The sequence below is a fragment of the Phoenix dactylifera genome, chromosome 16 (assembly GCF_009389715.1).
Source record: "Phoenix dactylifera cultivar Barhee BC4 chromosome 16, palm_55x_up_171113_PBpolish2nd_filt_p, whole genome shotgun sequence".
Lineage (NCBI taxonomy): Eukaryota > Viridiplantae > Streptophyta > Magnoliopsida > Arecales > Arecaceae > Phoenix > Phoenix dactylifera.
In genome coordinates this window covers 5,893,374-6,036,203 of record NC_052407.1, presented here as the reverse complement: position 1 = coordinate 6,036,203, position 142,830 = coordinate 5,893,374, and the positions used below count along the sequence as shown (strand labels likewise).

The 142,830-nt window shown below is 41.4% G+C and overlaps 9 protein-coding genes and 7 non-coding genes across 19 annotated transcripts; 6 read left to right on the top strand and 10 right to left on the bottom strand.

Moving 5' to 3' along the window:
• Positions 1-32,694: 32,694 nt before the first annotated feature.
• Positions 32,695-39,419, top strand: LOC103721175 (cold-regulated 413 plasma membrane protein 2-like). The gene is made up of 5 exons (XM_008811254.4): positions 32,695-32,793; positions 32,870-33,052; positions 36,587-36,694; positions 37,446-37,516; positions 38,938-39,419. Exons 2-5 carry the CDS (start codon positions 32,874-32,876, stop codon positions 39,189-39,191), a joined length of 612 nt encoding a protein of 203 aa, XP_008809476.2. The 5' UTR covers positions 32,695-32,793; positions 32,870-32,873; the 3' UTR covers positions 39,192-39,419.
• Positions 39,420-43,837: 4,418 nt separating this feature from the next.
• LOC113463653 lies at positions 43,838-43,929 on the top strand. Its single transcript, XR_003388320.2, has one exon. It is a non-coding gene; the product is annotated as a small nucleolar RNA SNOR75 (small nucleolar RNA).
• A 128-nt stretch (positions 43,930-44,057) lies between these two features.
• Positions 44,058-44,132, top strand: LOC113463652. Its single transcript, XR_003388319.1, has one exon. It is a non-coding gene; the product is annotated as a small nucleolar RNA Z105 (small nucleolar RNA).
• Positions 44,133-49,093: 4,961 nt separating this feature from the next.
• Positions 49,094-76,317, bottom strand: LOC103721174 (exocyst complex component SEC3A-like). Of its 3 annotated transcripts, none has more exons than XM_039114338.1 (25): positions 75,908-76,317; positions 73,735-73,814; positions 73,134-73,214; positions 72,889-72,956; positions 72,604-72,706; positions 69,895-70,040; positions 67,032-67,149; positions 66,689-66,793; positions 63,621-63,722; positions 63,352-63,489; positions 62,796-62,924; positions 62,509-62,589; positions 62,338-62,412; positions 61,734-61,907; positions 61,497-61,650; positions 61,323-61,387; positions 57,667-57,837; positions 57,467-57,546; positions 55,365-55,446; positions 54,956-55,053; positions 54,694-54,802; positions 54,451-54,519; positions 52,003-52,068; positions 51,508-51,597; positions 49,094-49,416 (listed from the first exon to the last, which is right to left on the bottom strand). In XM_039114338.1, exons 1-25 carry the CDS (start codon positions 76,077-76,079, stop codon positions 49,306-49,308), a joined length of 2,667 nt encoding a protein of 888 aa, XP_038970266.1. In that variant the 5' UTR covers positions 76,080-76,317; the 3' UTR covers positions 49,094-49,305. The 3 variants fall into 3 exon arrangements, with proteins under 3 accessions (XP_038970266.1, XP_017701685.2, XP_038970267.1); XM_017846196.3 differs by having other exon boundaries at positions 73,735-73,811; XM_039114339.1 differs by lacking the exon at positions 66,689-66,793.
• An 8,259-nt stretch (positions 76,318-84,576) lies between these two features.
• LOC103721172 (RING-H2 finger protein ATL65-like) lies at positions 84,577-86,823 on the bottom strand. The gene has a single exon (XM_008811252.3). It carries the CDS (start codon positions 86,527-86,529, stop codon positions 85,699-85,701), a length of 831 nt encoding a protein of 276 aa, XP_008809474.3. The 5' UTR covers positions 86,530-86,823; the 3' UTR covers positions 84,577-85,698.
• Positions 86,824-94,942: 8,119 nt separating this feature from the next.
• On the top strand, positions 94,943-99,964 carry LOC103721171 (mitochondrial import receptor subunit TOM6 homolog). Its single transcript, XM_008811251.4, has 2 exons — positions 94,943-95,190; positions 99,720-99,964. Exon 1 carries the CDS (start codon positions 95,026-95,028, stop codon positions 95,188-95,190), a length of 165 nt encoding a protein of 54 aa, XP_008809473.1. The 5' UTR covers positions 94,943-95,025; the 3' UTR covers positions 99,720-99,964.
• Positions 99,965-102,720: 2,756 nt separating this feature from the next.
• Positions 102,721-105,408, bottom strand: LOC103721170 (pentatricopeptide repeat-containing protein At4g14050, mitochondrial-like). Its single transcript, XM_008811250.4, has one exon. It carries the CDS (start codon positions 105,167-105,169, stop codon positions 103,094-103,096), a length of 2,076 nt encoding a protein of 691 aa, XP_008809472.2. The 5' UTR covers positions 105,170-105,408; the 3' UTR covers positions 102,721-103,093.
• Positions 105,409-111,672: 6,264 nt separating this feature from the next.
• Positions 111,673-114,620, top strand: LOC103721169 (CASP-like protein 5C1). Of its 2 annotated transcripts, XM_008811249.3 has the most exons (4): positions 111,673-112,067; positions 113,633-113,765; positions 113,844-113,983; positions 114,077-114,620. In XM_008811249.3, coding segments are annotated over exons 1-4 (405 nt in total). In that variant the 5' UTR covers positions 111,673-111,936; the 3' UTR covers positions 114,078-114,620. The 2 variants fall into 2 exon arrangements, with proteins under 2 accessions (XP_008809471.2, XP_008809470.2); XM_008811248.3 differs by having other exon boundaries at positions 113,844-114,620.
• Positions 114,621-116,942: 2,322 nt separating this feature from the next.
• Positions 116,943-119,516, bottom strand: LOC103721184 (pentatricopeptide repeat-containing protein At2g15980-like). Its single transcript, XM_039114667.1, has 2 exons — positions 119,479-119,516; positions 116,943-118,236 (listed from the first exon to the last, which is right to left on the bottom strand). Exons 1-2 carry the CDS (start codon positions 119,514-119,516, stop codon positions 116,943-116,945), a joined length of 1,332 nt encoding a protein of 443 aa, XP_038970595.1.
• LOC120104151 lies at positions 118,549-118,651 on the bottom strand. The gene has a single exon (XR_005506603.1). It is a non-coding gene; the product is annotated as a U6 spliceosomal RNA (small nuclear RNA).
• Positions 119,517-119,619: 103 nt separating the features above from the next.
• LOC113462316 lies at positions 119,620-119,722 on the bottom strand. Its single transcript, XR_003384472.2, has one exon. It is a non-coding gene; the product is annotated as a U6 spliceosomal RNA (small nuclear RNA).
• A 3,802-nt stretch (positions 119,723-123,524) lies between these two features.
• Positions 123,525-125,282, bottom strand: LOC108510979 (pentatricopeptide repeat-containing protein At2g15980-like). Its single transcript, XM_039114337.1, has one exon. The coding sequence runs from the start codon at positions 125,093-125,095 to the stop codon at positions 123,575-123,577; it is 1,521 nt and encodes a 506-aa protein (XP_038970265.1). The 5' UTR covers positions 125,096-125,282; the 3' UTR covers positions 123,525-123,574.
• Positions 125,180-125,282, bottom strand: LOC113462036. The gene has a single exon (XR_003384273.2). It is a non-coding gene; the product is annotated as a U6 spliceosomal RNA (small nuclear RNA).
• A 1,068-nt stretch (positions 125,283-126,350) lies between these two features.
• Positions 126,351-126,453, bottom strand: LOC113462201. Its single transcript, XR_003384393.2, has one exon. It is a non-coding gene; the product is annotated as a U6 spliceosomal RNA (small nuclear RNA).
• Positions 126,454-127,465: 1,012 nt separating this feature from the next.
• Positions 127,466-127,568, bottom strand: LOC120104152. The gene has a single exon (XR_005506604.1). It is a non-coding gene; the product is annotated as a U6 spliceosomal RNA (small nuclear RNA).
• A 4,439-nt stretch (positions 127,569-132,007) lies between these two features.
• On the top strand, positions 132,008-133,495 carry LOC103724371. Its single transcript, XM_008815603.4, has one exon. It carries the CDS (start codon positions 132,231-132,233, stop codon positions 132,993-132,995), a length of 765 nt encoding a protein of 254 aa, XP_008813825.1. The 5' UTR covers positions 132,008-132,230; the 3' UTR covers positions 132,996-133,495.
• Positions 133,496-142,830: the final 9,335 nt, after the last annotated feature.

Below are 142,830 nucleotides of genomic sequence, written 5' to 3'. Positions count from 1 at the left end.
AAGAGCCTTGGCGTTCGCTTTCGAGCATTTTGTCGAACAGTTGGCGAGCTTCTTCAGCGCTGCCCGGCTTACAGTACACAGAGACCAAATTGCGAAGGATTAGTGCTCTGGTTATATATATAAGCTGGCGAGCTCTTCTTACCAAAGCCAACGACCGGGACTCGGTACAAGGTTGGAGTAAAAGAACGAGGAGAGCAGGTTGTTCGTACGTTACCAAAATAGCCTTATCCTCTTGAGGACGAGCAGCGCAGCTCACGAGACAGAAAGCAGTCAAAATGAACGCTAGATTTTAGAAAATCTTCACCTACGAAAAAATGATTCATAATCTTCAAGGAACTATAATTTACAATCTTTTTTTTTTCCAAAGCAAAAAAGAAAACGATTTTAGAGAAACAAGTTTCCCATGTTTGAAATACCGGCTTTGATGATTATAATGTTCAGTCTCATCACACACACACACACCACACACACACACAGAGAGAGAGAGAGAGAGAGAGAGAGAGAGAAATGTGGGACTTCTGTGATATTTCAATGTCCCTGTGCTGCCCATCCATTTTTAGCTCCTTTATTATAATTGTGATTTAAATGTTTAGTCTTGTAAACACAGCCTATTCATTACATAAAATACTTGAGGAGTATTTATGTCATTTAATCAAGAAGGTGGGAGCAATGTAGTTTGTTCTCAAATTGAGTGCTCCTTCAGAAGCAATGACTTCCCTGTAAACAAACTTTCCTCGGGGAGGTCCAATTCAGAGATTACTCTGAATCAAGAGAGAGATGGAAGACTTCAGAGAACTCTTTAATGAAGGATTCACGAGTGACATCCGTTATTTAAGTTGTATCTTCCGTTGTCCCTAACAGCTTCTCACACTCTCAAAGTTGGCTACGTGACACAGGTGCATGGCTCTTAAAGAGCTTACGAGTCCTACAGAACGAACAATATTTCAATTACACCCAAAATTTAAACCAAACATATAATAGCAATAAGAATCCAGTTAAATATTTTCATCATTAATAAATAGTAAAATTTGTTCAGCTACATAATTTAAATGTTCATCATGCCGTTTCTTTTTTCCCAGAGGAACAGCCTATATGTCACAGGGACAATGTGTTGAAAAAGAGTTAAAATCTGTTGCAACATTCACTACTAACCCATGATAAGTCGTCCACCTAGAAACCAGAATACCAATCACGCCAACCTTGCGACTTCCTAAAAAAATCCTGAGCAGAAGAAATGAGATAAATCAAGGATGGCAAATATTATGGTGATTCATGTTTTTGTGCTGATGCTGCGTACTATAAAAGTATATAGCTCTCATAAATTCCCCTTTTTTGACCTTTTTCTCTTATCAGTTTACATATGACTGTACCATATATCTGAACAGCTCTACATATCCTAGTGATGGCATGCATGCAAAGATGGGTGAATTAAAGGACAGGTTTATGTCATAAGGAATAAAATAATCAGTGGAGGAAGCAAGGACATACCAACCCAAACTCCAGTAATACCCTCGAGCCTTGGATCCCTTGATAGAGAAAGGTGATAGTCTATCAAGTTGAAAGAAGGGTCTCTTTTAGGGGCGTGAGCACGGACCATCCTTTGCTTCGAAACATTAGGATGATGATGAGAAATAGGGTGGCTTTTCAAGCCAAGTATGTTTTTAGAGAGGCCAACGGAGTGGCCGATTGGGTGGCTGCCTATGCGACTCACAACTCAGAGTATACCTTATGATCAAGAGAGGGGGAGCTGCCTCGAGCACTCTATGAGCTTATATATTTTGATTTTATTGGGTGCATTCGCATACGATTTGTATGATGAACCCGCCAAAGCAGGAAAAAAAAAGAAAGGAGGGCCTCTATTATCACTTCTTCAAGGGACGAAGGTACCAATGTAGATCCAAAATTGAGCCCAAATTTGATCAGCTGACATGTGGTACTGAGGAAAAAAGAAGAACTCGTCTTAGTTGGACAAGTCTACTTGGTTGAACTGGATGGGATAACCAAGAGATTGTCTTCCACCCGACTTAGGGCTCAGAAGCCTAATACCGGTTGAACAAGAAGCCTAATCCATTATTGAGGTCTTATTCTCCTCTGTCCTCCAAAATTTTTTGTGCTTACTTAAACATCGGAGGGTCCTCACGTTGGACACAACTTCTATGACCTCTATTCTGTTCTTTCTTGGGCGTACAGATTGGTATTCTTCAAACCTTCAGCTCAGGTTTTGGCAGCAATAGGGTACATGACAAGCTAAAAGAAAGACAACGGAGAAACCATTTACAGGAAACTCTATACAATAATGAAAATAATATCTAGTAGACAGTCAAGAGAAGAGTATAAAAAAAAGAAGAAGATAATTTTCAACTATTTCTCTTGCAACGCAAATAATGTAAAACCCAAATAGATAGGAACACTAAAGGAATTTAAAGAAGGACCAATTAGATTAGTAGCTTTTCAAACATTAACTTATTTTTTTCTTTTTTGGTAAGGTACACAAACTACTGTTTTACCACAGCGACAGACCAAAAAAAAAAGAAAATCTCTTGTAATGGCATAAAATAAGTGATCCAGAGGCCTTTTATTTTTCACTCACTGAGTGTAGCTAATTATATAACTTAATCGATGCAATTCAAGCATTCTGTGAGTGTAGCTCAAGTGTCATCTTTTTCCAGCCTTGGATTCATCTAAAGACACAACTGTTTCCTTCTTTTATTATCTACTTTTGTTTCCATCAATCTAATCCGTCCAAGATATTGCAGCTATGTCTAAGTTTTAAAAATGTGAGGTTTGCTTATCTGATGACTTACGAAGCTGTTGATTGGTTTACTCCTAGAGAACATTTTGCTTCGTCTAAGGTCATAACATTATGCGTTAAACTGCTTAAAATTGGGACATGATGCTGAAGTGCCTTCCAGGTTTATGGATTTAGGTCCAGAAAAGCCTTAAAAATATGGGATGTTGGAAGCTAAATCTGATATGAAATTTGTGTGAAAATGAGCTGGGAAGTCAGATTTTGTTGGTAATTGTATTGATTGACTAAAATCTGGGGCAGGGATGAGAAGCCGTGGAGGGGTATTTATGAGGGGGCTAAGCAGTCCTCACTCCTCAGTAGTTAAAGCTGAAGAGGAAAAGCTAGTGAGGAATTAATTCAGCCCACGGCTTTCCTTGAACATGGAGAGGAGACGACAAATTAGAGTATGGTTTGGAAAAGTTAGAACCCAATTCTATCTACATATGTAGCGATGCAAATGGGCTGGCACAAGGGCCAATCAAGTGGATTTCTTTTTTATTTTAATTCACAAAAGCAATCAGATAGACCAGTTACCTATCTTTTTTCAAAAAATGATTATTGTTGGATTTTTTTTTTTCAAAATGATTGTGCAACCAAATTAATATATGGTACCTTCAAGTTTATGCTGTATGTAGCAAAGTGATCGAGAGTTTGTATCTAAAAGTCGATCATAGATTATCTTAAATATGCTTGGAAATATGGATTTTGAGATAACTACATTTAGAAGTTCCTCAACATTTAAAAACTTATAGTTTTATTAAAAAAAATTAATAGGAACCATGGACAGATACTTAAAATTAAGTAGTTCGATGCATAAGTTTCCACTTTCTATATAACATGTTACCGCATGTAGAAGCATGTACAACTAGTCTCCATCCAATTTGCACTAAAATAAAATAATAAAATAGAAAGAAAGGATGCTTATGCATTCAACAACTTATGGAAGCACTAATTATGCTAAGATTGGAGTAGCAATAATTTTATAGATAGAAGAAAATCTTTGTTTCTCATTAGCAGAAAGAAAAGAGGGAAGAGATATCCATTTGTAAAGCATAATATAAAAAATTTTCTTCCTTCAAGAAAATTCTGAAATTCCAAACCAGTGAAGCCATTTTAAGTATTTCAGAGGGTGTTGTTTTCAAAATATAAAGAACAAGGTCATTGATCATACATGTATCACCTCTACTATATGCAATAGCAACCCAAAAGAAAATGGATGCATTTTCGCATTGACTAGAATGCTTTATATGAGCTATCTCATGACAACATATATGCTTCAGGAGTGAATCACTTGCATCACCATCATGACATCTAGATCCAAATAGTTAGGCTTCTTTTGAGGTACATGTTCTTGATTCCTCTCATTACTTGGATCAGAAAATGCCAAAAAAACACCACTGGTCCCAATAATACATTCAAAATTACTCAGTACATCAAAGTTGCATTACAGATGCACTCGGAGAAAACATGATAAATAAAAGCTTAAAGAAAAAAAAAGCACAAACAAATCATAAATGTTGCTTATATCACACACAAATCATGCAAATGGATTCAAATAAAAAGCAGTGTTGAATACCTTCCAAAAGACCTGTTGACGTTTGTTTTTTTGGTATGGAATTTGGAACGACTTACTCTGAAGTTATTTCTGAATATTTATAAATATAGATCTAGCTCAGCCTGTAATTGTATAATTTTACTATTTATACTGGCCCAATTCACGACTCCAATAGGATTTTCAACCAAATCATCTAAACAAGTCGCTACAATCTCTTTTGTACATATACCTGTTGCTGGAAATTGGACCCGGGGGCCGCCGTGAAGCCGGGGAAGGAGGAGCTCCGCTGCTGCAGGAGACGGACGGCGGTGCGCCGGCTGGCTGCGTCCTCCGCCGCGGGGGGTGTGCAAGTCCTGCAAGGAAAACCGGTGGCCGGGCTCCCCGGCGCCGGCCCTCCGATGCCTAAGTCAGAGGGGGCAAGTATGTGGAGAGAGCGGGGAAGAGGAAGTGTATGGAGAAGACAGTATTTTATCAGATCAAGAAGACGAAGGGAATGATGTCATCAATTGTGTCTGTGCTTCCCGGAGGGTTCAGTCCCGGGGGTCTGTTTCCGTTTTTGTTTGTCCTCCCCCCTTGGTTCTCCCCAGGTTCCCTTTATAGGAGGGGATTACGTTACCTGGGAGGTGACCGGGGGATTTGTCCCTGTCCGTAATAATTGGGCACGATTTGGCCCATTTATGGCGTAGTGGAGAACGGAGCCGAATCAAACCGGAACCAGGGAGTTGTCACGGTCGATCGGTCCTGTTGGAGTGGTTGAACCGCCGGCCGTGGCGGGCCTGGGGTCTGTGGATGGTAAGTGCATTTATTACCGAATGAACCGGCGGTCAGGTAGAGCCATGCGCTCTGATGGTTCAGTGATCCGGAGATCGTCTTGGGCCGTGTTCATTAAATGCCTGAGTGCATCGGAGACTTGAGGGAGTCTCGTGCATTAATGGCAGGTCGTGCCGAATGCCTGCAGAGATCTTATGCCTTGATGGCTTGGAGATAGTGGCAGGTCGCAAGCCGTAGGAGTTGTCAAGTCCCTTGGACTTTAGGCGGAGGTGGAACATTTGGTTAAGGCATCGGCTCGGCAAGGGTGCCGAGCCGAGCTGGTCGCCCAATGGGGCGCCCTGTGGCGGGGCTGCTTCGAGTACTCCTGGTCGGCGCCCTTTAGGCGAGCACCTTCTAGCAGAGCGCCTCGGCGCTGTCTTTGGTCGGCACTTTCTAACCGAGCAGCTTATTTTGGTTGGGCACCTCTTGGCGCGCACTCTGGTCGGCGCCCTCTAGTCGAGCGCCTTCCTGGTCGGTATCCTTTGGCCGAGCAGCTTATTTTGGTTGGGCACCTCTTGGCGCGCACTCTGGTCGGCGCCCTCTAGTCGAGCGCCTTCCTGGTCGTCATCCTTTGGCCGAGCAGCTCTCTGGTCGGCGCTCTTTGGCCAGGCGCCTTTCCGGTCGGCACTCTTTGGCCGAGCGCCTCCGTTATGGCATGACTTGGGGTTTTTTCCCCAACACTACCCCCCGACTTCCGAGTTCCAGTTGGCTTCCAGCTGGAGCGCGGAAAGTAGTTTTAGTTGGGGTATTACGAGTTCCGAAAATTTTAATTCGTTGCGCGTTTTGAGTTATCGAACGCTTCGAGGTGCCTTTAATAGGCGGCGTCTCTTCTTTTCCGAAAAGCCTCATTATTGGGACACCTTTTGCGAAGCGTCCTCGTGTCGTGGGCTCATGATGGGGCCGCACGATCTTCGATTGCGGACGCCTTTCCGCACGATCCGATGGGGCGCTTCGACGTTCGAAGCGCTAGCCCTAATTAAATGCGTCGTTCTGTCTTTTAGACCGACACGTGTTATCATCTAACCAGGACGCAGCGCTTTCTTCGCTGATCCGGGCCGTTGGGGAGGTCTATATAAACTCTCCCCCGGCCCCCTGTTCTCTCTCTATTGCTTTCTGCTTCCAGCTTCCTATTCTCCCAGTCTTCCTCAGACCGAAGTCCCTTCTCTCCGGCATCTTTCCCAGGTCCCCCTTCTTTTTGATTTCCCTCTCTTGCAATGGGTTCTCTGCCCAGTGAAGTAGTGTCCACCATGAGTGTCCTGGAGGTCGAGATGGCCGAAGAGTGGTTTTTCCCTCTTCACGGGTTCCGTTTGGAACCCGCCAGGCGAAGGGATCGGGTAACCGATCCTCCGGTAGGCCGGATCGGAGTGCACTCGGAGTCACTCTGGGCCGGCCTCCGATTTCCTCTCCACAGCTTTGTGAATGAGTTGCTGGCGGTATGCCAGTTGGTTCCGGCGCAACTCACTCCAAACGCTTGGAGGACAGTGATGGGTTTCCTGTCACTGTGTTTACTGCAGGAGATTCCTACCTCTGTCAACGTCTTCCGGCGACTTTTTATTTTTAAGTCGAACCCGGGAGACGGGGAGTGGCTCTACATCGCCCTCCGGGCGGGTCGGCCACTTTTTCATGGTGCCCCCTCATCCATTCATGGTTGGAAGGAGAAATTCTTCTTTCTGGGCTCTGAACGGTTCTGGGGGTTTGACCCCAGGTGGAGGCCGGCCCAGCTTAAATCCATCAACAGGCTCCCCCAGCTTTCTCCGCGTGAGCAGGAGATCTTCGACACCATCCACAGCCTTGGGGACGGGATTTTGCTGAACGGCCTCATTAGCGAGGACGCCCTGGTGAACGTGGGCCTGAGCTCGGCACGTCCTCAGGGTAAGGATAGTTGCAGCAACTTTTTATTTCCTTATTGTTCTAATGTTCTAATTTTGTTTATCTTTACAGACATCGCAAAAATGGTGACCAAGAGCGAAGTCCTTTACGCCCGCTTCCAGAAGAGGGCAGCCGAGCTCTCGGGGGAGCCTGCGGAGCCGAGAAAGAAGCAGAAGGTCTCGGCAACCTCGACTCCCTCGGCGGCAGTGGTGGCCGAGGCGGGTCCTTCCCGCCCTGCGCATTCCGAGGCGGGGCCTTCTCGCCCCGCTGACTCCGAGGCGGGGCCTTCTCGCCCCGCTGACTCCGAGGCGGGGCCTTCTCAGCCCGCGTGCCCTGAGGCTGATCGGAGAGAGGGCGCGGGCTCCGGGGGCTCGGGCTCCAGAGCCCCGATGGCGCCCCCATGCCCGGCGCCCTTGACGCAGGTCCCTGGTCGGCAGGACGCTCCAGTTGCCGACCAGGGGAGGAGTTCAGCGGGTCCCGTGCTTGCACGCCCCGCTATAGTTGTGCAGCGGTTAGATCGGCCGCTCGCCCGACCCCAGCCCCTTAGCTCCCAGCCGGGGAGCAGTCAAGGAGCCTCGGGGTCGGCTCCACCTAGGCCAGATGACGCTGGCCTCCCGGGCCCTTTGAGCTCGGAAGAACGGGTGCCCTTCGCACCCACCTGGTCGGTGTTCGAGGGCGATTCGGCCCTCGAAAACCCGCAAGTGGCGCGCGAAGTTTTTCGGCTCGCGCTGCTCCCGGCCGACCGGGCCATGATGCAGTCCATGAGCTACAACGCTTTCATGGACGCTACGCGCTGCAACTCCGTCCGGGTAAGTAAAATTTTTCGCCTATGTAATCTGTATAGTTTTTCTACTAACGGCGCCTTATGTTTTTCTTTTCGTCTCTTTTACAGTATTTGCATGAGACGGAGATGCTGATGCACCTAGTCCACGAATACCGGGGGAAGGCCCGGAGGTGCGAGCGCAGTTACGAGGAGGCCCAGAAGAGGTACATGGCCGCCGAGGCGAAGTACCAAGCCTCCGAGGAGAAGTACCAGGCCTCTGAGGCCGAAAAACGGGTGCTCCAAGAGAAGGTCGGAGCATCCGATGAAAGGATTCGAGCTTTGACCGCCGAGCTCGATGAAGAGAAGGGCGCGCACGCATTGGTAAGGTCCGAGCTGCGCGCCGCGGAGGCTCGATTGGCCAAGGCCGAGCAGGCGTTGGCCTCTCGCGAGCAGGAGGTGGGGAATGCCCGCCTCCGACATTCGGAGCTCGAGCAGGAGCTGAGGGGCCTCGAGCGGAGAGCCGCTTACCACGAGGCCCGGGGGATAGAGGCCCGGGAGAACGCCCAAAACGCAGTGAAGCTCTTCCGCGAGTCGGAGGAGTTTCGCGAACTCATGGCTGAGGAGGGCGTGAACGGGCTAATCCAAGGCTTCCGGGATTTCCGCAACCAGTTGCGGCGGCTTCTCCCGGATTTTGATGTTAACCTGCTCCAGCCGGGAGCAGGGAGGGCGGAGGCAGAGGCAGAAACTCCGGAGGCGGAGGCGGCCGTAGCTATCCCCGAAGTGACCGAGGTCGCTCCCGAGGCTACTCCTATTGCTGCCGAGGCCATCGAAGAGGTCCCGGCAGCCGAGCCAACCACTCCTGGTACTGCCGAGGCCGAGGTGGTCGAGCTCGAGCCTTTAATGTAATTTTTGTTATTTCTTGTAAAGTCGGGATGGCCTCCCATACTTGTAAGGGCCAAACCCGGATTTTGTACTTAGCCTACGGGCCTTTTTGAAATGAATATACATTTCTTTTTTGGAAACTCGTCTGTCGTAGCCTAAGTTTTTCTGCTCGAATCCGTTTTAGGTTCCGAGGATATGGGCTCTAGGGCCTCAGCTTTTTCCGCTACAGGGTTTGAGTTTAAGTTTGGCTTGCCGAGCTCCATTGCTCGGTTCTTCGACTAGTGGTATAGCAACGCTTGTGCTTATACCAAGGATTTGGGCTCGGAGAGTTTTTCCGAGCCTAGTCCAGAATTCGACCAAGCCCTAGGGCGGTCGTTAGGACTTAGACTTCTTAATGCGGCGAACTTCGAATCCGAGCCTCGGGTTGCCGGGGCGAACCGGATTCTTCTCTTACAAATGGATTGAATACTCGTCAGCTCGTGACGGGGATTCACCGGACTTAGTACAATAATGTGTCGGTGTCATGAGCACTCCTTCGCCGAGGCGATCGAAGACGCTCCTCTGCTCGGTGTCCGTTCTTTGAGGACATCGGCAGAGAAATAGATAAAATGATGTAGAAACATTAAATACATGGGTACCTTGTACCGTGTGCGTCCTGGCGCCGAGGCGACTGAAGACGCTTCTCTGCTCGGACTCCGTTCTTGGAGGGCGTCGACAGAGAAATCCAATAATAGGTAATGTAAAGACATTAAATAAATAGGTACCTTGTACCGTGTGCGTCCTGGCGCCGAGGCGACTGAAGACGCTTCTCTGCTCGGACTCCGTTCTTGGAGGGCGTCGACAGAGAAATCCAAGAATAGGTAATGTAATGTAGACATTAAATAAATAGGTACCTTGTACCGTGTGCGTCCTGGCGCCGAGGCGACTGAAGACGCTTCTCTGCTCGGACTCCGTTCTTGGAGGGCGTCGACAGAGAAATCCAAGAATAGGTAATGTAAAGACATTAAATAAATAGGTACCTTGTACCGTGTGCGTCCTGGCGCCGAGGCAACTGAAGACGCTTCTCTGCTCGGACTCCGTTCTTGGAGGGCGTCGACAGAGAAATCCAAGAATAGGTAATGTAAAGACATTAAATAAATAGGTACCTTGTACCGTGTGCGTCCTGGCGCCGAGGCGACTGAAGACGCTTCTCTGCTCGGACTCCGTTCTTGGAGGGCGTCGACAGAGAAATCCAATGACGAAGAGCGGGCCGAACTCGTTGGCTGAAGCCGATGGAGCACGAGCCGAGCTCGTCCGGTCATAGAGGACCGCTAACTCATCTCGATGTCTCGAGCATCCCTATAGTTGGGGCATCCCGACGTCTCGGGGCATCCTGACCGTGGTCAGGGTAGGAGCACGAGCCGAGCTCGTCCGGTCAGAGAGGACCGCTAACTCATAGCCGATGGAGCACGAGCCGAGCTCGTCCGGTCAGAGAGGACCGCTAACTCATCTCGATGTCTCGAGCATCCCTATAGTCAGGGCATCCCGACGTCTCGGGGCATCCCGACGTCTCGAGGCATCCCGACGTCTCGGGGCATCCTGACCGTGGTCAGGGTAGGAGCACGAGCCGAGCTCGTCCGGTCAGAGAGGACCGCTAACTCATAGCCGGTGGAGTACGAGCCGAGCTCGTCCGGTCAGAGGACCGCTAACTCATAGCCGATGGAGCACGAGCCGAGCTCGTCCGGTCAGAGAGGACCGCTAACTCATATCCCGACGTCTCGGGCATCCCGACGTCTCGGGGCATCCCGACGGATCGAGGCATCCCGACGTCTCGGGGCATCCTGACCGTGGTCAGGGTAGGAGCACGAGCCGAGCTCGTCCGGTCAGAGAGGACCGCTAACTCATAGCCGATAGAGCACGAGCCGAGCTCGTCCGGTCAGAGAGGACCGCTAACTCATTGCCCGACGTCTCGGGCCATCCCGACAAATCGGGGCATCCCGTTGCGGCAGGGCATCCCAATATATTGGGGCATCCTGACGTCTCAGGGTAGGAGCACGAGCCGAGCTCGTCCGGTCAGAGAGGACCGCTAACTCATAGCCGATGGAGCACGAGCCGAGCTCGTCCGGTCAGAGAGGACCGCTAACTCATATCCCGACGTCTCGGGCATCCCTATAGCCGGGGCATCCCGACGTCTCGGGGCATCCCGACGGATCGAGGCATCCCGACGTCTCGGGGCATCCTGACCGTGGTCAGGGTAGGAGCACGAGCCGAGCTCGTCCGGTCAGAGAGGACCGCTAACTCATAGCCGATGGAGCACGAGCCGAGCTCGTCCGGTCAGAGAGGACCGCTAACTCATTGCCCGACGTCTCGGGCCATCCCGACAAATCGGGGCATCCCGTTGCGGCAGGGCATCCCAATATATTGGGGCATCCTGACGTCTCAGGGTAGGAGCACGAGCCGAGCTCGTCCGGTCAGAGAGGACCGCTAACTCATAGCCGATGGAGCACGAGCCGAGCTCGTCCGGTCAGAGAGGACCGCTAACTCATAGCCGATGGAGCACGAGCCGAGCTCGTCCGGTCAGAGAGGACCGCTAACTCATTGCTGATGTCTCGGGCCATCCCGACGAATCGGGGCATCCCGTTGTGGCAGGGCATCCTGACCGTGGTCAGGGTAGGAGAGATAAACCTGACATCATGAGATAATCAGAAAAAATCGGTGAGCTCAAAATGAGTATACGGACCGTAAGTTTATTATAAAATGGAATTCATAAAACGAGGTTCAATAATTGAATAATGGGGAACCCCTTAGGGTTCTACTGATGGTACACGCGGAGGTTTTCAGAGCTCCAGCTCCGCGGAATGGGCGTCCCGTCTGGAGACTCCAACTGGTAAGTTCCGGGCCGGCGAACGCGCGTGACTCGGTACGGTCCTTCCCAATTGGGGGTCAGCTTTCCTTGCTCAGCAGGTCGGGAGGCTTCAGCTCTTCTGAGGACAAGGTCCCCTGGTCTGAAAGATTTGATTTTGACCCTGGCGTTGTAGTATTGAGCTGTCTTTTGCTGGTACCTCGCCATACGAACTCGGGCGGCCTCCCTTGTTTCCTCGATCAAGTCAAGGTTACTTCTGAGCTGCGAAGAGTTGGAACTGGCATCATGACGCTCGACTCTTGGAGAGGGAAGCCCAATCTCCAGTGGGATGACGGCCTCCATTCCATATGTTAGGTTGAAGGGAGTCTCGCCGGTGGGGACACGGAACGTGGTCCGGTAAGCCCACAGGACATTATATAGGTCTTCGACCCATTGTCCTTTGGATTTGTCGAGCCTGGCTTTAAGACCCTGCAAAATAGTACGATTTGTTACCTCGGTTTCTCCGTTCGTCTGAGGGTGCGCGACCGAGGTGAAGCGGTGGTCAATGCCAAGCTCGGAGCAGAACTCTCTGAAGTGGATGTTGTCGAACTGGCGACCGTTGTCAGAAATAAGGATGCGGGAAAGTCCGAATCTGCATATAATGGACTTCCAGACAAAATCCCGCATCTTCTGCTCGGTGATCCGGGCAAGGGGCTCGGCTTCTACCCACTTGGTGAAGTAGTCGATGGAGACGACCAGAAATTTTCTTTGCCCGGTGGCCAGTGGGAATGGCCCTAGGATATCAATTCTCCACTGGGCAAAAGGCCAAGGGGAACTGATAGAAGTCAAAGGAGCCGAGGGCCGGCGCTGAACATTGGCATTCCTTTGGCACCGGTCACACCTTTGGACAAAGTCCATGGCATTCTTCTGGAGTGTCGGCCAATAATATCCTTGGCGCAAAATTTTGCGGGCCAGCGCTCGTCCTCCTAGATGGTTTCCACAGATCCCTTCGTGGACTTCACGCAGGGCATAATCTGCCTCTGTTGGGCGGAGGCATCTGAGGAGTGGAGAGGTGAAGGATCTTCGATAGAGCTTTCCCTCGTATAGTATGTACCGGGTGGCGAGGCGCTTGATTCGGCGAGCCTCTCGTTCATCAGTGGGGAGGACTTCGTTTTGTAAATAGCTGATGAGTTCGTCCATCCAGCTTGGCTCGAACTCAGTGCAGAAGGTCTGCTCGGGCTCGTCTGTACTGGGCTTTTGAAGATACTCCAGTACTGCCCCCTTGGGAAGCTCGCTCATACGAGAGGACGCCAGCTTTGACAGCTGGTCGGCCCTGAGATTCTCCGACCTGGCAACATGTTGGATGTGAAAAGAGTCCAAGGTCGAGGCGAGATCCCGTACCTTCTGAAGATACTTCTGCATGGTCGGGTCTCTGGCTTCGAAGTCGCCCATAATTTGGTTGACGACGAGCTGAGAATCACTGAAGGCCCTCAAGTCCTTCACTCCTAGCTCCTTGGCTAGCTTGAGCCCGGCGACGAGCGCTTCGTACTCCGCCATATTATTAGAGGCAGGAAATTCCAGGCGCAAGGCTTGCTCGGCGACCACCCCTTCTGGGCTGGTGAGAATGAGCCCTACTCCGCTACCCCCCGAGTTTGAAGAGCCATCGACATGCAGAGTCCATGTCAAACTCGGGGTCTGCTCCGTGGGTGGCTCTGGCTCGGGTTCGACCTCGTCCGGTATGGTGCACTCGGCTATAAAGTCTGCGAGTGCTTGTGCTTTGATTGCCGGTCTGGGTCGGTACTCGATGTCAAATTCCCCGAGCTCAATGGCCCATTTTGTGATCCGGCCCGCACGGTCTGATCTCTGCAGGATCTGCTTGACCGGCTGGTCGGTCAACACAGCCACTGTATGGGCTTGGAAGTAGGGTCGGAGCCTCCGAGCCGAAATGACCAGAGCATAGGCGGTCTTCTCGAGCTTGGCGTATCGGGTCTCGGCGTCCCTCAAGACCCGGCTGGTGTAATACACTGGTTTTTGAAGTTTGCCCTCCTCTCGGACCAAGACCGAGCTTACCGCAACAGGGGAGACAGCTAGATATAAGTAGAGGATCTCACCCTGTTGCGGCTTTGTGAGCAGGGGAGGGGAAGCCAGAAAATGTTTGAGCTCTTCAAAAGATTGCTGGCACTCGTCCGACCACAAAAAGTTCTTCGGCTTCTTGAGGGCCGCGAAAAATGGAAGGCAGCGCTCAGCCGAGCGGGAGATGAACCTCCCGAGAGCTGCAACTCGGCCTGTGAGCCGTTGTACCTCCTTGACCGTCCTAGGAGGCGTCATCTTTTGAAGGGCTCGGATCTTCTCTGGATTGGCCTCGATTCCTCGCTGTGTAATGATGAAGCCGAGGAATTTGCCGGAGGTGACTCCGAATGCACATTTAGCTGGATTGAGCTTCATCTGGTACTTTCGGAGCGTGGAGAATGCTTCATTGAGATCGGCTATATGGTTTTGTGCCACCTTGCTTTTCACTAGCATGTCATCCACGTAGACCTCCATGTTCCGGCCTATTTGATCTTTGAAGATCCGGCTGACCAGCCTCTGATAAGTTGCCCCGGCATTTTTTAAGCCGAATGGCATCACCTTGTAGCAGTAGGTTCCCCCATCGGTGATGAAGGCTGTCTTCTCCTCATCTTCTGGCGCCATGCGGATCTGGTTGTATCCGGAGAAGGCATCCATGAATGCCAGTAGCTCGTGACCCGAAGTGGAGTCCACGAGCTGGTCGATGCTGGGAAGTGAAAAACTGTCCTTCGGACAGGCTTTATTCAGATCGGTGTAGTCCACGCACATACGCCACTTCCCGTTGGCCTTCTTGACGAGGACCACATTGGCGAGCCACTCCGGGTAAGCTATCTCCCGGATGAATCCAGCTTCAAGGAGTTTGCTGACCTCCTCGGCTGCTGCTTGCTGTCGTTCAGGGGTGGCGCCTCGCTTCTTCTGCCGCACGGGCTTGCTGGTTGGCTTTACTTGGAGCCGGTGGACCATGATCTCTGGATCTATCCCCGGCATGTCTGCAGGCGACCATGCGAAAACATCCATGTTGTCTCGCAGGAAGTTGACGAGGCGACCCCTCTCGTGCTCGTCAAGGCCGGAGCCGACCTGCACGGTTAGCTCGGGAGAGTTCTCACGTAGAGGAACCTGAATTAATAACTCACCGGGCTCTACCCGCTCTTTCTGAGGGTCGACCCGTGCCTCCATAACCTCGGTTGAGGGCTGGTCAGTCGCTGGGGCAGTGATAGTCAACTTTAAAGACCACGCAATAGCACGTATCTGGTAGGATAGTGATTACGGGTATCGATCCACAGGGATTGGGGTATAGTTATTTTTCTTAAAAATAAAAATATTTAAAATGATGAATTTGTGAAGACTATTAAACTAAACAATTCAATAAAAGAAAATGCAATTAAAGGGATATCAGTTTAGGAGAACCTAGGGCACAGAATTCACCACTAACATCGGAACAAGGGTTATTTATATTTTAATTTATTCTTGGATAAACATGCAAATTGGCTACAAGCCTAATAAGCATTTAAATAAAAATTCACAAAAGTAATTTGGGCATAATCCATCTTCGGTTGGCATGAAATGTCTACCCTAATCTAAGGTGGTAGGACATCGCATCTTCCCTAAGCATGGACTATCTTATATTTACCTAGTGATCATGAAGAACAGTTGTACGAACATCATACTTAAAATCACAGAAATTAAATATGATTCAAAAGAAGATTCCCATTAAAAACAATAGGTTCATACAACTCCAAGAACATAAAATAAAATATAAAACCCGTATTCCTTTGTTAGGGCTGCATCCAGCCCTAGAGAAGATCAGCCCAGCATGGAGTTGGAGACGGCAGCAGCAGCACAGCAGCAGGCTTCCATCTCTTCCTTTCGCCGGCTTCCTCTCCCTCTTGAACTTCTATTCATTCCTGAAATACCCAAAAGTTCTCTCTCTCCCCTTTTCTGTTTTCGTGGGACTCCGCCTGTGATGAGATGATAGGGAAAACCCCCCACCCCGGTGGGGGGGTTTGGCCTCTGAGGAGATTCGATGGGGCCGAAGGAAGATAGCTCCCTCCTTTTATAGCTTCACCAGCACCTCTTCCGAATGGGAAGATAAGATTAAGGAACGGCTTCCTGTTCCGTGGATGCAGGGGAAACGAGTGATCCAAACGCGTGGCATGCTGGCTTTGATCCGAAGAGCTGGATGACGCGGAAGAAGGTGATGATGTTGAGCATATCCCGGGATGAAACTGAACTTCGGTTGAGCAGCTGAGAACGGAAGAACGGCTGGGACGTTGGGAGGATTTCCTGCGAATGGGCGAACGTGGGAGGATTTCAAAAGGTTGAGAGGATCGGATCTCGGCTGGGAGTGGTTCCGAAACAGGGGATTCCGTGGAGGGGATCTCGGACGCGTTGGAGGTGCTGAGAACGGACGCCGTGAAGCTCGGATGGATGAAGCCGAGGAAGCTGATCCAAAAGATGAAGTCCTGCTGGATTTGGTGCTTATCCCATGGGAGAAAGAAGGATCTCGGTTGGTTTGGATGCTGGGATGATTCGGTTGATGGTTATGTGAGAAGATCTCGGAACAGGGGAATGGTTGGAGCTCACGGATCACGGGGAAGATGGGATTGAGCTGGGGGATGAGCTTGGATTTGGTTGATTGTTAGCTTTGTTTCAGAACAGGGGAAGAGGATGCATCGTGATGGCTGGTTCTCATTCGGGAGTTGGGAAAGATGCGAACGAGATACAGAGGATTATGTTCACGGTTAAGAGGAGATGCTGGAAGAGTTTGGAAGTGCTGCCGTTAGCTGGAAATCCGGGAGATGGGCATGAGATGAGGATGAAGTCGGAACAGATTGAACGTGAAACTGAGGATGCGTTGAACGCCATCGCGAACGGAATGATCCGTGGATGATATGGCAGCTGGGATCAAACGTGAGATGGTGTTCTCGGTTGGGAAACAGGGGATGGTGTTCACGGTTGGGATAAAGATCGGATCCGCGGAGATGAAGGCTGGCTTGATCTGCAAACGGGAGGGAGAAACAGATTCATGAGCTGTGAGGATTGTTGTTTCCGTGAAGTCTGGGAGGTTGACGATGCTTCGGATGGGATCAAGATAAGATCATATATCAACGTGGATGAGAAGTTGGACGCGGCTGAATGGAGTTGATCCGGGAGTTGAGAGGAAGGATTGGGATTTATTTGGGAGAAAAGATGACGGTCGGCTGGGAGGAATTCGTGGATGAGAACTGAAGTTGGTTGGGAGATGGGATAAAGATGAACTCGATGTGGATGAAGGGGAGGAAGGCATGCATGAGATGAGCGGAAGCCTGGCTTTATCCATGGGCGATGAAGGCTAGATTCATGGGCATTCGGTTGGTTACGTGGAAGAGGATGGAGCACTGGCTTTGTTTGAAGCTGGGAAGCTTGCGGACATGGGATGGATTTCGTGGTAAAAGCTCATGGCTAACCGTGGGATGCTGGGACGCGTTCACGGATTGGGAATGAACTGGTTGTAGCTTGAAGCCTTGAACGCGGCGGATAGGCTGGGATTTCTTTGTTTGTTCGTGGGATATGCGTGGGATTTGTTGAACGGTAATGAAGGGGATATAAGCTGGGAAGAGGAAGATGATTCGGCAGGATATGGCTCATGAACGGGATGCACCGAGATTCGTGAAAGGAATTTGTTCGGGATGAGCTCAATGTTGGAAAAGAAAATTGGGCTCGACTCTAATTGGTTGGAAAGATCCAATTCATGGGGTGCATGCGATTTGGGTTCAGGGGTCATCCCAGATGAATTTGATTCGACCTGCATCCATTAGACTCAACCAATAATAAAAGAATCTAACTTGAATAATTTATTTAAAATGAAAGGATGAAGGAAAATATATTTTTTTTAGTTAAATTTATAAAATATGTGAATTAACATAATGATAAGTGCTATGAATAAGATATTAATTTATGCATTATTTAGCACTTATCACACCCCCCAACCTACATTTTGCTAGTCCTCGAGCAAAATAAAAAAAATTAACTCACTTTCGCAGGAATCGCGATTGCATTTACCGTATGCAATAAGGCTTTAAACCCCTAGGTGGCCCTAGTGGACGAGTTTTGTCTCGTGAGGGTTTCCGGCTCAGATACCCACAAACTGTGTCGAAAAAAATTTATTTTATTATTTTATAAAATCTAATTTCAAATGCATTAATGCCAAGAATTTCAAAAGTACGCAAAGTTTTAATTACTAAGTCAGCCCAAATCCTAGGTCAAGATGCAACTTAAGTTGAAGTCATTAAGTTTCCGTTAGAGAGTTGTAAGGCTAATTTATACTTGGGTGCTCGGTGATGTCTGGACCATACACAGGCTAAGGCTTTAGATTCTCCAAAATACTGCTAAAACTAGTAGTTTCCAAGAATTGGTCAGATAAGACCTAATCACTGATTCAAAATCATCCTACCTTGCAGGATTTCGAGAGTTGTGGATGTTTACTTTAATACCTCATCGGCTTTATCTGTAATATTCCAGTTTACTCGAATTTTTACAACGATGGCTTTCACACTATCGTCTTTTTCAAGGTCAATATTATATTTATTTTTTTCTTTTTCTTTTTCTCTTTTTTTTTTTTTGAGATTTATAAATTACGCACTTTTACTCTTGTAATGATTTCTCCATGTAATGAGCATTCAGTCAACACTCCCACACCAGATGGCATAAGGTGTTAGGCATCAAGACTCCCCTACGGACCTATGCTCGGGTTCCTCATTACAAGCCCGCTGACCTTTGACGATAGGTAGCCCTTTTCGATGTACCTGACTAAATTCACTCTTTTTTTTTTTAACAATAAATATGGGATAATAGTGAATTAGATAGGAATGATTCATCAGGACTCAAGGTTGCTCTAGACTCAGCAACATAATGTTGAACCTAATTCTTAGAAGTGCAGGCCATGTGTGTTGTGAAATTCCAAAGTAAAAATTATCTTACAACTCGCTAAAAGAATAAATAAAAAGAACTCAAATTGACTTACTCCTGACTAGTTATTGGGCTTTTTAGATTTATATACTTTGTGTGATTATCATTTCAGCACTAAGGCATAGAAATTAGGTTTTTTTTTTTTTTTTTTTTTTTTTTGCCAATTCACTTAAAAATGTGAAAATGCGAAAAATTTCTTCAAAAATTCGAATCCTATACCCCCCAACCTAGATCAGACATTGTCCTCAATGTTTTTTTTTTTTTTTGATGAAATTTTTTTTGAATATTATATTATTATTTTTATTGTTTTATATATTTTTTTATTTTGGACGAAAATATGATGCATATGGAGGATAAAAGCATTTTACCGTAGTTGCATCAGTAATATGAGGGATCCTGTTAAGAAAATAAAAAAAATGCGACAAGAAAATATGCAAAAATAACCAACGAGAATTGGGTTGCCTCCCAACAAGCGCTAAGTTTAACGTCTTCAGCCAGACGCATCAGGTGCAGTTAAGCATGCATTAAAAGAAAAACACATCAATTCCTCATGTTTGCCCTAAAATCACTAGACAGCTCCTAACTGGTTTGAAGAGGGCACCTAAGCCTCCAATCCGGTCTAATGAACTGAGTTGACCAGGTAAGCTCCCAGGTAAGTGGAGGGGTCACGATGCGTTTGCAAAGGTCCCACTTAAAACCCACTTGCCTCGAACAGATGAACTGTCTCCCTTGGGACAAAGCTTGCCTAGACATCAACTGAGCCACAGAGCGAAATTGGTGCAGCTTTCGGTGATCTTCGTCCTATTGAGCTCGAATGTCCCTAGGGGCCAACGTCTAATTGATTTTAATTAGAGTGATAGCTATGTGAGAATTGATTCACCTAATTTGGGCAAGAATCTGGTGATGAAATTCAGTTCTTATCTTGTTGGGGTGATTGCCCTTACTATGTGCGGATTAATTGTGTATGTGTATCAGGCATGCATTCACACTTTTGCTGAATTTAAAATCAAACAATCACCATTTTTTTTTTTTTTTTTTTTGCCAATTGGGAATCAAACTAAATAAGAAAGGTTTAGAGGTTACCAAAGAGACTTTTTCCAGCAATTTTTTAAAAGCAAACCTCTACAGCATTCCTTTTCCAGCAATTCCCTGTTTGATCGTTCCAGACTTTTTTCTTTGATTCCTGATCAAATAATATCAAAAGAAAAATCAAAAATGAGAGGTAAAAGAGATAAGGAAAGTAAAAATAGAAACTATATTTTTTTTATTTCTTTTTTATTTTTCAAATTTTTTTTTTTTTGAAATTTTTTTTTTAATAAAAAGAAAAACAACTATGCTACCAGTCCCCGGCAACGGCGCCAAAAATTGATAGTCAACTTTAAAGACCACGCAATAGCACGTATCTGGTAGGATAGTGATTACGGGTATCGATCCACAGGGATTGGGGTATAGTTATTTTTCTTAAAAATAAAAATATTTAAAATGATGAATTAGTGAAGACTATTAAACTAAACAATTCAATAAAAGAAAATGCAATTAAAGGGATATCAGTTTAGGAGAACCTAGGGCACAGAATTCACCACTAACATCGGAACAAGGGTTATTTATATTTTAATTTATTCTTGGATAAACATGCAAATTGGCTACAAGCCTAATAAGCATTTAAATAAAAATTCACAAAAGTAATTTGGGCATAATCCATCTTCGGTTGGCATGAAATGTCTACCCTAATCTAAGGTGGTAGCACATCGCATCTTCCCTAAGCATGGACTATCTTATATTTACCTAGTGATCATGAAGAACAGTTGTACGAACATCATACTTAAAATCACAGAAATTAAATATGATTCAAAAGAAGATTCCCATTAAAAACAATAGGTTCATACAACTCCAAGAACATAAAATAAAATATAAAACCCGTATTCCTTTGTTAGGGCTGCATCCAGCCCTAGAGAAGATCAGCCCAGCATGGAGTTGGAGACGGCAGCAGCAGCACAGCAGCAGGCTTCCATCTCTTCCTTTCGCCGGCTTCCTCTCCCTCTTGAACTTCTATTCATTCCTGAAATACCCAAAAGTTCTCTCTCTCCCCTTTTCTGTTTTCGTGGGACTCCGCCTGTGATGAGATGATAGGGAAAACCCCCCACCCCGGTGGGGGGGTTTGGCCTCTGAGGAGATTCGATGGGGCCGAAGGAAGATAGCTCCCTCCTTTTATAGCTTCACCAGCACCTCTTCCGAATGGGAAGATAAGATTAAGGAACGGCTTCCTGTTCCGTGGATGCAGGGGAAACGAGTGATCCAAACGCGTGGCATGCTGGCTTTGATCCGAAGAGCTGGATGACGCGGAAGAAGGTGATGATGTTGAGCATATCCCGGGATGAAACTGAACTTCGGTTGAGCAGCTGAGAACGGAAGAACGGCTGGGACGTTGGGAGGATTTCCTGCGAATGGGCGAACGTGGGAGGATTTCAAAAGGTTGAGAGGATCGGATCTCGGCTGGGAGTGGTTCCGAAACAGGGGATTCCGTGGAGGGGATCTCGGACGCGTTGGAGGTGCTGAGAACGGACGCCGTGAAGCTCGGATGGATGAAGCCGAGGAAGCTGATCCAAAAGATGAAGTCCTGCTGGATTTGGTGCTTATCCCATGGGAGAAAGAAGGATCTCGGTTGGTTTGGATGCTGGGATGATTCGGTTGATGGTTATGTGAGAAGATCTCGGAACAGGGGAATGGTTGGAGCTCACGGATCACGGGGAAGATGGGATTGAGCTGGGGGATGAGCTTGGATTTGGTTGATTGTTAGCTTTGTTTCAGAACAGGGGAAGAGGATGCATCGTGATGGCTGGTTCTCATTCGGGAGTTGGGAAAGATGCGAACGAGATACAGAGGATTATGTTCACGGTTAAGAGGAGATGCTGGAAGAGTTTGGAAGTGCTGCCGTTAGCTGGAAATCCGGGAGATGGGCATGAGATGAGGATGAAGTCGGAACAGATTGAACGTGAAACTGAGGATGCGTTGAACGCCATCGCGAACGGAATGATCCGTGGATGATATGGCAGCTGGGATCAAACGTGAGATGGTGTTCTCGGTTGGGAAACAGGGGATGGTGTTCACGGTTGGGATAAAGATCGGATCCGCGGAGATGAAGGCTGGCTTGATCTGCAAACGGGAGGGAGAAACAGATTCATGAGCTGTGAGGATTGTTGTTTCCGTGAAGTCTGGGAGGTTGACGATGCTTCGGATGGGATCAAGATAAGATCATATATCAACGTGGATGAGAAGTTGGACGCGGCTGAATGGAGTTGATCCGGGAGTTGAGAGGAAGGATTGGGATTTATTTGGGAGAAAAGATGACGGTCGGCTGGGAGGAATTCGTGGATGAGAACTGAAGTTGGTTGGGAGATGGGATAAAGATGAACTCGATGTGGATGAAGGGGAGGAAGGCATGCATGAGATGAGCGGAAGCCTGGCTTTATCCATGGGCGATGAAGGCTAGATTCATGGGCATTCGGTTGGTTACGTGGAAGAGGATGGAGCACTGGCTTTGTTTGAAGCTGGGAAGCTTGCGGACATGGGATGGATTTCGTGGTAAAAGCTCATGGCTAACCGTGGGATGCTGGGACGCGTTCACGGATTGGGAATGAACTGGTTGTAGCTTGAAGCCTTGAACGCGGCGGATAGGCTGGGATTTCTTTGTTTGTTCGTGGGATATGCGTGGGATTTGTTGAACGGTAATGAAGGGGATATAAGCTGGGAAGAGGAAGATGATTCGGCAGGATATGGCTCATGAACGGGATGCACCGAGATTCGTGAAAGGAATTTGTTCGGGATGAGCTCAATGTTGGAAAAGAAAATTGGGCTCGACTCTAATTGGTTGGAAAGATCCAATTCATGGGGTGCATGCGATTTGGGTTCAGGGGTCATCCCAGATGAATTTGATTCGACCTGCATCCATTAGACTCAACCAATAATAAAAGAATCTAACTTGAATAATTTATTTAAAATGAAAGGATGAAGGAAAATATATTTTTTTAGTTAAATTTATAAAATATGTGAATTAACATAATGATAAGTGCTATGAATAAGATATTAATTTATGCATTATTTAGCACTTATCAGGCAGGCACCTCGGCGGGTCGCTTTGCCTCGTGGGTCGCCAGGTAGCATCGCCTTGCCACCATTTGGTCTCCTCGGACTTCGCCGACCCCCCGGCTGGTGGGGAATCGCATGAGCAGATGGTGAGTGGAGACTACCGCTCGGAGGGCGTTGAGGCCTGGCCTCCCGAGGATGGCATTGTAGACCGAGGGAAGGCATATCACGAGGAAGCTCATCCCCACGGTACTTTCACGAGGGGCGAGCCCGGCCGTGACCAGAAGGTCGATCTCGCCCTCTACCGGGACTGAATCCCCAGTAAATCCAACCAACGGAGCATTCATCCTCCGTAGCTGTTCTTTGGTCATCCCCATTTTACAATATGCACCAAAGTACAAAACATTCGCCGAGCTTCCATTATCAACTAAGATGCGTTTTACATCAAATCTATTTATGATCATGGAGATGACCACGGCATCATCATGGGGAGTTTCAACTCCCTCTAAATCATCGTCTGAAAAGGAGATGACTTCAGAAGCGCGCGGGCGCTTCGATGAGGTTTCTCCCTCCGAAGCTTCTCCAGCCGAGGCCCCTCCTCGGATAGTGTTGATGACGCCGGCAATGGGCCTGTTGGCATTCGAACCTTCAGGCTGTGCTGCTCCTTCGGCGGGCTGCTTTTCTTCACGCCGGCCTTGCACAAACCGATCGAGCACCCCTCGGCGGATGAGTGCTTCGATCTCATTTCGGAGCTGGTAACACTCCTCGGTATCGTGACCTTTGTCCCGGTGGAAACGGCAATACTTCCGGTTATCGCGCCGGGTTCGGGTATCAGGCTTCGGAGGTGGGAGCCGGATGCGATCTCGATTCTCGATCTCCATGAGGATTTCGGCCCGAGGGGTGTTGAGGGGGGTGTATTTTTCATACCTCCCTTCGGGTGCACGGGCCTGCAGTGGGAACCTCGGGCGGAGTGGTGACCTCTGCTGTGGCGGTCCCCTCAGTCGGGGTGGACTCCTCGGGCGGGGCGGATTCTTGGCTCGTCGCGGAGATGGGCTTCTGGGCTGGCCGCGCTCCTCGCGGCGCCTCTTCTTGGGGTTCTGCTCGGTCCCGCCCCGCCTGACGGCCACGGCTTCCTCAGCCTTGGCATATTTCCGGGCCCGAGCGAACATTTCGGTAAGGTCTGCTGGGAAATTCTTCTCAATCGAGAAGAGGAATCTGTAGGACCGGGATCCAGTCTTCAGCGCCGACATGGCGATTGACTGGTCAAGCTCCCGGACTTCCCATGTTGCGGCGGTGAACCGGTCCATATACTCCTTGAAGGACTCTCCCTCCTTTTGTTTGATGTCGAGGAGGGAGTCGGATGTCCGCCGCTGGGGCTGGCTAGCGGCGAAATTGCCAGCAAACTGTCTGCCGAGCTGCTCAAAGGAGGAGACAGTACTCGGCTTCAGCCCGGCGAACCAAAGCCGGGCTGGTCCTCGGAGTGTCGCCGGGAAAGCCTTGCACATCATGGCTTCCGAGGCTCCTTGTAGGGCCATTAAGACCCGGTAACTCTCCAGGTGGTCAAGGGGATCAGCCTTGCCGTTGTAAGGCTCCACCTGGGGTATCTTGAACCGGAGGGGAACCGGTTCATCTTCAATCTCCTGGGAGAAGGGCGACTTCGTATTGAACTCGAAGTCGCCGTCACGTCCCGATTTTCTCCCGTGGAGTGCCTGGATTTGGCGCTCCAGCTTCTCGACCTTCTTGTCGAGTTCATCATTCTGGAGGATCGCTACAGCGGTTCCTCCGGGTGCAGGTTGCCCTGGAACCGACTCAGCTTCTGAAGGTTGTGGCCAGCCTCCGTGGCCTCTGACTGGGTGCTCTCTCCAGAGGGAGGCCTGGACTTGAGAGTCCTAACCTCGAAGAGGAAGCCCGCTTGTAGGGGGCTCCGGTTGAACTGGAGCCGGGGGAGGCGGTGCCGTTGGGATGCCTCTAGGTTGCAGGCTTTGGACAGCGGTGGCCAAGGCCTGCACCTGTTGCACCAGGGCATCAAACTGCTCCGGCCGAACTTGATGAACTGACTCAGCCGGAGGTGGTGAGTTTCGGACGGAGTGCTCAGGACTGGGTGGAGGACGTCGAGAGGCGTTGGAGACCCCTTTGCTTCTTAGCTTCATGGCAGCGAACTCGGGCCCTTCCTCTAGCGCCAACTGTTGCTGGAAATTGGACCCGGGGGCCGCCGTGAAGCCGGGAAAGGAGGAGCTCCGCTGCTGCAGGAGGCGGACGGCGGTGCGCCGGCTGGCTGCGTCCTCCGCCGCGGGGGGTGTGCAAGTCCTGCAAGGAAAACCGGTGGCCGGGCTCCCCGGCGCCGGCCCTCCGATGCCTAAGTCAGAGGGGGCAAGTATGTGGAGAGAGCGGGGAAGAGGAAGTGTATGGAGAAGACAGTATTTTATCAGATCAAGAAGACGAAGGGAATGATGTCATCAATTGTGTCTGTGCTTCCCGGAGGGTTCAGTCCCGGGGGTCTGTTTCCGTTTTTGTTTGTCCTCCCCCCTTGGTTCTCCCCAGGTTCCCTTTTATAGGAGGGGATTACGTTACCTGGGAGGTGACCGGAGGATTTGTCCCTGTCCGTAATAATTGGGCACGATTTGGCCCATTTATGGCGTAGTGGAGAACGGGGCCGAATCAGACCGAAACCAGGGAGTTGTCACGGTCGATCGGACCTGTTGGAGTGGTTGAACCGCCGGCCGTGGCGGGCCTGGGGTCTGTGGATGGTAAGTGCATTTATTACCGAATGAACCGGCGGTCAGGTAGAGCCATGCGCTCTGATGGTTCAGTGATCCGGAGATCGTCTTAGGCCGTGTTCATTAAATGCCTGAGTGCATCGGAGACTTGAGGGAGTCTCGTGCATTAATGGCAGGTCGTGCCGAATGCCTGCAGAGATCTTATGCCTTGATGGCTTGGAGATAGTGGCAGGTCGCAAGCCGTAGGAGTTGTCAAGTCCCTTGGACTTTAGGCGGAGGTGGAACATTTGGTTAAGGCATCGGCTCGGCAAGGGTGCCGAGCCGAGCTGGTCGCCCAATGGGGCGCCCTGTGGCGGGGCTGCTTCGAGTACTCCTGGTCGGCGCCCTTTAGGCGAGCACCTTCTAGCAGAGCGCCTCGGCGCTGTCTTTGGTCGGCACTTTCTAACCGAGCAGCTTATTTTGGTTGGGCACCTCTTGGCGCGCACTCTGGTCGGCGCCCTCTAGTCGAGCGCCTTCCTGGTCGGTATCCTTTGGCCGAGCAGCTTATTTTGGTTGGGCACCTCTTGGCGCGCACTCTGGTCGGCGCCCTCTAGTCGAGCGCCTTCCTGGTCGTCATCCTTTGGCCGAGCAGCTCTCTGGTCGGCGCTCTTTGGCCAGGCGCCTTTCCGGTCGGCACTCTTTGGCCGAGCGCCTCCGTTATGGCATGACTTGGGGTTTTTCCCCCAACAATACCCAAGAGAGAAAATGTGTGTTCACACTTCTCTCTTATTTCCATACAATTAGCAGGATAAGATACCAAAAGCAAATAAATAATCAGTTTAATTGGTTGTACTGGTTATCTAGATGTAATATTAAAAAACCTATTGTGGAGTTTGGTTGGTAAATTAGAACACCTAGGTATCTCCTTTAGCAAGCAAGGCATTTAATGTGACAATCGTTAATTATATGTTTTATGATCTGATGAATCAAATTTTCAGACTTCACCCATTCTTCTTTTTAATTATTATTTTACTATTGTCGAGGCCAATTTTCTTTAACCATCTCCCAATCTAATATACGGGGTATAAGTCTTAGGTCCATTTTTGGGTCCAATTAGTATTTTCTATGCCTAAATTTTCTTTTAATCATATGAATATGATGTGGCGGGCCACGAGGCACGTTGGCAGCAAAGCCACCGTGCTTGATTCTTTCAGCAATTGGGCCTGAAATAACTAACTTAATATTATAACGGGTTTGTATCAACAGCACTGTCAAAATACTGTTACTATAACCATTAGATCGCTACCATTTCTTTTTATAATTCAAAAGAAAGGAAAAGACGTTAGAATACGAAATCGCCAGTCCAAAATAGTTACAGGGAAAACAAATCAAAGGGGAGGTAGGCGGTTTAAAACGAGTTGCTTGAAAAGAGCAAGGAGCGGACTCCAAGTCGCTAAGCTTTAATATTTATGTGGTGTCTGTGCAATTCTGTCGAACTGGTGATGGGCAAGGAGAATGAGTGATCGTAAGGCGAAGCCAACAAAGGAGTTCTCTAGTGGCGAGGATAGGATGAACGTGAGACAGGAAGAGAGAAATCGGACGTGATCTAGCGTGGTTCAAGGGCCCCTCCGACAACCAAGTTGGACGAGCTATCGAATCACAGTAGAGGAGTTGGAGAACCTCCAGCAGCACTTAACGGAGGTTTTTGAGCTGACAAAGGAATATGCCTAGGAGACGATGGTGCTCATAGCTTCGAGTTTGGGGCGGAGGGTTCCTGCCGAGTGGGTCGCTCGGGATCTTAAGATACAAGGAAAGTTGGACTACGACATGGAGGCATTTCTGTTGGCAGAGGAGCACTGCGTCTTCCATTATACGAGTGAGGATGATCGGAATGCGACTCTTGTCGGCGGTCCAGGGCTGATGGCTGGGTAGTTGCTGGCTAAGGAGGTAGAGGACATCACCAAGAGATTGGAAGGGATTGAAGGCTCTATCACCTTCAGCTGAGCTAAGGAGGAGATGTATGGAGGCCTTTCCCCCAGGGACCTGATTGAGCTGCGAGCATAACTGGCTTTGCATCACTCGCTTCTGCGCTAGCAGCAGACCCTCTGGCTGCAGGAGTCCTTGGTGCAGTGATTTTGGAGGGTGATCGGAATACCAGATGTTTTTATCAATAGGCAATTATTAGGAGATAGAGGAATAGGATCTGAAGCATTAGGGACAACGGTAGCTAGATGATGGAGGATGTGGGGAGTATCTGCCGAGTGCTTCTGTAGTTTTTCAGCTCAAGGTGGTCAGCCCAGCTGGAGAGTGGTAGCCCTACTTTTGGACCAATGCCCAAGGTGAGAGTCTCGGAGTCTGAGAACAGTGATCTCATTAGGCTGTTCATGGCTAGGGACGTTCAAGAGGATGTCTGGTCATTAGCGAAGGACAAGGCTCTTGGGCTGAATAGTTTTTCGCCCTTCTTCTTCAAAAGGTACTGGCCCATCGTCTAGTGTGAGGTGGTGGCCTCTATCCAAAAGTTCTTTCATACGTCCTCGATGCCTAGAAAATGGAAGAGAACATTTGTCACTCTAATTTCCAAAAAGGATGCTATTGAGCCGAACCATTACATGCCCATTAGCCTTTGCTCAACTCTCTACAAAGTCATTACGAGGGTTACGGTTGCCAGACTCAAGGAGATTCTTTTCGGACTCATCAGGATGGAGCATAGGGCCTTTGTGGGAGGCCGGAGCATTTCTGACAACATCCTAATTGCTCAGGAGTTCATGCATGATCTTTAGAGAGCTCCAAGTCGATGAAGTCTTATAACGGTTAAGCTGGATATGGAGCGAGCCTATGACTGGATGAGCTGGAGCTTCCTCTCTTCCTCCCTAGCGAGCTTTGGGATCCATGAGGTGTGGATACGGTGGATCATGGGTGAATTTAGGATCCGTCCTTCACCATTCTAGTGAACGGCATGCCTACGACCTTTTTTCACTCCACTGTCGATCTTCGGCAAGGTTGCCCTCTTTCTCCTTACCTATTCATTATTTGTGGTGATGTTTTGTCCAGATCTCTCCGTGTAGCCACCTTGATGCAGACCTTTGAAGCCTATAGGCCTACCTCACATGCTGAGCTAATCTCTCACCTCCTCTTTGCGGATGATTGCATGCTCCTTGCCCGAGCTATGAGACAGAGCTCTTGGACGAACGAGGGAATCCTGGAGGACCACTATATTGCTTCAGGTTAGCAACTCAACCTAGCCAAATCAGCAGTCTACTTTAGCCCAAAGATTAAGGCCCTGTTTGGGGGAGCTTTTGGAGGGCCAGAAAGCACTTTCTGGCCCTCCAAAAGTACTTTTAGATGAAAAACTGTGTTTGGTAAATTTTTCAAAAAGTTGTTTCAGCTTTTGTAGAAAGTTGAAAACAGCTTTTGGGAGGAAGCTCCAATTTGGAGCTTTTGGGAGAAAGTTGTTTCAGCTTTTTCGGAAAGCTGTATTTTTGACAAAAATGCCCATATTAAAATAACATAATTACATAGTTTGTCCTTTTATAAACCTAAAAATCTGTTGGAGCCAAGAACCCTAGCTGTCAGACTCCCTTCCATAAGAAAAGGTATTTTTCTTTTCAATTTTTGTATGCATCTCTTGAACCACATTTTAGAAGAAAAAAATTTTAATCCTTTTCCATACCTTCCAAAATCAATCTATTGTTTTTTTTTATCATCAACCTCGCGGCCCATGCTGAGGTCCTCCTCGAGCGTGGACCACGAAGAAGAGCCCCTGGACCGCGGAAAATTATTTTATGAAAAATTATGGGAAATTATTATGAGAAATTATTTTATACTAATAATTATAATATTTTATACCTTTATTTTTGTGTTATACTATAAATATAATATCATATTATATTATATCATAATACATTAATATGTTATGTTAAATAATTTAATATTATGTTATATTATGGAAAATTAATTTATACTAATAATTATAATATTTTATACCTTTATTTTTGTATTATGCTATAAATATAATATCATATTATATTATATCATAATACATTAATATGTTATGTTAAATAATTTAATATTATGTTATATTATGGAAAATTAATTTATACTAATAATTATAATATTTTATAACTTTATTATTGTATTATACTATAAATATTATATTATATTACATTACATTATAATACATTAATATGTTATTTTAAATAATTTAATATTATGTTATATTATGGAAAATTAATTTATAATAATAATTATAATATTTTATACCTTTATTATTGTATTATACTATAAATAGTGTATTATATTACATTATATTATAATACATTAATATGTTATTTTAAATAATTTAATATTATGTTATATTATGAGAAATTAATTTATACTAATAATTATAATATTTTATACTTTTATTATTGTATTATACTATAAATATAATATATATTACATTATATCATAATACATTAATATGTTATGTTAAATAATTTAATATTATGTTATATTACCAAATATTAATTTACTCTAATAATTATATTACTATTATCCTATATCAACATAATATTATTTTATATTACAATAATATTATACTATTTCGTATATTTATGTATTAATTTATATTATGTTTTATTATGTTCTGTTGTATAATACTATGCAATGTCCTTTATGGTAATTTTGTCATACAAAAGTACTTTCTCAGTTTGTTTACCAAACACAAAACAAAGTACCACAGCACTTTACGAATGTAGTTACCAAACAGCAAACAACTTTTTATAACAGCTCTACTTCAGACAGCTCTACTTCTAACAGCTCTACTGCCAACAGCTCCCCCAAACAGGGCCTAAGTCGCATCTCAGGATTGACATCAAGGAGATCCTAGGTGTATGAGAGGAGGTTGGCAACTAGAGATACTTAGGTGTACCCATTATAAGGAGGCGACAGTGGACGATAGAGTGCAGCAAGTCAAGCAGGGCATCAAACAAAGGCTGGAGGGGTGGCGGGCGAGAACACTCTCTATGATGGGTAGGGTGACACTGGTGAGATCAGTCCTTAGCTCGCTTCGGTCTACTTGCTGACTCACACAGATATGCCCAAGGCTCCTCTAGTGAAGGTGGAATAGCTATTCAAGAACTTCATATAGGAAGTATAGGATGGCAGGAGAGGACTCCATCTTTTTGCTTGGGAGGTGGTATGTCAGCCCTGAGGCTATAGTGGTCTAGGCATCTATTCTCTGCTGATGAGGAGGGAGGCTATGGCGGCCAGACATGTCACTCGGTTCTTGCTTGAGCCAGATGGCCTATGGAGCTCCTTAATGGAGGCTAAGTGCGGTGACCAGGCCATGGCGCCAGACTTCCAGGCTAACCGGTGTAGCTCTTTTATTTGACAGGAGATGTGCTCTTATGCTCTAGAGGTGACGACTCAAATTCGATGGGTAGTCGGTGATGGCCAGTCGATAGATGTGCTGAATGATACGTGGGTGTCTGATCTTCCTATTCAACTATGGCCCACATTGGTTGATGTGGAGAGCTCGGGCCTTAAGATGTGCGATCTCTTCAGTCCATGGGAGAGGAGATGGGATAAAGTGAAAGTCCAACACTTCTTTGGGGATCAGTTGGCAGAGAGGATCCTAATCGTACCAGTTTCTAGGGAGGAGGACCTGATAGAAGGACCTAAAGTCCGACTAGCAAATCAAGGTGAGAGCTAGTGACCTTGGGGAGTTGTACGGAGTTGAGACATCTCGGTCCATAGATAGCGGCTGGCTTTGGAGGCTCCATGTTCACCCTCAGGTTGCTTTGTTTCTCTAAAAGGTGGTGTGGGGCTGCCTCCCGGCCAGAGAATTTTAAGCAGACGGGGTGTGAGGCTCCACCCTACTTATGACGGGTGCCGAGATGTAGAGGAGTCCATTAAGCATGTGTTGTTTTATTGCCCGAGGGTAGTCCAGGTTTGGTAGTTGGCCAGAGGCAACTAAGGTTTCCTGTAGTCTCCGACCCTGACTGCAACTTTCTTTGCTCACCTGAAGGGGTCCATCAGCAAACCTGTCACTAGTGCTAGGTGAGTCAGCACTGTCTATGTTGCTTATCACATTTGGCTGGATAGAAATGCCGGACATTTGAGGGACAGAGGTAGAATCTGAGGACTGTGGCTGATAGGAAGCTTCTTTATGCAGATGAGTTCGCTCAGGCTCAAACAATCAAAGGATCCAGGATTGCTAGGGACACTAGGGGCCCCCACTCAACTCTTAGAGTGACTTGGATGATTTTTGTCTCTTGAAAACTCCATCTTCGAGCTTTCTCAAGGTAATCTTCGATGGTAGTGTATTCGAGGATGGAGGATGAGGTGGAGCTGGATTTGTGATTAGAGGCACTGATTTGAGATTGATTGCAGCGGGGCAGTCGGCTCTATGACACTTCTGTTCCTAGAGCCGAGCTAAAAGCTGTTTGGAAAGGGATCACCTATGCATGGGTCAATTTGGGGGCAGATCATATCCACCTGGAAGGAGATTCGGCGATTGTGATTGGGTAGATCTAGGGTCATGCCAGGGTAGGCGATGAGCACTCATTGTTGCAGGACATTTGCAACTTATTAAGGGACTGTGTGGCCTCCTAGGCCATCCATACTTATCGAGAGGAGATCAAGGCGGTTGATTGGATCGCCTCATATATTGCGCAGCACTCTGGTGGCTGGATTTGTGATAGTATTAGCCTGCTCCACCCCTCCCCGTCACCTCTTTTTTTTTATTTCATTGGATGTGGTCATGCTAAAATGGTATGATGTATCCAGCTTACCAAAAAAGGCCTGTTCAAAATCCAAGGGTAATCTATTTTGACATTTCCCTCGGTTTGAAAATTTCGAGCTGGATACCGCTGCTCGGATAGTAAGGCATGTGCCAGTAAAGACAAAGTTTAATGGATACAACCAAGCAACAGGAACAAACCAATAAGGATAGTAATTAAGTCGGATTGGATCAGGTAAATCTGTTTCTGATCTATTTTATCCAGCTTGCTTAATATATTTAGCCTATTTAAATATATTTAATCTAATAAAAATTTATTTAACTTATTTATTCTTGCTTGATTTATTTAATAAATGGATTATATGCAACATATTGGATTATCTATTTAATAAAAAGATCGAATTCAAATCTAAAATTTATTCTATTTAATAAATAGATCGAATTCAGATTAATAAATTTTTGATAAATAAAGATAGGTCATTGTCATCTCCATCAAAAAAAAAAAAAAAAAGCAGCAGCATAAGCAGCTGAGTCTAAATTGGATAATGATCTGCTTTAATTATTAAATAAATTAAAATAGATTAAACGGGTTAAAAGATCCTGTGGGCCATTCACTACTCGCGCCTGGGTGCCGCCCGCGGTAAGTGACACGTCTTCGTGATTCGCCTACGGCAATAAGCTAGGCGTGGGACACGTTTGCGACGTTGATCCAGAGAACGTGGGCCGGCCAGCCAGCCGTTTGCCTCCCTCCTGCCTATTTGTGTTGCTCCTCCTCTCGAGAACTTTCTAGCGTGAGCTCTGAAATTTCGAAGAAAAAAAAATTTCTTCTTCTTCTAGTTCTGCTTCTAATTGAGAAAAAATTCTTAGGGGGATGGGGAAGATAGGGTACCTGGAGATGAAGACGGATAGGTTGGCGGACGATTTGATCGAGTCGGATCTCAAGGAGCTCGGGATCGCGGCCAAGAAGCTCGCCAGCCATGCCTTCAAGCTTGGCAGTGGACTTGGGTTCGGCACCACCTTCTTCCAATTCCTCGCTTCCTTTTCAGCAATGTGAGCTCGCCTTGTTTGATCCTTTATTCCCCTGTGACCGCTTTATTCTGATTTCTTTTTTCGATTTCTCTATACGTATGCTTTTAATGACAACTAAGTTCATTTCGGGTACCAGTTACTCTCTGTTCATCATCGATCCATTCCTCTCTTGTTTAGTATTAACTTAAATTGCAAGAGAAACTCTGTTGATTGTGGCAGTTGATTATTTCTACCATAATCTTTGAGGTGTTAGATTTAAATCTATTCTGCAAAGTCCTAAGTTTCTTGTTTCAGAATCATATAATATTCTCATCAGTCTAAAAAAATAAGGATATTGATTCTGAAGGGTTTTTCTGTTCTTTTGAGGAAAAAAACGTTGGATACGGCCTTTATTTTGATAATGGTCTCCTTTTCTCTGTAACAATTCATTTTTTTCTCGATGCGAGCGGCGCAGATCATGACCATATGACTGCTTAGCGATTGAAGGTAGTGTCTTTATGGACAGATGTCGTTGCATCTTTTAAAACAAATTTTTTGATAACGGCGAGGTACTTCCCTGCGCCTCGTGTAAAAAGAGGTATATTGGATGGTCCATGGAGTAGAAGACTCCAACAAAGAACTAATAGTAACCTTTCTGGAGTGGGCCGAGTGGCTAAAGTTCTTAAGGTTTGTTGCCTACTAGCACGATTGATGAACCGGTTTTCCTGAAAATATTAGCTGGTTTCATGATATCGATGAAGTTTGTGTTCCTTTGTTCAAATATCGTCATTTGTTGCGTTCAAGGATGCAAACATGGATAGTGCTTCTTCTTTATGTCTTCATCTATAAATTAATGTTTGGTGCTGGCATAAGTCGTTCTAATTCACTCATTATGCTATACCTGAATTAGTCTAAATTGGATAGCAAGAAGGCCTATACCTTATATCATCGTGGGGAATATAAAACCATTACATGCTTGATTCCACAATGGACCTGATGTACTATTAGGATTGACAACCCGCCCTCCTTCTGCACCCAAAAAAAAAAAAAAAACTCTTTTTTCTTAAAATCCAGATTTGGTTCTAGAACATGGGATTGGACTATATTGTAGGTGTAATCTAGTTAAATAAAGGATTCAAAATATTACCTTGAATCAATGAGAAGTGCATGAGGGTTGTTCAAGAACTCACTCAAATGAAATGCAAACAAAACCGAAAGTCTTAAAAAAAGTCTGTGCTTGGAGAAGTTATGCAGCAGCAGGCCTCAACAGAACTATTAATATAAGGTTATGAATGACCAGAACTGTTGCAATTATGGTGTTCAGGATGAAAACCGAGCAGGCGAGACTAAGACAAGTGAGTGGCTTTCACCAACCTACAGAAGAATCTAGGAGACGGAGATAGTTGCTCCTTATGCGAAGAATGAAATAAACAGCTAGGTATGGGTTAATCTGGGGCTGGAGATAATTCAAGACAAATTAGTGGGAGAAAGGTTCATATCATGCACAATCATAGTTGGGCTACTTTATTTTTCTTTTTCTTATATTCATACTCAATGGCTGCCAGGACACTCAGAGATGAATCACGAGGAAAAATAAGAGCTTAAAAGTGTATAGCTAGTTTTGCTTATGGATTTAGTGGTGCAAGCCTTTGGTAAGAGCTTTGTGGTGAGAAAACCATATATTTGTAACTGTTCAGTGGATAGAGAATGGGAAAGAACTATAATAAGGATGCTTCAGTTGGGATGTGTTAGACTAAAGACTCAATTCACCTTAATGTGATCTTTGATTGTTTAAACATTTTGTCCTAGTGGTTCATGTTGCCAGTGGTGCAAGTCCCTAGCAAGAGCATGTGGTCGGAAAAGTTTCTTTTCTATCATCATTAATTGAAAATGGAATGGAAAATTGGATAGAGGGAAAGCTTTCACATGGACATCTGACCAGAGCTCTGGTTCACGTTTTGATGAAAGCTTTGAAGATCTAAACTTCCAATAGTGATTTGGTAGGATAGATTGATGATCTACAAACATGCAGAGGGTAATTTTGATTTCTAATTCAAAAGGTGGATATGAGCTATGGATGCTTTGACTTTTAGCAATTGTTCTTTGATGATTTCATGAAAGCTCCTGATCGGGATTTTAGAACATGTTATTTAGATTATAAAAGCTTAAAAGAAATGTGAAATACATCAGCACAACTGAAGGCAATAAATTATTATACATACATGATGCCATATAGCAGGACACTCAAAGCAAGAAAAAATAAAAGGAAAGGAAACACAATATGTGTAGGCAATATACATAATGAACTTTGACATACTTGCCACATACAAATGCATTTTTAAGCCTTTCAACCTTTGGATGCTATAAAGTACTCTTCAGATCCCATTATTTGCTGAAGATTTTGATGTCCTGAATTCATGTTGCTTCAATACTTAGATTTGCATAATGAGAAGAAAAAGAAGAGACAATTAGGAAAGAAAGGGGCATGTGGAGTATTCCTCCTTAAGATGGAGGCATGACATGTAGTCCATCGCAAAGAAAATCCAAATTTGTGAGAACATATTTTCTTCCTCTCTTGTAGACTTTCCTCTAAAGATCGCACATAACTCCATTGCCTACTTAGGAACATCTGGGATTTTTAATTCTCTTCCATCAGCAATCTTTACTACTTATCTATGTAAACTCTAGCTGTTTATACTTTTACATTTCAATTTTTCAGCTTAATGTTACGGATTGCAACTTTCTACTTATGTGTTGAGAGTATTTACATATTATAATTAAATAAGACGGCTAAGGCATTATTGCTTGTACTTTCAAAGGGGAACTAGGTTTACTTTAATCTGTTATGACTTCATTGTTGGTTGTTCTGTATCTGCTGGATCTAAATGTTCTGACATCTGATGAGTATACACAGTTATGCTTTGATTAAACAAAGGTGCCTGTGCCAGGAGATGCTTTATATTTAAATAAAACAGCTAAAACATTGTTATTTGTACTTTCACATGGGAACTGGGGTTTGGTCAATCAGTTATGACTTCTCTGTTGGTTGTTCTGTATCTGCTGGATCCAAATGTTCTGACATCAGATGATGATACTCAGTTATACTGAGATTAAAACAACAGTATATGTACCAGGAAATGCTTGATTTTTGTGACTTGAACAAAACAAGCTGCAGTTTTGTTAATTTTTCTTGATGCTTGGTTGTTTTCCTTGGATGCCATAATGTAACTTCATTGAAGGGAGAGATAGTGAATTGTTATAGCTGTTGCCACAGACTTTGTATTGATGCTTATGTGATGTCGCATGCATCTTTAGTTAGAATTTGCCTCACTTTTATGCAACTTTTCTGTTCCATTTTATAACTGTGTAGATCAGTAATGTACCCCAGAGTTTTTGGGATGTCTGGAATCTTCTGTATCATAATCAGACAGACATACATGTTCAGCCTTTTTTTTAAAACAATAAACTTGTTAGAAGTGCCTATATGTGCTGACACAATACTGTTCTATTGATTTGATTGTTTTACCTTACTTCTGAAGTTAATAATTTATTTTTTTGTGTGTCTTCTTACTGCAGATATCTGTTGGTATTGGACCGGACAAACTGGAGGACAAACATGTTGACTGCACTTTTAGTTCCTTACATTTTCTTGAGCTTGCCATATGTGCTGTTTTCTTTACTGAGGTGACTATCCTTTTCTTTCTTTTATATTGGCTTTTTCTGTGGATGACCTGCAGAATGAAGGTTCAAAAATTAGGTGAACCAGAACAATTAACTTAAGGTACCAGTGTAGTGGGAATATGAGAGGATTTAAGGATGTAATTAGTGTTGGTAAAATATGGAGTGGGAATATTTTTCACCTTGAATCAACTTTACTGAATGATGGACAGATAAATGAGTACATCCCTGATAGGATTAAATTGAGGTAAATGAAGTGTAGATATGCCTTCAGGGTAGTATTTAATCAAACTCCATTGGGATTCAAAAAATAATTTCAAAAAACAATAGTCAGGTCACCTTAAACATCAGGATGTTAGGCAGTGGAGAAGGCTCGCAAGTATGATACTAGGATGAACAATGGCTATATTAGATATGGTTTGTTATTGGATATATAAAGTAATGATAGACAGCTATTATGTATTGGATGACAATTTAGGCCAGAACTGGTCTTCCTTGGAGGAAGTTGAATGGTTGAAAAACTGCCTGGGTATGGGGGTACTGAATGGGCTACAGATTTTTTTGTAAAGGTTTGATAGGAGACTCTGAGAAATGGTTTAATTTTTTATGTAATAATCTCACAGGATTTAGCCTTGGTTATGTATTAACTAATTGAGAAGGAAACTTGTAAGTGGCACTGAACAGATCAGACAAGTCTTGTTGTTTATGATATATTTTCCCATGGTTTGGTCTTCAATTTTATTGAGATATTTTGCAGGGGGGAGGTTGGTAAATGGATTGCGTTTATTGCTGTTGTGCTGCGACTCTTCTTTCCTCGGCATTTTCCAGGTATATGTTTTAATGTTAATCTAGCTTGATCTATCATGTTCCTGTTTCTAGTATCCCCTTAGCGGCACAAATACTCTGAAGGTCTTAATTATCAGCAGTTGTATAGTCATAATGTGTCTATTTGTTCATGCACTTATAATTGGTTCTATTTTTTTCTTTTTCCTTTTTCTTTGTACAAATGTTCTATTTGTTTAATCTTTGTCAATTCCCAATCAGTAATAGAGAATTGCAGTGTTGAGATTTATATTTGCTGACTTTTCATAAGTTATTTTTTCCTCCTTGCTATTTATGAAATGCAGCATCTTGGAATTTAAGAAGTGTTGGTCATGTATGGAATTGGAATATTAGATATTTATGTAATCCACTCTCCAATAGGAAGCACAAGATGTTACCAACTACCCTTTCAACCTGGAAATATGGCAGTCTCCTTTCTGTACAACCAAAGAGAGATTTATTTAATTATTTATTTGTTTATTTACCCCAGATGTTATTTTAGCTCAAATTATGTATGCTTCTTTTTCTGTTTCTTTTTTCCCTGGGTTGGAAGAAAATGCTTTATGATCAGAGGCATTAATTCGTTCTTGGTGTTGATGGACTCGCGCATAATTGCAACCATATTACATGAGTGTCTCCCCATCTATATGAGTTTGGTTTGTAAGGCATGTTTTCTGCTCTTACCAGAAGCACTAATGCATAATCAATTGAACACTTCAAAGTCTTTTGCTAAATTAACAATATTTCCACCTTTCAACTCTGAATTGAGTCTTGTGTATAAACTGTGTCCACAAGTACCTGCTTGCCTATCATATATTGTACAAGCTGATTAACCATTTTCAGGGTCATTACACATACACACACTCAAAAGAAGGATAAAAAAAAAAGGAGATTAACCATTCAAGGATGAGGATTTATCCAAGCTACCTTGTACCATTGTGCTTTGGTGCCTCTAAACATTAAAGCATCATCCTATGGGTCTTGCTTCCTGTGGAAACTCCTGAATCATCATACTATTTATTTAGTGATAAATTTCTGCTGAATGTCTATATACGGTCATGCTCAAAACTTTTGAACCACAAATATCTTGGATCGTGGAGAAGTTATGTCAGCATTCTCCTATCCTTTGTGTAGATTATATTTGGCACTATATCCTTTGAAATCTTGCTAAATGATCCACCTTATAGTTGTATACATTGCTTCTTTCAAATATGTTGATCTTCCTTCCTCCTTTATTTGCATGAGTAAACGTAGTATAGGCGCATGATTCCACATCCTCCCATGCTGAAGTGCCCTGGCATGGTGCACTTAACAGAAGGATACCTATACATGATGTATTATAACATGTTAAGACATCATAATACTGTAGGTAACTGATCAAAAAAATTGGATCCTTTCTTATGTGAACATTGTTCCTGTTGATCCAGACTGGTTGGAGATGCCCGCATCGTTGATCCTTCTTCTCGTGGTTTCCCCTAGCTTCTTTGCCCACACAATCAGGGACGGCCTAGTTGGCGTCGTCATATGTTTGGTCATTGGCTGCTACCTGCTTCAAGAGCACATCCGAGCATCAGGGGGCTTCAGAAACTCATTCACGAGGAGTCATGGCATATCAAATACCGTAGGTATCATTCTCTTGTTCGTCTATCCTGTCTGGTGCTTGGTGCTGCGTTTCATGTAGCCTCCTCGTTCCAGCTCTGGAAATGTTTTGTTTGCCGTTGTTGGGACGGTCGGATTTGGTTATTTTGAGATTGTGGATTTCCTATGGTTGGCTTTCTAATGAACCACCAAAATATTGAGATAGGCTTCTCTTTGAAATAATGGTTTTGTGCTTAAATAGGGATATTTTTCTTGTTCTGGGGATGAAGTCTGGCAGATTCGGTATGCATTGCATTTGGATTTTGGTGTACCCACGCATGCTTTTCTGTGGTTAATTTATATGACCGAATTAGGGAGCTCTTTTCTGATTTTATGAGCTGCTGCACTCACACTCTTGTCTATTTCATGGAGGAATCAGGATAATTGAAGAATGAGTCAAGATAATAAACATAATGACTTAATTGGGTCGAGATGATAATTAGGTTAACCAAAAAAATGATGCATGTGGAGAAGATTTGCATTCACAATTCTGTAGCAAATCAATGTCTTGATATCATGTTGAATAATCAATTGATTCCAAATGCTTGAGTTGATAAAGAAACGGTCGTCATTGTATATCAGGTTTAACATCATCCTTCATGTGCAACCTTGATTACGTACGTGGAGGAACCACGATGAGTGAAATGTGTCAAAGAAGAGAGGTGGTTAATCTCGCAATCTTAAAATTTTAGATGTGATGATTGCTGCGCCAATATGGATGGTGCACCACACTTATAGATTTATTTAAGGATTCCAGAGCCAACTAACTCAAGTAAATCCCTTTGAATTGGTATCATCAAAAGTGCCATTTAATGAAACAAGGTGCCATTTAAAGTGAAATTGATGTAAAGCAACTGGGTCTCTCCCTAGCACCTTGCTGTTTATTCCTTTAGATATCTTCTTCTTTCTATCTATTTTATTGGAATTCAGTAACTGGGTCTCTCCCTAGCACCTTGCACCCTTTGCCTAGCAACCAAAAAAAAAAAAAAAAAAAAATCTAGATTCAAATCTCAAATGATGCATCTCCAAGCATTTTAGCCTACATAATTATAATATGGATGGACCTCCCTTATTTTCTTTCTCTAAAAGAATTCTAAAAAAATATATTCTGAAAAATTATAGATACACCCCCATAAGTTTGGGGTACACTTAGATCCCAAAAATTTGAAAAGTATCAATTAGCCATCAAGACTTTTAATCCGTTGCAATGTGGCCCGACTGTTTATTTCTCTTATCACGTGAGGTCACCTGATAACCAAACTTTTATAAAATTCTAGAACTGCCTTCCTAAATATATATTGATGATGAAACTTGTAAGAAAAAGTAATATTAGAAATTTCTAATTTTTTAATTAAATATATATATTCTCCTATCTTAAATGTTCCAATAAAATCCTTATGAACTTGTTCCAAAGCATAGCTTAAAATGATGTGCTATAATTTTCCCCAAATTGGAACTATTATTGACCATTATAATAATTGACAACCATTATTTTCGTTGTAAAGAAACTCTTGGGGTTAGTGAACCTTCAGAAATCGACCATTTGCTTCAGCCCGAGGATGGAGGTGCAGGTGAGGCGAGAGATCAGGAGGATTCTCGAGATGCGGGAGCAGGAGGGGCCGTAGAGCTACCTTAGGGTACCTATCATGGGGAGGAGGTTGCAGGTGGTGGAGTGTTCTGAGCTAATGCAATGGGTCCCGGACAGGCTGGAGGGCTAGAGAACATCATCTCTATCTATAATAAGCAGGCTGACACTAGTCAGGTCGGTTTTGTATCCCATGCTGTCTACCTCATGTCTAATACTGTTGTTCCTAAGGCAATGCTGATGAAGATTGATCAGTTTCTTCGGAACTTCTTATGGGGTTTGTATGGAAGTGGCCATGGAGTGCACTTGTTGGCCTAGGAGAGAGTCTGCGCACCAGTCCGCGAGAAAGGGCTGGGGGTGCAATCCCTCCTAGAGAGATGAGAGGCGCTTATTGCTCGTCATGCGGTAAGGTTTATCCTTGAGCCGCAGGACCTCTGGAGTCAGGGCATGGCGGCTAGGTACGGCCGGGTGCATACTAATGGGGCGACCCCGAGTAGACGAAGATGCTCCTACTTGGGGCAGGAGATTCGCTGGTATATACCCACCGCCTTGGCGAACACCAAATGGCTAATCGGCGTGGGCAGAATGTGGATGTGATGGAGGACTCGTGGGTGGACTCTCTTCCTTTGAGACTCTGGCCGACCATGCTCAACATCGAGGCTGTTAACGAACTTCAAGTCTGCGATCTCCTTAGCCCAGAGGGGGTGGAGTGGGATGTCGGCATGATTGGTCGGGTATTTGGAGAGCACCTTGCAAAGCATGTTCGATCGCTCTCGAATCCGGGGTGTGTTGGCCCAGATGTGAGAGTTTGGAGTATGTCTAGTAGAGCTAGTGTCAGGGTGGAAGATGTCTTCCACACCCTCCAGCGGGAGCACATGCTCGGGATGGATTGTGCTTGGACATGGAGTTTTGGACTCTACCTGCGGGTAGTTCTATTTCTATGGAAGGTGGCCTGGGAGCGCCTGCCGACGAAATTATTACTGAGCAGAAGAGGACTTGGCGTTCAACCCTAGTGTTCGGATTCCCAAGTGGACAAGATGGTGGATCATGCCCTATTCCAGTGCATGTGGTCTAGGGGAGTCTGAAGACTTGTCAAGATCCCACAAGATGCTTGCAGCCAGATAGGATCTTTCCTACAGGCAATTCGTCAGTGGTCCAGTGCCCCCCAGATGCGCTAGGTGGCCATTGGGGCGACCTGCACGACCTACTAGATCTTGTTGGCTAGGAACGCTCAGACATTTAGCGAGAGTAGTCCGTCCTCGAGATTCGTCATGGAGCACGCCCGGGTAGAAGAAGCGGAGATCATTCATGCAGGCTTGGCATATGGATCCTTGATAGCTCGGGACATATGGAGCTCCCCTTCTGCTCAGGTAGCGCCTTGTATGATGTTTTTCACCTGGGAGCCCCCACCCCCCGAGTTTTCTCATGGTCAATTTCGATGGATGTGTGCTGAACGGCGACAAGAGAGGAGGTTCTGGTTTCGTCATTAGATACCCGAACTATAGGATAGTGGCTGGTGGTGGATGCTAGATCTTCGATTCTTCAATTTCGGGAGCAAAGCTGCGGGCGGCTTGAACTGGCCTGAGCCATGCTCGGTGCACGCTACAGGCCAGCTTGGTCATATTGGAGGACGACTCGACCACTGTGATTAGTTGGATCCAGGATGGCCCTGGTGGCGGAGGGGGACACCCCCTACTTCAAAATATTCGGGCTATGGTGAGTGATGATATGGCCTTTCAGGCTAAGCATGTATTCAGAGAGGCTAACGGAGCTGCAGACTTAGTGGCCTCTTATGTGGCCAGTCACTTCGGAGGTACCCTGTGGACTGAAGAGGAGGAGCTGCCTAAAGCACTTCGAAACTTGTTTTCTAATTTTATTGGGTGTATCCGTATTCGAATTATATGAATCACCCGTTTCAGCAAAAAAAAAAAACTCTTGGAGTTTTTAATATTACAGTAACTATAGAAATAAAAAACTATTTAGATCATCACAATAAAAAATAATAGATGATATCAAAAAAATTAATGGCACTATTTTTTTATTTTTTATTAGATAAAATAATATATATTTCAACCATGTGATCACTCTTGGAGAGAATTTTCATGAAAAAATTAAAATTTGAAATAAATATTATTTTATATGAAGAAAAATAACGACCACTACGTACTATGATACTCATTTACATCAGAAGTTAATGAAAAGTAAAGATCATTATATATTTCTACATCTTTACATGGATAACAGTCATTAAGCCACTATTTAAAATTGTCCCGTAGTTTTCAATTTGGATTGGGTTTAGGTATTTTTTTTTTTTAATCAAACATTATATGGTAGGCATGAGTTCAAGCTTCGACTTAACTCAAGCTCGAAAATTATCTTTTATCTACAATTGGCCGGGTTGGATCATCAATCTAAAATAAAAAGTTTCCAAAAATTTGTTTTATTTTTATTTTTCTTAAGAAAATGATTGGTTTCTTTTAGTCATTTTAAATTTAAATTTTTTCCCTCCTTCAATCAATGTAGTGATTGATCTATGTGTTTTTTGTTCTTTTTTAAGATTATGAGAGGCTAAATGTCACTTTCTACCTTCTCCCGCTTCTCTAGAAGGTTATGGGCTTGACCATTGAAAGCTTATCTGGATCGGGTTTTGGGTTTGGCCTGCTTGGGTCGGTTCACGGGAATCGAGAGCCGGTATTTCTTTGCTGGACCGGTCGCCGCTCTTTGAGGCGCAGTTGTGGACCGGGTTCGATGCCGAATCCAACTGTTAGGGGCATTTACGTAAATCTACAAGCATGGAGCAAAACCGAGACCTAACCCTAGAATTAGAGCGCTCGGCCTATAAATTTCCGCCCCCCTCGCTCACCCCTCTCTCCGTCGCACTCTCGTCCGTCCCCTACCAAACCCCGCCGGGTCTCCTTCTCTTCCCACCTCCGCCCCCCCTTCTTTTATTTCGAATTCGGAGGCCTGATCGATGGATTTCTTCAATTCCTTGGTGATTGTTCCGCATCTTTTGATTTCTCCCTTTCTTTTCTTGTATTTGTTCAGCTGTTTGCAAGGTTTTAAAGTGGGCAGTCTGATGGTCTAAATCTTGGGGCCAAGGGGTTTCTCGGTGATGAGCAAAGAAAATATAGATGACGAGTCCGATCTTTCCATTCAAAACATTATGAGGACGAATCGAGGCATTTGTCTGAGAGATAACCCCCCCTCTCCTCTCCTTCCGCTTTCTTTTAATCGTTTTTCTCTAAGAGTTTTTTTTAATAAAGAAATTTTGTTTTCAGGCTTTTGATTGCAATAAAAATCGTAGTTTCTTTGCTGCTTAAGAATATGGCATAATGATGAAACTATTTTTTCCCGAGATCTTTTCACTGATGAGTGAAATAATCCTCCTACTCATTCTGAATGCCAGTTAGATATTAATCCCATAGATCGGAAAAAAGTCTTTTTATAATTTTCTTTATCTGATTTTGTTATTACGTTTTATTTTTTTGACCCCCCCTCATTAGGGATCGGGCGTCAGTTGAATTGGTAGTCTCTGGCCCGTTGCTCCATATTAGTCGTCAGAATTTTTCATGTTATTATTTTCTCTTTGTTATATATATTTTGTGATTTGGCCTTGGAGGTCATTCTCAACTTGCCCGTGACCAGGCTCTGTAGGCATCGATCAGTACGGGCCGTAAGAGTCTGAGAAATAATTGGGAGTAGAAATAGAGGTTGGCTTTTTAGGTTGTTATGTTAACATTGGATCCTCGTCATTTTAAGTTGAGAATTATTGGGCAAATTGATTTCTCGCCCCTTCTTTGCGATGGTACTTTGGATCCTCGTCATTTTAAATTTCTCATTATGCTATGGTTTCGATTTTGATATCCCGAGCTTCTGTCAGGCTCTATTCAATTCTTGGCCGATTGTTTTCGGTATATTTTATCATATTTTACTAGACATTAAGCAAAGGGAAGGAGGGATTATTTTTTTTTTTGAGATTTTGGCAACCGCTTGCGGCAGTTTGATTGCAATTTTGCGTTTACTCCGCAGCCAATTTTCTTTTCTTTTAATATGAAGCTAATCATGCAAAGCTAGTGAGCTGTTCTTTGATTTTACGCAAACTGGGTACATTTTGTGCATTGTTATCTCTCTTATTCATTTGATTATTTTTATCTTCTTAAAAAATTCGAATTTGTTTTGAGTGGTTTTCGGGCTTTCTTTTTGGTTGGAATTTAAGTTGGGGAGAGATTTTGATGCAGCGATGAGTCTTCAAGCACTTTTGATATGATCCAAAATCTTCCTGCAAAATCTTCAAGCACTCTAATATGATCAAGAGCCTAGTTGGATATTCCTGCAAAAATGGATCCAAAATCTTGCATTAATTGGACGTAATCCATCTAGAATATATTGCATAGATTATGTTGGGTCGGGTCCATATCAAATGGATCTCTTCCTCTATATTAGTGAGGTTATTTTTTTTTCTCAATGTAGGATTTGTTCCAGCACACTTGAAAAAATTATTTTGAATACGGTGAATATAGATCTAACCTGCTTGTATACTTGTGAATCTTGTTAAGATTATCCAAACAGCCTCTTAGTGGATCCTCATGAATATTTTTTGTCAAATTGGAGTTCAAACTTTGCTTAAACAAATATCATTTACCTATTGTCCTCTCAATTATCGAACTATCAAACAATCGTATCAAAAAATAAAAGCATCAAACCATATTCCAACATAGCTGTATAATGTCTATTTGAGAATATATCTGTATATGTACATATTTATAATTAGAGAAGAAAGAAGGAAATCTCTTGTTTTTTATTTTCACATGTTTTCATGGCATTTTGAGGCATTTTTAAAAGAATCGTGTCCTGGATGAGCATGTGTTACACGAGGCAGGTGCTTTAGACGAGTTCTGTCCTACTGGAGGGTGATTCGGCCATGGTGATCAGCTGAATCTGTAGAGGCCTGAATGGTTATGGAGGAGCTCATTCCTAGCTCTACGATATTTGGTTGATGGTGAGGGAGGGGGTTACATTGCAGGCTATACATGTATGTCGTGAAGCTAATGAAATGGTCGACTGGGTGATGGCATATGTAGCGAGCCACTTAAGAGGCACTCTATGGGTTGGAGAGAGAGATGCTCGAAGCACTTTGAAACATTTTGTATTTCGATTTTATTGGGTGTATTCATACTCGTGATGTATGAAATGCTCCTTTTACCCAAAAAAAAAAAAAAAAAAGTCCAAGAATGCGCCCCATAGGGATGCTTGTTCCTTCTCTCACAGCTCCTCTTAGTAGAACTCTGGAAAAAGCAAGGGAAAAATAGTTCTTATTATTTGTAGGGAGAAAAGATCCAAACCACATCTAATCATAAAGGCTGGCAAACATAAATAGTTTTAGGCCTCCGTCTCATTCAACAGTGAACAATCAACAATATTATATGTAATTGACGTACTGAAGATCAAAATTACCATTATGATTAGCCATTATGACGTAGTTGGAGGTGTTTTTTCTTGGTAGGTATAATATCAGTTGAGCCAGACGAAGCCTGGTCAAGGACTTCGAGGAGAAAAGAGGACGGTTGTTCCAGTCCTAGCTTAATTACATTGCGGATGCAACGAAACGAAAGCAAACATTTCGACACTTCTCGGTGCGTGGGTTATCTTCATTGATTTGTGGCCTGAGTTTTCCTTTAGATTCTATATGTATTGATATTTCACCTGGGACAATGCGTATGAGGTGTTATTAGAAGGGGGTTGTGATTATCCAATGATCAAATAGTTTTTCGTTGATATGATAAATACACTGGAAATTTAGGAATAAGCATTTCTGTTGTATCTGAGAATGAACCTCAAAGCCAAAAACAAGGAATACAATTAGTTAAGATGTGAGTAGTTAAAGTAATAGGAGGTTAGGAATTGCAGATTTGTTGCCGCTAGAAATTGAATCCTGTCGGGTGAAAAATTCTTTGATGTAGATAGAAATTGAAGCATCTCCAATGAAGAATTCTCTGATGCCTAAATCAAACAACTCTGGAAGAAAGTTTGAGAGGAGCAGAGAAGCAATATAAAAAAGTCAAAAGAGAATTTACTTAAAAAATTCTTAAAAATGTAATATATAGGCAAGAGCTGGAATTTGTAATCAAGTGGTGGGGCTATATGCTGATTAATAAGAAACAATAGCGTATCTTGCTCATTAATCTCTTCTACATTTCTAAATAGCATAATTTGCTCAAGTTTGTTTGCTAGAAATAATGATACGGCCGAGTTATTGCCTTTGTTGCCCTAATGGTGCATTTATTAGAAATAGTGATACGAATGAGTTGTTTTCAGAGAGATGCAGGGAATTCTCCGCATTGTTCGGTAGGCTAAATGACAAGTTTTGAATAGTAAGCTAGGTAGCCAGCTTTTATTTGCAGGTTTATCTCGGTTCCAAAGCGTGTCAAGGTAGATGAAGTAAAACTCAAATTTTGGTTTAATTCTAACGGTAATATAAAAGTAGAAATATTTATTAATTTTTCAATTCTTAAATAGCATGACCCAAAAAATCTTATAATAGCCCTAAATTTCTCCACCCGAAGGTGCCTCCCCTCCTCCCCCGCCGCCGCCACGACTAACAATACCTTACTGGTTCCACAATTGTCTTCTAGACATAATAGCCAATTTTTAAAATAATAGCATATAATTATTTTCAAACCTTTTTAAAATTTAGTATTTAATTGAGCTGTGTTATATCAAAAATCTTTAGCAGCCACATATATTTGAATTTGTATTATAACTAGCAAAGGAAAGGTTTACGTGCAGAGACATATATGAGGAAAAATATAATAAAAAAACATAATTGATTATAATTCAGCTATTAAATTCATCAAAATTGTACTAAATTATTTCTTGACATGTTCGTACAAGAGTTATAATGAAAAAAGAATGTATTTATAATTATTACTGTGGCATAAGGCCACTAAACACTTGCTTGGTTGATATTAACTCTTTCCACTAGAGAATAGAGCAGGGGTTCCATTTTAGTTGAAGTCAATCACCAAGAGATGGATGGATATAGGGTCGAAGATGAGGATTAGCCCTTTCTGAGATCAAAAAAATAAATAAATAAAATAAAATACAGAAGTTCAACCATTCAATTAAATTATCATACAATCATTGTATCATTATTATAATATGATAGAATTATATAAGTATATTGCAATTCAGATTAGAATTATAGTTTAGAGATCTGTTAAATCAATTAGTAGAGGTCTATCAGATCTAAGTAGAGCCAACAATTTTTAAAAAAGAAAAAAATAGATAGGACTTACTCGAAAAATCTTTTCAAGATTTATTATATGGATACTTTGTGACTCACAATGAAATTCAAATAATTTATTTATCAAAAAGATCAAAAATTATAAAGATTATGCTATGATTTTTTTTTATCAATCAAAAGAACTTTCAAAGTCCATGATTCAAAGGCATTTTAAGATTCAAAAAAGTAGCCCGAACTATTGCACGCACGCATGCGGTAAAAAAAACCCTTTTTTCTGTGAGTTATCCGTGCATCCACATCCCCTCGAAAGCTCGTCTGACCTATTAAACCACACCATCAACACTGTTTTAAGCGTTTATACACCGGACGGTTACTTGCAAAACAGTGCAGCATTCCTCTATAAATATCCCCCTCATCTCCAACGAGAACACTCGTGATTCAACTAACAGTAAAACAGGAGGCAAAAACCAAAAAAGGGGATTCTGAAGGTCTCATGGTAAAATTATGTTGGTGGAATCATAAAATTCTTCCCCAAAAATGGTTGCAAACTTCGAGTATGCCAATTTAAAGACAAGCTAATATATCAGCCAGGATGGAACACCTGCTAATGCTCTATGCAAAAAAATAAAAATTCATGCACGTAATTCACATGGATCAACAAAGAGAACAAGTTTCTAAGATGGAATGATAAACAGCAGCGGGTAACGCTGTATGAGTAGCATTTGCAACTGTAATTTATACAGAAATAGAGCATATCGAAATCTTGATTTCCGCTTCATCTTTGGGGCATTAGATATTTCACTTTACTCCAAGCCAAAGACACGGATTCAGGAACAATGAAAACAGATCCAGGTATACAAGAATCAAAAGCGTGGAACAAGTGGTAGAACCCTATGTTGCCTTCCCATAATAACAGGGCTACTTAAAAGAGGAATTTTTCCATGTAATGAATAATTTTCAACCATTAAACTTGGTCAGAGTGGAGAACAACCATCTATGTGATGCTAGTTTGGGGTGGAGCAACAACCTTCTAGGTAATTCTTTCAGATCAAGGACTGTGGTAGACCATACATTTCAAAGAAAGGAAATTGTCATAAGCATACCACTCATTGAGATATGCCTCTTGGAAAAAAGTAGATTGGCCTCTAAATGTAAAACACAATCATACAGGTGTTCCATAGATCGGTATATTATGATTATCCATCGGAAACTAGCAAAAAAAATCTTACAAATGGAATGAAATGAATAGCACAAGAAAAGAACAAAATGGGAAAAATTACATTATCTCAACAACAGGAAATATTACAACATTGATATGTACATGTATACCTACAGTGAAGCAAGAATCTGTCTCATTTCTGTGACTGATGGGATGCTCTCATTTGGGTAAACTTTGGCAACCAGTTGAACGAAGCTTTCATACTTTTCCAAGAACTCTTTCTGCAATATTAAATGGCCAATGTCAGATGATTACCACTATTTTCTCGAGCATCTTTCCTTGGAAACATTTGAAGCAATATAGATCCTTTATATTTGCCTTGGATGTGACTAGGGAACAAGTAATGAAGTAAATACAGTTTCAATCCTACCACAGTTAAGTTCATTGCAAGATCATTTAAAGCAGAAAATACCATAATTTGTAGCATTTAGAATATGATAACAAGAAAAATATTCATAAAGAAATAACCAATTGGTGTCGCAATATGGCACACTGTCAATCTCACAGCTATGCCGGCATTCTAAAGGGTCCAATGATAAATGTGATGTGTACCAAGAGCCAACATTAGAGGGCCTTGTTTGGAGACCAGATCATGTTATCCAGAAATACATCCCCAACTCCGAGTTCTGGACAGAAGTGGTCCAACCACAGAACGACCAACGGGACTGTGGCTTGCTGAAGATTCTTCTGGTCCAGATAAATCTCAAAAAATACATTCGGTTAAAATTGTGAGATCTCTATCCTAAAATATTAGAGGATGCTGGAACCCATGGCCCCTTCCATCCCTTAAACATCTCTATTTACCAGCTTCCTTTCTCGGATTTCTCTCATTGCAGCATATATTATCAACAAATATTATGATCTAACATCCAAAACAGGACCTAGAATCTTACTAGTGATCCCATGACAATTACAACCTAAGCCAATCTAGAGATGTTGAATAAACCATAACCACAACCATGCAGCATGTTCACAACTTTGGGATCTAGAGATGCTGAATGGTGATCACAATTTTCTCAATATGCTCATTCACCAATAAGTCAAGTTGCCTGTGAAAGAAATTTAGATTACTATTTTTTTACCTTCCCCCCTAAAAATTGTGCCATCAATTTAGAACTATGCAAAAGGTTTAGTATACAAGAGACAACATATATGTATGGACTAACAGTCTGCTTCAAGTTGTGCTAACATAGAATCAGGAGCCCTATTTGGTCAAACAGTTGCACTGCCAATTCCACAATCCAAAGTTCATACTTGTTAAATATACAAACATCATGCATTTCCATGTTAATCACTGAAAGATTAACCAACAATACTGTCAGCAGTGAATTGGCAAATGTTAGTGCAGCTTTATTGACCTTTATTTAACTCCATCTCACCCCATCAAGGGCAAAGCTTCCCGACACCTGACCAACTTTTCGGTTTCTAATGGGATATTACCAGTCATCCTTCCATGCCACACACTAGCGATTGGACAAGGCAACATCAGAAAATATCCACTTATCGCCCAGTTTACAAAACAATGTATCCCATTTCTTTCCATGGTCATGGCGCATAAAGCTTACTATAGTGTAAATCTGTTGTATAAAATAGAGTACTCAAACTTTATCAGCAGTATACAAGCTCCAGCATTGTGATTGTCCATTTTAATTCAAATATACAACCATAGACTTCAAATCATGTCTCAACAATGTGGATTTGATTTTACATTATGTTGGACTCATTCTAAAAAGGATCAAAATGCCAAAAAGGCATTTAAGTCACATCAACAATGCAAATAACAAGTTTCTCATAACACTGAATGAATATATCAGTCACCATAAACAAGTACAACTGGAAAGAGGGGAAAGAAATAACAAAAAGAGAACCGGCACCGGTCACTGCCTAGTTCACCCAGGATGTGGCAGTTAGACTGGGGTCAAATATGATGGGGTCAGTGGTGTTAGTCAGGCCACATCGAGAATCAGCCAATCACCAACCCCACATCCCCCAGCGAACTGAGCGGTGATCAGAAGTGGGTAATCTGTATATTTTTCCCGAGAAAAAAGATGGTCACCATCTTAAATAACATGGTATCTCTTGTCTTCAATAAGAGGCTTTATTTTTCAAGCATAGGGTCTTCTGCACATTTTTAAAAGGACACAGAATGACTGCAGCCTTAAATTGCTTTTGTAGCAAAATGACCAAAAACTAAAGGATTTCTGGAGACTTCTAGGTAAGCAAGTTACTAATTCATTTACGTTAGGATTTTTTTTTTATAGCATCTCAGAGTTACAGATAGTCAACAAATAAGAGAAGGTGATAAAGCATACCTTGCATTTATCCCACAGAGAAGGCAACAACTCATCAGAGGTCAAATTCTTCTGTAGCTTCCTATACATTGCATTGATTGATTTGTCAATCTGCAATCAGAGAAATTGACTTCAGACTGGTTTCTGGAATTACAGTTGCCAAAACAGGATTTGTATTGTGGAATACATCAACCAGAAAGTGTGAAATGGCGGTTTGAAATTTTTTTTGTTAGAAGGAAACAGGAAACTATCCATCAAACAAGCAGGAAACACATCAAACACCACAGAAAACAAGAGAATAAATTATTTTCCCCTAGTTTCTCTTTCACTTCAATTATAAGCTAAGAACTATGAAGGATCCATGCACTTTTAGCCACCTTTATTCTTTTTGTGGAAATGAAATCAAATTCATTTTTTGAAACATTTTCTCTCATGAAACTCTTAACATGAGAGGGAGAGATGGTCCCTAGAAAATATACAGAGATTAAGGAGTATGAATAATGTGCTCAGACGTACTCCAGATAAGCTGGATTTCAACACCTTCCTCAGATCCATTTTTGAAAGTCCAAGCTGGAAAGGGATCTGTGAATTTAAAAGCAACTGTCAGTCACAAAAATCAGAAGTGTTAATTACATGGCTTGTAAAAGCTATTTTTATTATCATGAAGGTGCCAGCACAAAAAATGGTACAATGAGAACTACAACAGCATGGGCCTGTGAAAATGGAGGTCCTCAATGTTCATCATCACAAGCACACTAGTAAAAGAATCGTTTCAACCTGGACTTAAAAAATTGGATTCAACATGAAGAATGCCATAAGAAGATACCATCTGAATAGAAATTTTCAAGCTAAAGTAAAAGTTGATTATGTCATACTGAATCATTTGAAATGGACAGCACAAGGTTTACAACTAAATGAGTGTAACAATTAAGATTAGTTCTAGATCTACAATAGTACTGAACAAAATTGTATATCAAGAGATGGAAAAGTATGAAAGAGAACATAAAAGAGACTTAGAAGGCAGGTAGCGTTTTAAAGACATTGGTACTATTTTAAAGAGATCATAAAAGAGGCTTGGAATGTCAAACATACAGTCCAGCATCCAACATAGCAGATTTTTATATCGTAAAAGTATTACTAAGAAACTAACTTGCTTCATCGAAAAGAAAGCTCTATCCATCAAATTATTAAAAATTCATCGTCTCAGGTCCTACTAATTTACTCCTCAAGATGAACAAGATTAGGAAGCTAAAGGTTTAGGAACCATAGCATCCTTATCTTTCTTATCATTCTATGCATCATCTTCTTGCCATGGAGAGGATTGAAAGCCTACTAGATGTGGGTAGTTATGGTTGCAAATAATAGTATCTTTGATTCCAGAACTTCTTCAAACCCTCCTCAGATGCCCAACTTTAATCCTTTCTTTGATGATGTGAGTAATGGATTCCGCATGAGATAGGGTGTGGAAAGAAATAGATACATGCACCAGCTGTTGCACATCTTTTGTTGCCATAACGATGACCTCTGTCTACAGAAACCCTAAATACCCTATTGACATATGCTCCTTGACATCAAACAGTAACATTTTAAATCTAAAAATGAAATTCCCTGCCATTGAGCTGGTTAATGAGTCCAGAAATCTTATTCCATTTTAGAAGCTTAGTAAACAACAAGGCCTTCACCTCAACCTTTGGCATATTACGAAGTTTATGTACTTAGCTTTAGTCTTGTAATCCAGTCTAATTATCCATAAAAAGGTCATACACAGAGCTGCATGTTCAAGAGACTCTCCTTTGTTTATTTTGATATAGCTTTTGCTATTTTCGACCAAATTTAAGGACAAAGAAGTCTTCCAACAATGGAAACCTAAACAATTGAATTTGTTCCTGCAACTCTGAAACCAAAATGTTAAATTTCAATCAGACACCAGTATCAATTTCATTTTCAGCCTCTATATTATAGAAGATCCATGTGAACTTAGAGGAAGTGCTCATAAACAAAAGAACTTTAAAACTGATTAACATGCAAAGTAGAGAAGAAAAGCCCCAGTGGTAAATTCAATGCCAAAATACAAAGAATGCAAATTAATCAGACATTCAGAGATCTCAGCCTCTACATTACTGAACGTCCTTGTGAAGGTAGATGAAACTTTTATGAACAAAAGACCTTAGCAATGATTTAACATACAAACTAGAGAGTTAAGACATAGTGATACATTCAATGGTGAAATTTAAGGAAGCAAAATAAATTAGAGATAAGTCAATTGCAGTAGTTGTTAAAGTCACCTAATGATTGAATAAGTTTTGGCTTCTCCTATAAATGGCCTTTTACTGACTTGCTACTCTATCATAACCAAGGTATACCATCTTAATACCGGGCCAGTACCGGAGCCATCCTGTTATTATGACAATACACACGATATAAGAGCTGCTTTCAGTATATCGAGTGTCGGTACACTCTCCGTGCCTTGTACCAATACTAAAATGGTACGGTATGGTACACCCTGAATTGCTTGGTTCAGTACGGTATGATGTGCTTTGACCATAACCATAACAATAGTGATCCGGCTTTATCCCAATTATTTGGGAACGATTTTACAAATCCACAATCACTGAAAGTTTATAGTGATAGCTCTCTCTCTCTCTCTCTCTCTCTCTCTCTCTCTCTCTCTCTCTCTCTCTCTCTCTCACCACTACAAGCTTTTCAAAATCTCACAACTTCCATCCACGCTACCTTAGGTCTTCCTCTCCTATTTGCTAAATCCATTCACAGAAAGTTTGGCAACTCTACTGTGTTTGCATCATGATTTTGGATGTTAAGAAAGAAATATAATCTTTTCAACCAAAAGTTCTATCCACCAGGAACTGTTTGAAGTTTGTGCAATTATAGACTAAAATTGCCTTTTGATAGAAACTCAGAAGCATACCAACATAAGGATAATGCAGGATTTCATAATTTCCTCACCTCTTCAGGAGTAATTGTGTACATCAAATCCTCAATTTTTCGGGCAAACTGAAATAATCTTTCAAATTGCTGCAAAACAAAACAAATTTTTATACATTTTTTTAGATTAATATCTATTAACTATATATTCCCATCTGGACTTTCATGGAAGAAGTTCATTGCTGTAAAAACCAAAAAAAAATCTACAGAATTTGCTATTGCAAAAAAGCAATTGAATTACCAAATCAGAAATAAGGCACTTACCATGTAAATGATTATATTTATATGGCGTGTGCAAGCCTGTTCATAAGCTTCACTAGCTTGATGATAGAACTTCGCAAGCATGGGCACAACATTTGCTAAATCATAAAGACTGCATCCAAATATATGCTATTACAAGCTCATACCATATCTGATCTAAATGTTTGGCAGATTACATCAATTGAAATTAAGAAGACAAACCATTAAGTGGCATACCATTGATTTGGAGGACAAGAAAGGACATGACAGACTGTTTTGCAATTACCTGTTCTGGAATGCAGCATAGTTCTCCAGCAGTACAATATCAGCATACTTTGGATCACTTTGTGCAATTTTCTCCAAAGTCGCAAACATTGTGCTAACCTGTTCCAAACTTTCAAATTATTTTTCCTCAAGGTACAAACATTTTAGACATTTTTTTTGTGAGAGAGGGAGAGACAGAAAAATTTAGCCACTGCATGTTATCAAACACCTTCCGATAATACATAGGCTGATCATTCAGGACCACGTTAATCAATTCCAACAGACTGGCTAACTCAGCCAACTATTGCAATTCCTAAGATTAATGCAGCTGCTGCATAGCATCAAGTGACTGCTATACTTTCTTTTAATTTAAGAAAACGAAAAAGAACAGATACAAAGCATACAACCTGAAAAGGAGTTTATGTACTCACTAGTTTTGTGTATGCCTGGTCAATCAACTCCCTAGATTGCCCCTGGATGTATTGCTCCATTCGTGTTGCAAGAGTAGCAAATCTATGTGACAGGGAAAATCCAAACTTGTAAAAGATAACTATAGAATATAGAAGTTAAACATTTATATATTCAGTTATCCAAATAAAATAGATAAACGAACATATTACAAAAATTCATTTAGTCTAGACTTCTTTTGTTATTTACTATCCTACTGGATTAGGAAAACCTGCTGGCTAAACCAAAGAAAAAGAACTTGTGGCCAGCTGTTCTAGGGATGGAACTTTCTACTTGAATTATCAATGAGAAAGAGGGAAAAAAAGGTCCCAAGCCTCTTTCCCCTTCTTATTCTACTTCTTCTAACCCCTCTTTATTCCTTTTTTTGCTCTAAGAGCTTTCTGTTTACACAGCAGAATTATGCTGATTAGTGGATCAGAAATTAGATCCAGCCAGACGTGAGCTGCATGTTACATATGAACTCTGCATTCAGAATATAAACTGTTTTAATAATTGCTGAGAAAAAGACTGAAAATTAAAAGATAATTCAGACCTAAATTAAAACTGCTGCTGCTTCCCTTTAAGTAAACTCTAATTCCCAACCAGGGCTATATCAGAATCTATATATGCACACGCTTATACAAAGCAATGTATTACAATATAATTGCTTATCCAAGATCTCTGACTTAACTAGAAATGGCTGACCTAACCTAACTACAGCACCCTACATGAGCATCAACAAAAGAAAAGGAAAAAAGCTAGAGGAGACCACCAACTCAAGCTTTTCACATTTATTCAAAGTCCTAACCATTCTTAACAAAAAGACAATGGAATTGTCATGATTTATATATTAATGGAACAAACGTAAATTAGTATTATCATAATAAAATACATCGAAGGCTTCCCAGAATTATCAAAATAAACATATAGAAGCCTTGGTGAAGAGGTTAGGTAAGAGAAGAGTTGCATCAAGTTCAAGATAAAGCTGACACTAAAAGAAACATAATTCGGATGCACAGCAGAGTGAGGTACAATGTCATAATAATGACATTATTAACATGCATACGCAGGTGCACTATTATCCATAGTTCAGTAGTCTTGACTTAGAACTTTAGGTGATAAGGTCCAGCTAAGGTACACAACTCGTGTTGGGTCATCTTATCAGGTCAGAAAGGACTGAAATAAATTCATTATAATGCACACACACAAATAATGTATAATGGCTTGTATGTGTGCATATATAGTGGTAACTATGAAATTACAACTTTGCCATACCATTGTAGAAGATTTTTCCATAAAGCTAGCCCTGATATCCAGATGGAAGCCCCACTATTAATATGATTTGACCTGGTCAGGCATGATATGAAAGAAGAAGAAACAAAACTATAATACCATATACCTTCTTTAATACAATCTCCTTAAGACCTCCATTTTTACGTTCTAACAGCACCCAATCCCCCCAATCTGGCGACTCTCTTGGCAGCTTCTACCAGAAGCAACATAGCTATTTTGGGAGAAGAATCCATCCAAACTCAAATGAACATTCTTGAAAAATCATAACCTAACACCAGTCTAACCTCTTCTGCTCTCTCCTTCCCTTAATTAGCCCGTCCACACTTTGGCTAGGGGTTCCAAACTCCAATGAACCAAGAAAGCTTTTGTACAAAAGGTTGGAATGTCCCTTCCCCACTCTCAACTCTATAACGGTGGAGTTTAAGTTTTTTTATATATATTTGAATTTTGTTTTGGAGTTGGAAGTCTGCAAGCTGAGATCATGTTTAGAATTTTGGACCTAGTAGATATAGGGTCGCATGGAGTTCAATCAGGTCAAAGATTAGCCCTTTGCAGCTCTAGGTAAGACAAGCAGGTTGGATCAGGTATTGACTTCAGATCAACCATATAGTCATTTTAATAATTGGGAGGACAGGGCTGCTTTGAATCTAAACCTGACCAAATTATGTCATTCCCACCTCTAACCATAAGATTCATACATAAAATTATGAACCAGGGAACCTAACAAGGGCAAATCACATATGCAACCAAAACATGAAACAAGTTCAAAAGTTCAATTGCAGACAGTTTATACCTTGGGATATAAGATAGAACTCCCATTTGCCGTATATTACGTTCATTCTTCTCAATCTGATGGCAAGCTTCATCAACAAACTGCAAATGCAGACAAGCAGTTACATGAGAGAGAGAGAGAGAGAGAGAGAGAGAGAGAGCTTGTCCTTCTAGAGAAAAGACTATTGCATAATCATTTGAAGAATTGTGGACAACACTAACCTTGCCAAACTGCATTGATATTTTTGACTCTAAGTCATCAAGCAATTTACGCACAAATCCTGCTGCATCAGCTTTCTGACCGGAAAGGTAGCGCTCTGTAATACCATGCATTGATATGCAGCGCAGAGGATCAATTTTGTATGCCCAATCTACCACTGCATAGAAGTCTTCCTAAAAAAATACAGAGTGTGTATTATAGTATGCAAGTCAAAGATTGTGTGCTTATATTTTCCAGAAAATATATTGCCTAAGGATCAGTTAAATCACAGTTAACATATATTAAGTATAGATAATTTTAAACTGGAACCACAAAATAGCATTAAAGAAAGAGAAATACAGTGTGGATTATTAGTAAAAAATAAACCATAAGAACATAGTCAACTTTGAGTAAGCAAAATGGAGTTAGCACACTAATTTGGCTGAACAAATAAGCATTCACAAAACATAAATAAAACAGAATGTAGAACTATTAAATCAGACCAAGGAGAGTTACATATGATGATGATAGAAAATATGCTACTATTTCAGAATGGGCAACTACTTGAATAGTATATGGTGAAGAATATGTCAAACAAGTAAATTCTAGTACAGATATGTCAAACAAACCGATTCCAGTACAGTTACACATCTGAATTGCTTGGGTTAATTGTATCCACAACCTGGTTCGCTCTTTAGGTATAAAACTAAACAATCAAGCAAATGCATCACATACAAGATTTAGTCATCATTTTCGATATGCGCTAACAGAATCTCTAAACAGAAAATAATAGCTTCAGAGAAAGAAAATGAGGAAAATGATGCTCAATTTTATACATCCAAACAATATAAAAATATTTTTTTATTAAAATTATTGATACAATAAAAATTACATTATAAGAGGTGTTGGACTTCTTGATTTTTTTTTTAAAAAAGAAAATTCTTCCAAAATTGAAACATTAAGCCAGTGATGATTGTGTTTTCATCATCTGGATGAACATGCAGTTGACAAAGTTACTAACTCCTCTTTTTTTCTTCTCTTTCCTTTTTTGTGAGAACAAAGTTATTATTCTTTTGAATTTTGATTATTTTAGCTTTTTGGTATGTACAAGTAATGTTTAGTCTCGAACTACTTCTGTTCAATTACAGAATGTTAAGCATCAAAAATTTCAAAAAAAATGGTCATCATTATACATATCACATATGAAAGTTATTGTTCTTATTTCTGCAGAGGCAGGAAATTTTATTTTGCACCAACTTGTTATCATCCGTCTAGAAACAATAAATAGTTTTGGTGAGTGTGCGACTGACATTATAAAATATTTGAAGGTAAAAGATTTAGCTTCTGACAGGGCAGATAACTGTTGCAAATATGCAAAATAACAGAGTTGACTGTTACCTGTTAGAATCCTGCATAAGAACAAACCATTCAAATGGTGCACTAAATGGCTTTTAATTGCATAGAGCTACAGTCAACTCCATTAAGTCCTCCGAGCAAGTTCAATCTCAAGCATGACTTGCCAGAATAAAGTCATGTTGTTTTTTTCCTAACGCAATAGAAATCTAGTGTTTGCGGAGCATGAGAATTCTTGAATATGAAGTTTGGCCTTAACTACAATGCTTTTCCAGAAGGATATACCTGACTTCTATGAGGTATTAGTGGAAAGAGGCATTAACCAGAAATTATTATTTGTAAAGGAAATGAAACATAGCATCTAAACTTTATTGGTTCTAAAGGGTCTACAGCCAGGAGTATCAACTGGCGGGACCAGGCATATCAAAGTCCAGCCTGCCACCGAGACAACCAGGCCAAGGCCAGAGATAGACCTGTAACTGACCTAAATAATCCATGCCCAAACACTGGCAAAAAAGATAGGCTCTTTTGGGCTGGGCAGGATCCACAATCGGGCTTAACTGTAATCATTTATAATTGTCAGACTAGAGCCAGTCCAAACTTATTGAGGCTTAAAAATTATAAATATTATCTAGTGCATGTCCAGACCAGAGGCTTGCTAAGCCTAAAGCCTATTCATATGCAGCACAGGTCACTGACGCAAATCCTGCAGCCCTAGAGTATTGACACCCTCGATCATAAGATGTTGCAATGATATTACGACCATGTTCCATCCAAAGAACATTGGCTTTAGGCAACCCATGCATTTTAATCTAAAGACATTCTAGCTTTGAAACCATTTCAAAAAGATGGGTTTACTTGCATCTGCTTTGCTTACACATAGTTGTCTCACAACAAAAAGGCAAGTCTCTACATTATTTATGGACAAAACCATCAACTTGAAGTAGTTCAAAGCACAAGACTATTGAATGAATCATACAACCTACACAAACCTAGTGCGAGTTTTTGCTTAGTTCCACCATAAATCTCTTTTGGACCTGGAAAACTAAACTTACAAGAGTCTTCTCTCTCTCTCTCTCTCTCTCTCTCTCTCTCTCTCTCTCTCCATCTCCCTTCCCCTCCCTCCTTCCCTATCTCTGTGTGTGTTAAAAAAAAGCTGCAGCAGCATTTTAACTTTACTAAGCACTAGCACTGATCTTTGTGTTTCTTTTAATGCAACTGTGGGCTCACTTGACCTGAAATAACGGGATTTTTCAACTAGTCCTGTACTGAATTTGAACAAGCATACATACATGAATGCATGCAAGCAAGCATACATACATAAATATGTATATTGATGCATGCACATGTGCAGACACATCCAGATGTTGAAACAATGTAAGAGAGCTGCAATTTTTCAGGTTTTTTTAAAAATATATATATATAGTGAAAACACAAAGTTATGGTGTTACATGCCTTAGGAAAAATTATTGCAGTTAAGTGCAAGGTAATGGATACACTAAAGTAATTCCAGAATCAAATTACAGATCTGAGCCATGCTATTGAAGGAATAGAAACAAGAAATATAATGAAAGAAGAAAACGTGTATTGCACAAGAAATGTTATTGTTACATGATGAAGATGATTACGCTAATGAAGGTTACAGGAGGAGGTTACAGTGATGAGTAAGAAAACCATGATTAATGTGGAAAATCAACCAATGTTCTTCATCCATAGTCTCATCCCAGCAAATGCAACTATCTCAACCTTGTACTTACCACTTGCCCTTAAGAAAAAAGGTAGGGTCAGGTATTGGGCCCCATATGAGAGTGGTAGTATATTTGAAGCCTATCATGTTAAGAAAAGAAGTAAAGGATGATGAAATAAAATCAACAGCAAATCTATAAGATCAGACAAGGGCAAGCTCCATGCACATGTATCCACTATCCTCTCAGCAACAAAGTATATAAGTTGAAGACAAGCTTCACACCAAGCAATATTTGTAATCTCTCAAACAATGCCTACAAGCTTTCAAAGACATCCAACATTAGACCAAAACATGCATGCATCTATATATGTATTTGCATCATGCTTGATTATTAGATTCTTGTCAAGTGACCTGAGCATAAAATTGACCAAAGTTTTAAACCAAGTCTTGTATTTTATCTAAAGCTAGGCAACATATAGTATATATAATGTGCAGAAAACATATCCAGATTCAGTGTAATATGTGCTAATTCCAAAATGTATTTATGTACACATGCATGCATGCATTCTGCATGCAAATATATACCCACATTTAATACATTACTGTTCAGTTAATAAAGAAAAAGAAAAGAAAATGTACCTGGATTCCATCGAGCAAATCTTGAAGAGCTTCATTCAATGTTCCCAACTCACCAGAATTATTACCTGAAGAAAGAATTGAAAGAAATTTTACACCTGGAAAATTGTCCGCTAGCAGAAATTCAAAATGCTGGCCATGATTATATCTGTTAATGGACAAAAGAAATGTAATTACTAGATTTAACATTGTTTCCATCAAAATCCATAAGGCTCAGATCGTCGTCGTTTGCATCATTGCCATCAGATTCACTTTTAGTACCATTAGTAGGAGCACCAGGTGGAACAAAAGCAGGAACTTCAAAGCACATGAAATGTGCAAAAAAAGAACTCTGCAACATAGTGACAAACACAATATTTTATATGACAATAAGCCTGACAACAACTCAGTGCATGCTTAGGCAAAACAATTTACCTCATCTACAAGAAGCGGAATAAAGATGGTAAGCATCTTTGAGTATGCTTCAGAAACTGTAGAAGTATCTGTACTATTTGCTGTTTGACTGGAACCTGTAGAAGCTTCAAGCCAAAAGGTCGGATTTCTTGATGCTTTAGTACTTGCACGAAGTTCATTTGCAAATTCACGAGCCTGAATAGCATGAATCAGAAAGAAGATTAGACACCTTTATAAATATGTTCAAGATTCATCTTTACATCTTCATGTGTTTAAATGAAAGTAAAGTCCAAATTCTGCATACTGATTTCTGTCATATGATTGTAATTTTACAGCATAAAGAATATGTCACTAGAAGAACTGGACATAGAAATTCATCCATAAAATAGCTTTAACATATCATGGCACAAGGAATTTTAACTCCACTTTTTCATATGCAAAAGCATTGGGATAATTTTGATGCAATAAGTGTCTATGTCATGTCTATGTCATGTTGTTCCTTGGATTTTTATAACTTTCATTGCTTCAATTAAGAGCCAACAGAACCACTCAAAGACTGTATATAGAATAAAAGAAGAAAATAACCTATCAAAATAATCATATAATAAAGGTTTTTCCTCCAGACCTCTCGACGAAGTAGCAAGTTGAGGGAATGACAATATGCCTTCCTCAAAGGACCTAAGCAATTCTTGTCAAGACTCTGAATATGGCAATACAAGGTAAACAGAGAATTAGATAAGATGCAACAGAAGTAACAGCTTCTATTCAAAATCATAGAGCCCAGAAGAATAACAACCTTTAGGTGCTGCAGAAGTCGTGCATAAGTCCTGCACTTATACCTCAGATCTGCATGATCAGGCCTCTTTAGTTGTCCTCGCTGTATACCATTCAAGAGAACCTCAAGGTGAAGTCCAATTGACCAAACTGGCATCCCCCCAACAAAAAGCATATGCATATACATAATTACATATACATATATTTACATATTATGTTTATAATATATTATATATATAATGTATTGTACATATTATATTACATACACAATGTTATATTATATTATATGAAGAGAAGGCAAGAATATACCTGTGAAAAATAGCTTTTGTCACTTATCATAAAGTCTACCAAACTAGAAAAGTAGTTTCTCAAGAACTCCGATGCTCGCCGAACAAATGTTTTTTTTAATTTCTCCAACTCTGCTCGCTTTTCCTTAACCTGGACAAAATTTAAAAATTATAGCCATGCATTAGATCAAATGGACTGTAATTTTCAGATAAAATAACCTTAAGACAGGAGAACTAGAGATCCAAATATTAGATTGTATGTGTTCTACATGAAAATGATGAATAATTTATTCAATATCAGTTCCATTAGAGACATAAACATGGGAAGTGAAGGCAAATGAGAAAACTCCTACATATAAAAATTACACCTTTTTTCTTACATCAAACTTCCAATAAAGAAAGTTTCCTAACTGCATCCTTAGCCACTCTATTTGCAACTTGGTTATCTATAGTTTCAAAGCAGAAGGCATATTGTCTTTTAAGTACATTGAATTCCTCAAGTGTTTGTAAATTCACATATCTACATATGAAGTAAATGGAATTCTTCAGTAATCAAATAGTATATAACAGAGACTTACAGCTCGCATGTGTGCATAGCATGGATCCAGATTAGGCACTTCAAGACTGCAAATGGCCCCTGCCAACCATTCGCATGCTTCAACATTTTTAAGCATGCGTGCCTCGTCAAAAGAACCTCCAGTTAATGATGCTGCAAACTGCAACATTGAAGAAGAGAAAAATAACTGAAAAAATAGAAATTCAAGTTTCACTAATCTAAGCTCACATATCAAGGTGCTTAGCGTGATTAAGAATAAGTAAATCAAGTATCAAGTAGTATGAGACACACCTCTGAAGGAATACGTAAGCGTTCAAGTAACTTATCCAGCTCATCAATAAGTGCTTTGTTATTTACAGACTGCATCTCCAATTGGTTGTTACGGGATTCAATCTGCAAATTATGACTAACTAATTTATGAAAGTCATAATGCCAATAAAAAGAAGTAAAATAAATAAACAAATACAAAAACACAAAATCCTTGTGAATCGTGATCATAAACATGGGCAATATTAATACTCACTGGCTGCAAAATTATAATGAAAAAAACAATGATTTAAAATAAGCCTTGTTCTCTAAATTGTGCTCAGAGATAGATGCACTTACAAATCTTGATTTACAAAATTAAAAAATTCAACAAAAAAAAAAATCTTCATCCACATTTGATTGCGTGTAGGGGAATCCACAACTGCTGGCTCCTGACTGCATTATCTCAAACTACAAAACTGACAGGTGACAAGGTACATTTCCTTTTCATCCAACTGTTTTCCAGGTTCTGGCAGGCACCTCTTGCGCAGCATGGTCTTGGCTAGAACTTCAGTACCAAACACACAGTGCAGATACAATGTTCCCGCAGACGTAAACCTAGGTGACCCACTTCAACATTTTGTGTCATGTTTTGACTAATGAGAATGAGATTGAGTTCTAATATAGCATCCAATATTGCCAAATTTATGCTTCCCATTGACTTACCACATCTTATGTATCATGTTATTTTGTATTTGTTAGATTATAATTGCTTCTTTTGGCCTTTACTTACACTCATTTCTTTAATTAAATTTACAATCTTTGGGCCGCCTTGACCTCTAGGTGCATGCGTAGAGCCTAGGCACTAGCCAGCCGTTTGTCTGCATGTCTGTCACCTGCATTGTTTTAATACACTGAGCAGATGACATCTTACAAACAAATTTCAAAGAAGTCTCAAACTCTGACAGATAATTCTTGATCCACGAATCTAATCTTATTTAAGTAAGGCAAGGTTTACCAATTAAAATCAAAATAAGCTAAGATCTCATCATGAAGGCAAAGAAGTAGCTATAGCAAAGCAGCCACTACAAATTGGATAAAATACATTTTCCTTTAAACAAAAGATTAAAGAAAATGTAATTCAAAGTTTTCCTCTTTTAGGATACATGGAGGAAACCCTCAATGTTTGACTACCTGGACCAACTATAAAATCCATGGACCAGTGCCAAACATGGAGACCGTAGTTTTCCATAAAAAACAAAATGTCAATTACTTTTTGGCATGCAAATGATAAAATGGTAGAATATAGCATCATGCTTGTTTGGATGCATGAAAAACAAGATTTTCTTAGAAAGATAATGATATTCCTTTAATATCGTATTCCTCTTTAGTTTTTCAATTTCTCAGGTGATTTCTGGCCAAATGTAGCAACAGGATGACGCCCGATATAACCGCGCATTTAGCTTAAACCAGGTCACCATTTAAGTCGGGTTACATACACACAAAATAAATATAATCAAAAAAATGAGAGAATAGCTACTGTTTCAGGGATGTTTGGTGCCTAAAACTAAATCTGCTACAAGTCAGTTTGCTGCGGCTGAGTTGCAGGTAGGCACTTGCAAGTATTTGGTTGCCAGCAAGCCACTTTCAGCTGCAGGAAACTGGCTTACAACCTTTGGCCCATTTTTCATGGTTGTGATCACCAGTTGTAACTTGTCTTCTGACTGGCTTGCACCTACTAGTTAATCTGAACCCTGCACTTCACACCCTTTTCAAGAGGCCATCAATGTTAATACACATAAATGCATTACTATATCATACCATAATATATGTTGCAACTGTAATGCTAATATACAATTTATGATATAGTATATTAACAAGATATAAAAACTAATACATTAGCAACATATAATATATATTTATTACATTGTCATATTTATTAAAATATGATTAAATTGTATAGATAAAAAAATTTATTTTGGATAATATGATCATATAATCAACAACAGTATGATATCACTAGAACGATATTATTATAGGGGTATCATAATAATATTATGACCTCTATAATATAAGCATTAACAACACATAATATTTATAATATACATGGTACCTTGAACGATTTTACTATGTTATCATATATTCACAAATCACAATATTATATAATACAACAATCATATTGTTTTAATATTCTATTGTATCAATATATACAACACATAATAGTATAACATAGTTCATCAAAAGTAAATTAACATAATATAATAATAAGTATATTACTAGTATGATTATATATCTTGATAACATAGGAATATAATATAATGATAATTTTATACTGCAGCATCTAAAATAAAAAATGTAATATATAATGGACACTAATAATAATATAATCAAACACAATATTATTACAGCATAAAATTATATAAATATATTGTACATTATAATATAATGCTTATATTATAGTTATATAGTAACAATATACTAAGTAAACCATTGGTCAGCTGTATGAAATAGTTTACTGTGTTTAAAGGTGGTAACCGTGGTTATTTACAGGGTTATGACCCCTCTTTCGGCATTAGAAAACCAAGCACAATAATTGCACTTTGCACTTGCAGTTATCAGTCACAGACATTGAAACAGAAAACAATAATTCCTGCAACAGAAATTGTAAGCAAATCAAATAGAAAATTGAATTACAACATTTCTAACCGCAATTGAAAGATCTATATGCACGCAAGTGGAATAAAGACAACCAGACATCCCCCTCAAGAGAGTATGTCTTGATAATCTGAGTTAGTCTTGATAATCTTTAGTAACATAACTAAAAAAGCCTATTGATTGGAATGACCAAATCCTTAGCCAAAAATTTTAAAATGTTTGGACCCAAATCTATCTACTGGATTAGCACTTCATCCAACGCATGACTAGAATACAGAAACTGTGGATTTTCGAGGCTTCACCTAGCATGTGTAAAACTACCTGTTTACTACAAACATGATTATATGAGCCAAACTTGCTACTTGCTGAGACTACAAAACATCGCATAATTCTCATAATAATTTATCCATGGAAGTTAAATCTTATGTTCTAAATTAAAAATATTAACAAGACCATACCGATTCAATATCTTCTCTCATATGTCTGAGTTTCACATTAAAAATACGTAACCACTCATCCATATCATCCACACATACAGAAGCTGCTTCTAGTCCCCGTAATACCTGCATAATACATATGATGAAGTAGTTCCGTTTTAGAAGATTTCCCAGCATCTTGTGATACTAATTGATTTCAGCAACCTCAACAGCCAAACTCAAAATCACCAAAACTACCTCAAAAAAGTTCTGCATCTCTTGTGAAACGAAAAGCTTACCAACAACAAATAGCGGAATGAAAACCTTTACATGCTCATAATGATGGATACAGATTAACATATGCAGCAAATAAAAAAAGTATTACCTCCTTTATCACAGGTTCACTTTCCAATAATGCATGGACATTTGCTGCTTCCAGAGCAAGAAGTTCCCGCTTCAACCTTTCTGAAAATGCCTCTGCTTCCCCAACGCCCATAACATACCTGTACCAGTACAACATGTTTGCAATTATCTGAAATACTAAAGAATAAAAATAGTAAAAGCCAAGGATGTAACAAGAGAATAGGAGTGTAAAACAGCACAGACATATTAAGATTGCTCACATTTTGCTGAAAACAGAAAAAAAATGTGTTTTCATAGATTGCTTTTAGTTACATATGTTTGAAAGTACCAAAGAGTATGTTTGAAAGTACCAAAGAGGAACATCAGAATATAATATACTTCCTACATACAAAACTACCATGTATTCCTTTTTGCTAGCTTTTTTTTTTGGACAACTGGCTGTCAGCCACATCAACGTCTCACTTTTTCATCCAAGCTTGGGTGGTGTTCAAAAATGAAAGATTTTGGAGTAAATGAAATTTACAGAACCGCACTGGGAAGAGAAAATATTAGATGCAGGGTATGCTGTACCGGCCCGTACCGATCGGAACGGGCCGGTACGAACCGGTCCAGGCAGGGACCGGTACCGGATCAGTATGAAATCCGGTACCGAGAGCTTTTCATTGAAAAACCGGCCGGTACGACTGTCGTACCGTTACGGGACACGTACCGGTCCAGGCCACCACCGATATGCTAACCGGTACCGGTACGGCGGACCTTGATTAGATATATTAAGATTAAGGGTGACAGTCTTTTCTTAAAGATGAGAAGATTAAAGAAAGCAAAATTATTTACAAAATTTGTTGAATGAACATTAGTAGAAATATTTGTATAAAAGGTCCATAATCAAGAAGCAGTTGGATCTTAGTTGTCAAAATCAGGAGCAGGTGAATGGAAGCGGAAACTTTAAAATGACTTGAAGTAAAGAAGCATTTAGGAAGCAGGTGATAGTTCAAGTTTCTGAGGAGCTTCTGTAGCAGGTGTGCTACCCTATGTAGAAACTTCCTGCTACTAAGGCTTGGATCATAGGGACCGAATCACCAATTAAGCAATCCAACCATTCAGTCAATCCAAATTACTTATAGATATGTTCAGAATAAGTATATTTTATTATGACAATGACATAAATTAGTAACATGTCTTAGTGGCTAAGAAAACTAAGCTTCTTACAACAGTTACATTGTTCAATTCACTTGTCATACTAGCTTTACAGAGGAGTTTCTTTTCAAGAAAATGACTGATCCATGTCACTGGAACCCCTCTAGTCGACTGAATCATGCAAAACCTGACTGCGTCTGGCAGGTTTCACCAGGTCAAATGCAAACATAGTCTTCTTTGAGACTAAACTAGACTTGTACCCATTTCACCAGGTTTCAGTCCAACTGGCAGTCCGGTTCGGATCTACTATAGGTTGGATATTTCTTCTTTTTATATAAAAAGTTTGAACTAGAAATAGCTTTGAAATGGCCAAGGAAGAGAAGCCCAAGCTAGAAAAAAAAGGCCATTACCCAATTATAGTCCCAGCAATCGGCTCCTAAGCAGGGAAAACTAAGGACATACCTGACCTTTGGCTTTTTTTTTTGCACAGTGGCTGCTCCAGGACTCAAACTTATGCCATTACGCTTGTCAGCCCAAGCCTTTTACCATTGCACCAAGCAATGGACCCTTATGAGAAGAAGAAACTAACAAGAAAAAAATAAACAATTCTCAAGTGGTAAAATTGTAACGCCAAAACATTGATCACGACCTCACATTTTCTCCAGTGGCCAGGATTTCTGCATTTAAGAACATGATATAACCGATTGTAACCTAAAAAGAATGAGATGCGGAGCCCCTGGATTAACTTCTCTCCACTACTCAACCACACAAAACTCCCTCTCTTCTCCACATGCCATGTTACCATGATCACACTACTATTGCCCCATTTCCCCTGCACAAGGCTGCAGAAAACCTAAGATGAGCTGAAAATTAAGCCAATAAGGCTTAAGTCAACATATGAAAGAGATCTTCAAGCTCAAACTAAGCTTGATAACAAATTTTCAAGCTTCTTGCTCATGTTAATTGGACAAGTCTATCATCAAACTAAGCCCAAGCTTCTTTTTTTTGCAAGCCCAAAGTGTTCAATCTCGGCTTGTTTATGGTAAAAATAAGAATGATGACATGAATGCGGTATCATTAGAGTAAGGAACAAATATATAGCTATAGATATAGGAATTGAATAGATTGAGGACAAAGTGATAGAAAACTGAATTACATGATATGGTCATATGCAACTAGTATTCAACAAGGCTTCATTATCAAGAGGTGTTTGAATATGTATTTGGAAGATCTAGAATGCGATGGAAGAACCTAAGTTAACATTGTTGGTTTTCTGAGAAAGGATTTAAGAAGCTTACACTAACATGGGTAAATGCTACTCATGGAAAAATAACTTACCCATCTAGAGAAGCATGCGAACATGGGTAAGTTGGTCGGAAAAGTTGACCAACTTTTCCATGACATTTACCCACCAAAGAATGGACCCTAAGAAATAATTTTTGTAGTTTAGCAACAAATTGCTTAGGCTAAGTGGGACATGGAGTTCGTAACTGAATTGAAGAAAACGAGGATCCAACTTATAATTCTAACAGTTGTATTTCATAAACTGTGTCAAAACAAACTGAAAGCATAAGGGGAAGAATTAAAAAAATTCAAGTTTAATATTCAATCAGAAAATACCCTCCTTCAACACAACTATTAACTCTGCAAGAAGAATTAGAGCCAGCATAATAGACTAACAAAATTGCAAACAAGAAGATCATGAAGCCATTAACATTTCTAGCAAGAATCATACAGTCAATACATACGTTCCAAGAAGAGCCTCCATGTCTTCTTCTTCTGCTTGTGAAACAAGGTCTTTTTCAACAGTAACTTTCAAGTCCCTTTGTGTCATGACAGATGCAGCCGGTCCATCTTGGGTGTTTACTTGATTAATCACTGCAGGCGTGTTTTCCTGAACGAGATCCATCAAGATGTTATCTAATTAACAGTATGAACTGCCAGAGTATTGTACATATTAAGGTTTGTCCAATAACAAAAATTTTGATATACTGTAAGGGATGAAAGCTTCAAAAAGAGGTCTGGGGAAAATGCCAGTTTATTTTCAAAAACAAAGCTAGCAGAAGAAAACTCTTGCTTTATGATGCTCATAGAACGAATTTTCATGCATCATACTATATCATATAACAGATATTTTCAGATAAGAGGTATTTTTGGCTTCACAAAAACGATGATTTTCATGTTTTTAGTGATCAAATGTTCAAATTTAATTGGGAGAAAAAACATGAAACTATTTGTTACATCTTTGGAAGTATTCCATTTTGATCTGCATTATAATCCATCCACTGATTGTTAGCATCCTTGATCATTTAAACAAATTTCACATAATTTGGTATTCTGTAAGTCAATCATTAGCGAGCATGATTCATTAACACATTCATACCCTATCACAACCCATGCAAGAAAGGGTTAAAGACATGTCTAAATCAGAGAATGAAAAGGACACCATATCACTAGGTCATTACGATAAGATGGTTAGCCACAGCACATTGCATTATTTTATCTTGGAAATTAAAAGTGAGGGAATTCTATAATAGACACAAAATACTACTATTTTAAGTGTAATGAGGAGTCACTGGTTTTTATTATATCTCAAAGGCATCTACTAGGATGAGAAATAGGTTTGATCTTAAAAGTCTTCCACTGTATTAATCAACAGCAAATACTTCGAGACTGCCCGAATATCCAATTTGCATTACGATTCGTTTTTATTGGGGTTGATAAAAAGACATCTTTTATTAATGTTGGATAAACCGAGGGAGTAGGTTTTAGCATATATTATACAGACTAACATGGGATAAAGACATAGTAGGCATTTTTTTATTATTTAGCTTGTCGCACTCTTAGAATTTGAGCTGATTTCTGGATTAGTTTAATTTTGTAACATTGAAGTATTCACGCAACGTTGAATGAAAGCTTCTTCCCTGATTCCTTGTTGAGAAGACTATCACTATGACTCAAATATCTTATTTATAATGCAACCCCATGTGGGCCTTGTTCAAAAACTTGGCCCCACACTTAGATTTTGTAAAAGAAAAGGAATAAGACACCACAGGTTAATCTCTTAGTCATCTTTTCTGAGAGAGAGAGAGAGTATACACATGTTCACTATTTTCTTCCAGATCAACAACTTGAAAACGAGACTGCCCTAACCTAATTTTCCTGAATTACATTTGGCTATTGGTGCACTTTGAAAAATTGACTTTGGAAAGCTCATCCTTATTCCGCAATTTTCAGGCATCAACTCTGTATATTTCTAACTGTCCATTAAGTACTTGTTAATAAGCTAACCAAATAATTGATTTATTGAGCATCATTGTTTTCGCTTCATTGTTTCTTGAAAGACATAGTGGCAAAGAAGATGAATGATGAAAATCGTGAGGTTTAAGGATTGGACTACTTGTAGGATATGCTATGTACAACCACTAATCTCCTGTCCCAAGTAACTGGCAACTTCAATCTCTCTTCATCCAGGAGGCATGACCAACTCTTTCTAATGGCAAAAGAATATGAATGGTTACTTTTAGTAGCCTGTCCAATGACATTGTGAGCTTGGTCATCCTCTCCATCCAGTCTATATGATCAACTCTTTCTCTGACTTGTCTCTTGTAAACTACAACACGAAGTGACTGTGATAGGAAAAACTTCATTTTGTGTCCTTCTCCCCACCCTAGGATCATTAAAGACCTTGGCATTCATTTTGCTTTAATACTGAAGCAATCAACCAAAAAAAAAAAAAAATCTTTCTGCTTTACATTACCAGATGTCTGAGAGTATAAAGTACCCATTATTTGTTTGCTGACAAACTAGCACAACAATCTAAATATCTACACGATTAAAGCTCTAAGACAGCCAAGTATGTCAACAAGATAATTGCTTTAAACTTTAAAAAACATGAAAAACTTCTTTTCTTCTCAAAAGTTGCAAAAATTCAAATTTGATTTCAAGAAAGTGCTCCTAGAAATTAAAATATATGAGAATAATAAAAGAGCAGTAACAACTGACCATATAACATATACATACATGCATACATACATATATTGGCCCTACAAGTTAGTTTAGTTGGAACTCCAAAAACAATTGCATTTCTGATTGATAACAGCAGAAACTGATACATCTCGGTTTTGAAGTTTCAGTCAAAACTTACAACCATGTTCGTGGCAATCAAGATTTCATTTATCTCTTTCACTCATACAATAGATGTTGAATGAAATATGCCACTAACCTTTACATCTAGCTGCAAGTAAATATCTATTGTTTAATGCTACTTTCAGCACAACTAACTTGATATTTTAGTAGTTGACAACAATTATGCTAAAATAGTAGCATTAAACACATGTTTGTTATAATAGTCCAAAAGGGAGTTGAGGATGCTAGGCAGATCATACTTAGTCAGTTAACAAAGACTGCACAGAATAGAGTTTTTCAGTGATTGAGATGAATATATTAAACCACACCTTTGCCCAAAGAGCCATCTCAACAATATCTATTCCAACAAATTTAGGAAGGCGACCCAACATCTCCCTGCACATGTTTAAAATACAGAGAAGAAGCCGATTCCTACAAGAAAAATAGCCAGTGAAACTATAGAATAAATCACTAATCAATTGTCTCACTTAAATTTCCTTATATTCCTCTTTTACATGCAAAAATAGAAGAATAATGTAAAACATTAAACAGAGCACCAGAAGAAGACTTCTTAAAAGTACAAACAACTACTTGCAATGTTTCCAAATGATTACCTATCATCTATGTTACGCATTGTCCATTGTGGAGGGGCAACACTCTGGCTTCTGAGATTGTCAAATCCCTGCACAACATACAATTAAAACAAATGGACTACCGAGCAATATTACCAATATTTTGGATAGGACAATTCAACCGACGAATAAGGCCTTATTTTAGCTTATTAATTAATTTATGAACCAGCACAGGAACCTTTTACAGCTAAAAATGCAAGAAAGCAGGAAGTGCAGAAGAATAATACCAGAATAAAAGTACAGCCAGTAGGGTCGTTTGAAATAACCTCCACCTTTGCAAGATGCTTTAGCTTGTAGAGTTTTGCAGGCTGCACATGCGGTGAAAGTAATGCAAAGCAAAGTCAGGATTTACCAAGTTTATATACAATCCTCCTACCACAAGGGAAAAAGTGGAGATTTGATATTCACAGTTTTGACCTCCAGAAAATTGAAACTTCTGGCTGTCTAGGATGTTGGAGGCTTTTTTCATTAAGTGGGTTACCAGAATCCCAATTTATTCAACATCTACTTGTGATTTTTTTTCACCTAAGACTGATTTTAGATTTCTCATAACCTTGATAAGCTTTCCAATGCATAAAATGTTGAAGTTATCTAACATTGTTACTTCAACCTATAGTAAGTAACATCCAATATTTATGCGAGGAATGGTAATGACTAGCTATTAAAAAAGAGGAGAAAAAAATAGTTTTAGTGCAACCATGTGATACATTTGTAAAACTTCAGAGGAAAAGTCGTCATTAAACAATTCTCATACAATAAATTTCAATAGAGGTAGAAAATGATATCATAATTTACCCTCCTGCAACTCTTAGTTAAACAGAAAATCACCTCAACAACTCCCCCAGAGGAATATTTCAACACATGGAGAAAAGCTTTAGGCCTCTGACCTTTGGATGAATTTTGAGCTGCTGCATGAACAAGCTAGTAGTTAATGCATAAAACATAAAGAACATTCAGATAAAAAATTATCTTCCAAGGTGAGTGATCAACTCATCAAAAAGTTATTCCATCTTCCTAAAATGAATTACTTTGTTGACCCGTTACTTGGCCAGATCTCAATCACCTGGAACACTAAGGAATATTGATGAGCAAGAATTAGTCGCTATGTTACTTTAAAAAAAAAATGGTTACTATGTCTTCCATTATGAAGATATAAAGCATTCAATCTCATCATAATCCTCAATATGATAGGCCTCATGTTTGTAGTGATGTTATGATCTTAAACCACTTCTTTTAGATAGGTGACGTAGATTTGATAGGTAGCTTTTTCTCAAAGAATTTTTAGTAACCTAATATGCTTCCATGTTTTTTTTTCTTTTTTCAATCTAGTATCAATTGTAACTCTTTTGATTGGTTATAGCTCATATTTTACCCTTCATGTGCATAACATATATAACATGACTAATTGCATGTTGCCATATCAATAAAAAGTTTTGACATGTTTAACTTCATAGAAAGAAATAGAATTACCAAAAAAGTAACTGAATTTTTTTAAGTCATCCTTCTAAAGTTTTTTTCTTTTTAAGATTTCTCCTTATTCCTGGTTTCAGATTATAACTGGATCATCGTAAGGCTACAAGTTAAAACAGATTATAGAAAAGGAGACTTCATTGCAAACACTTGAGTTTAAAAAGTACATTCCCTTCCAAAACATCAAAAGATAAAGAAAATTGTGCAATGCTCTATAAAACATAAATCCCCTAGCCAACAACCATTGCTCATCCTTTCTGCCACAATCAAGGATTGCCGAACCGGTACCGAGTGCCGTACCGATCAACGACCGGTCCAGATCGGTATCGTTTCGGTACCGGGCCCATACCGAGAGAAACCAACTGGAGCCGGAGAAGGAGAGCAGAAAGAGAGAGTGAGCGAGGGAGGGAGAGAGAAGGAGAGGCCGCAGACTACTGTGGAGGGCCGCAGGGACGCGGCGGAGGCCGCTGGGGCACTTTCAAAATAAGGGATGCGGCCGCGGCCGCGGCCTCCGCTGCACCCCCGCGGCCCTCCGCAAGCGTCTGCAGCTACATATTCTCCCTCCCTCCCCTGCTCGCTCTCTCTTTCTCTTCATCTTCTCCGGCTCTGGTAGCGAACCAGTTTCAAAGCCGAAACCTTACCGGTAGGCTACCGATACGGTTCGAAACGGTTCCGCATTCTTTGGCCGTGATATATTCATTTATGCATGATTTCCCATTTTTTACTTTTCTCGGTTCAGCGATACACCTAGGACAACAGACTTTTGTATGCCAACAATATCTTCCAACAATCTTCACAATTATTCGTTCGCTGATTTTAGTGAAGTATGACATGTTAAAGCCTTAAGAGAAACCTTCAACCCGACACAATACATCCCTGAAGGCATCATAGCTAGCTGGCCTATAATTCTGATTTTTCAGTAACTCTCTTTCAATTTACATCGATCATCAGAAACAAAATAAACCAACTATGAGTCCCTGAACTTCATATGCTATCATCTAGCATCTAATCAATCAGGACTCTTCTATTTTGTCAGATAACCCTTGCCTTGAGTAGCTTAGCTCCTTATTATTAATATGACAACTGATTCCAAGCTCTGGTACATATAACTAACTTCAATGTCTTAGCCAAAGGAAGCAACGTATTGACACCGTCTTCTCAGACCACGGTATCAATCTTTTAGTACTACACTAAACTTAGATGCTACCACATAGTGAGCAATCGCTCTATTGTACTTTATCTCCACTATTATACTCAATAATGGACTCCCAACTTCGTCCTAATACTTCAGATATAGCTATAAAGTAAACGGTCAAGATAAAAAAAAAGATCCAGAATTGCAAACCTAGCTACATACTTCGACCAATTCAACAAAAGAAAATCTCCACTGAACAATTGCAGACCCCAGGGAGGAAAAAACAAGAAAGCAAAGGAAGCTATCATCCAATAGTTCCAGCTACAAAGAACTAAAAAAGACGGCACCAAAAGACAAAGAAGCTATGAAACTCGGGAGAAAAGAGAGATCGCGTACCGGTGAGCGCAAGAACCCTAGGTTTGGCCACGCGGCCGCCAAGCTTCTCCAAGATCCCGCGGCCCTTGGCAACTCGGATCGCCAGCACGATATCCTGCCTACTCCCTGCGCCGCCGATGGCGGCGGCGCAGGCCCGCCGGAGCTCCGCGTCGTCCGCACTCGAAGCCGCCATTGACCCCCACCTCGCTCCTCGCCGGCCGGAGAGCTCCACCGAAGATCTCTAACTTCCTTTCTCTCGGGGATCGAAAAGGGGAGCAAGAGAGCAACAGATCAAGAAAAATAGACGGGAAGAGGCAATTTATAGGAGGAGGGAGGAGGAGGTTCCCGTGGGCTCTCTCTGCCTCGCACTTACACTCATTTCCTTCGACGGAGCGGCAAAGAAAAGAGAGAGGAGTCCAAGCCCGCTGCGGTTAGGCAAGGGGTCCCGTTTAAGACTTGCGCGTTAAGATACCCGAAGCCGGATGCACCGGGTCTGAGGACAGGCTGTCCTGCTGTCGTTGCACGCGCGACACACGTGTGGTCGCCTTTTGGCCTGATAGCCGTGATACGCGTTGGGTTGGGTTCATGATGGAATCGTGGCGGGTGGCGTGCGGCGTTCTGGATCATCATTTCGTCCCGAGAATTGGCCTAGGGGTGGAATTGACTCCCTGGCACGATCGACTTTGTTCTGATCGATTCTAAAATGGTTATTATCAAATAAAAGTTAACATTATCACCAGAAGGTTTTTTGTAAAAAAAAAGTCGTAGGTCTGATGTATATCTGGTGTCTTAATCTAGCAATCGTCATCATGTTATAGTATGAAAGGGATCATATACATAAAAGATAAGATGTTTACCCTTAGCATATAAAGCCCTTGATTGATCATTAAGATATAAAATAATCTGGTTTTACGCCCCTTTTGGATATCATGAGGGATACATGAAGCAATGGACATGCAATATTTTTATTTGAAAATCTCGATACTACTATGAGTGCTTTTCGGCGGACCATTATATAACCATGCTATCAGGCAAGCTTTTCATGATGGCTATAATTAACGAGCTCCTTATTTTTTTCTAAATTTGAATGGAAAGTCAGCAACATGAGAGAAAAAATACTAAACTAGGCTAACACGTGTTGGATCCTATTTAATTAAACCCTGATCCCGTTTAATTAGAACCCACATCTTGACAAGTGTCCCTTAAATTTCGTAAATCTTGATAATCACAAGGGCATTAAGGTATTTTCACAGCAGTGAAGGGTTACCTTGATGGGGGGTGACTCTTCACGGGTGTAACCACCTGCAGCGTTTGGTCCCTGGAGAAGGCTATAAATAGCCTGTTAGACCCCTTCTCTAAAACATGCATTAAGAGCTCTCTCTCCATAAGATCACTCGCTAATCTCTCTTAGATCAGAGAGAATCTAGGTTGACCGCGGCTACGCACGCATATCAAAGCCCAATTAAAGATGGATTTAGCGAATCAAGGTATCAGAGCAGGTGAATAGGATTACAAAATAAATCATACCAATTTGATTTAATTGTTCAACCTGCTTGAGACCCCGATGTTATTTAAACAAATGAAAGATTTTTCTCTGGCCGATGTGGGACTAAACTCTAATCTCGGAACCAGAAGTTTTTCCCATATTCCTCAAAGCAATGAATTGTCTTCATTTGGGCGATGTGGGACTAAACGCTTCCCATCTTTCCCCTTCTTCCATCTTTACTCAAGAAAATAAGGAAGGGAGAGCCGCTGCCATGACCGCCGCTGCGGCGGGTCTCGGTCGCGGCCCTCCCCGTCCAACTGCTGGCTTCCGGCGGGTTCCGTCCAACGGCCTACGACTCTCCGGCAGCCACTGCGGCCCGCCGTCTCGGCGAGCCCGCAGCGGCTGCGGCTCCCCGTGGCCGCCATGGCCACCGCGGGCGAAGGAAAGAGAGGATTCGGCCCCGCCATGGCCTGCGGCCCGCCGCTAAGCGGCCCCGGCCGCTGCCAGCGGCGCCCGGCCGACGCCCCTGCGGCCCGTGACCGCGGGCTGCGGCCGCACCCTGCGGACGAACCCCGCGGCCTCCGCGGCCGACCCCGGCCTCCGGCCCCGCCTTGTGGCCGCCCCGCGGCCTGCCGCCGCGCCTACGGCCGGCGGCGGCGGTTGCGCCGCCGTCGTTTAGGAGCGAAGGGGCCACTGGTTTTGGCCCCCTTCTCTTTTCGTTTGGGGTAGAAGAAGATGAATTAGAATTGGGTTTCGGGTTTCGGGTTTCGGGTTTTTATACCCGCAACCCGAATCCATTTAAATAATAATAAAAAAAAGGGAGGGTGAAGGGATTAACAGGTTTCGGGTTATTGGGTATCGGCTAGCAACCCGAAACCCGAATCCTTTTGACTAAACTGTGCATTTTGCAGTTAAACCCCTGACAATAAGTTATTCTGAAAAAGGGGCTTTTGAAATTCATATATGGTCCCCAGCCGAAAGTTGAATTATCAAAAGGGTCCTAAAATATTTTTATGTGGTCCCTTTGCTAAAGTTTCATTACAGAACAGTACTTTGACAATTATGTATTACTCCTGTAATAAATTTATTGCATAAATCAACAATTTATATGCTTTCTTATGATGATACATGATTGTTTAAATTATTCATATTTTTCATGATAAAAGGATGATATATGCATGAGACGAGCCAAAGCATCTTATGTAGGAAAAGACATATAAATGATTAAATTTTTGCATATTTGTGGTGACAAGCCAAAGCATCCCATAAATTTTAGAATGCTTTAGTTTAATTTAATCAATAAAGAGTCTTTTTATCGTCATCTCATGAAATTGAATAGTTGCATCATATATAATGAACCGGCCCCAAAGGGAAGTCATTATACAAAGTTAATGATGGGATGAAATAATGCTATTAGTATGATATTTATGATGAAATCTTGTTGCCCAAAGGCCTTGAATTCTTCATTTTTATTGAATAATATCTAGTAAAATTTTATCCATTGAATAACGGTGTCTAAGAAAAGCTTGTCAAAAAGGCATACGTGCCTAAGAAAGGCTGGTACTTAAGTGAGCCTAGTGCTCCACCACCGATCTGGAGCTGATCTGGCTGTTATTCTTTGGATTTTTTCAACTAGATATATAAAGTTCATTAAATATCATACTTAATACATTAGTTTTATCGTAAAGGGGTAAATCATGTAAAGTTAATTTTAATTTACTCACTAAATTGCTAATATGGGTTAGTGATTTAGATAAGGTTTTAGCGTAATTATAGCATGCATATTGATAGTAAGCATATGTTTTGCAGCTTTGTTTCCGACAGTTTTTTCACAATCTACATTATGCATCCCAATACTTAATGGTTCAAATTTCTCGGAATGGAAAGAAAGGCTGACATTTACTTTAGGGTGCATGGATATTGATCTGGCACTTCGTGAGGACATGCCACCTGTCCCCACGGAGGAAACTACGCCAGAGGAGAAAAAGTTGTATGAGAGGTGGGAGCGGTCAAACCGCTTAAGTCTTTTACTCATACAAAATCATATCTCCAGAAAGATAAGGGGCTCAATTCCAGATTGCAAAACTGCAAAAGAATTCTTAACAGCAGTAGAAGAGCAATTTGTGAGTTCAAAGAAAGCCCTAGCCAGCACCTTAATATCAAGGTTTGCTTCCTTAAAGTATAATGATAATGGTGGCATACGCGAGCACATTATGGAATTACGTGACATCGCTGCCCAATTAAAATCATTGGAAGTAGACATGTCAGAAACTTTTCTTGTACACTTTGTTCTTAATTCTCTGCCTATGGAGTATGCACCATTTAAGATCTCATACAACACACATACAGAAAAATGGACTATGAATCAACTTCTAGCCATGTGTGTTGATGAGGAGCAGAGAATAAAACAAGAGAGGCAAGAGAGTGTTTATCTCACCTCTCATAAGGGAAAAGGACATAAAGAGGTCGGCGGTACCAGTCATCATATTCCTGTTAAGAAGAAGAAAATGAAAGTGTCAGCCAAAGTGACTGACAAAAGGCAAATAAAGTGCTTCTTCTGTAAGAAACAGGGACATTTGAAAAAGGACTGCATCAAGTACAAGAAATGGCTCGAAAAGAAAGGTACTTTTCTTTCCTTAGTGTGTTATGAATCAAATTTTATTGATGTACCTTATAACACATGGTGGATTGACTCTGGTGCTACTATCCATATATGTAAAACTTTGCAGGGATTGTTGAATAAAAGAATTCCAACGGAAAGTGAGCGAAGCATCATAATGGGAAATAAGATGCGTTCACATGTGGAAGCTGTTGGAACGTTCAAATTAACCTTAAAGACTGGCCATATTTTGTACCTAGAAAATACCTTTTATGTACCTGGATTTTCTAGAAACCTAATATCTATTTCAAAACTTGTTTCTTTTGGATATACCGTTTCATTTGGACGGTCATTTGTAAACCTTTCCTTGAATAATATTATTGTTGGTAATTGCTTGTTAGAGGATGGTTTATTTAAATTAGACCTTGATACATCCTTTGAACTATCCCTTTTATCCCTGCAAAATAAAGGACATTATGGATTAAAACGTAGCATGATAAATGAAAATACCTTAATGCCCTTGTGATTATCAAGATTTACGAAATTCAAGGGACACTTGTCAAGATGTGGGTTCTAATTAAACGGGATCAGGGTTTAATTAAATAGGATCCAACATTCTCCCACTTGGACCATATTGACGCCATTTGTCAATGTGGGCCACAACTTGACGGGATCCCAACAACACAGAGCACGTTGAGAAAATCAATAGCATGAGCCAATCATTATTTAGTCCCACAAGATAAAATTTGAATTCATAACCAAGATTTGTATTTGATATTATAAGGTAAGTTGGTTTTAAATTGGTTAGCCTAGAACATGCCTTGAGTTGAAAATTTTAATATCGGTGGCAATTATTAAATAGCCTGCCCCTTCTCAAGAAATATGGTTTCAGCTCAAGATTATCTAAAAGATCTCTACAATATAGATTCGCTCGTAGATATATCTAATTATATTGAACCCATATATAATTTTTGTTTTTATCAATCTCTCTTAACATCCATTACCCTCTCATGCATCCAATATTTGTGATAGAAAATCTAGATTCAATGCCAACTTTTGCCTACTTCATGAAATTTTATTACATTCCAATTAAGTATGAATCAAACTCTAGCCAAGATTACGCTTAACAAATTGATTATTTCTATATTTTTGCATTCTAATAAAAAAGTTGTTCCATCCATATCATTGTACAAAAAAATAAAGGTAACACTCCACTATATTTATCCAACCATCCACTGTTCCACAGTTGCAACATCTTCCATATTATTATTATATTCTCAATTTACCGGAAGAAAGGCCTTGTATGTTTCTATTGCATGGATGTTTGTGCAATTCTAATTTCTAACCCCATCTTTTTTCCATTGGTGATGGACTCGATGCTAATAAAAAGTTAAGAAGGGTTGGAATGGTATACTGTACCGGTCGGTATCAGACGTACCGTACTCGTATCGATGAGTATCGGTTTCGGTACACCAATGTCGGTATGCCTAGCGTACCACATACCGTACCGTACCGACACTCGGTACGCCTATACTAATGCGGCACCGATATAGGGTTCGGTACCAGTACGGCGAACTTTGGTTAGAACATTTCTCCATGCATGGCCCAAATGTTAATGTCATTAAAAAATAATGCAAGTTTCATTGAGATAGGGATCTAATAAATAAGCACTAATACCTTCCAACTGGACTTGCCATGCAGATAATAAACTAAACATATACTTAGTTGAAGTGCTGCTCCTCAAGAAAAGATTTTGATAGAGAAAAACCTTCTCTAGAGAAGCATGGGGGCCCTCCTCATCTAAGACAAAAGGAAAAAAAAAAGGTCAAGAAAAATTTTGCCTCTATAACAACAAATAAAATTAAGGGGTAATTAATGGCCGATCCAGTGTTGGACCAGACTATAAGTTTTAGACCATGTTGACTCTTTTTGTAATAGCCGGTCCATTCCATTTCTGGCTTTCCATTTGAGACGAAAATAGCCTTGAAGTTCTAACCGATTCGGCTTCATCTCTTCCCATTTTTTACTCTTCTCTTCACACGGAAATAGCTCTCATCGTTAAGGTTTCATATTTTTCCCTTTTTGTAATCCTATGTCCCCACAAAATTTTTCATCTTCCTCACCAATTCCAGTTAATTTTTAGTCCCCTGTTTCAAACCCTAAGACCGTAAACAAGTTCCCACGGGCAAATCGGTCCTGCTCCCTTGTCCTATTAATCCATTCCTCTCTCGACTTTATTTTCCGGCAAGTCTCCGACTGAGAGTTCTGATTCGACAGCATTTTGTCGGTCCCACTCCAGAAGCTTTCCTTGACGCTCGCGACTTCGCCCGGATAGTTGGTCGACGGCGCTTCGTTCCACATTGCTTCCCAAACCCTCTCCGAGGTGTATTGCCAGTCCTTCGACGGTTTGTAAACCCTGCATCATTCTTTATCGAATTGTTTTTCCTAACAAGAAACTGTTATATAGTATTGTAGGGCATTTATTTTAAAAATGTGCGAATGCTTAGGATTTGATAAATTATCAGACAGAGATGCTGTGATATCAAAATGGAGATTTTTGTCTGCAAAAAGCCTGATTATTTGGTTTTATTTCTGTTCGTTGTTATAGTTTTTTAAAATCATTCATTATCCCGTCTATGTTTTACTCAATTATATGTTTCTATATTTAAGTTGATTTTATTCACAATTAGTGTTTGAATATATTTGTGTTGCAGACATTTTTGATGGCTCCAATTCAAACTAAATGCAAAGCACCTGCTGTTGGCCCAAAAAATATGGTCAACGGTAGGTGTTACTTCAGCCATTTTGTCAATTTTATCGTCACCCTAGTCCCGTTAATGTCTCATGAGCAGAAGGTTAGGATCACCGGCACACCTTTTGGGCATTTGCTAGGTCTTCCATATATTAAACAGAGTAGGCCTGTCTTGGACACTTTACTCTCCTTCTGGGATGACGAGGAGGAGGGTTTTTGGTTTGGTAAGGTTTTAGTTCCTTTTGTAGGGAGCGATTTTGCACTAATTCTTGGTTTAAGTGCGACGGACGATGAGGTAGAACTGCATAGGAAGGGGAGAATTACGTCTGACCTCATCATCCGTTTTTTTGAGGGGGACCATAAAAAAGCCAATAGAAATACAGTTAAAAATAGATTACAATTTCTTGTTGGAAAGAGCGGACAACAAGATGTAGAGGATTTCACAAAGTTATGGGTTCTATATCTCTTTGTGACTATCCTCTTTCCAACTATACACTATTATGTTCCTAAGGCATTATGTGCATTTCTTGATGATTTAGACCGCTTAGGTTCATATAGTTGGGGTCTTGCTGTTTTTGCTTTTCTTCGCCAACAAATACCTAGTCTAACCGATAGTGTGAGGTCAAGGAATATCACTGGCAAGGGATCGGCTAAATATATGGATGGCTGCACGGTCGCTTTGGTGGTAAGCATCTTAATGTTTGTTTTAAATTTCATTGTTAAGATTTGTATTTCTTTGTAAATTTGATCGAGATTTGTGTCCTCGGAGATGGAAATAATAAGAGCTTCGGCACCATAAAAACAAATAGCCATGAAAACAGGGCTACTAGTTTTTTTTGAAGCCATGACAATAGAAAAAAGAAAAAAGATGAACTGATGGAAGTTCCAAATGCTATTACAACAATGAAGCGAAGGAAATACTGCCACATCAACTATTTTTCGAATATGATATCAGCAATGGAAGTCACACCGACTCACACGTTTATGTCTCCAAGCAGTATATGAGCAATGACAGACACATAAGAAGATAATCCAGCTAAAACAGGGTTTTCTTTCAATCGCATTCGGAAAATAGAGGAGAACAGAAGGATGCCTCAGTGGATTATGAGAAATTATCGGAATAGTATTTCAACCTCTATTACTCTTGTGCAATGAAACCATTGCCGGTAAATATCGAAAGGGACTCTAAGCAAACAAATAAGGAGGAACCTGAATTTTCGCCTGAATTTTCGGCAACTCATAGAATAGTATTTCAACCTCTATTACTCTCCCCTTTCCGCTTGATTCTCTCTGGTACAAGAAGCAGAAATGAAGAATCTAAACTATATCCCCTGTTTGCGAACGATCTCTCCGACTCGTTGCTAATGGAGAAACCATGTTCGTCCACGATTCCAATGGATAAACTCTCCCCTTTCCGCTTGAAACTCTCCCCTTTCCACTTGATTCTTTCTGCTACAAAAAGCAAAAAAGGAGAATCCAAGCCATATCCCCTGTTTGCGAACGATCTCCCCAAGTCGCTGCCAATGGAGAAATCTTGTTTGTCCACGATTCCAATAGAGAAACTCTCCCCTTTCCGCTTGAAACTCACCCCTTTACGTTCGATATTATCTACTACAAGAAGAAGGAAAGAAGAATCCGAACCAATATTTCCCTGTTTGCGGTCAATTTTCTAACCGATTCCACGTTTTCAACCATAATGACAACGAAAGGGCAACTTCGGAAAAAAAAAAAAACTTATGTTATGGACTGGTAATTAAGATTATCTCCAATCTTGGACCGGAAAGCTTGATTTGGGTCAATAGGGACTTAGCGTTATACTGTAGCCAAGGGGAGGATCGGAAATTAATTTACGCTAAAATTAATGCTCCAAGAATCAAAACAGAATCCTTCATACTCCTAAGGCACTTAATCTGTTGCAAAACCAAAAGACAACGGTTATATGAGATCAAATTGTAAATAGGTTTTTCTGAACAATATCATGTAGCATTTTCGCACATGTCCATACCTGGTTTCAATATATACTAAGTCTAATTCTCTTATTTGAGATAAAGATTAAATTTAACCACACAAGCATGACTATGAACCATACAGAAAAGCCAATTCCCATAGTAGATTTGTTCTATTATTGTTTTCCCCAATTCTGTGATATAGTCCTTTTAAAAATATCAATACAGGGCGGCGTGCAATATGGAGTTCTTTTTACTGGCTTGGGATCTGAGAACACCCGCGTAAGCAAACGGCACGTACTTCGGTGGTAAAATCGATAGCGGATCATGGATCCGCATAAATGTTTCTATGGCACGACGTCCGCCCGGTAAACAAGGTCGGTCCACCGAAAACCGTTACCGGCGCCAGCACCGGCACGGCGGCACCGAAACACGATGCCGCGATCTCAACCCGTATCGTTCCTCCGGAGCCGCGACGCCAACGTCTCCATCGCGCGCTCCCATCTCTTCCGTCCCGCTACTCCTTCATAACCGACGAACGCTCGTCCTCCACGAAGACCGAAGACGAGAGAATAGAGAACAATAACACGTCTTTTTCTCTACTTTCCCCAAAGAAACCGGCAACTCATTAATATCTCGCATGCAACGCACAATTGAGAGCGCTCCGGCTGATGACCCCATCCGTCGGGCCCCTCTCCTGCCACCGCCGACTCCAGGTCAGCGCACGCCGCTGCGACCGGCTACCGTCGGTTCAGCTTCTCCGGCCACAGAAGCTCCGTCGGCGCTGACGGGCTCGTCATCAAGTGGCTCAGCCGGAACGACGGCCCCCGCGACGCCCCTCAGCCGGATGTTCGGGTCCGACGAGAGCTGGAAGAACCCCCGCCGCTGGAAGGATGGCGATTTCCCGGCGACGCTCCGGTAGGATCGGTACGAAAAACCCATCGCCGCCCAGGAGGCGGAGGAGGAGCCGCCCCCGGCAAAGCCTCCGAACGGCGACGGCCACTGCTTGCTCCAGAAACTCCGGTACGGTTACCGCCACGGCGAGGCGGTGGAGGCGTCGTGGACCATCCGATCGGCCGCCAGGCTCCGCTCGAATCCGAGAGAATAAGACCGTTTCAGAAGGAAATCCAAATCCCGGAAGCCGAATCGGTCGACCCCGCGGATCGAGGGCGGGGAGGCGGCGGCGGCGGGGACGATCTCGGTTTCAGGATCGGGCATCGGCGGCGGGAACTCGGGCGGTGGATCGAGGAGGAGATCATCGAGGCTGGGGCGGATTCGGGCGGCCCCCATCGGGACGAAAGGGGATGCGTAGTGGAATACGGCAGCGCGGCAGAGGGGGCAGGAGGCATGCGATCGGAGCCAGACGTCGATGCAATCGACGTGGAAGGCGTGGGAGCAGAGGGGGAGCAGGCGGAGGGAGTCGTCGTCCTCGAACTCGAGGAGGCACACAGCGCACTCCCGATTGGTGGCGGCGAGGTGTTTGGCCCTGGACTTGGAGTACAGGGAGAGGGGGAGGGTCTTGATCGCGGAATCATCGAGGCCGTAGGGGGAAAGGAAGTAGCCGGAGGAGGAGCCGAAAGACGCACCGCCGGCGGGTGGAGGGGGGGATTCGAGGTCGGAGACTGCGGCAGTGGATTGGAGGAGGAGTCGGCGGCGCCTCCACCGGCGCCAGCGGTGGAGGTAGCGGGAGAGGATGCGGGCGCAGAGGACGATGACGAGGGCGGTGCCGACGACGGCGATCATGGCGATCAGAGGGGGGCTGATGTCGTGGGTGATCCTCGCTAGCGGGGAAATGTCGGGAGTCGCCGGAGACGGGCCCCACTCGAACTCGTACTCCGCCGTCTTCGCCGGCGCCGCCATGGCCGTTGGAAGAAGCTGGAGAGGACCAAAGAGGATGATTCTCGGACCTCGATATCTCGATGTTATATTTGTACTCTTTTGTTTTACTTTGTCTCGAAGTACTACCGTGGGGACTGAGTTAGGGTGATCCTGGCGAGCAATATAGATTATCCAGATCCACGAACAAGGCCTGATGATCGCGGTTTGCTCCTCGCTCGGGATATCTTAGGAGTGTCAAGCCGATCGGGTTGGACGGACCGGGTTGAACATCAGTCGGACCAAAAAAATCGTCAACACAAATCTGACATCTTATTAAAAAAAAAAAAGTTGGAGCCCTCCTCAATTTTTTTTAAAAAATTAAAAAATATAGAAAAAGTTAAAAAAATAAAAAATATCTAAAAAGTAAAAATTTTATTTAGACTCTTTGAACTTAAAAAAAAAATATATTCAAAAATAAAAAATTTATTTGAACTCTTTAAACTTAAAAAATTATTAAAAAAATATATTTCAGAAAAAATGTTCAAGGAGTAAGAATTTTCTTTGGTTGTTGCTGCTATTTTTATATATAATTTTTCGATTAAATATTTAACTTCTGATGGGGATGGGGAGGGGTGATGGGAAGAGCCAATTAAATGACTCGGACCAGGTCTAGTCCCTGGTCTCGATTAAACCCAAACCAGTCCAATTCTTGGTCTCTTGCAGGCCCAAACAAAATGGCTATCCCCGTTCATGTCCCCTCTCTTTCTCGGTTCCTCCTCCAGCCGGGAGGAGACCGGAAAGAAAATAAAAAGACCGAAAACACGACTGGGACATAGACCCTCCTTTCCTCCCTCCTTGACCGCCGAAGACCCCAACGATGCTGTCCTCAGCGACGCCGACGGTGACGATGACCCCCTCCTAATCGTCCTCCCTGCCGCCCCCGCCCTTACCCCTGATCTTGATGACCCCTCCTCCGCAACCGCCACCGCCGGGCAACTCGTCCGCAACCTCCTCGTTGAGCTTAAGGAGGAGCACCGCGCTCGGAAGGCTGCTGAGGATTCCTGCGCCGACCTCCGAACCTCCTTCAACTGGCTCGAGGCCCTCGCCCATGAGGCCTTCAAGAAGCGCGACAAGGCCCGCTGCGAGAAGGACGAGGCCGGGAACTCCGCCAATCAGGCCGCTCTAGACCTTGCCGAGGCCCTCCGCCTCAAGGATGAGGACCTCAAGCACCGAGACTCGCTGAAGTCCGAGATAAGCACCGTCGAGTAAATGCTATTCTCCGGCATCCGCAAGATCTTCGACAAGGTCAGTGGCTTCAAGAACTTCAACACCGGCGGCCTCCCCAAGTCCCAAAAGTACGCCGGCCTACCGGCCGTGGGGTATGGGGCCATCAAGCGAACCAACAAGAGAGCTCACAAAGTAGGTCGAGGGGGGCATCCAAGTCCCGGGACCAAGCTAGAGAGCAGAGGGAATAGGGGAACCATAAGATCGCCATCGAGGTGCCGCAGCTCAAAGCGACGATAAGTGGTCTTGGGGAGATCTGGAGGCGGGTGGGACCCTATTCATAGTACGTACGAATACATCCAAAAATATTAAAGTATAACAACTTTCAAATGCACCGGTCCTTTCTCCCTCAGAATCTTTTTAGAATGATTAGTCACGTAAGATACTACCTAATATTTCTAAAGAGCGGGCGGCTCACGATGTCTTCCCCTTTTTCATTAGTTTTCTTGCTGTTTCTTTTCAACCAGTGGCTTGTACTTCTCCTTTATTCAATAATATTTAACTTTCTTTCTTCAATATTAATTTCATGAAGAATTCTTTCACCCGGGTTCTTTCTCAGTTGCCGCAAGTACTTCGCTAATTTTATTCAATATAATATTAAGAATCCCATATCTTGTGCCATTGGGATAAGTGGTACATAAAAAGCAGCATAATATATCGAGTGATATAGCTCCTGGTGTCGTTCGGATAAGCCTCTATATAATTATTTAATTTTAAATATTATATTTATTTTATAATGCACTTACATTTTTTATATATTTAAGTTGTTTATTTTTATATATTTTTTGTTCATTATATTAACAATTTTTGGAAAACCTTCAAAATGAAAATATGTTATGCTACTTTGGATGGAGCTATATGAAATTTTTCGACAATTAAAAATATTGAAGAAAAAAACCATACATATGTAATTTGTTGATCATGTTTATTCACAAAAGTAAAATTTAATTATTTTCTTTTCTTAATATATACATTGAATGATGTTATTTTATTCATGGTGGATCAAGATAAATAATGGGCTAAGCTATGGAAGAATAAGTCCATCTAGTTGAGAACAAAGAAATTACCAAAATGACAAATGTGTTATGTTGCCTTGACTAGAGTTATATGAAATTTCTCAATAGCTGAAGATATTAAAGGAAAAAACCATACATATATAATGTGCTAATCATGCTTGTTCCACAAAAGTGAAACTTAATCATTTTCTTTTTTAATACATCGCATGATATTATTTTACCCATTATGGTATAAGTCGAGAAAGGATGGCTAGATCATTGAAGAATAAGTCCATCTAGTTTGGAATATGGAAATTACCCTCTCTATGTAGATTCAACTTGTTTATTTCAACATAATGCTAACTTTTGTTGTTGGTATTTTATTTTTCTATCAAGTTGAATGGGTGAACTTACATGATGAATTTATCTAAAAATTATTTCTTTAGTATCTATTATATCAAGCATTGTGTTTTGTTGACAAAAACAATGATGTTCTTCTTACTTTTTATGTTCTTCACATATGATTTTTCTTATTTTGCTACATAACTTAAAGCATGCAAAATATTCTTTAAAATGATTGAAAAGAATTGCACATTGTGTTATTTTCAATTGATAATTGTATGCCTAAACTATATAAAATTTCAAAGCAATTCACAGTGTTGGACTTCTCGAATAGCATATTGGACTCGAAAGGTTGGAGATATTAGAGGAGAGGCAGAGTTAACAACCTTTTGTAGAGTTTTTTCTCCGGAAGAATGTACTTTATGGACTAGTTCTTAAGCCTCCAAGCTTTCCTCTTTGTCCTTGGAAAGTTTCTCATCCTAAAGGTAGTTAATGAGGAGATCGGTCTAGCTCGGTTCGAAGTTGGCTTGCAGAACTGGGCTTGGCTCCTCCTCGATGTTTAGTTTGTCGAGCATTTTAAGATAGAGCATCTTCTGCAAATCGGTGCATTCCAAGGTGGCGAGCTTCTAAAGTAGATCGGTTCTAGCATTTTTCATTCTAGAAAAGTATAAGACCTCAAAATCCTCAAAGGCCGAGGTGATATCCTTGACCTTTTGAAGATATTTTGATATCCTCAAACCTGTCTGACAACCAACTGAAAGTTGCTGAGAGCTTTTAGGTGTCGAGTTGTAAGTTCTTGGGCGAGCTTGATGCCAGTAAGAAGGGCCTCATACTTAGCTTTGTTGCTGGACGTCTTGAAGCCAAAACGCAAGTCATACTCTACCATGACTCCATTCGAACTAGAAAGGATTATCCCGACTTCACTTCTATTTGGGTTAGAGGATCCATCAACATGGAGGGTCCAGGACTCTTATAGCTTATGCTTCTTTGGCTCCATGCTGACCTCCACATCTTCAAAACTAGTGCATTCCATGAGAAAGTCGGCCAGTTTTTGAGCTTTGATGGCTGGTTGGGGAAAGTAGTGGATGTCGAAATCTCTGAGTTCAACTACCCATTTGGTCAACCTTCTCGATCCATCCAACTTTTGCAGAATTTGCTTTAGTGGTTGATCGGTTAACACGATGATGGAATGGGCCTGAAAGTAGAGCCAAAGTCTCCTAGCCAAGGTGATAAGAGCGCAGACTATCTGTTTAAGCTTAAGGTATCTTGTCTTGGCATCTTAAAGGACTTGGCTCGTATAGTAGATCAATCTTTGTACTCCATCTTCTTCTCAGATGAGAACCGATCTTAGCGTTGAGGAGGACACGACTAGATAAAGATAAAGCATTTCCCTTGGGTTTGGTTTTGTGCATAATGGTGACAAGATGAAGTATTCTCTTAGCTGGTTGAAGGCTTGACACTCTTGATCTGCCTCAGCATTTTGCACCATGAATCTACCGAGCACCACGATGCGGCCTGTCAGATGCTCTACCTCCTTCTTCATCCTCAGGGAGTGTCATTTCCAGCATAGTATAGATCTTCTTCGAGTTGGCCTTGATCCCGTGCTGTGTCACCATAAATCTGAATTTTTTTTTTTGAGGTAACCCCGAGGGTGCACCTGCTCAGTTGAGCTTCATATAGTATCTTTTTAGGGCTCTAAAGATCTTCTTGAAGTCAATCACATGATGCTCAACCTATCCGCTTATGACTAACATGTCATCAACGTACACCTCCATATTGTAGTCGATTTGGTCCTAAAGATCTTGTTGGCATGGTGCTAGTAAATGGCTCCTGCATTCTTCAAACCTAAGGGGGTGACCTATAGCAGTAAAGTTCTTTATCGGTGAGGAAGGAGGTCTTTTTTTCATTCTCAGACACCATCCAAATTTGGCTGTAACCCGAGAATGCGTCTATGAAGCTCAGCATCTGATGCTCTGATGTGGCATCTATGAGCTAGTCGATCCATGGAAGCAAGAAGATGTTCGTAGGACAGGTCTCATTTAGATCGATAAAGTCGATGGACACTTGCCATTTTCTGTTAGCCTTTTTCATCTGATGATGTTGGCTATCCAGTCGGGGTAACCAGCTTCACGGATAAAGCTTACCTTGAGAAGCTTATCTACCTCCTCATTAATGGTGTGCTGCCTCTTTGTGGCAAAGCTCCTCTTCTTTTATCGAACAGGTCGATGCGTTGGATCCACACTCAACCTATGAACAATAACGTCAAAGCTTATACTTGGCATATCAGAGGCTAACTGGGTGAAGATATCAGCATTAGCTCGAAGAAAGTCTATGAGCCGTGCTTGGCTGCTTCATCGAGGTAGGCCCTGATATACACCATCTTGCTTGGGTTTGCTTTATTGAGGGGGACTGGAAGGACTTCCTCAGTGATTCTCGAAGCTGCTATATTTGCTCATATCGGGTATCAAAGCCTTTGATTGGCAACATCTTCATAGGCTTCTTTTCTTGGAGCCTAGCGACATAGCACTGTCAAGCTAGCGCTTGATCGTCTCGAACTTCTTCTACGCCGCTCCTGATTGAGAACCTCTTAGTAGGTTATAGGAAGAGACTATAGTGCACAGAGTGTTCAGCCCGAGCTGTCCCAAGATAGTATTGTAAGCTAAAGAAATTTTGATGACTAGAAAGTTGAACATCACAGTGGTTTGCCTCAGCACTTGCCCTGCAGTAACTGAAAGGGAGATGATGCCTTCCATAAGGACTAGGTATCCCCAGAATCCGATCAAAAGAGAGTTGATTTTTCTCAACTGATAAATCGGTAAATTCATTTTAAAAAAGCCTCATAACATAAGACATCTGTCGAGCTTCCATTATTTACTAAAATTTGTTTTACATCGAAGTTAGCGATAGTTAGAGAAACTACAACATTATCATCGTGAGGAGTCTGCACGCTTTTTGCATCATTGTCTAAGAAGGAGATAACCTCATCCATCTTCTACTTCTTCAGGGTAGGGCTTTCTATCTAGGCTACTCGAGCATAGGTTAGGGATGAGCTTTTTTTGCTAGCTATCGATCCATTTGAAAAAGTGTTGATAATTCCTACAAATGGTCGATTTTCAATCTACAACTCAAGAGCAGGTTGCTCCCAACCAGTGTTAGCTCAATCCGTGGGTCGTTAATGTATGCACCGAGGAAACCCCGCTAGATGAGGGCCTCAATCTCATTATTGAGCTGTATGCAGTTCTCAATGTCGTGTCCATAATCTTTGTAGAACTTGCAAAATTTGTTTATATTTTTATAGACAACTAGCTTCATCTTCTGATGCCATTTCACGTAGCCCTAGTTTTGATTCTGCATGAGGATTTGTCCATAAGAGGCATTGAGAGGTGTGTACCTCTCGAACCTCCAAGGTGGACTCCTTGACCGGCAAGAACTCTTCTCATTCTTCTTAGCTTTTTGTTCGGCTCTTGTAGGTCCTTCTAAGCTTGCTTCTTTTTTTTCTTCTTGCTGGGTTTGTCTTCGGCTGAACCTCATCGAACTGTCATAGGCTCCTCAACTTTGATGTATTTGTCAGCTCGGGCGAGGAGCTCAGTGTAATCTCTCGAAAACCTCTTCTCTAGAGAGAAGAGAAACTAAGACATTTTCAGTCTACTCCTTATGGCAAATATGGCGACCGAATGGTTCAGATCGTGAATCTCTAAAGTAGCCGCGTCGAAGCGGCTGATGTAGTCCCAAAAGGACTCATCCTCTCACTGGTTGATGGTGAAGAGAGTGCTGACCCTTTCTTTTGCTTTAGGCTACTCATGAAGCGGACCACAAACATTCAACCGAATTGCTCGAAAGAATGAATGAAGTTTGGCTGGAGCTTGATGTACTATAGCCAGACCACTTTCCGAATAGTGGCGAGAAAGCTCTGCATAGGACTGAGTCACTGGCCTCTTAGAGCATCATGAGAGCTTTGAAGCTCTTTAAGTGGTCCAAGGGGTCGGTATTTTCATCGTACATTTCAAGCTGCGACATCTTAAACTGGAAAGGGAGGGGCTCCTCCATGATCCTTGCCGAGAGTAGGGGCTCAGTAGTGAACTCAACATGTTCCTGAGCTCAGTGTGGTGCAACCTCAAGGGTTTAAGGTAGCAGTCCATCTTCTCAAGCTTGCGATCAAGGTCAGCCTCCCTCCTGGAGGCCCTCTCCAATTGACGGGGGGAAGAGTGGCTACGCGTTCATCTCTCTCACGATTGTAAGCTCGGTGACCGATGCCTCCTATCTTGTCCAAGTTTCCGTAAACAAGAATGGTGGATGCGGCAAGCCCGACCTGAGCTTTGAGGGTAGAAGCGATGGCTCTGTTGAGCCCGCCCTGGTCTCCGAGGAGGGGAGTGGTGGCTCGACTGCGTTGAGACTCTATGGTCGCTTAGCTCGCAGGCCTGATACTGTTATTGCTGCTAGTTGTTGGCGGTCATCTACAACAAGTTTGGACGATTATAGTCATAGCCTGAACTTGCTGCACGAGCAGTTGAAACTGATCAGCAGTAACTACTGATGCTGTCTATGGCTCCGGTGGAGGCGAAGCCCTTGAAGGGCTCTATAGAACGCTATCGGACTCTACAGGTGCGTCTTGTTAGGATGTCAAGGGTGCTGTATGTATTCTTCGCGACTTCATAGCTGTAAGTTGTCTACCATCTATTGCAACCTCTGGTAGTGAGATCACGAGCTCTTCCTCTAGTGCTAATCTATTGTCGCTGAGAATTGGCCCGACCAAGATGTCGAGCTGGCTGAGCAGCTAGAAAGCTCCAACGATCAACTGCTCAGACCGTAAAGATCGGTTGAAGATTGTGATGTATCTCTGAGGTGGCGATACGGCGGTTGCTATGCTTGGGTGGCGATAGCTCCGCCGCTGGTTGCTTCCAAGATGGTGCTGGGTAGAGGCGATTGTGCTTAGACATTCTTTCCAACATTGGATCCGATATGAAACAACAAAGTTAGAGAAGTTCTTTTATCGGAGAGTGTCTGGTGGAGGACCTTCGATGCCTAAGTCAAACAGATCCTCAGAAAACAACGGAGGTATTGTGAGAGTAGCAGAATGGCAATACAAGGGCATAAAAAGTTTCAAGAACACTTACTAAGAGGATCCCTTAGAAATGGTTTTTATAGGCGAGGGTTGGTGCCCATTGCAAAAGAGTTAGGATGTGCAGATCAATCATTTTTGGTAACTGATTGCATGTCCCAAGATCACGCATAAGCATTTTGCTCGCGCATCACGCTTTGTATATCTCGCTTGTTCGTCACACGGTTATGGAAACAGTTTGCAATCGTGGTCGAAGTGTCGCCAGATGGAATGAGAGTTTGAAATTTAAATAACTCTCCGCACACCTCTAGGGTCGACCCCATGGCGGGCTTTGATTAGTCGATTGAAAAATTCATGGTGCGCTCTGATTAGTCGGTCTACTATATCAGCTATAATTGGTTCCGAGGCGTATCACATATATCAGATTCACCTCTATTTCCCAGGATCTCATCAGTATTTATTTAACTATCTGAACTTATGAGCCAAATTTCACTCACATGTTGGCATTCCTAACTCATTATGTTTTTATGTTTAGATATTATTCATGTGGTATGGAGAGCCTATGCAATTCTCTTTGGAGCCATTTTAAGACGAAGCAAAAGATGCATGCTGTAGGGTCGGGTTTGAGGTATGTGAACAAAGCTAAAAATCCACGGGAAATTATCAATCGTGAGGACACAAACTGCCACCCCTACTCATGATAATGAGTCGGTTCACCGAACCAAAACACAAACCCATTTGGTGAAAGCTCTCAGGTGCCTATAAATATGCCCCCAAAGTCCCCAGTCTTCCCCACCGCTAGGGTTTTGCCGAGGGAAAGAAAGAAACCAGCGAGAGAGCAAGCGGAGTGCGATCGAGATGTTCCTGGGAGCAATACCTCGGAGGCCGGACAAGGCCACGGCCTACAAGCAGCTGAAGACCCACCTGAGCATCATGGGCGCGTGGGTCGCCGTCATCCGCGTCACCCCCTACATCCTCCACTACCTCTGCCAAGAAAAGGAGGAGCTCAAACTCGAACTCTAAGTAGGTTCCCTCTCTCTCCCAATCCTTCCTGTGCGAAATCTTTTAGGCCTCATCTCGTGTCTTTTGTTCGATCTTGCCTTTATTCTGGTGTTCCTCCTGCTTTGATTTCTGAACAGAACGTCAACTTTTAATGGAGCCAAGAAAAGAAATCTTATTGTCGGCAATGATTTTATATTCTGTAACTCGCTGTTGCTGTATGCTGTTGATCTAGCTATTAGGTATTTCATGGCAGTAGTATCAACTTTTGGTGCTTTCTGTTTCTCTTATTACTATGTCTTGTGTTTAGAGTAATCTGTTGTGTTTGGATGATTCTGATATGCAGGCAAAAGGATAAGAAATTAACTAAGGTTATATTCTTTGAGAAGTGAACAATCTGCGAGTCATGTGAGGAGAGAATTGGTTATGTATTATGGATTTTTTGTTTTTTTAATATGATTTGTTTTGCAGTGCATCTGAATTCCAGCCAGCTGCCTAGCGGCATGACAGCCCTATGCGTCATGCCTTCTACATGTGGTAGAAGATTTGAAAGGTTTACGACTCTAGAGATGTATGATAAACGGATTGATTGATACATGAATTATACACAAACTCTAGCTTTGGTCGGGATCTAGGCATGTTTATTGGTATAAATTCAGGACCTAAAAGCTTATTTTATGATCGACCCAACTCTGTTGGTTTACTTGTTCCATATTGTTGGCTAAATAGGGGTAAATCTTGTTCTCACTAGTTCAGCCATTAAAAGATCTACCAGGCTCTAGTTATGTATAACATTACTGTGAAGGAGTAGCTGTTGAGGGATTTTTCCCTTCCATATATGTAACCCACCTTCACCCAATTTACCTTCACCCAACTGCATTTTGCATGATGGCAAGTGGTGGTCTATGTTTTATCATTGGCATTTGGTACATAGCATATTGCTTTGTTGTGAGCATGATAGAGAGATACTCACCGAACTGGGATTTATTAGTACTATTGGATTGTAATTATACTGCATTGCAATGTTTGGGAAATGGGTAATAGCAAAATTTTGACATTACATGGGCTTTGCCAAAAAACTAGCTGATATATTGAGATGTGCAGGCTGTCAAAAAATAAAAGTGAAATGGTTTCAAAAGACACTTTGATGCATACGATACAAGAAAATGTCCTATAAGTATTGACTTAGAAAAGAAATTTGGCTGGAAGTACAGAAGCAGAAGAAAAAAGCACTTCAGATATGCTAGGATTGTTGTCTTTTTACACTGGCTAAGCATGGAGATGATGGAATATATTATGTTAATTTGGATATTTACATATACGTTAAGGAAAGTTGAAGGTGGGAAGAAATTAATGAATAGACACATGAAGCAAATCATAGGAGCAAAAGAGGTATTCATTATTCCAATTATGACTGTAGAACTACAATTGATGACTCTTCATTGAAACTAGTTTAGAGTTCAATTAAAGTTTACAATTTGAGCAGATTTTCAGAACTAAATCTGTTTTTCTGCTTGAAGTGTTAATTGTCAAGGTTATTTCTTGCTCTGTCAAATGGTTGAAAAGAGCCCTGGAGCTTAGACTAGCAACATTTTGAGTGACTTTTTCAATCCAGAAATCTCTGTTTTGCAGAGAAGAGGACATAAAAGGAAAAGAAACATCTAACCCTGTACAAAATGACCTGAATTTTAAAAGCCTAAGACATGTTATAATCATTTCTATAAATTCTTGGCCAATTTTTTGGGTGATCACTTGAACATATATGTTGTCGTTAGATCTGGAGATGGCATTCTGCTTTTACATCATATATAGAAAGACTTTTGTTGTTTTAGCATTAACAGTCCTCTAGGACAATGGGTAAACTTTAAGGTTCTTAGACATCACTTTGTCGATACTTACTTTAGGCCCGGGGGCTTCCTTGATGTTGTCTTATTCTTGTTGCAATTTGACACTGTTGAGTAGAAACTTACTCTTTAGAAGTATACTTCATTTTGTGATATGCTTATGTTGATGGATTTAACCACTTCTAACTAGTGCATTTTATGTTTGTCTTTCTACAACATAAATGTTGATCAATAATATTAGAAATTACAGTTTGATTTCCTTGGGAATAGGAATCCTACGACTCTGCTACTTTTTCTGTGCTCAACATAAATTTGTAAATCCAAGAATTTAGAAACTTAAGGCTTGTAAGTTTAAAGATAAAATATTTTGGTGTAACTCGCATATAGCAAGGATATAAAGATTGACATTGTTGGACTCCAAGTTAAAAACCATCCATTCATTCATATGCTTCAAGTGTTACCAGTTAGATTTTGTTGGAGGGCCACTAAATTGAAGTGATATGATATGTGCTGGTGTATCAACTTCTCAATCTTTAAATCTAGGATTCAGTTTAAAGTTGAATGTAAGAATAAAGTGCGCTTTTCAAAGGGAAATCAGAGAAAAATTTTTGATGCATCATCTTGTTGTCTAGGACTAATCAATATTTTGGTTAAGGATTATGCATACCAATGCAAGGTGTCTCCTCTTTGATATCTTGCTCATCTCATTAGGTCCATGATACAAAGAGAAACCGATATGTCCTATTTGATGTCTTGCAGGCTCGTATTGCTGGGCCATGTAGGGTGTTGCACAGGGTTGGCACTAACGCCTATGTCATTGATCTTCCATCTGATTTTGGTATTAGCACAACTTTTAATGTCGAAGATTTGGTTACTTACACGAGCTCACCAACAATCTCCGATGACCCTTTTGTCGAGCCCTCTGCTAATCCCGATGATCTCCCTATTCTTGATCCCATACCAGCCTTGATTCTTTTGCCCCTCTAACTAGCACAAAAAGAGTAAATTGATGCTATTTTAGACGATCAGACAGTTTTTACCAGTGATGGAGGCATCCAACGCTTCTTGGTTCGTTCGCGAGGACGACCAAAGTCCGACTCCACTTGGATCACGTGAGATGAGCTTCAGCAGATTGATCCGGACCTGTTGGAGTATTACCAGAGCTACACCGAGCCGCGCTCGTCAAGGTCGACTTCTTTTTATCTGGGAGGAGTTGGTGCGGGCGCCAGTACCAGACCACCTATCACTCTGGTCTATGGTCACCGCAGGTGGTCCAGCTAGTTTCATTGTGGTTAGAGTGATTTGCTTTATTTTGATAGCCTTTGGGATTATTTAGGTATTTTGTCATCTTTGAGGGTCTTTGTGAGATTAGTTTCTTTGTAGGGGTCTTTTGTATTTTTTTGGGTCTTATAAATATGTTGGGCCGTACATCGTATGGGGTATGCTATGAATAAAAATTTGGTTCCTTTTATTCTAGCCTTGGTGTGAAACCCTGAGTAAAGGCTAGGCGTGAAGCCTAATTCTCTTCTTCTCTTCTTCCTCCCATCTCTTTCTCTATTTCTCCTTCCTCTTCCTTGCTGTCTGGCATCATGAATGTAGGAATAAATTGCCCTTTTCAAAGGGAAATCAGAGAAAAAAATTTGATGCATCATCTTGTTGTCCAGGACTAATCAATATTTTGGTTAAGGATTATGCGTACCAATGCAAGGTTTATACTATTTGATATCTTGCTCATTTCATTGGGTCCCTGAACCCAAGACAAACCGGTATTTCCATTTATCTCAGAAGCCCTCTGCTTCTGCAGATCGCCCCTGCCCTACAAGTCCATTCTCGTGCCACCACATGCAGCTCCATCGCTCTCTGAAACTTAATGACCACTATTTGCATCAAAATGTTAACTGGCATCTCCTTTCCCAGATATAATCTGTCTTGATTGATGGGTGATATCAGACAAAGAACCTTGCAGAGCCAATCAATGATCTCAAGTGAACCATCTTCAACCTCGAATCCTTTTTTCTTGTCTCCTGTACTAGCTGACCCTGCTAAGTCTGTCTTTAATTGTTTATAAGAAAGATGTTCTCAACAACATGTAATAAGAACATTGTTCTTTGATTGAAAAGGTGGCCTTCAAGATGCATCCAGTTGATGGCTGCTTGCTTGTTAAGGTAAGCAGAGGGGTAATAGAGGTTGCAATGATTTCTTTTTTTCCCCCCATGAAGGCATGCTAGGGTTGTAATTAGGTTTTCAGGGCTAGATACTGGGTATGAAGAATTTGAAGGTCAGGTTAAAATTGAGAACTGTTAACTGAGGTTTACAGTTATGCTTCTCTTTTACCCTCTTGTACCCTTATCAAGTCTGTACCTTATTGTTTACTCTGAACTCGTTCAAGGAGGTGCGTCAAACCTGCTACATGAATGTAGTTGAGCTTTCACTAAAGGGTAAGCAGAGGGGTAATAGAGGCTGTGATGGTTTAATTATGCTCCTCTTCACCCTTTTCACCCTCATCAAGTCTGTACCTTAGTGTTTACTCTAAACTAATACAAGGAGGTGCAGCAAACATTGCATAGGATGTAGCTGAATTGCTGAAAAGTTGTTGATGTTCATAATATCATGCATGTTTATCTCTTCCTTTTCTGAGTTACTTAATATTTACTCATTAGATAATCTATAATTGATGTTATAACCATTCTTATAAATTTTCTTCTGCAGATGGATTTTCTGCAACTAGTTTGAGGATTTCGGAGGAAGATATCAGCGCTGTAGCCTGATGATAGGTCTCCATGTATCAGCAGGGACAGACAACTACTTTTTTCTTTACTTTTTAACAAGTGCTTTATGGTTGTTTCACCCAAATACTGCTTTTATAAGACCAGTTAAATTTGAATTCTGTATGCTGATCTAGGTAGTTTGCAATGGTACTTTTAAGATGATGGCATATTGTTATATTCTTGTTACTTGATTGTTCTATTTTTAGCAGTCTGTGGAGGTGCATGCTAGCGCATGCAAAGGAAAAATAAAGCTGTGACTAGCGCTTGTGGGAATAATTTTTCAATTTCATGAAGCGGAAAACAGAATGGGAAGCGAGCAATGCTATGATGGTAGCTCAGAAAAATCACTCAAGCAAGTTATGTAACCATCTTCTCCCAATCAGGTTGCTTCATATTGTGGCACTGCTCACGCTGCTGAATCAAGGGGGAAAATGAGAATATAACATGCAAGCAGAGTTTTCCGAGTTACACATTTGGAATCGCTTAGGCATTTTTCATGCCAAGATGTTGGCAATTGCTAGGGGCTGAACTTTATTCATTACTCTGTTAAATTGGGACGACAAATATTTCTCTCTCTCCAACAAGAAACCTGTATATACATAATAATAAGATGAAGATTATCTTAATTGAAACATTTCTATACTTTACTATAGTATTCTAGTATCTGGCTTTGCACATATATGATCCAGGTGTATATATGTTATATGATATATATGACACATCTGTGGACATCTCTGCAAATCAGGGACGAAGAAAATGCAAATATGGTTGAATAATAAAATTATTCTTTGTAATTTTTTTTTTTTGGCGAAAGGAGAATGCTGGTTCGATCCTGCCATCCACCTAAGAGTAGGATGTTGATGGATTTTAGTGTGGAAATGCTTTATTTCTCTTTGCAACCCAAGCTGCTTGTGCCTTAGCCACGAGGTGGTCTTAGTTTGATGACATAATCTGGAAGTCAGGCCCAAAATTATCGTGGCTATTTTTTCTTTTTTGGGTATAAAAGCGGCTCACATGCATTGTGCAGCTAACAAAATCAGAAAAGAAAAAAATAATACAAAGAATAAGATACCGACACGTGGTTTATTTAGGCGAAGCCTTCATAATAGTGAGTTGCGAAGGAGGCCACCTAGTTAGCAGCTCTATTCGCATGTGGCCCGAGAAAGACCACACTCATCAAGAGCCAATGGATATCACATAGAAGCGGTTTAGAACCAGCATCGCATTCCTGACTCCGGATCCACTCGATTATTGTGGCCGAGTCTTCCTCAAGAAGGATACAGTCCACCCCCAGCACATGCCTCACATAGATGATACCCTCCTATACAGCTTTGAGCTCAACACTAACTACAAACGTGTCAAAGATCTGCCGGCCCCCAGCCGCTATTAATCTGACATCATGGTCTCTGATGACAAATCCCACGCCTCCAACGATTCTTTTCTTCGTCAACGCTACCGTCAAAGTTCACCTTGAGAAAACTAGGGGGTGGAGGCTCCTAGGAGATCAACACGGTCTTGGGTGCTGCAAGAGCAAAAGGGGAGCCCCAGATTTTTCTGGCCATCCTGAGGGACGACGACATAGTGGTGCAGATGACCTTCGACGGATGAAGAAGAGCCCTATTTGCCACCAACCTCGAATGCGCTCTGCTGTCCTTGAATATCCGAGCATTCCTATCTAGCCAATAATAATAGGCTAAGTAGGCAACCCTAATTCCCGATTCCTCAAGGCCAGGCCTCCATGAGCAGATCTTCAGGAAGTGCAGGAAGTCCTCAGTTGACGTCCACCCCTACCGAGGGTTGTGGGGACTCAAGGCACACACCCCAGATCTGGGGGCCCTCGGGCATCCTATGAGGACATGGAAGATAGACTCCTCCATCTCCAGGTAGTCCACACACACTAGTGAAAAGCTAATCTCTCGCCGAGCCAGCATGCCTTTGGTAGGTAAGCAACCCCATGCCACCTTATAGACAAACAAGACAACTCGTAGGTGGATGCGAAGCCTCCAGATCCAGTCCCCATCAATCTGCCTAGCCGTAGACCTCCTGACCACCCAGAGTAAGTCCCGGGCCTTCACTTCTGACCTCCTAGTCATGCTCCAAATCCTCCTGTCCGTAGCCTCCCCAGCAAGAATCGATAGAGATCAGCCAGCCGCTCCCCAAAAGCCTGTCGAACGAGGTCCTTGTTCCATCCCCGCTCACCAGGAGCAAACAGATCGCAGACTTTACACCCCTCCAGACGTCCAATGTCGATCAGGGTAGGCCAGTCGTGTAGTGGCACCTTAGAGAGCAAGTTGCCCTCCAAGATGCCGATAGCCCGTCCGTTCCCGATGTCCCATCTAATTTTCGATAGGACCGTCGAGGCACGGGCACAAATTTCTCTCCAAATAAAGGAACTGTGACGACTAGCACGAAAGACAGCCGGGTCGATCAGATCCCCATGGCCTTCATCAGAGCAGCCTAGAGACTCCTTAGCTTCAGAAAAAAACCTAGCCGCCAACCTGGTCGTGAGGATCTCCCGTCGCTCAATCAAAGAGTGGATCCCCAGCCCTCCACTGCTGGTCGGCTGACAGATGGTATCCCAAGCTAGCAGATGAACACTGCTTCTGCCCCCATGTCACCCCCTAGAGGAAAATCCTGAACTGTCGCTCCATACACCGTAATGCTGCGAGAGGTACTAAAGTATAGGATAACAGATAAATATGGATCGAGCTCAGGACTAACCGCACCAGTATGACTCTATCCATCATAGACAGAGCATCCGCTTGCCAACTCTCTAGCCTACATCTAATGCCCAGCTCCATAGGAGTGCAATTAGCCCTGCGTAGATACCGATCTGTAACCAGGATCCCTAAATATCTCAAAGTACCTTCCTGCTCCCCGATCTCCAGGATGCCAATGATAGATGCAGGCTCTTATGAACAAACGTTGGCAAATTATCAGGCTTTTATGAACAAATGTTGGGAATATTATTTTCATGCTGGACAAAGGGCAGCACAACACCTGGTTCCCTAAACCCTGTTAGACTTCTCTCTTGGAAGCTTAAATTAGGGACTAGAATTGATAATGGGAGAACATTAACTATTATAAAATGCTTAATCATAAATTCGTGGTGCAGTTGGCTTTTAGAGAAGACTGCGAGCGATGGTGTACTTGATGGGTCTCATTTCTCTCCCGTTACGAATTCAATCATGATTGACACTGCCACGTCTCAAAGTCTCCTTGATCTCTTTTCAATAGGCAAATGCTTTCTTACACTATGTAAGTGTCCAATGGAAATTTGCTGGTCTGAATTTAATATGTATTCTTGGTTATGAGTCACCATAGATCCCGACATGAACAAGAACCATCTCTAAAATGATGAAACCTCACATTGTCCCTTACAATGATCTGCACTCCAATAATCTTTGCCATGAACTTGATAGCATTGTGGCAGTCCCCACAAATCCTCAAGTTCTTAAATACTCGAATAACTGATTCCCCATTCAAGTTCAGAACACCAAATGCAACAGCAAGTTTCTCACTGTGGCTGCATAAAGTATCTTCCTTTTCCTCTCTATCAACATCTTGCAAAACATAATCTGTATCCGGAAGATATCCCTCAAGCTTCATCTTTTTCCCCATTTCTTTCAGAAAACCACACACCTCATCTCTCCGAGCATTTCTATCGTCGCCTTTAACAAAAGTGTAGACCTTGTTCTTTATTTGAATCCAACTACATCCAGGTACTTTTGCAATTCCCCTGCCCCTCATCCTATCTCTCATCAAAGTCCTGACCTTAGAAGCCTCATCCCACATTTTGGCGGCGACCAACATGTTCGATAGCAAGATATAGTTCCCAGGGTTTTCTGGTTCAATTTCAAACAAATGATCTGCTGCAATCTTTCCTAACTCGACATTCTTATATACTTTACAAGAAGCTAGCAGTGCTCCCCATGCACTGGCGATCGGTTCCATCGGCATGCTTTGGATGAATTCGTATGCCTCTTCGAGATGACCGGCACGGCATAGGATGTCGACCATACATGCATGATGATCTGCATCAGGTCTGAGCTCATGATCTTTGCTCATCGAGTTGAAAATGGAACGGCCCTCATCAACAAGCCGCGAGTGGCTGCAACCAGACAGAACCACTGTGAAGGTGACTGAATTAGGCCTCACCCCTGAGTCTACCATTCGGCGAAACAGCGACAATGCTTCCTTGCCAAACCCATGCATGGAATTTGCCAATATCATTATGTTCCAAGCAACGGTGTCCTTTCTAGGCATTTGGCTGAAGACACCCCTGGACTTATCCAAGTCTCCACACTTGGCATACATGAGAACTAGAGCTGTCATGACCACTAGGTCGTCCACAAACTTGTGCCTGATAATGTAACCGTGTATCTCCCTACCTCCCCTCAAACTCTCAAGATCAGCACAAGCTGGCAATATACTTGCTGCTGTAATTTTGTTGGGTTTGAAGCCTAAACGCTGCATTTGAGCCAACATTTCGAATGCCTGTTCTGCTCTTCCATTTTGTGCAAATCCACTAATCATACAATTCCAAGAAGCAGAACTCATTGCAACTCCTTCAGATTTCATCAGCTGGAAAAGCTTCAAAGCCTCTCCAGAGTTTCCATCAGAGAAATATGCTGTTAAAATCACAATCCATGACACGATATCTTTTCGTGGGATGCTATCAAAAACAATCCTTGCTTGCCGAATGCTCGAGCAATTCGCATACACATCCGCTAGCCCGCTGCTAATAAATGCATCTTCTTCTATTCCATTTCTCAGCACAAAACAATGGATTTCTCTGCCAGGATTCAAAGCTTTCAATTCCGAGCACACACGAAGAACTGTCGACAAAGTCACTGAGTTGGGCTTCGTCCCAGATGACAGCATATCACGAAAAGACTGCAGTGCTTCTATTGGTAGCCTACAATTCACATAAGCTGCTACGAGCGAAGTCCAAGATACAACATCCCTCTCGGGTAAGTCATCGAACACCCTTCTAGCCCCCTCGCTGAATCCACACTTCCCATACGTGTCGACCAGTACGTTTCCCAGTAGAAGGTCGGAATCGAACCCAAACTTGATAGCTTCTTCATGTATCCCTTTGGCTTTATCAAGATCCAAAGAACGGCCGCACGCCTTTGCAACCGAGAGCAGAACCAACCTGTCAGGTTTGAGATCCTTCTCCCTGCGGAGTTTCCAATAGAGACTTATGGACTCTTTGGGATGACCTTGCTTCGTGTAAGCAGAGATTAGGACTGTTAACGAGCGGAGATCTGGGTGGGGAATTTTATCGAACAGCTCGCGAGCACGATCCAACCGACCGGCGCTCAAGTAGGATCTGAGGAAGTTGATGCTAAGATGAGGCGGGAGGTTAATGGGTAGCGTCGGCGGCATGTGACGTCCACCTCTGAAAGGATTTGAAAGGAAGCAGTTCGGGAATATTCCCACACTTGAAAGGACAGAGATCTCCTGCCGCCGCGGTTGCGAGAGAGAGGGCGGCGCCGCGGCGGCCGTGGATGAAGTGCCCGCGACGAGGGAGCGAAAGAGAGAGCGGGTAAGGAGGGGGGATCACAAGAGAGAGAGAGATGGCGGCGGCGGCGGCGGCGGCGGCCCAGGCGAGCGAGGGAGAGAAGCGGGATGATACGTGCGGAGATCCGAGATGGGGAGATAGGTCTGTCGCTGTAACCCGCAGACCCGTACCCGACCCGATCCCTATCGGATCCGATCTTGACATGTGGGTTTATCAATAGGATCCGATCTATATTATGTTAGGATGTGGATTTAATTTTCCTAAACTTCATACAGTCCAGACCATTAATTTGATTTGTTACCCATTCTAATATATGTAGTCAGACAGACTTATAAATCTCATGGTTTCATAAAATCTATTAATAATATTTTAGAGCTGAATTTTTAGTAAACAATTTTGAGGGTACAAAAAGAATTGAGCATTTCAAACCTTGTCCAATAAGTTACTTCCATTAGTTGGTAACTAGTTGGAACCGATATGTCAAACACCACACCTAGTAGGATCGATAATTTTCAATTATTTATTTTGTATTTAAAATTTACAATTAATAATATATGATAACATATATTTTGCATCTCTATAATTTTTATATAAATAATCGGAGTTCTCTAACAAAATTAACTGGACAAATAGACATTCTTCTTAGGTTTGACTGACCTGATGAGCCGAAAAATATTATCTCGGCCGATTCAAAATTAGGTATGGTGGGTTAGCCAAATTTGCAAGAGTCCAGTTCTTTATATTGAGGCCAAGATTTAAACATGATCTAAACACTACGGAGCTAGGCCTGAACCCCATCAATTCGGACCAAATCTAAGAGCTCAATATATATATATATATATATATATATATATATATATATATATATATATATGAGAGAGAGAGAGAGAGAATGTGAGAGAGAGAGAGAGAGAGAGAGAGAGAGAGAGAGCATGGAATGGATGCTTAGGAACCAGGTGGCTGCATTGGGAGGAGGTGGGGGTTAATGAGTTCAGGGTTCAGGTTGGGCTCGGACTAAGTCCAACTTTATATGGGCGCTACAAACTGAGACCCAATCCTCCTGGGCCAAACCAAGAGCCCAATAAATCTCGAGTGGGTTGGGCCTATTTCAAGACCTACCCATGATGGTTGGGCTCTTTTTTCTTTTTTTTTTTGGGGCTAAATCGGAAGAATTATACTACGCGAGTATGAATACGGCCAAAAAAAAATCAAAAAGCAATATATCTTAAAGAGCATCAGGCAACTCCGCCTCACCCACCCATAGGTGTCCCCCAGAATGATTGGCAATAAATGAAGCCACCCAATCAGCCGCCCCATTCGCTTCACGGAAAGTATGCTTCGCCTGAATGGCCATTCCATCTCGGACCATGGCCCGGATATCTCTCAACAACGGATGGTAATTGCCAATCCCCCTGAAGACCGCTGAATCCATCCAATGATCGTCGCAAAGTCGTCCTCTAAGATCACCATCCTCGCCTACAGAGTATGTCGCACATAACACAAACCAGATTATGCCGCTCTCAACTTTGCCCCAGGCATGGAGGAGTCAAACAGCTAGCATCCCCTAGCAGCAATCACCCTGGAGTTCGGGTCTTTAACCACAAAGTCCGCACCTCTCCTCGCACCGCCCGGTAGAACGCAATCGTCGAAGTTGATATTGAGAAAACTCGAGGATGGACACGTTGATCTATTATGGTCCATTAGAGCTGAACACGTTGACCAAATGGCAAACTGTGGCTGCACGGTAGATTCGGGACGCGTTGCGATATCACGGCCGTTGTTTCTGGGATGGCATACTTCTAGGCATCTCTGACCGTAGAAAGTGGGCACCGGGACATCCATCTTTCAGACTCCACGAATCGCCTTAATCTAATTAAAAAGAAAATAAAAAAAAGGCGTTTGGGTTGATTAATCGCGGTCCGTCCAAATGTATCTCGAACACGTGATTAAGTGCGCCATAGAGATCTTCAATCTTCGTGCACTCACTCTCGAATCACGCCTCCAAATGGGGCCCGCTCAAAAGCTATGGTCGTGATTAAAAATGTATATATATACACACACACATATATATTTGTTGCAAGACATGCTCACGTCGTGCATGTACAATGGAATATTCTTGTTCCACTTTGGTTCTGGAAGTTGGGCCACCACGTAGCCTATTCTTGGGCCTGGAGATTCGGTTTGGAGGTTGTTCGTTTGTCACCGTCGACCATCGTGGCCTCCCGCGCCAATTCAATATTCCTCCGCGTTCAAAAAGGTAAGATGATCGGTTCAGCTTAAATTAGGTTAAGCCAGAATTATATTATTTATTCTACCCTTTCCATCATCGGGTTGGGATTGGTCAACCATGACCATACCTACTCATGGATTTGACTTTCGGAACCTAATTTGATCTTTACTACCTTGAAATTTCCTCTCAATCGAAAGTGGATTATAATCCTCCTGTAGGTAAGATACAACTACATCCACCTAATGCTTTGTCAAAATTAAATTCAATTAAGTCCACTTATAGTTGCTAATTGGTCCTATTCATCCTAATAGTTTATCCAAACCATCTCATCCGATCTACCTTCTAATTTAGCACGCTTGTTGTAATCTATGGTGCCAAATTTCTCACAGATATATATATATATTTTTTAAAAAAAGTATGAATAATGTTGCTGCTAGATTCTAGATTGAGGTCGGTAACTGTCTGAGGTGTGCTGAGGTGCATTGAAACCGAAGTGTACTGAGGTAGATTGGAACCGTAGTGTACTGAGATTGGATGAGACTGAGGTGATCCGAGATCGGTTTAAAAACCTTCAAAGAAGTCCACTTGCCGGAAGATTTTCGGCGGAAGATCCTTCGATACTTAAGTTAGAGATCTAGAATAATAGTGGAAGTGAGAGTAAAATTTGTTGAGAGGAGTACGAGATTGCTTACCTTCCCCCCCCCGGTCACCCCTATATATATAGGATAAGAATTGTGTCTGTTATCTGATTTACCAAGAAGCATCGTAATCGCATCATAACGGTTAATCATGCTCGAATAGCATGGTAATGGCTTTCCACGTTTGTCATGCAACAATAATTGCATTGATGATGCCTATATTAGTGCAACAGTCGTTAATGCCATTATTGCAGCTCACATAGTAATATTTGGCATTATTCTCATGTCGATCCAAGCAGAATGGCATATCGGTCCATATCGAGGTCATTGCAAGAAGATTCGTCCCGAGGACGGGATGACTAATATTCCCTCCATCACTTGCCTCCACATCTGAGTTTGAACTTGACCTCACTTCATGGAAGTTATACCATCGTCCTAACCGAGGGTGAAGCATCTAAATGGAGGTATTAATGTGTCGATTGATCTTTTCGAAGCGTCATCATATTGGGGCTGTCTTGAAGCGTCATTATGTCGGGGTTGTTTCGAGGCCTTTTAATGCGACGATCCGGAAGGGCAGCTTATGCCATATCCCAAGCTGACACATGACTGAATCAACTCGGGGAATCGAATCATCGCTCCCATCAGAGCCATTCGTGCATCTATATAAGGTTATCCCCTTCCTTTCTTTCTCACTTTTTGCTTCTTTCACAAATCCCTCTGGCAGCTTGAGTCCCTCTTTGGTGCTTCTCTAGTGGAGTTCTTCATCTCCTGCGCTCTTTTCGGCATCTTCTTCAATTTCTCTCCGGCATTCTTTTCCTCCTATAGGTTTCTCGCTTTTGGCTGCTCAAATTTTCACTTTTTGTTGTTTTTCTTCTTTTCTCCATGAGCAAAATTGAGATTGAGGTCTTGGTGGGGAGTTGGTCGACTTTTTGCCGTTAGATTCTGGACTAAGGCCGGTAACTGTCTGAGGAGTCTGAGATTGCTTACCCTTGGCTCCCCAATCACCCCTCTGTATAGAGGATGAGAATGGTGACTGTTATCTGATTTACTAGGAAGCATCGTAACTGCATCATAGTGGTTAATCGTGCTCTAATGGCATGGTAACAACTTCCCACAATTATCATGCAACGATAATCGCATTGATCGTGCGTATATTAGTGCAACCATCGTTAATGCCATTACTGCAGTTCATGTAGTGATATTCGACATTATTCTCATTCCGGTTCGAGCATAATGGCACGTCGGTCCATGCCAAGGTCAAGGAGGTCAGATCTCTCGGAGGTCAGGATGACCAATATTCCCTCCATCAAATAATTATACTTTATTTAAATGATAAAAATATTAAGGGTGTATTTGGTTCATGATTGGAATCAAAATTAGAATCAGAATTGAAATGGATTGGAATAGAAATTAGAATAGCCATATCTCCAAATATGTTTGGATCAGGATCGGAATGAAATTTGAATACTAGGAAACAAAGTAGAGATTGAGTTTTGAAGCATTGAGGCATTCTTGTTTCTTCCTGAATTGGAATAGGAATGGGACTTGTCCCAACCAAACGGCTGGATTGGGAGTCACCCATTCTCATTCCCATTCGAGAGTCTAACTCCTCCGAACCAAATATACTCTAACAAAGTTTTACCAATAAATAAATAAATATAATACTAAATTATTTAATTATATTTATTTAACTCATAAACAATCAAATCTAAGAAAATCTTATAGAAGAGTGTAGCTACCTAACACAGCCCTATTCCGTGCTGCACTCACTGCTCGCTTGTGAGGGATGCGGTACATGAGATCTCATGAATGATAGGTGATCTCCGTGTGCCTGCTCGTCAATCACAACTCAAAGGGTTGTAAGCGGTGCGGTGAAGTTTTTCCTAGTCAAGAAATACTAGGGGTACAAATGAGTCAGGTCAAACTGGGCCATAAATGACCCTGACCCAACCTGGGTTCCATATTCGGGTCCTAAAGTTGGACCCAAACCCAATCCAATAGAAGATCGGTTCAGGTCAGGTCGCATTCATTGCTAAAATTTCTGACCCAACGTGTCATTCGGGTTGGTTGGGTCCATCTATAATCCAGTCCCAACCCAAAAAATTTGGATCTGGGTCGGATCCCAACCCAAAATTACGTGATTTATTTTAATAACTTAATTTGTTCTACAATCTATTAGCTATAATTAGGAAAGAGGGAAAATGATTTCAGTATACAAGACTAATGAGGATATGTGCAGAGTGGTACAGGATGTGGTGATGCAAAACTCTACAATATGCAGACATACTGCATCTTCTAGCTTTCCTAGACTTCTTATCATGCTGATAATCATTATTTTATTATTAATACACCTGGTGTTGGCATGTAATGGCATGAAATTATTAGGTTTTATTGCTTCTCTTTTTGTAAAGTTACTTTGTTCTCCATGTTTTGGTGTTTGACATTTATTGTTTAGTTATATCTGTATCAAATTCTCATACTGCATTAGGTGACTTTAAAAAGGTGACTTTAAAAAGGTGACTTTAAAATTAATTGAGATCATATGTTTTTATTCTAAATGATGATTCCAATACTCCATCATTCTTATGCAGGATATAGCATCCAAAATAATATCTTTTTCACAACATGGACCGCGTGTTGTCCGTATCATCTCAGCTAATGGTGCCGTCTCTACAGTGACCCTTCGCCAGCTAGCAACAGGAATAATGTGATTGGATGCATATGCAATAGGTTTAATTTGTCAAAAAGCAAGATTATCTAATTCAGATGTCGTGTTGATGGAAAATACATGTCATAGTTCTATATGGACCCTAGTTGCTTGTGTTTGAGTTGAATATAAGGCAGTTATATAAAATCTGTTGGCTAACTAAGGGATATCAACAAATTTCACTGGTAGTATCAGCTTATGTCATATGGGACACAAAAGTATAGGAAAATAATTCTGCCGACTCTTGTTAGTCAAACTGAACCCCTGCAGTCCGCGGGCCCAAATAGTTTTACAAGTTTGGGTTGGGGGCGGGTCGTAGAATTGGAAATCCAAAATTATTCAAATTTCAAATGGATCGGATCGCGTTAAGCTAAAGTTCAGAAACACAGACGTGGGGCCAAAAATAGAACGGGTCCAATTTTAGAACCTAATCCGGCCACACGGATCCTTTGAAATGGGTCGGATTAGATTTAGTCGGGTTAGATTGGGTCAGATCATGGATCAACCCGACCCATTTGCACCCCCTAAAAAATGCCCAAAACTAAATTTACGCAATTTTTTGGAACTCCCAGGAATAACAGGTGCTTACAATGCTCCGGCAGAACAGAAGACCGGATGGACTTCCAGAGGAAGCCGCACACCAAATTTCCCTGTTCAGCCGACAGCTGACTCCAAAAATCTCATCGATTGGACGAACGTGATCTAAGGAACGACATCCCGTAGAGTCGTCTCTTGGAACAGGTGTCCACTCCATCCCGTAGCACAGGCGTATAGAGAGCGGCCACGTTTACGTTTATAGAGGGAGAAAGAGAAACCAAGTCCCCTTCCCCATCTCCACCGCCATCCATCGAAAGCGCCGGTATTCGTTAATTCAGTTCTATAATTACTCTCTCTCCTCGTATTATTTCAATAGTTTTAATTCATGGGAAGAAGAGGCGAGGCCGTGCCGCCGGCGAGAGTCTAAGATGAGCTCGAGTGGCGGGCAGGAGGCAATCGGGGCCATCCATCATAGGCGCCTGCCCTCCTATCGTGTGCCGCCGAGCTGTGGGCCGTCCGATGGATGAGACGCCGGGGTCCGTGGGCACCACCGCCAGCTTGTCCCTCAGGCTGGGGCAGGCCTTCTTCTCCTCCGCCTCCCTCCTCTTTATGTCCGTCGGCGTCGAGTTCTACAGCTACACAGCCTTCTGGTGACCCCCCGTCTCCTCTTCTCTTTTATCCAAATTTAGCATTTCTATCCTTTTCCTGCAATAATTTTTTGATGTTGGTGTATCAAAATCGCAACTTTAGCTCCAAAACCGGTTAAAGATTGCATTTGATTCATAAGCCGCAGGACAATTTGGATTGGAAAGGTCATAGCTTGTCCTGGTTCTGGTAATGAGTGATTGGTATCTGGTTATGAGATGAAGCTTATGAGTGTAATCTAACTGAAAAGTTGACTTCTCCCTTCAGGCATCAGTATGTTTTTCTGTTTGTTGGATGCTTGATAGGTCTCGTAAGAATTTCATAATCTTAGAATTTGATCTGTTGTTAGAATTAATTCCACTGAAAAAAAGTTTCAGGTGATCTTTGAATCTAGATGTGGTTATGGAAGTTCTTCTTTATTGGATTTTGCTCCGATCCACCAGATTTTTTTTGTCTTTTTAGAAAATTCCCCCAGGTTTTTGTTGCTATCGAAGAGAAAAGAAAAATATATGTGCATCAGAAACACCTAAAACCTCTAGTTTTATACCGAGTTGGCTAAAATTGACCTAAAGTGGTTTGTAGTCGTTCGATATTAAGGCTTCCATAGAATTGACTTTCAGAGGTAAAACATTTGCCAAATTAAGAATTCTTATTAATTTCCATTAAAAAAAGGAAGAATTCTGACTAAGATGCATTCTTTGCTATTCTTTCTGTTTTCAAGTCTACAATTAGTTTTTATTGCTTTTATATGTTTGTAGAAGTTCCTCGTTTCGGTGGCTTGAAACCTCTCCCCAATTCAAGCACTGAGAAGAGAGATGCCAAACTGCTTCGCAAGGTCCAGTTGGCTTCATCCAGCCTTTGATCTCTGTGAACTCATCAATTGGCATGGAAAGGGAGTAAAAATAGGCCTACATTCCATGATTGAAAAGAGGAAGATACAAGCACCTACTGTGAAATAACAGACCAACCAGTGAACAAGCCACCCTTTTCATTGACTCTATTCTGGATTTATTTTACTAAGTATTCTCACCATTCCTTCCACCTGTGTCCCAGCTCACTATCTTCTCATAAGCCCAAAAATTTAAGGCTAATCAGGTGCAGAAATTTTTTTTTGATGTAGTATGAATTTGACCTTTCAACATATGGTATTTCATTCATCACCAACTTGAACAGTCTGATATCATAATTCCTATTTAATTTCTCACTATGCTCTCTTTTTCTACGCTGCAAACATCGTATGACAATATTCAGAAGGTCCTTCAGTTTTTCTATATTTCAGTTCTAGAGACCTAACAATATAAGTGAACTTCATGAGCTTGGATTTGTGAGCATTACAAACAACTTGTCCTTATTTAGGGGTATTTGTAAGTGCACAGTATGACAAGAATGTCCCACACAAGCTGTGCTTTATAGGTATGCTATTTAATGTTACAGAAAATGACATAGATCTCGTGCATTTGAGTTGATTTCTAAAATTAAACTTCAACTCTGTGAAGCGAAGCATTCTTTTCTTCAAATCTAATTAGTGCAATATAGTTGTAAACTCAATTATATATATTGCTGCTGACAGCTTTCTAGTCACAATCATGGGCTTGGTTATTCCCTGGAGCTGCACACTGGCAATGGTAGACATATATTCTCTTTTTGCTGGATGCCCTCTTCGCCTTCCTCGTGTCATGGTGATTGTAGTCATTGGAGACTGGGTATGTATCCCATATTACCATCAATTCAAAGAATCCATTTTGCATACTTCATCCATGCAATCCTGTGAATTTTGACAGGTCTTATCAGTGCTATCACTCGCAGCAGCTTGTGCAAGTGCCAGTGTTATAGATCTTCTCATCCACATTGATGGGCCCTACTGCCCTACCAAGATTTGTGGCAGATACCAGCTATCTGCAGCAATGGCTTTCTTATCCTGGTTCCTAACTGCTGCCTCTTCTCTTCTCAACCTATGGCTTGTGGCTTCCTGGTGATTGTTCTTGATCAGGCTTTTTTCATTCACTTTTTGTAGAACTTGGATAATAATCTTCTCAAACACCATTCAGCTTCAAGACATTAATTTTGTATATGGCGGCGCTGTGGATGAGCCTTTGGAATTCTCTTCATTGTTCTGAAGAAGAATCATGAAGCGCTTGCTGCTTGTTTGTACTGTAATTAAACAAAGTCTCTCTGTCAATTCATTCAATCACATAAAACATCTCATGGAACAAACTTGTCGACGAAGGAAGAAAAGCAAGCTGAAAAGGAGACGAAGAAATAACTCCCAACTGCATTACTAGCTCAGCTGTGATGCAGCTAGAAGCTCTACATACTTGTGGTGTGGAGATTGGAAGTGCAAATAAGATATGTAAGCAAATCGAGAGGATCAAGAGGAACCTCAAAATCATGATAATTGGTTGCAGAACATACACCATGAACAAGAAAATCTTTGTACTCTGGTCAAATAACCGTGGTTAGATCGACTTATATTAGTGTTGCTTTCAGTATTTCTAACCATGATTTATTTAGATTCCTATCCAGTTAACTGAAGCGAATAATAGAACTATGATATGCAATACATATTTTGGAAGTTCTGTTGGGATCAACCTGTCTCTGTTGGTTGCCAAAAGTTTCAGAGAAGTTTGTTAAATCCACAAGAAATGCAAAATATCTTATTGGTCAAATTCTAAGAGTTCCATTTGAGGGGATTGGCACTTCCCAAGCTGTATTGTATCTGCGACTTCTAGTTTGAGCAGATATGGGTTTGTATTTGAAAGGTAATATTGCATCCATGGATGAAAGAACTGCTGTTCATTCTCAGTATAATCTGTGCTTTTTGAGTAGACTCATGGCTCGGTTCAGAATTCGGTGGCATGCATAAGATGGACAGATGGTGGAATGAGAAGAAGAAATGCACAGGCAGGGAACCCCCATATCTTTGTGTCACTTGTATTTGATTAATCCCATGGATAACTTAAGCAAGCAGTCAGAAGAATCAGAAGGAATGAGAATGGAAAATTCTGCTGTGCCTATTGACAACATGAAAGGTTTAATTCTCCTCTCGATTCGGTGCCAGTGTGATGCTTGCTTCATGAACTAATCCCAGTATATCATACTAACTCTTGAAAACCAGACTAATTAGGTATTGCCATGTGCCTCGTAGCATTGCTCGATGCTATTTGGATGCTTTGTATCCATTATCCTTGAGTATTATTCTCTCAATGATGGATGATTTGGGAAGGAGAAGGATTATATAATCCTTAGATATCAATTGTGAGGAAGAAATCATAATCCTTGAAATTTTGAGAGCAGGACACTCCATGATTTTTTCTTGACTATTCTCTCCATCATTACATCATATCCTAACAAATATTTTACTAAATTCATTTTTTCTTGACTATTCCCTGTTCGATTTTATCAACTTTAACAACAATCAAACTGTATGCTAGAATTGTCAAGAATTAGTTCATGCGACATAAAATATATTAAAGATACATGCAATAACTTAGCAAATATATATAAATATATATAATCTTAATGTTATTTAGTCTCCTCCAACATTTTAAGAAGCCTGAACAAACATATCTAATTGATCAACAGCCTAGTCATAGGACTAGGTAGCTAACTAGAGCAAATGATATTATCATTTTATAAGAAAATGCTCCATTATAATGATTTGCAATATGTTCCAAAACAAAAAGGAAATAATGGTATGCAAAATCACATATAATGTGTGAGTGTGTATTAATAACAAATTTTGTTTTTGAGAGAGGGATGGAGACTAATCCGGAGTCATTCAGTTCAAAATGGAGTGTCTAGATTTGTTATCATTTGTTTGTAATAGAAATTAATAATTGCTTATCATATATAATGTCGCATATCTGCATTCATTCATACAAACAATATTTGTGTGGACACATTACAATAAAAAAATATCAATATGGCCACTTACAAGAAATATGTGAAAAATGCAAAGGTGGCTTAAAAATGTTATTCTTAGATGAGTGATCCATGTCAGCTATCTTAATGCTCCTACATAAAAGCAGAGCCTAACCCGAGTGGTACCTAACAATTTTATTGAGGCTTCCTATGCGACCACATATTTTTGACCAAAACTTGAGAATTAAAAATGAGATCATTGGACAAAATGGTCAAGTCAAGATTCCAATTTTTGTTGGTGGCAGATCTTAAACTGACTCAGGCTTTCAACATGTAAGATAATCTATGAGATCTTTATTCCTTTGTCAAACATGCGATCACTACAACATTTCTTTATTAAATCCAACAATTTCCCACCTGATATTGATCTTCCGGGTGCCACAATCAATAATAGCCAACCGAACTCCGAAGAAAGAATTCTCTTTAGCATTCCACAAACCCAGAACAAAGGCAAACCCCACAAAAGTTTCATTACCACTCTAAACCTAAATCTCAGCCCCCGTCACGACTTCGATTAACAATAACTTGTTTGCTAGATCAATTTATAGGGAGATCATCGATTCGGTCCTGCATACATGCTGATTCTCTGCAAATCAGTTTACAACCTGCTTCCACTTGATACTCCAACATCTGCCATCCTTCTTTAGGCTATACTGTTTCTCTGAACAAGAAGTTGCATTTGCTAGTGTAACAGTTATCTGAAAAGCTTGCCCATAATCCACATTCAGTGGGAAATGCTGTCTCCCTCCTATACTTTCTCATCTACTCCAATATTGCTTCCCATCTAACAGCAGGCTTTGTTATTGAATAGTTGTGAAAAATTCTCCTTAACAATCAAGAAAACTTGTGGAATTCCATCACATCTAACAGCAGGCTTTGCTATTAAAAAAGTTTGTGGAATTCCATCACATGCACATTGAAGGATGGACAAAAGGAATTCCATAATGTTTGCAGTTAGCCTAATCTTTTTTCAAATGTAAACCCATCTCAAACATCTCATCCTTCAATCTCATTACCTTTTCAACATCCCCTTGCTTCCCATACCCCTGGATAAAGGCAGTATAAACCTTCAAATCAACCTCGAACACTTTCCCGGCCATCTCAGCCTGAAGCTTCAGTACCTCGTCCATGTCCCCTTCTTCACAGAATCCTCTAATCAACGATTCGTAGCGCTTCCGGCTCGGACGAAGCTCCTCCCTCCTCATCTCGTTCCTCAAAATCCCCAGGCCTTCCACCGCCCTCCCCTTCTCACACATTACGCCGAGCAACTCATCTACAGCCGAGACCCCTATTCCGAAGCCCCGCCTCTTCATATCTTTGTACAAAAGGAGAGCCGAATCAACCTCGCCGGCGTAGCAGTGACCCTTGATCAGAGGCTCGTAGGTGTTCCCGGACGGTTCGATCTCTCTCAGAACCATGTCTCGGAAGAGCTCTTCAGCTCTCTCCGTCTCTCCCGCCTCACAGTAACCACTGATCAAAGTGTTGAAGGCCATGATGTCGGGTTTGATTCCTTTTGCCGCCATTTCTTCCCACAATTTCCTCGCTTCTTCGATCCTTCCCTCGTCGCAGAACCCCGCCATTAGAATGCTATAAGTGAAAACATTTGGCTCGCATTTGAACATCTCCATCTCTTTTCGGATCTCTTCCGATCTCTCCAACTTCCCTTCTCGGTAGAGCGCGAGAAGAAGGGTGTTGAAAGTCTGAACTTTGGGAGAAACCCTGATCGTAACCGCAACTCCATTGCCATCCTTGGGTTTGAAGATTTCTTCGTAGATCTCAAATCCCGCATCCGATGCCCGCGCCCGAGATACCGATCGGATCAGCGAGTTGGAGGTGCCGATCTCCGGTTGGATCCCGCGGGATCGGAGAATCCGGACGATCTGGACCGCCCGGTCGAGCCTCTTGGCCTGGAGGTAGGCTCGGATCAAAAGGTCGAACACGAAGGGGGTGGAGTCGAAGGCCCGGTAAGTTTTCGCTAGCGCTTCGAAGATCTCCGGCGGCCGGCCGGTGTCGGCGCCGCCTGCGGCCGCGGAGGAGGGGTCATGGGAGCGGATGGCGGACTGGAGGAGGGAGAGGGCGGCGGGGCGGAGGCGGCCGCGGGCGAGGACGTGGGCGGCGGCGGCGAGGGAGTGGAGGTCGTGGCGGCAGAGAAAATGGCGCTGGGTCCAAAGGAAAAATCGGAGGGCGAGGTGGGGGCGGTTGCGGACGCGGCGGAGGATCTCGGCGGCCTGGGCGGCGGAGGATCTCGGCGGCCTGGTACACGGATTTAAGGAAGCTCCACCGGCTCTTGGATCGCTGCTCCCTTAGGATAGAGACCGCCGTGGGGATTATCGTTTCATCCTCTCCGTCGGATGGTGGTGGAGGGGACGCTGACGGAGTGATGGATGGATGTGATGATGAGGAAAGGGGGAAGGTTTTGGTGGCGTTTGGGATGGAGAGAGGGAGGAGGAGGGTTCTGGTTCTTCCTCCTTGGATGGCCATCCCACCGGAGATTGTACCACTATGGAATGGGTGATGGAAACTGGAGGACTATATTAGAGGGTGCAAAATGGAAAATAAGGAAAAAAAAATTTGGACCATTTCTCGATTTATGCGTGTCATCCTTGCGCAGGGGCCATGCTAATCTTCTCTGTATCGTTCCAATTTTATCGGATGTCTCCGAAGAGACACCATGTCATGAAATGAAAACTATTATATACAGTTGGTTATTACTAACATCAGCCGATGTGGGACTATTCCTTATATATTATCTCTTTAGATAAATAGAGGTTGATTTCAGTTTGAATATGCCCAAATTTCTAGTTGGTTCATAATATTGAAAATACCATCTTGCAAGAAAATAGTATCTAAGCTAGTGCTTAATTATTACTTTAAATAAAATGCATGATCCATCTTCTATTAGTTATTGGAGAAAAAAATAATATATAATAAATTTATAAGATATTGCGCATATATATATATATATATATATATATATATATATATATATATATAAATAAAGAGAGAGAGTATCCTTGTTCCCATGGAAGAGAGGAAGGGTTTAGAAGGGGATGAGAAGGGTTTTGGTTCCACATTCATGATAGATGAGATAAAAGATAGGCTTGCAATGGAAAATTGAATTTTAGTAAAAACAAATATACTAAGGACATGGTGAAAAATAAAAGATTGATAGAAGATGTATCTCATGTTATTGTTAGTGTATCTCATGTTTTTATACTCAAAAAGTAGGGAAACTACTTAGTGAGGATTAGATGGAAGGCTAAATGGAAAGGAAGGGCATCTTTTTTTTTTTTTTTGTAGTTTACGTGGAACTGAAAGAATCAAAAAGAGGCTCATAAGAGGCTCGGATATTTTAACTACAACAATTTGGCAAAAGATTTAGAAAGCTCTATTGGCTAGAGATTCTATTAGCATAGTTAGATTGGTTGTTTGCAGCGAAGACTGAATTCATGGATGAAATTTTAAAGTTTAAATAATGTAATGATTTTGTTTTACCTGTATTTGATTATCTCAGCAAAATTCTCACACCGCATTCCATTTCTGGCTCCCTTCAAATATATGATAGGATTTGTTGTCCTAATTATGACCTACCATATATTTATCGTATACAAGATGTGTGATAGAAAGAAGGGAAAAAAAAATTTGGACCATTTCTCGATTTATGCGTGTCATCCTTGCGCAGGGGCCATGCTAATCTTCTCTGTATCGTTCCAATTTTATCGGATGTCTCCGAAGAGACACCATATAGTATAATGAAAACTATTATATATAGTTGGTTATTTCTAACATCGACCGATGTGGGACTATTCTTTAATATATTATCTCTTTAGCTGAGACACAGATTGATTTCAGTTTGCATATGTCCAAATGTCTATCTAGTTCAGAATATTGAAAAAAGGTACGAAAATTACTTAGACTGAGGATTAGATGGAAGTTTAAATGGAAAGGAAGTGCATCTTTTTTTTTTTGTGGTTTATGTAGAGATGAAAGAATCAAGAAGAGTTTTCGGAGAGGCTCGGATATTTTAACTACAGCAATTTGGTAAAAGATTTGGAAAGAGGGAAAACAAAAAATTCTAATTTCGAAGCGAAACTATACTCTTTATTGGCTATTGAGATTCTATTGGCGATTTGGCATAGTTAGATTGGTTGTTTTGTATTGAACACTGAATTTGTGGACGAAATTTTAAAGTTTAAATTATGTAATGATTTTGTTTTACTTGTATTTGATGATCTTAACAAAATTCTCACACGGTATACCAGTTCTTGCTCCCTTCAAATATATGAAAGGATTTGCTGTCCTAATTATGACCTACCATATATTAACCATATATTTCAACTGGTAATATTGCACTGCTTAAACACAACCTGTGGCCAATTCTTTGTACTTGTTTTTTAAGATTTAGACACATAATTCAAATTGTTGGAGCTCTTAAGTATCTATTTTTTTTTAAAAAAAAAACACACACACTGTTTAATGTACTTTTTCTTTTCTCAGGTCACCTAAGCCACCTGAAAAGTTTAATGTACTTGGCTAGTGGCCTCGCCTAGTGAAGGAACCCAGATAAAGATGAATGTTGGTTTGTTGGTATTCTTTTGGGAGGCCCAAGTTTACTGTATCGGTATGCTCTTCAGAGCACACAGTTGATGCCAAGATGCAGAGAATTTTGTTCTCCACCATCCCCTGGGGTTGTTCCCCGCAAGGAAAACTAATCCTTTTTAGAAACCATCTAGTGAGTGAGTGCATTAGCAAAGATGATGATGCCCAAGAACAGCATCTATCCATCATCAAGGCCACTAGGAATATCGGAGTACAAAGGATAGCCAAGAGATGCAATTCTATCTAGTTGGCTTGGGTCTAGGTCTGGTAGCCAAAAATTAGATCGGGCGAGGTGTAAATTGATTGGGTCCATTTGAGTAATGAGTTTGTATATTATTGAGGTTGAATTTTGGACAATTTTAGGTTAAGAATGGTTTTGTTTGGAGTAAAGAGGTTGAGCGTGAGACCGCTTTCCCTGGGTTGAAGCCATTTTGCGCCATTTTTCACTAAAATGGACTCTAGTGAGATCAGCTCCACTTCTGGTCAAAATGGACGCAATTTGAGTTCGGATGTCCAGTTATGGGCAACTAAGGGGGCATTAAATCTAAATCTTGTGACTTCAGTTTGAATATCTGAACTTTTTTAATTGGGTCATAGAACATTGCTTCGAGCTTTATTGGATTTGAATTCAATTCTCTAATTGGCTTGGATCCAAACAAACGAGAACTTAGGTAGCCATGTTAGTAGTTTTCCTTTAATTAGAGGAGATCATCGGTTTGTATCTTGATAGTCCGAATCTTCAAAAATGCTAAAAGATTTTCAAAATGCTAGAAACGAAGCCAGTAATAGAACTATGATATGCAATACATATTTTGGAAGTTCTGTTGGGATCAACCTGTCTCTGTTGGTTGCCAAAAGTTTCAGAGAAGTTTGTTAAATCCACAAGAAATGCAAAATATCTTATTGGTCAAATTCTAAGAGTTCCATATGAAGGGATTGGCACTTCCCAAGCTGTATTGTATCTGCGACTTCTAGTTTGAGCAGATATAGGTTTGTGTTTGAAAGGTAATATTGCATCCATAGATGAAAGAACTGCTGTTCATTCTCAGTATAATCTGTGCTTTTTGAGTAGACTCATGGCTCGGTTCAGAATTCCGTGGCATGCATAAGATGGACAGATGGTGGAATGAGAAGAAGAAATGCACACAGGCAGGGAGCTCCCATATCTTTGTATCACTTGTATTTGATTAATCCCATGGATAACTTAAGCAAGCAGTCAGAAGATTCAGAAGGAATGAGAATGGAAAATTCTGCTGTGCCTATCGACAACATGAAAGGTTTAATTCTCCTCTCGATTCGGTGCCAGTGTGATGCTTGCTTCATGAACTAATCCCAGTATATCAAAACCAGACTAATTAGGTATTGCCATGTGCCTCGTAGCATTGCTTGATCCTATTTGGATGCTTTGTATCCATTATCCTTGAGTATTATTCTCTCAATGATGGATGATTTGGGAAGGAGAAGGATTATATAATCCTTAGATATCAATTGTCAGGAAGAAATCAAAATCCTTGAAATTGTGAGAGCAGGAAACTCCATGATTTTTTCTTAACTATTCTCTCCATCATTACATCATATCCTAACAAATAGTTTACTAAATTCATTTTTTTCTTGACTATTCCCTGTTCGATTTTATCAACTTTAACAACAATCAAACTGTATGCTAGAATTGTCAAGAATTAGTTCATGCAACATAAAATATATTAAAGATACATGCAATAACTTAGCAAAAAAAAAGCAAAATATAATCTTAATCTCATTTGGTCTCCTCCAACAATTTAAGAAGCCCGAACAAACATATCTAATTGATCAACAGCTTAGTCGTAGGACTAGGTAGCTAATTAGAGCAAATGATATTATTATTTTATAAGAAAATGCTCCATTATAATGATTTGCAATATGTTTCAAGAGAGGAATGGAGACTAATCCATAGTCATTCAGATCAAAATGGAGTGTCTAGATTTGCTATCATTTGTTTCACATAGAAATTAATAATTGCTTATCATATATAATGTCGCATATCTGCATTCATTCATACAAACAATATGTGTGTGGACACATTACAATAAAAAAATATCAATATGGCCAACTTACAAGAAATATGTGAAAAATGCAAAGGTGGCTTAAAAATGCTTTCTTAGATGAGTGATCCATGTCAGCTACCTTAATGCTCCTACATGAAAGCAGAGCTTAACCCGAGTGGTACCTAACAATTTTACTGAGGCTTCCTATGCGACCACATATTTTTGACCGAAACTTGAAAATTAAAAATGAGATCATTGGACTAAATGGTCAAGTCAAGATTCCAATTTTTGCTGGTGGCAGATCTTAAACTGACTCAGGCTTTCAACATGTAAGATAATCTATGAGGTCTTTATTCCTTTGTCAAACATGTGATCACTACAACATTTCTTTATTAAATCCACCAATTTCCCACCTGATATTTATCTTCCGGGTTCCACAATCAATAATAGCCAACCAAACTCTGAAGAAATGATTCTCTTTAGCATTTCACAAACCCAGAACAACGGCCCGTCACGACTTCGATTAATAATAACTTGTTTGCTAGATCAATTTATAGGGAGATCATCGATTCGGTCCTGCATACATGCTGATTCTCTGCAAATCAGTTTACAACCTGCTTCCACTTGATACTCCAACATCTGCCATCCTTCTTTAGGCTATACTGTTTCTCTGAACAAGAAGTTGCATTTGCTAGTGTAACAGTTATCTGAAAAGCTTGCCCATAATCCACATTCAGTGGGAAATGCTGTCTCCCTCCTATACTTTCTCATCTACTCCAATATTGCTTCCCATCTAACAGCAGGCTTTGTTATTGAATAGTTGTGAAAAATTCTCCTTAACAATCAAGAAAACTTGTGGAATTCCATCACATCTAACAGCAGGCTTTGCTATTAAAAAAGTTTGTGGAATTCCATCACATCCACATTGAAGGATGGACAAAAGGAATTCCATAATGTTTGCAGTTAGCCTAATCTTTTTTCAAATGTAAACCCATCTCAAACATCTCATCCTTCAATCTCATCACCTTTTCAACATCCCCTTGCTTCCCATACCCCTGGATAAAGGCAGTATAAACCTTCAAATCAACCTCGAACCCTTTCCCGGCCATCTCAGCCTGAAGCTTCAGTGCCTCCTCCATCTCCCCTTCTTCACAGAATCCTCTAATCAACGATTCGTAGCTCTTCCGGCTCGGACGAAGCTCCTCCCTCCTCATCTCGTCCCTCAAAATTCCCAGGCCTTCCACCACCCTCCCCTTCTCACACATTACGCCGAGCAACTCATCTACAGCCGAGACTCCTATTCCGAAGCCCCTCCTCTTCACATCTTTGTACAAAAGGAGAGCCGAATCAACCTCGCCGGCGTAGCAGTGACCCTTGATCAGATGCTCGTAAGTGTTCCCGGACGGTTCGATCTCTCTCAGAACCATGTCTCGGAAGAGCTCTTCAGCTCTCTCCGTCTCTCCCGCCTCACAGTAACCACTGATCAAAGTGTTGAAGGCCATGATGTCGGGTTTGATTCCTTTTGCCGCCATTTCTTCCCACAATTTCCTCGCTTCTTCGATCCTTCCCTCGTCGCAGAACCCCGCCATTAGAATGCTATAAGTGAAAACATTTGGCTCGCATTTGAACATCTCCATCTCTTTTCGGATCTCTTCCGATCTCTCCAACTTCCCTTCTCGGTAGAGCGCGAGAAGAAGGGTGTTGAAAGTCTGAACTTTGGGAGAAACCCTGATCGTAACCGCAACTCCATTGCCATCCTTGGGTTTGAAGATTTCTTCGTAGATCTCAAATCCCGCATCCGATCCCCGCGCCCGAGATACCGATCGGATCAGCGAGTTGGAGGTGCCGATCTCCGGTTGGATCCCGCGGGATCGGAGAATCCGGACGATCTGGACCGCCCGATCGAGCCTCTTGGCCTGGAGGTAGGCTCGGATCAAAAGGTCGAACACGAAGGGGGCGGAGTCGAAGGCCCGGTAAGTTTTCGCTAGCGCTTCGAAGATCTCCGGCGGCCGGCCGGTGTCGGCGCCGCCTGCGGCCGCGGAGGAGGGGTCATGGGAGCGGATGGCGGACTGGAGGAGGGAGAGGGCGGCGGGGCGGAGGCGCCCGCGGGCGAGGACGTGGGCGGCGGCGGCGAGGGAGTGGAGGTCGTGGCGGCAGAGAAAGTGGCGCTGGGTCCAAAGGAAAAATCGGAGGGCGAGGTGGGGGCGGTTGCGGACGCGGCGGAGGATCTCGGCGGCCTGGGCGGCGGAGAATCCCGCGGGGTGGTACACGGATTTAAGGAAGCTCCACCGGCTCTTGGATCGCTGCTCCCTTAGGATAGAGACCGCCGTGGAGATTATCGTTTCATCCTCTCCGTCGGATAGTGGTGGATGGGACACTGACGGAGTGATGGATGGATGTGATGATGAGGAAAGGGGGAAGGTTTTGGTGGCGTTTGGGATGGAGAGCGGGAGGAGGAGGGTTCTGGTTCTTCCTCCTTGGATGGCCATGCCACCGGAGATTGTACCACTATGGAATGGGTAATGGAAACTGGAGGACTATTGGAGGGTGCAAAATGGAAAATGAGGGAAAAAAAAAATTTGGACCATTTCTCGATTTATGCGTGTCATCCTTGCGCAGGGGCCATGCTAATCTTCTCTGTATCGTTCCAATTTTATCAGATGTCTCTGAAGAGACACCACATGGTGGAATGAAAACTATTATATATGGTTAGTTGTTTCTACCGTCAACCGATGTGGGACTATTCCTTAATATATTATCTAAGAGGTTGATTTCAATTTGAATATGCCCAAATTTCTATTTGGTTCATAATATTGAAAATATTATCTTGCAAGAAAATAGTATCTAAACTAGTGCTTAATTATCACTTTAAATAAAATGCGTGATAGATCTTCTATTAGTTATTGGAGAAAAAAATAATATATAATAAAACTACAAAATATTGCGCATATATATATATATATATATATATATATATATATATATATATATATATATATATATATAGAGAGAGAGAGAGAGAGAGAGAGAGAGAGAGAGAGAGAGAGAGAGAGAGAGAGAGAGAGAGAGTACGCTTGTTCCAATGGAAGAGAGAAAAGGTTTTAGAGGGAATGAGAAGGGTTTTGGACCTTTTGGTTCCACATTCAAGTCATGGTAGATGAGATAAAAGATAGGCTTGCAATGGAAAATTGAATTTTAGTAAAACAAATATATTAAGGACATGGTGAAAAATAAAAGATTAATAGAAGATGTATCTCATGTTATTGTTAGTGTATCTCATGTTTTTATACTAAAAAGGTAGGGAAATTACTTAGTGAGGATTATATAGAAGGTTAAAGGGAAAGGGAGGGCAACTTTTTTTGTGTGGTTTATGTAGAGCTGAAAGAATCAAGAAGAGGCTTTTGACAGGCTCGGATATTTTAACTACAACAATTTAGTAAAAGATTTGGAAAGGGAGAAAGCAAAAAATTTTAATTTTGAAGTGAAAGTATATTCTCTATTGGCTATTGAGATTCTTTTGGCATAGTTAGATTGATTGTTTGCAGTGAAGACTAAATTTATGGATGAAATTTTGAAGTTTAAATAATGTAATGATTTTGTTTTACTTGTATTTGATGATCTCAGCAAAATTCTCACACCGCATACCTTTTCCGGCTCCCTTCAAATATATGAAAGGATTTGTGGTCCCAATTATGACCTACCATATATTTATCATATACAAGGCGTATGATAGAAAAAAGGGAAAAAAATTTGGACCATTTTTCGATTTATGCGTGTCATCCTTGGGCAGGGGCCATGCTAATCTTCTCTGTATCGTTCCAATTTTATCGGATGTCTCCGAAGAAACACCATATAGTATAATGAAAACTATTATATATAGTTGGTTGTTTCTAACATCGACCGATATGGGACTATTCTTTAATATATTATCTCTTTAGCTGAGACAGAGATTGATTTCATCTTGCATGTGCCCAAATGTCTATTTGGTTCAAAATATGGAAAATACCATCTTACAAGAAAATAGTATCTAAAGTAGTGTTTAATCATTATTTTAAATAAAATGCATGATAGATCTTCTATTAGTTATTGGAGAAAAAAATAATATATAATATAACTACAAGATATTCCGCATACCTATATATATATATATATATATATATATAGAGAGAGAGAGAGAGAGAGAGAGAGAGAGAGAGAGAGAGAGAGAGAGAATATGAGAATATGCTTGTTCCAATGGAAGAGAGGAAGGGTTTTAGAGGGGATGAGAAGGGTTTTGGTTCCACATTCAAGTCATGGTTGATGAGATAAAAGATAGGCTTGCAATGGAAAATTGAATTTTAGTAAACACAAATATATTAAGGACATGGTGAAAAATAAAAGATTAATAGAAGATGTATCTCATGTTATTGTTAGTGTATCTCATGTTTTTATACTAAAAAGGTAGGGAAATTACTTAGTGAGGATTAGATGGAAGGTGAAATGGAAAGGAAGGGCATCTTTTTTTTGTAGTTTATGTAGAGCTCAAAGAATCAAGAAGAGGCTTCTGAGAGGCTCGGATATTTTAACTACAACAATTTGGTAAAAGATTTAGAAAGAGAGAAAGTATATTCTCTATTGGCTATTGAAATTCTATTAGCATAGTTAGATTGGTTGTTTGAGCGAAGACTGAATTCATGGATGAAATTTTGAAGTTTAAATAATGTAATGATTTTGTTTTACCTATATTTGATTATCTCAGCAAAATTCTCACACCGCATACCATTTCTGGCTCCCTTCAAATATATGAAAGGATTTGCTGTCCTAATTATGACCTACCATATATTTATCATATACAAGATGTATGATAGAAAGAAGGGAAAAAAAATTTGGACCATTTCTCGATTTATGCGTGTCATCCTTGCGCAGGGGCCATGCTAATCTTCTCTGTATCGTTCCAATTTTATCGGATGTCTCCGAAGAGACACCATATAGTATAATGAAAACTATTATATATAGTTGGTTGTTTCTAACATCGACCAATGTGGGACTATTCTTTAATATATTATCTCTTTAGCTGAGACACAGATTGATTTCAGTTTGCATATGTCTAAATGTCTATCTGGTTCAGAATATTGAAAAAAAGTACGAAAATTACTTAGACTGAGGATTAGATGGAAGTTTAAATGGAAAGGAAGTGCATCTTTTTTTTTGTGGTTTATGTAGAGATGAAAGAATCAAGAAGAGTTTTCGGAGAGGCTCGGATATTTTAACTACAGCAATTTGGTAAAAGATTTGGAAAGAGGGAAAGCAAAAAATTCTAATTTTGAAGCGAAACTATACTCTTTATTGGCTATTGAGATTCTATTGGCGATTTGGCATAGTTAGATTGGTTGTTTGTAGTGAAGACTGAATTTGTGGATGAAATTTTGAAGTTTAAATAATGTAATGATTTTGCTTTACTTGTATTTGATGATCTCAGCAAAATTCTCACACTGTATACCATTTCTTGCTCCCTTCAAATCTATGAAAGGATTTGCTGTCCTAATTATGACCTACCATATATTAATCATATATTTCAACTGGTAATATTGCACTGCTTAAACACAACCTGTGGCCAATTCTTTGTACTTGTTTTTTAAGATTTAGACACATAATTCAAACTGTTGGAGCTCTTAAGTATCTATTTTTTTTTTAAAAAAAAACACACACACTGTTTAATGTATTTTTTCTTTTCTCAGGTCACCTAAGCCACCTGAAAAGTTTAATGTACTTGGCTAGTGGCCTCGCCTAGTGAAGGAACCCAGATAAAGATGAATGTTGGTTTGTTGGTATTCTTTTGGGAGGCCCAAGTTTACTGTATCGGTATGCTCTTCAGAGCACACAGTTGATGCCAAGATGCAGAGAATTTTGTTCTCCACCATCCCCTGGGGTTGTTCCCCGCAAGGAAAACTAATCCTTTTTAGAAACCATCTAGTGAGTGAGTGCATTAGCAAAGATGATGATGCCCAAGAACAGCATCTATCCATCATCAAGGCCACTAGGAATATCGGAGTACAAAGGATAGCCAAGAGATGCAATTCTATCTAGTTGGCTTGGGTCTAGGTCTGGTAACCAAAAATTAGATCGGGCAATGATAGAGGTGTAAATTGATTGGGCCCATTTGAGTAATGAGTTTATGTATTATTGAGATTGAATTTTGGTCAATTTTAGGTTAACAATGGTTTTGTTTGGAGTAAATAGGTTGAGTGCGAGACCGCTTCCCCGGGTTGAAGCCATTTTGTGCCATTTTTCACTAAAATGGACTGTAATGAGATCCCTGATCAGCTCCACTTCTGATCAAAATGGATGCAAATTGAGTTCGGATGTCGAGTTATGGGCAACTAAGAGGGCATTAAATCTAAATCTTGTGACTTCAGTTTGAATATCTGAACTTTTTTAATTGGGTCATAGAACATTGCTTCGAACTTTATTGGATTTGAATTCAATTCTCTAATTGGCTTGGATCCAAACTAACGAGAACTTAGCTAGCCATGTTGGTAGTTTTCTTTTAATTAGAGGAGATCATCAGTTTGTATCTTGATAGTCCGAATCTTCAAAAATGCTCAAAGATTTTCAAAATGCTAGAAACGACAAAATTTATAGCTCTCGTGATAAAGTGCAAACTTTTTGCAGGCTAGCGGAGTTATTTTTGGCATAGATGCAATACCTAGCTAAGTTCTAAAAATTGCGGCATTTTAATGTTCATGCTTGACATTTTAAAGAGAGAGATCCAACACACTACATTTTTCTAGGTCTAAGCACTTGGAGATTTAATATCCAAGATTTAAACCCATAGTATCTGATTGTTAAGTAGAGGGGCATGATTACTAGGGAAAACCCCAACTCTTTTATGCCCGGCTTTTGTGAGCGCTTTCGTAGCTAAAACGAGTCCAAACGGGCTTGTCACAAGCTTGATCCAAGCTATTTATGAATAACTAGGTTCATTAGGCCCCAAGTTTTTGTGAATAGCTCGGCTCATATGCATCCTTAGCTACTATAAAGAAAGAGGATAATTAAAAAAGAACAAAAAGGGCCGGATGAGGATAAAGTCGGACTTAGTCTCATCCAATTGCCAGGGCCAATTTGAATTGGTGCAAGGCAGAACAAGTTCTACCTAGACCTTTCATTTCCCTGACGGCTCTAGATGGAGATAATATAAACATAATGGCACAACCAAAAAATGGACAATATTCAGTAGGAAGCTATAGCAGAATATGTGAAGCATAGAATAATACTTCTAATGTCTGCATCTAAATCATTTTATCAGCTCCTGCACTTCGTTGTCATGTTAGTGTGTTTCAGAAACCCGCACTGAAATTATGCTGGATAAACAATCATACGTAAGAGAGATATAATTTATTCTTCTCAGTCACCGAATTTCTTTCTTTTTGACTGAATGTTCAATTTTTTAAAAAATTAAGAATACTGCTGGATCTTACTAAATCATTTGATATGTGATGCTGCAATGGATGATTTTCCGGCATAAAGTTGAATATATATGACTTCAGTGTAAAGAAAGGAAAAAGGCTGGAGTATTAATTAACCTTTGGAAATAAAATGCAAATTAACTCAACATGGTAGAAACCATTGGATGAGTATTGTTGGGAGCACATTGCACACCAAAAAATAGATCTTTTGTTTTGTTTTTTCATTTTTCATGTAACACTTGGAATTACCTTGTCCATTGACATGATTGGATATAAGTGTGCATAGAAATGATGAAATATTGTTTGCATACGCATGCCATTCATCTGCATACAAGTTTTGTCATGGTCAAGTTCTCATGCAGGAAAACAAGAAAATAAAAAGAACTAGAAGAAACTTTAGGGCATGCGGCGATTAAATTGTTTCTATTTTTTATTTTTGATTTAGGCAGGGAAAAAACCATTTTTAGTCTGAAGGTCTAATTATCTAGCAAGGTCATAGATACCCTCTGTTTTCTCCGAGCTCTCTCCAAAAATACTTGAGCACAACAACTTTGTCTGCTACCATTTTATTCTAGTTCCATTTTGATCAATGCTTATTCTCTTATCTAAATTCCTATACATGCACTTTGGTAATATATTCTCTTTTACTAAATTTTAGCATGAAAAGTTCTTGGTAATATATGTTCTAAAAATACTTGAGCATAACAACTTTGGTAGCACAGTGATTAGATTTAAAGTTCTTGTTTATTTAAATTGTTACACTATTGTTATAAGTCAAAACATTACCATACTTTAATACTAAATTATAGATTAATAGCCTGATTCACAATAAAAATATAAAGGGCATATCAATGATTTGAAGTATGGAATGTTGTACAGCTCCAAATCGCCCGATTCAGGACAATGCCGAGTTGTATTGGGGGTGAACCAGCAGAGCTCCGCCCTTAGTTTTGAAACCAGCGAGGGAGGGAGAGAGGGAGAAGGAGAGAGAAAAAGAGAAAGAGAAGAAGGGAGGGGAGAAGAGGGCCAGTGGAGGCCGGAGGAGGGTCGGAAGATTGTGCCCTTAATTCCTCTATTTTGAATGAAACAAGAATTCAAAAACGACTTTATTTTATTTAATGGTTTTTAAATGAAATCAGCAGCCTCCTCTGCACCTCTGTTTAATTCGAAACAAAGGAACTAAGGGCAAAATCCTTCTTCCAGTCTTCGCTAGCCCTTCCTGTCCCTCTTCCTCACTCGCCCTCCCATTCTCCATCTGCTCCCTCTTCTCTCTCCTTCTCCGTCTCCCTCTCTTATCGGCTCTCACTTTATTGGTACGTATTGAAACAGCACTATATCATACTATACCATACTGTTGGTCAATCAGAATATGTACCGGTACTGCATAGCTTGATTGGAAGGAATAATCCAGCAAATCAAGCAACCTTGATCTCAACTTCTAGTTTAAAAAATATCTCAAAAATCATAAGGATATATGCAAGGGGGTTCGGATAATCATGATTTTCTTTATCATGTAACGGTCTATTCTAAGCAATCTTATCCACTGAACTTTCTGATCATAATATTTTTCTTCATACAAATCCTAGGTATTATTCCAATTTCATACTTTTATTCCGTGACCATTCAGGCCCTAAACGTGGTATCTCCAAAATCCCTCTCTGTCCTCTTTGTTCTATTCTTAAGCCTCTTTGTTCTATTCTGCTTTCCAGGGCAACCAGCAATATTAACATCCAAACTCAACTCGCCTCCCAACACAAAAAATTATCCCCCCGAAGAGAACCAGAATAATTCGAGGTGGGACATCAAACCATTACCTACAAAGATGCCTTGTTTCCTCCCTTCGCTCATAATCCTACTTCCCAGTGCACACATGGACAGGCTCCATCACCAAGCATATATTCTCGGCACCCTTCTCCACTGAGCCAACCTCCCTCGTATAAATGTAAACCCACCTTCCAAAAATCTCTAACACTTCCACCAATTCCCTTCTCCCTACTAATTTCTGGACATATCTCTCTCTCTCTCTCTCGCCTCTATAGCTGAAGCCCCAGCACCATTTCTTCTCTCTCTAGATCTCTCTCTCATTTCTTTGGGACAATGAACTAATTCTAGCCTTAATAAAACTAGCTCCAAAACTCTCCGCAGTCACTATATCTCTGTCTAACCAAAAGAAGTTACCATGAAGTACGGGGAGATCACCCACTTCAGCCACCCCCAGCACAAGCTCCAGTTCGAGTACACCGAGATACCTTTCAAGTGCGACGGCTGCAAGGAGGCCGGCATCGGATCGCGCTTCAAGTGCAGCCTCTGCGACTACGACCTCCACAAGCAGTGCGCCCTCGCCGCGCCCTCCTCCATCCTCCGCCACCCCTTCTACCCGAAATGCACCTTCTACCTCCTCCCCGCGCCTCCTGGCAGCGCCGCCCGCTTCTGCAACGCATGCGAGCGCGACGTCGCCGGCCTCGTCTACCATTGCCATTCCTGCGGCTTCGACCTCCACCCCTGCTGCGCCGCCCTCCCCCACGTCCTCGAAACCGGCAGCGGTGGAGGAGGAGAGGACCTCCGGCTGTTCCTCCACCGCAAGGTGGCGGCTCCGTGCCACCGGTGCGGCCGGAAGGGGCGGAGCTGGAGCTACCGGAGTGCGTGCAAGCGGTACAACCTCCACGTTGCATGCGTGATGGAGATGCTGGTGGAAAGCTGGTACGAGATCTACTACGGCGTCGGCGGAAGCGGCGGTGGAAAGCGGGGATTGGTGGGGATAAATGGGATGAATAGGATTCCGACCATAAAGGGAGTAGGGAAGAGCCACCACCGGCCAAGGAAGGGGAAGGTGAAGCGGTGCTGCGAGCTGGCGGCGATGGCGGTGCAGTTCATCATCTCCGCCGTGCTTGGAGATCCGACGGCTATCATTGCCGGGGTGGTAGGGTCGTTCATATCCAGGTGAAGATGCCGTGATGGATGTACAGCTCGACTACGTATCTCGCGCTGGAACGGATAAAAAAAAGGGGTTGTTTCAGTGCACGGATGATGAAGTTCCGACCACATCGAATGGGCTTTGTAGTTCTAATGAACGGTTCAGATAAAATATGCCTTTCGTACCATGGACCCACGGTGCTATGTTGGACTTCGGGGTTGGTTGTGCTGCATGTGGACTTTGTGATGCATGCCATGATCTTTGATCTTGATTCTGTTTGTTGGTTTATGGGTTCTAGGCATGTCGATGGCCCAATTGGTGTGGATTCGGACCAAAGCCTGCTAAAATACTTTATATGTGTTATTGGCTATTGGGGGCCCATTAACGTCCCTTGGTTGGCTCACTTAGGTCGTAGATGATCCAATGGTGGATTCGTGTGAAAGAAGGTGAATTCTTGTTTCGTGCGGAACATACTAAACCTATCTGCCGTAGGTAGGCCTTCGACGTAGATATTATTGTCTTTCTGTCTATATTGGTGTGTTTTTTTTTTTTTTTTAGTACACCGGTTTCTCACACCAAATTATATAAGCATAGCCAAAAAAAAAAAAAAAAATTTAAAAAAAAATTCTTAGCCTTACAAAGGAGAAACATCCACCTCCCTTAAAAAAATAATAAATAAATAGAAGTAGGAACTATCGACCACCTTGGGGAACAAATTCGTATGGGTTGGATAAGACGTGCGGCGTCCGTGGATGGGAATGAATTATAGCTCTCTAGTCATCTATTTAGCCTAGGATGGGTGATTTGCAGGGTTCATTTGGTGGGGTACATGGAATTATGGAACAATTTGATATTTTTTAGAAATTATTTATCTACAAAAATAATTGAAAAAAATTGCTATATTTGGTTGGTAAAAAAATTATTTTAAAAAATAGTGCGAAAAGAAGGCTATTATATTTGGTTGGAGAAAATCTTACGACAACATTGCTAAATTTCTAACAATTTATTAGCCATTTATAAATTTCTTAAATAAATAATTTAAATAATTGCATTTTTTGTTCGGTCTATTTATTAGCCATTTATAGCCCACTTACATAAAGACAGTCAACTGAGCAATTTCAAATATTAAAATATCTTTATAAAAGTTAATAAATATTTTTAAATTAATTATATATGTTAGAATATATTTCTTATTATAAGTAAAATTTAACATATTTTTGATATATTAATAAATATATTAATTATAAACCATATAAATATAGTTCTTAATAGATAAATATATTAATTATTAAAATCCCATATTAATTTTATTAATAGTCAATAAATATTCATTAATTATTAATCAAAAATTAATATTTCTTAGTAAATACATTAATATATTATTTATGTTATTTACAACAATAATATTAACATATTAATATATCAATTATAATAAATTAATTTATTGTATTGATGATAATAGATAAGAAATATATTACTATAATAGTGAATTATTTTTAATTAAATAGTTAATAAATGTAGTAATTTTAATAAATAATATATCTAATTAATATATTTATTCAAATTGATGTATTTACTAATACATTAATTATTAATATATTTATGAAGATATTATACTTAATAGATTAATATTAAATATATAATAAATATATGTTAATATTAGTATTTATTTAGTAAATATCCATATAATATATTACTATATTATAAAATACTAATGTAATATATTGATATAAAATTAATAAAATTAACATATTAATTATATCATCTAATTAATAAAATATTGATATAACATAAGTAGGGGCATTTCTATCATGCGATGACTAGTAGGACTTATTATTTTTCTTCTCTCTTTTATTTTTTTTACTAAATATGATAATTTGATATAAAATTTATTTTTTTTATGTTAGATTACCTCCAACCTAATTAATCCTAAGAGGAGCCAAAAGAACACCAATGTGATCATTGCTGCTTGTGTCATGTGCTAACAAGATTCTCGATTTATAATGCTTTCCATTGCCATGATTTCAGCTGTCTTCTTCTTCAAGCCCCCTAAAATTCACCGGGTCTTTACATTGGTAAGATATCTTTTATACTTCAAGCATGTCTCTAGTGGGGTGATTTGGGACCTGTGGATGCGAACTTTGTAGGTTTCTTTTAAACAAAAATCATATGGGATGAGGCTCTTGTTTTGTCTATTTTATTTAGCGCCCATTTTTTAAAAAAATAACTCAATAGTTAAATAAGAAAAAAACTCCAACTATTATGGAATCCGTCAATCTTATGACTTTAAAAAACATAAATGTGAGATGATTAATTATTTGATATATACCATCTGACTATGTAGTATATACTAATAAAAAGTATATTTTGAAACTATATATCAATTTTTCTGTAAGTGTGTATTGGATCACTGTTAACTGTTAAGTATATATCGGATAAGCTTATAGTATGCATCAAAAAGTCTACGGATGTGTATCAGTGAATATGATATTCTATAAACTATATATTAATGTGCTTGGAAGTGTGTATTGAATTGATATATAACTAATTTACTAAGTATGTATCATTTGATCGTATACGGTATACTGTGTACTAGTGAACACCATATTTTAGAAATTATATATTGATTTATCTAGATATGTGTCTTAACTTATTAAATAACTAATTTGCTCGGTATGTATTTTTGGCCATATAGTGTATACCGTAATTTTTTTTTTTTAAATTACAAAACTGACGACTTTATCGGTAGAAGGAATCTATGATATTTGGGCTTATTCTTTAAGATGCGCACTAAAAAATATCTGACAAAATAGGAAGCCTGCCTTTTTTTTTTTTTTTTATTTTCTTTGGTGCCCGCTCTATATAGTTTTAGTTCATTTTTTCTGATGTAAAGCACACTTGTACTCCTCAGGGCTAGACATTTAGGACAGGATACAGGAAGGATTCGATGGTGAATAGAAATGAGCCAAGGTAGGCAGAAAGCAGAGATGTCGGAGGGAAATGAAGGTCGCTCGCCGCTTCGCCGACCAATTCCAATCTCATTTATATTAACCTTTCTGGTGAAGTACGTGTTAGGAAAGGCCAATGGCAATGGCCTAGCATCTAAGCCAAGTCTATATACAGGTCGCTATATGAACATTCAAAAATTTGACCCCACACACATTCATTCCTTTCAGACCTTAAAGAGTACCGTGCACAAATCCAATAATTTATATATGACGTAAACCAAGACATGTCGTCAGGGGCCGACATCGAGTGTGGTGGCAGCAGGAGGTGTCAGCTCTTCGACATATCAGTTTCAGGCACAGAGTTACGGACGGCTTAAATGGGTTTGCGTTATGTGCGACATGTGCTGCGGGCGACTTCTATCCTCTTAGAGGGGGATTCGGCTAATGGGGCCCATACGGTGATAGAGGAGTTCATCTCTTGCTCCGTAATATTTGGTTGATGGTGACAGGAGCGGCCCAATGTATTTGGGGGCCTAAGGCCGTTTTGTCTTTGAGGCCTTCCCTACAGTGGCCCGCCCTAAGACGAATTCACAGGGGGCCTTTTTTTTCCATTTTGTCTTTGAGGTATTTCCTGCGGTGGGCCTTCTTTGGGCCGGGGCCTTAGGCGACCGCCTCAGTTGCCTAAGGATTGGGCCGGCCCTGGATTGTGAAGAAGGTTGTCGTATTTCAAGCTGTGCATATATATTGTGAGGCTAATGGGGCCGCGGACTAGGTGGCGGCATTTGTAGCACGCCACTCAAGGGGCGCCCTATGAGTTGGAGAGGATGAGGTGCCTGGTGTATTCCGAAACCTTTTGTTTGCCGATTCTACTGGGTGTATTTGTATCCACATTATATGAAACGCCTGTTATTAAAAAAAAAAAAAACATGTAACTAACGTAGCTTTCTTTTATACGGCCACAATTCTCTTTGGGAAATCGGGTAAAACTATACCAACCTAGAATAAGTAGGACGTGGTCGCTGTTTTGCGAACATATTTTTTTTATGTGCAACAATCACAACCATTCATACTTAAAAAAAAAAAGATGAGAAATAGTTAGGTGCATAACGCATTTCCTCTCATCCTAAATTGCTTAGTGGGGCTTTCATTATTGCACTCACAATTACCAGCTATATGAGAGAAGACCGGAGAAGGGGAAAGTTAGTTACCAAAGCAATCCCATAGTGCAATTTTGCACTTACTAAAAGGAGATGGATGCTCGATAAATTTGATGGAGAGAATATTGGTTATTCTGACCTCAAATTACTCTGATCTTTTTGTCCTTAGTCATCACTGAGGTGAATGACCTAATGATCTCAGTATTGGACGATGTGCTATCCAGGTCGGTCTAGCCGATCTGCCATTATTGTCAGTCCAACTTAGAAGTAACACTAAAGATTATCTAAGGTGTTGCAATTATAGTTTTGACAACGATCGACTTAGCTCACCCATAAATACACAATCAATGTAATTAACATCGTAGATATATCGCGAGGAACCGCTACCAAGCAATTATTGTGTCTCCCATCGAATATGGTAACGGACACTCACCCCATCTTATAGATAGGGGTGACTTGGGAGACCCTCAGGCAAGCATTTTCAAACTTCCTCTTTCTCTCGAGCACTTTCGATGCTTTAGTTTTCTCTCTTTCTCTACTAATTTAAGCATCAGAGGGTCTTCCGTCAAAACCTTCCTGTAAGTAGATTTTTTTGCAGGTCATGCTAGCTTTTTGAATTCGCTATGGAGAATTCCCAACATTTTCTTGGTTGATCTGCTTTTTATCTCGATTTTGACCGTTCTTGCTACACCTCAGGTGGAGACCGACCTGAATTCTGGCACCAACAAAATCAAAGGCAGCTATACATGCATATGAACAAGGCTACCACTACAAAGATGACCCACCACTCTCACAGCAATGATGGAAGCCGTGTTGAGGTGTGCATAAAGTTATCTCACACCATTATTTTGGTCTATTATTGAGAAAAAAGATAAACACCAAACAATCTCTCTCATAAGCTAGTGCATTGCCACACACAATAAAGAAAAAAAAATAAAAATAAAAAACACTCAATCATGCTTCCTTACCTTGCAAAAGAGTCGAGATCGGCCACCTTTTTTTTCTTGTTAGAGATAGCTTTTATTTAAAGAATTTAAAGGTAATGATCAAAAGCAGAGGAATATCATGGTAGTGATTGGCCTCTTCTCTTCCCGCATCTCATGCGAACCACAAAAATCACATGGTTTTTTACCTCCTCCCCCACTACCGGCTTTCCAGCTGTCTTGCTGTCCTCATGCCCTAAAAACAGCAGCCATAACCCCAGCGGTAGCATCCAAGGGGCCCTGTCCAAGACCGTCCAAAACAGAGCTCAGACACTGTGGGCCCATCTGATTTAAGGGGCACACCATAACGATCAGGTGGACTGCAGATCAAGCATTCAATGACAGCATTTTCCTGTTACGACGGCTCTCCACCAAATCTATTATTGACTGCTGTAGAAATCATAGTATGACTTGTTTCTTTGAAAGTGCCAAAGATTGAACGGGTCAAAATAGTGGATATGTCTTGAGGGAGACTCCACTGCGGTGATCGATTGAATACGAAAAGCTGATCGATACAGAGATGGTCACTTATTGATTCATGAGACTTGCAGTTTGGTCAAGAGTTTGGCTTCTTTTCAGGCAGTACACGTGTATCGGAAGATGCACAGAGCTGCAAACAGGGCCGGCTCGGGCCTTAGGGGACTGAGGCGGTCGCCTAAGGCCCCCGGCCCAGGGAAGACCCCCACCCAACCGCACAATTTTTTTTTTTTGCTTAATTAATGCATAGTTTTCAGTCTTTTCCATCCGAAAGCTAGCTTATAGAATCATAGCTGGGCAGTGGGCGACGGCTACCGGGCTACGCCGTTACAGTGCATCCCCTTCGGCGTCTCCCCGACGACAGACTGGTTAGGCTCTGGGCAACGGCTACGGCAATTGACAAATGACAAGCAGCAGGCATTTCCTTCCCCCTTCTCTTCCCCCTTCTCAGTTCTCTGCTGGTGCTTTCTTTTTTATTGTTGAACGTTCTCCGGTTCTCGGTAGTCTTCTACAGGCTCCACCGCAGCACCGCTCCTTCTCTCCTCACCGTCCTCGGCTCCTCCGAGGCTCCGGGCTCCGGCCTCCTTGGCTAGTCGGCTCCGCTCTAAAGTCCACCGTCCTTGGTCCTCCTCCGTTCGCCGTCCTCGAACCTCCCCGTCGAGCCGGCACTCCGCAGTCCGCACTCGACCGAAGAGGGATTAGGGAGGCGGCGGCGCCGGCGTGATGGCGTCTCTTCTCCTTCCCGGCCCTCCGCCCTCTCCAAGTGAGCTTCCAACTTCCGGAGCCAATTTTCTTTTTTTTTTTTGGGGGGGGGGGGGGGGGAGACTTTAGTGTTCAGTCTTCCGTCTTCCGAGTTCCGATTGACTTCCGGAGCCAACCAAAGGGCAAGGGGCTGGGGACTCCAGGATCTAGCGAGAAGGATTTTTGGGTCAGAAAGACAGGAGCCTTCCGGTTTTCTTTTTTTTTTTTGCCGCCGAGAAGGATTTTTTTTTTTGTATAATTTTTGGAGGAGGAAGGGGATTTGGGTCATGTTTCACCTTCTTTAGGCTTCCAGGATGATGTAATCTATGTGAGAAATAACACTTTTCTAAATGAATTGGGTCTGGTATCATGATTGAGTTGTCTACCATATGTTTGTTATAATGCCCAGTAGATTTATGTTTGTTCTTCTTTTTTTTTCTTTTTATGTTTGTTCTTCCATTTTTTTTCTTTTCTTGCTGCTCTGGTGGGCTCTGACACCCAGGTCAGGAAGGTTTTTCTCCTTGGAAAAAAAAGCCAAGTTTACTGACATGAAGGCTTTGGTGTAAGCCCATGGAATCCTTCTATTGTTACCCATCAATTTGTTTCTCTTAGAGTTTTCAATTTGGTTAATGCCAGAGTTTTCGGTGTGATACTCTTCTCTTCTCCAAAGTGGAGCTTTATTACTTTTTTTTAAAGTAAAATGGTGTTAGTCTGTAATGGGTTTATAATTTCTAGGAGACATCTTTAGGGCTGCAAATGGGTTGGGTCGACCCGTGACCCGACCCGACCCAACCCACTTAAGACCCGACCCGACCCGCATTTTAGGACCCGCGGGGCCGGGTCGGGTCCTAAATTTGGACCCGTTCTATTTTTCGGGTCGGGTCGGGTCTGTCCAATTTCGACCCGCACCCCGACCCGACCCGACCCAATTTTTTGGATCATTTTTTTAAGACATGCAGCCCATTGGGCCGCAGGCCCGCAGTGCTACAACAGGTCACAGGTGTGCTCTGGCCTCTGTGCTTTGCCCGCAGCCCGCAACGGTCCAACGGATGATATATAAATCATCCGCTGGACCGCTTCACCTGTTGGAACTTGGACGGTCCGTTCCTCCCTTTTTCTCTTCCGTGCGGCGCAGCGGCTGTGCCCTAGCCCTAGATCTCCCGAGTCCCGTGCGGCGGAGGATCATCTGGAGGAGACGAGGACGTCGAGGAGTAGACCGCTTCCGTGCTCGGTGCCCTAGATCTCCCGTGCGGCTGTGCCCTAGATCTTGAGCTGCGGCGGAGGATCATTTGGAGAAGAGTAGCCCGCTTCCGTGCTCGGTGCCCTAGATCTTTCGACTTCCGACTCCCCATTCCGCGGATCTCCCTCTTCCCATTCTTCGGCGTCCCAAGGTATGTCCCTCCTCCAGTCCTCCGTATTTTTTTTAGCATAGGCCGGGAGATGGTTCCGGCGAAGGGGGCTTACATTGTAACAGGGCAACGACGCCGGACTTGAGGGAGAGGGAGAGGGAGAGGTGGGGGTCGTCGGGGTCCTCGGGGATAGTCGGAAGATTTGGAGGAGGGGCGTGCCACACTTGGGGAGCATCATTTCGGCCTACTTGTTTTATTTTCTACCAATCTGTGAGATCTAACCTAGTTTGCACAATTTTTTTGAGATTTAATCACAGAACGCTTGAATCATGGACTGATGTAATAATCCAATGTGTGCAATATGAGCCTGCCATTGATGGGTCACAAGGTCTTGATCAAAACACTATAGACTTCAAAATTGGATAATGGATGTCATTCAACATACAAAGATAAGTGGTTGTGATAAAAATGGTCATGTTGATGTTGGTGAAGTCTTTATTTTCACGCTTCCAGCCTTTCAGGAGGAATTGTTGAGCTTGCAAAAGGCTTCACCTGATGGTGAATTGGTGAATCGGTGATGGAGTATTGGAGTTGACAAAATATTGAATTAAAAATGCAAATCTGACCCGGACCCGACCCGGACCCGACCCGGATCCGATCCGGACCCGACCAGATCCGGACCCGACCCGACCCGAATGACCCATTGGGGTAGGTATGGACCCGACCCGACCCGATCCGTTTTTCAACCGGCTCGGGTCTGGGTCCAAAATTAGGACCCGAACATGCAACCGGGTCGGATCGGGGTCACCTAGGACCCGACCCAACCCGACCCATTTGCAGCCCTAGACATCTTGGGTTGCAGGTTTCTGGTGATGGCTAATGGGATAGCTGCAGGTTATAGTCTAATCCAGGGGGTGAGGTCTGTGGTGAGCATGAAAAAAAGAAGTGTTCTCTTCAACAAGGCCTTGGCTTGGGCTATCTTCTAATGTGATAAGGTATGTTGTAAATTCTTTGGGGCAGGGCCTTTTCACATACTTTGGAAAGCATTTGTGGTGTAGATGAATGCACATAGCTAGGTTGTTAAAAGGTGCTGAAAGATTTAGATATCTAAACACTAGTAGCTAAGCATAAATGGGCCCTATTCTCGTAGCTTTTCACTACTTGTAAGCACTGATTTCGGAACATCTAATAGCTATTATTTTTCAATAAATTTTTAAAATATTTTATATTTATTATTTTTTTTATTATTTTCTTAAAAGCCTCTTTTAATGAGTTCGCCTTGGGCCCCCAAATGTATTGGGCCGCCCCTGACTGCAAACTGGGTTGCCTCCCATATGGTTCGGCACGCTGGAGAAATCTTTTGGACTAGTGTCCCTAGTTTGCAGCTAAGCTGGTAGACCAGATCTATCTAATAAAATCTTTATTATTACTTACCTAAATCATCGTCAATCAAATTAGTTCAAATAGATTATTTTATTAAATTAGCAACATAAATAGCGAACAAACACCTAATCTCCTTAATAAATAAATGCCTTGGTATGCTATGCGGTGATGCATCATGTACTCGGATTAGGTTTCTGCTGGATTGCCGGGACATAAAAAGTCCCTAATGAAACCATTTGGGTGCACCAAACTAGGTTTGATGCTTATTCTAACTATGGGAGCGGCGTTCAACGATGCCTCAAGATAAACCTGGACAAGCTTAGATCTCCACGGATTATATTATATTGCCCGTTATCACGTGGCAACAGGAAGGTTCATGGGATTAGAAGGGTGTCGGAATAATCACGCGACGATTCGCTGGGCAGCGCCCATTGGGCTCGACAAGCGGAGAATTAAATAACATGAGGAGCACCAGAACCCACGTGGCGGTGCGCTTCACCGCCCTACACCCCTCGAGTCCCCAAGCCTCTTTGTCTCTGGTCTGCCTCCCGAGGTGCCCTCCCCACGTGGCGAGCTCCAGTCGTGCGACGAAGCTCTGTCGGACCCACGATCTCGACACGTTTCCCTTGTCCGTCCAAAATTACTGTTACGCCCCTGATCGTTTCCTTAGGGGCAGGGGTGAGTTAAATGCCGGTGAGGTCACCTCACTCGCGGTTTCTAGCTTTTACTTGCGAGCGTGGAATGATCAAAAAGCCCAACCTAATTCAAGAACCGCTTGGCTTAGTTTAGTTTGGTGCTTGAAATGAACAGAAACCATATACTTTAAT

What these genes read in the sequence shown, in the direction of transcription:
- LOC103721175 (XM_008811254.4), top strand. Translation starts at nt 32,874, where the DNA reads ATGGGGAAGATAGGGTACCTGGAGATGAAGACGGATAGGTTGGCGGAC. An exon ending in CTCGCTTCCTTTTCAGCAAT is followed by an intron (nt 33,053 to 36,586) that starts GTGAGCTCGCCT and finishes TTCTTACTGCAG; the next exon opens with ATATCTGTTGGTATTGGACC. An exon ending in GTGCTGTTTTCTTTACTGAG is followed by an intron (nt 36,695 to 37,445) that starts GTGACTATCCTT and finishes GATATTTTGCAG; the next exon opens with GGGGGAGGTTGGTAAATGGA.
- LOC103721174 (XM_039114338.1), bottom strand. Translation starts at nt 76,079, where the DNA reads ATGGCGGCTTCGAGTGCGGACGACGCGGAGCTCCGGCGGGCCTGCGCC. An exon ending in GCTTACGTATTCCTTCAGAG is followed by an intron (nt 63,490 to 63,620) that starts GTGTGTCTCATA and finishes TCAATGTTGCAG; the next exon opens with TTTGCAGCATCATTAACTGG. An exon ending in TAAATATAATCATTTACATG is followed by an intron (nt 54,520 to 54,693) that starts GTAAGTGCCTTA and finishes TTTGTTTTGCAG; the next exon opens with CAATTTGAAAGATTATTTCA.
- LOC103721172 (XM_008811252.3), bottom strand. Translation starts at nt 86,529, where the DNA reads ATGGCGGCGCCGGCGAAGACGGCGGAGTACGAGTTCGAGTGGGGCCCG.
- LOC103721171 (XM_008811251.4), top strand. Translation starts at nt 95,026, where the DNA reads ATGTTCCTGGGAGCAATACCTCGGAGGCCGGACAAGGCCACGGCCTAC.
- LOC103721170 (XM_008811250.4), bottom strand. Translation starts at nt 105,169, where the DNA reads ATGCCGCCGACGCTACCCATTAACCTCCCGCCTCATCTTAGCATCAAC.
- LOC103721169 (XM_008811248.3), top strand. Translation starts at nt 111,937, where the DNA reads ATGGATGAGACGCCGGGGTCCGTGGGCACCACCGCCAGCTTGTCCCTC. An exon ending in TACAGCTACACAGCCTTCTG is followed by an intron (nt 112,068 to 113,632) that starts GTGACCCCCCGT and finishes TGCTGCTGACAG; the next exon opens with CTTTCTAGTCACAATCATGG. An exon ending in TTGTAGTCATTGGAGACTGG is followed by an intron (nt 113,766 to 113,843) that starts GTATGTATCCCA and finishes GAATTTTGACAG; the next exon opens with GTCTTATCAGTGCTATCACT.
- LOC103721184 (XM_039114667.1), bottom strand. Translation starts at nt 119,516, where the DNA reads ATGCGGTGTGAGAATTTTGCTGAGATAATCAAATACAG. An exon ending in GCTGAGATAATCAAATACAG is followed by an intron (nt 118,237 to 119,478) that starts GTAAAACAAAAT and finishes TCCGTGTACCAG; the next exon opens with GCCGCCGAGATCCTCCGCCG.
- LOC108510979 (XM_039114337.1), bottom strand. Translation starts at nt 125,095, where the DNA reads ATGGCCATCCAAGGAGGAAGAACCAGAACCCTCCTCCTCCCGCTCTCC.
- LOC103724371 (XM_008815603.4), top strand. Translation starts at nt 132,231, where the DNA reads ATGAAGTACGGGGAGATCACCCACTTCAGCCACCCCCAGCACAAGCTC.